General features: G+C 41.7%; 5 protein-coding genes across 5 annotated transcripts; 3 read left to right on the forward strand and 2 right to left on the reverse strand.

Annotated features, from left to right (window-relative positions):
- Positions 1 to 8393: 8393 nt before the first annotated feature.
- On the forward strand, positions 8394 to 21764 carry LOC141011525 (soluble guanylate cyclase 88E-like). The gene is made up of 17 exons (XM_073484689.1): positions 8394 to 8491; positions 9061 to 9237; positions 9708 to 9840; positions 10363 to 10537; positions 10850 to 10941; positions 12302 to 12559; positions 12662 to 12776; positions 13459 to 13584; positions 13702 to 13822; positions 14598 to 14727; positions 15116 to 15262; positions 16069 to 16215; positions 16613 to 16769; positions 18356 to 18429; positions 18954 to 19043; positions 19411 to 19529; positions 21395 to 21764. The coding sequence occupies exons 1-17, from the start codon at positions 8394 to 8396 to the stop codon at positions 21762 to 21764; spliced, it is 2529 nt and encodes an 842-aa protein (XP_073340790.1).
- A 4715-nt stretch (positions 21765 to 26479) lies between these two features.
- On the forward strand, positions 26480 to 35325 carry tnfaip8l2b (tumor necrosis factor, alpha-induced protein 8-like 2b). Its single transcript, XM_073484933.1, has 3 exons — positions 26480 to 26940; positions 33138 to 33461; positions 34346 to 35325. The coding sequence occupies exons 2-3, from the start codon at positions 33144 to 33146 to the stop codon at positions 34586 to 34588; spliced, it is 561 nt and encodes a 186-aa protein (XP_073341034.1). The 5' UTR covers positions 26480 to 26940; positions 33138 to 33143; the 3' UTR covers positions 34589 to 35325.
- A 277-nt stretch (positions 35326 to 35602) lies between these two features.
- lysmd1 (LysM, putative peptidoglycan-binding, domain containing 1) lies at positions 35603 to 38955 on the reverse strand. The gene is made up of 3 exons (XM_073484932.1): positions 38380 to 38955; positions 37538 to 37857; positions 35603 to 36491 (listed from the first exon to the last, which is right to left on the reverse strand). The coding sequence occupies exons 1-3, from the start codon at positions 38557 to 38559 to the stop codon at positions 36308 to 36310; spliced, it is 684 nt and encodes a 227-aa protein (XP_073341033.1). The 5' UTR covers positions 38560 to 38955; the 3' UTR covers positions 35603 to 36307.
- Positions 38956 to 39241: 286 nt separating this feature from the next.
- scnm1 (sodium channel modifier 1) lies at positions 39242 to 42116 on the forward strand. Its single transcript, XM_073484931.1, has 8 exons — positions 39242 to 39385; positions 39600 to 39670; positions 39767 to 39855; positions 40430 to 40524; positions 40957 to 41057; positions 41162 to 41301; positions 41388 to 41508; positions 41638 to 42116. The coding sequence occupies exons 1-8, from the start codon at positions 39335 to 39337 to the stop codon at positions 41747 to 41749; spliced, it is 780 nt and encodes a 259-aa protein (XP_073341032.1). The 5' UTR covers positions 39242 to 39334; the 3' UTR covers positions 41750 to 42116.
- A 1178-nt stretch (positions 42117 to 43294) lies between these two features.
- Positions 43295 to 59195, reverse strand: tmod4 (tropomodulin 4 (muscle)). The gene is made up of 10 exons (XM_073484935.1): positions 58981 to 59195; positions 52184 to 52360; positions 51580 to 51736; positions 50090 to 50209; positions 46287 to 46379; positions 45666 to 45796; positions 45446 to 45553; positions 45098 to 45241; positions 44850 to 44994; positions 43295 to 44756 (listed from the first exon to the last, which is right to left on the reverse strand). The coding sequence occupies exons 2-10, from the start codon at positions 52283 to 52285 to the stop codon at positions 44734 to 44736; spliced, it is 1023 nt and encodes a 340-aa protein (XP_073341036.1). The 5' UTR covers positions 52286 to 52360; positions 58981 to 59195; the 3' UTR covers positions 43295 to 44733.
- Between the last annotated feature and the right edge of the window lie 49779 nt (positions 59196 to 108974).

The following is a 108974-nucleotide window of genomic DNA, read 5'->3' on the forward strand; positions in this document are numbered from 1 at the left end:
TGATGTTACATCCTGATTTCAGCATGAAATCAAAACAGGATCGTTGCCAGCGTTACTAACAATGGGCACAATTATCTGCTGTTTGGTTTCATTCAGTCCAGCGTGGGCTGTTTGGCCCATAAAAAAATCAGTGTGGGCAGATGGCAGATCAGTAAATGACATATAAAAAGCCGGTTAATGCCGAAACCCACAGACAGAAAACACATAAAAGGAGCAAATGAATAAAGTACCGAGCGCCATTATTACAATTCATTTATCACTTATGCGACTGCCCCTCAGTGTCCTTGCTTCACCCGCCGCAGCGATGCGATCGCTCCCGCCTGCTAATAACACGATCAAGGTGTGAAATCAACACAGAGCTGTAGCATCTGTTAGCAGCCTCCAGTTATCCCGCATTAAACACATTAAACTAATGCACTAGTTAGAAAGAAAATGCTTTTCTTTGCAGTTTTAATGCTGTTGGTAGAGTGCCTGGAAACATCGCACGCAGCTGTAAATGCATTGTTTCAAAAAAAGTAAACTTAAAGTGACTCTGAGGAACTTTTAAGCGTTTATGAAACAGTCTCTTGATTCTTCTGATGATTATAAATCACATGTAACAGCAAACAAGACCATCAGCGAAAAGACTGCTGTTTTCATAGTTACAAGGTCACTACTTCACTTGAGTATTTCCATTTTCTGCTACTTTATACTTCAACTCTACTACATTTATGTGATAACTGTGGTTGGTAGTGACTTTGCAGATTACACACTGCATCAGAGCCAAAGCAGCACACTTAAATGAATTCATTTAATTGTCAATCCTATGAAAAAAAAACAGATTTGGCAAATCAGTATCAGATCCGATAATTGGTCGACCCATAGTTCACAGTATGTATATGTGTATATTATATATAATTTACGTTTATGTGTACTTTTGATACTTAAGTACATTTAATATCAGATACTGTAAGACATTATCTTCACTTTTACTCAAGTATGACTTTTGGCTACACTGTACTAGGTATTTCATGTATGTAATGGAGTATTTTCACCATTTTGTATTGCAATTCCTACTTCAGTAAAAGGATCTGAATAGTTCCTTCACCACTGGTGGGGATTAAAATAAAACTTGGTAGGAAAGAGGAAATGAAAAGCAGTCTCTCGTAACCAAGTCACACATTCTGTTGACTAATTCAGCCGTTCTGACTTCCCAACAAGCCTCACAGCTCTGTAACGACATCACGCCACAGACACCTCTGTCACTGACACGTGTCAAACCTCACAGGGTCACTACAGTTCTTCGTCATGCAAATTTGAACACAAGTGTAGGTGTTGAACATGTCAGGGTTTCAGGCGTCAGATGCTGTCAGGTTTCATGTGACGATGGTCACAAAAATATGCATTTCTTTGTTTTTCAACATATCATTTGAAAAAAGCAACATTAAAAGTGTCTGTGTTACAAAAGCAATGAATTTGGGAGTTATTGAGGCTAAGTTCATATTAGTATTATACCTCAAAAGATGTATTTTTGGTTCTACCTTCCTTTTGTGGCCTGTGTTGTTGTCTGGTGGCGTGTTTTTTCTCATTTCCAGCCGCCACAATAGAACGTCTAAAAACATCGATGGCAAAACGTCAGGTTTTCGCTGTGAGTCACTCAGATATCAAAAGAGCCAAGGGTTTATTTCTAATCTCACATTTCTGCACCGACGTTCAGTAATCAAAACAGGGAGAAATCCATCACAGAAGGCAAACGGAGACTCTTTTCCTCCACCAACAGCTGCCCCAAGAGACTGAATGCAATACAGCCACGTGTTACGTAGGAAGTTAAAGGACGGACTCGTTTGTCCAGAAGTCTCGTCATCTTCATCTGTAAATATCTTAACTTTTCACTTGATATATTGTTGGTTATAAGACAGACTGTCACTGAAGGTACACAAATGCATCCATGCCTATCATATCACTTCATACATAACACAGTACTGCAATAAAATGAGCACTGAGGTAAGATGTTTCCAAAGCTGTAAGTGAACCTTGAGTTGAATGATTACAGTACAATAACAGGTTTAAAAGAATGTATGTTCCCATTTAAGGCTCATTTATGCCCACTATACGTACAAAAATAGATGCATCCATCTCAAACGATGTAACCGTAACTCCCCATTTAATTCATGTTAGCAGGGATGCTAATAACATACATCCACTAGAGGGAAACTTGGAGTCAAGAGTTTCTGACAACAAACATGTTCTTTCAGATGTCCGCCATTCTTAAAACTGCCAACCCTCTCGATTTTCCCAGGAGGCTCCTGTTTTTCATTGCCCTCCCTCAGGTTTTATCCTGTATTTTTTCCAGATTTATGACAATTTTTCACACATTTTCCCCTTTTTAAGTTATCACAACCTGTTTGTGACTCTGCTGTACTGTTGTGCCTCGTCGTCCTCCTCAGTGAGTCAGAGACGAACATTTAAACAAATTTCAGACGCCCTGGAGAGAAGAATTTCCGCTTCCTACGTAAAATTTAAAAACTAAAAGGGGCTGCATAATCTGCCAAAAGTGTTATATTACTTTATGGCATAGATTAATGTGTGTTATGCTAGAGAGCGAATGCTTCTGCAGTGTTTTCTGAGAAGGTTCTCATACACAGAAAATACAGAGGGCTCTGTATCTGTATATAATGGAACATAAATGAGCATTTACCTGCAGCAGTATAAAGACACTCAGGTGGTTTCAGTTTTATTTACGGAGGCTATGAGAGTGAACGTTTCAGGAGTCAAATGGCATGATGTCTGTGGATTACAGTGACACTGGTTTTGAAAAGATACCTTCCCTGCAGTTATTTTTTTTTTTTTAAATCTCTTGTATTGTGTTGGCGGCTCAAGTCTGGGAGCAGATTTTTGAAACAGGAGTAAAGAAAGGCCAGTGTATTCGCTCGGCTGGATGCAGTTAGGAGTAATTTGGCTGAATCGACCTTGTAGGTTGTGGATGAACCTACATGCCGAGCAGATCTATAGATGTTGTTGATCATAGGACCGGTGTATTATTTGTCAGCTGGTGTTGGGAAAAGACAGGAAGCCTGTTTGTGTTACCAGCCTGTACATTGTGCGCAGTCACAGATGGATTTGTTAGGTGTACTGTGTACGTTCGGACAAATGCATGGACATCTAGACGTGTCTGGATACTGTATGTGACCTTTTGGAGTGTGTGTGCATCGCTTTGTGCATCTGTGTGTGTGTGAGCGAGCACGGGGGGTGGAATCAGTACACAAAACCACGTTAGAGCTGTCACAAGCAGAGCTGAAATTGGATTAGTGTCACCCGTGATAAGACGAAGGGGCGAAAGAGGGAAGAGGAGAAAATTGGAAGAAAGGAAACGGCTATTTCACCACCACCACCTCCTCCCTCTCCACCTCCACCATAATTTCATTTCAAATTCCAGGCACTGAATGCATAAGCGCACTGCCATGCCGTTATGGAGCCGGCTGAAGTTAATGGAATATTTATATGCAGACTGTGGAAACCCTGAATTTCCTTTCTTTTCCAACCAGCGTGCAACCACCCCCCTCTATACATCCGCCTATCTCCCCGCTCTAGAATTGCCTTTGTTAGGATTTGACACTATTTTTACACCTCCGAGAGCACTGTATTTCCACCGGCTGCAGCTGAGAGGGGCCTGCAGAGAGACAGAGTGAATGTGAGAAGCTTCTGGTCAGGTGCTATTAGCTTCACTACACTGAGCAACAATGAAGTTAATGCAAAAGGAGTAACAATGAACGACCCCACATCACAGAGACTTTTTTAAAACGGCAGTGGAAGATTCAATTAAAGGAATAGTTCCCCCCAAAATAAAAATTCATCTACTACTATCTCATTATCTACACGCTCCCATGGGAAACAATTCTGGAGCTTCTCAGCAAAATAACGTTGCAGCCTTCTCCTGAACAACTGAAGTAGCTGGGGTTTTAAAACGTAAAAATGACCACAAGAAGAACCCAAAATGTTGCTCCGTATGGCCGGCATAAAACAGCGTGATCTAAGTCTGCTGGAGTCGAGAGATCCCAGATTAATTTGAAAAAAGTTCAATCTTAATTGTAGCTAAAATTGCTAAACTAAAACTTCCGCGCACGCCCAGTCTGAAGTGGGGCCTCCCTAAAATCTTTGCATTTGGCCTCGTCCTGAGAGTTGTCACTTGTAACGTCACATTTCAGAGATGATTTTTTTTGTGATCATCACTGTTCTTGTCCCTTGTGAATTCAAAAGTAAACGTAGACTTATTTTAATCCAAACCATGATCTTTTCCTGAACCTAACCAGGTAGTTTTGCGGCGGTATTGGCATGAAAAAAGCCTGAGAACCTCAAACCACATAAAAATATAAACAACATATATATTTATGGGGAAGCCGACAGTTCACAAGTACTTTGATTATTATAAAATGCCTCAATGAAGCGACACTGAAAATATGCCTCTTTAGGGAATAATAAAACTAAAATATATTTCTTGTTTAACCACCTCTTCAGTCCCCAATGAACTGAAATGGAAAAAAAAACTGAAGGTGTATAGAGGGGCTTTGTCAGTTAAGACAGACTGAAAGAACCTGCAGGTGCCGGGCAATTGAAAGGCGAGCACACGAAGCTCACAATTTCCCTCCACAAGAAAGAACAAGGGCAGCCAAGACATTTCAACAGGGCCTAAACAGAGCAGAGCTTCTGGCTGACTATCTCTTTGGACGAGGTTTTGCAGTGAGTCAAGGACAGAATCAGAATGACCCAGGTGTGCCGTTCCCCACCTCTCTTAAGCCTTCACAAAAGGACGTTGTCACACCCTGATTGGTTATGAGGGTGATGCCCCAAGTTGCTCTCAATCATTAACCAGGAGCCAGGAGTCTCCACACCTCCACACCCTGCAACAGGTGACCTGAATCTACTCCAGTCAATCCAGAGGGGTTCTGATATTCAGCTAAAAAGATGATATTCAGACTACTACAGTTGTGTTGCCTAAACCCTAACTAATCTGTGACTGAAAATACTGAAAATATTATTTTAAATACTTGAAAACAAGAAATTCGCTTGTCTAAAAGTAAAAATCTAAAACCCCATCCACACACGAGACACAGACTCCCATCGCCCACATGGAAGATCGTTTCAACAAACGCGACTTGCTATGACAATAGTCTTTGTCCATCTTTCTACCAAATCACCTGACTTTCCTAAAGGTTTTCTGGCAGAAAACTTCTCATAAAAACCACCAAATGGGTCTTACAAGGCAGACTATCGCTTCTGATGCACATATAATGTGAGGTCAAATACACAAATGATTGGAAAACATGATACATCCTGAAAAAACAGGCCCATTCAGGTGAAATACCAAGTTTTTAGCGAGATCCGAAGTGGTTGCAAGAGTCTAAATAACGAATCAAATTGGGATCTTGGGGCCTCTGGAGATCTGGATTGTGCTGGGTGAGCTGTACAGAGCCATTTTGCTTTTTAATGTTTTCTGTTTAAAAATAAGTCCCCAGCTACTTTAGTTATTTAGGAGACTGCTGCAACGCTTTTTTACTGTAAAGCTCCAGAAATGTTTTATTGGCTACAAAACTTCCCTGGACTTTCCATCAGCATGTGCCTGAGAAGATAACAACTGAAGCATCATTTTTTGGGCGAACTGTTCCTTTAATACTAACACAGAGACAGACCGGGCCATGTGACGAACAATAACAATAATCTGGACTATTATCGCCAAAATGGGGCATTAAATAACGATGGAGATCTGGAGATTGAGAGCAGAGAGTGAAAGGAGAAAAGTAGCAGGTGCAGTAAAGGATAGCGGGGGGAAGATATGGATGCTGACAGGTGAAACTGAAAAGAAACAGAGAGGGAGAAGCAGGGAGGAAGAGGAGAGGAGGGGAGTCACAGAGGAGCTATAAATACAGGGAGAGAGAGAGAGAGAGAGAGAGAGGCCCTCGGATGCTGCATAAATCCACAATAAGATCCCCCGACATTGTTAGCATTCAGCTAGCGTAGCATTATAGCCCGACTCCTGCTGTGTCTATCGTAAAACCAATAAGAGGAAGGTATCATGGGATTGTGCTGGAGAAATATGGCACTTTCTTTTGCAGTATGAAGGGGGGGTGGAGGGGAGGCGGCTGAGCGGCTGAGAGAGGGGGATTGAGAGATAGGACGGCTGGGATACAGATACACTCCCATTAAGTATTCAACCACAGGGTCACAACAGTTACAGCTCCTCCACAGGAGGCAGAGATTTCCATTTTGCCACATCCTACGACTCATCCCTGTAGCTTTTGTGCAGTCACAGTCACCGCTGCGCCGAAGGGATTTACAATTTTATCTGGAGGGGCTGCTGGTTGTAAACAATAAGAAGCGGTTTACGGTGTGAGTTTGTCACCCAATAACTTTGCAGCCCGACTCAGGCGAAATGCTCCAATAACCTGTTTGTACTTCGTGCTGATGCTTTAATCATCGCCCCTGCGTCTGAACGGCGGGCTGTTCTCCTCCTGCGTCGGCGATATAAAAATGATATCAACATGTCACTTCTTTGCTGGAGCTGACTATGCATGGTTTCCTCCGGTGACCCCGATACTCCCCAGAGATTGGATCATCCTTTCCGTTAGGCTGCCTGAGCCTGATAACTCCTTTAGCAGATAACAAGTGGCGACAGAAGAGGAAACATATAGTGAAAGCGACACCACCTGTATGTGTGGCAGAAATAGGAAAAACAGGGCTGTGTGTGTCCATTTGTGTGAGTGTGTATCTGTGTTGTTCACATCAAACAACGGGAGGGGAGGTGTTCCTTGGCTCCCTGTTAGCGTTTGAAAAATGACATGAATGGACACCCTTTGAAAACAGCAGCACCTCTCTCTTTGTGCGAAGGGAAGGGGAAAGCAGGGTGTAATATTGGCGGAGCGAAAGAAGATGAGTCATGTCGACTTTAATGAAAGCACCCGCGGCATCTGTGTGTGGAGTTGCAGGTTGGCACCATCAGCACATTGTTATCTCCCTCTGTTCCCTTGGCTAAGAGGCAGCGGCGGACCTCCCAGGCCGACGTGTGGCACCGTCACACTAGAGGCCATTAAAGACAGACAGCGGCACCTGGCAAATAGGGGGACTGCCGGGGTGAGGCAGGGGGAGGAAATGGAAAGGGAAAAAAGAAGCCAAAAGCCACACAAGAAATGGAGGAGAGAGCGGCTCATTATCGCTCAGAGCGGAGTATTACAGGCTAGCTGTCAGCACACCTTTGGTTTCCCCCAGCGGAGAGTAGGTGTGAGGAGCAAAGTGGCGGCTGGGAAAATTTCATTCCGGCTGAGAGTGTTTTCTTAATTAGACCTCGACATGATAGGTGTGAGCCTCCTAACCTTCCGGGGTTAGGATTTGAATATGAGAAACAGTCAAAGTTCAGCCATTTTTTCATTGTTCATGACCATTTTTATTATGGAGGAGAATGATGCGTCGAGTCAGGTGTGTATATTTTGCAACAGGGCGGATTTAAAAAGGCCACGAGTGTCATGAGAAAACAGAATGCCTGATATTCTTTGTCTGGACTTATCAAAAAAGGCCAGAGTCACACACACATTTTTTCTAATTTTCAAGCTCATTTCCTCCAGCAGGAGCCGTGGATACACCAGTAATAAATCAAGGGTGTTGTAACAGTGCCCCCTAGTGGACATGGTGAGAAAAAGGGGGTGAGTATTTGTATCTGTGTCAGCTCACCTTGAAGCAGCCACACTGGGTGACAGTTATTTAATAAAGCTTCAGCTCTGTCTGTGTCATATATGCCTCATTTTAAGATGAAAAAAATCTTTTTAAAATATAAATGTGGCTTCTGCAAGTCACAACAGACATCTTGGTTTGAGTCAAAACACCAAATGTTTGTCACATCTCAACCGTCACTTGGATAATGGCAGCCTTTACAGGAGGCCTCAATGTTTTGAAAAGGATTATTCAGCTTCGCGTCACACAGCAACACAACAATACAAAATGCCAATCTCAACACAGTGCCCGTCAGTTTATTGTGCACCTGACCGTAATTATGCAAATTTGAAAGTAATTAGCCAAGAAACCTGGAAGGCCTAATGAGTTGTTGCGGAAAGAGTACAGGCTAATTTTGGATAATGAGCCTCACATTGAGCGCTCGGGTTTACACAACACAGAAAGAAAATGTCTTTTCTTTTTTTTTTTTTCAAAAGATTGCCATGTACAGTAACAGCCACCCACAGACTTCATCTCCATACAAATACCTTACAAATTAGACGCAGTATGTTTGCCGGTAAGTGCAGCTGGGAGTCTGAAAAACACCAAATTTATAGGCTTTTCTTTGCTACCTGCCACAAACATGCCTCGCCGCTGCTATTTTGGCCCCGGGTCACCTGTTGACCTGACAGGCAAGTGTCAGGGGGGAGAGCCACATGTCAGCTGCAGGTGGAAACTCTCCGCAGGCAGCAGTGCTGTGGCGTCTGTCGGCACAGTTGGAGCCCAGGATAACACAGCATCTGAGGGACTGCAGGTAAGGGGGCTTCACTTTTCACCTTCTTATCCTTTTTTGTTTTAAAAAACAATATTTTTGGGGGTGTTTTACTTCAGTTAACAGGCAGGATGGAATATCTCGCAGTGCTTGATTTCCCTGTGACGTTTTTGTCTGTAGCTCATATTTGAGAAACTTTACAGCAAGTGTAGAATAAAGCAGCAGACATCCACACACATGCAGCTGTAATTGCTGGATTTACGGGAAAATAATTCCTTTGAGAATATTTTCTCTTTTCTTAGATGTAGCTGGTGTCTGAAGAGGGTTACCTGAGGTTTCATGAGGTTGTGAAACAGGTAAAAGCATATTTTTGCCCATTTCCTGCCACGTGGATAGAATAGTATGCATTTAAAGTATGCCTTTTAGCACTGCGATAAATCTCAACACACAGGCAAAATATCTTATTTTAATCCCATAAGAAGACAGCCCTGTCCCCTCAAGGAAGAACAGATTTTGAGAGATTTTCTTGTCAGAGATATTTTAAACTGCTGACCCAACAAAGAAGATTCGAATATGTAATTTGTCCCCCCCGTCTCTCCGTCTCTCCTCAGCTCAGCAGTTAAGTTCGGCTTCAGTCTGGAGGTGTCCAACCCTCTGAAGATGTACGGCCTGTATCTAGAAGCAGTGAACGATTACATCAACGAATCCTACGGAGAGGATGTGTGGCGGCTGATCGAGAACCGAGCGGAGATACCCCACCTCAAGTTTGTCAGACATCAGATGTACAAGTAGGTTGATGTTGTTTTGTTGACTGCACAATTTTGGGGACAAACTCTTGGTCTTGGTTTTGAGTGTTTGAACAGCAACCAAAGACTCAACAGACTCATATTGAGAAATGTCAAACTTCTAATGCTTCAACCAGTGATTGCTCAGTTCCAGTGCAGCACTAAAACCTAAAAAAAATGCAAAAATAGTTCCTGCCAGTCGCAGTGAGGAAATATTTATATTTATTTAGCTAAATTTAGCTTATTTAGATGGACACAGTGTCACAAACAGCTGTAGGACAATTTAACAAAGTGGTGCAGTAATTACACGTGTGAAGCTCGCATTGTTCGATTACTGTTTTGACCATTTAGAGATTCTGTGATGTTGTTGATGTTTGATAAATTGAAATTACACATTTTTACATGGTGGGTGTTTTTTGGTCACTGGAACAAAACAAACACAAACTGCTCGCTTTCCTCTTTTCTCTCTACAGTGACAACCTGATCTTGAGGTTGGCGAAGGCAGCAGGCGAGGTTCTGGGAAAGACCCACGATGAGCTGATGTACGCCTTCGGGGTCTATATGGTGAAGAGGATTGGAAACTATGGATACGAGAGGATCCTTAAGGTGACATCATCTTTAGCTAACAGCAGCAATATATACAAGTCTTTATGGCTGTTTATTTTTTGTTTATGGCGACTAAATGCACATCCTGCTCACCTGCTCTGTTTTTTTCCAAGAAAGAATTTCCCATTTCAGAATAAAAGGATTAAGAGCTGGGTGGTTAGCATTAGTGGGTAAAGCTAACAAGGTTTACCCCTGCCATCATATGCTTGAGAGCAGCACCCAAGTCGGATTAATGTACAATCAATGTGGAGAGCATCCACCATAACTAAATGATAGATCTGATGGTTGCAGTTAGTCCCCAGTGGACCCAGTTTTATCATCAAGCTTTATGGGTGTTGATTATTTATTACCTGTTTGTACAGATGCAGGAAAGGTCCCATTTAGTCATTTATAATAAAAACAACAATACAAAATTCAAATTGAAACACAACACTGTATATACAGGTTCAGTATCTGTATTCATAGTGAAGATGAAAGTGACATTAAAACAGTTTAAATGTCGTCATTGTCCGTTTCTTGCAGGTGTTGGGGCGAAATGTGCGCGACTTCATCAACGAGCTGGACAACCTGCACGAGTACTTCCGCTTCTCCTTCCCCAAGGTGCAGCCGCCGAGCTTCTGCGTGGAGGAGGAGTGCGAGACGAGCCTCACGCTGCACTACCGCTCCACCCGCAAGGGCTTCACTCAGTTCGTCAAAGGTAACCGTGTGATCCCACCAACCCAAGACCTGAAAGATTCATCACAAGTTTGGCTAGTTCAAGTTGTTTTTGTTTTACTTCTCAACACTGGACACGGACACGGACGCTGTGTTGAGAAGTAAAATGAACGACCTGGTTCACAGGAACAAGGCCGTCAGATAAAGTCATTGATTCAATATTAAACGGTGCCTCTTGGTTGACACTTCAGTCTGTTCTTATACGTTTACATAAACCCATTCTGACTGAACTCCTTCTAAGCAAAAAGTTGACCTCTACACATCCATGACTGCTGTGTGTAATTGACTCCTGCAGGGCAGCTCTCTCAAGTGGGACGGCAATTCTACAACACAGATATTGAAGTGGAAATCCTGTCTAAAGAGGAAACTGAAAAAATGACATATGTGGTAGGTGCTCCGGCGAAGGTCAAGTATCAATGCAGCTGTCGAGTGTGTGACCTTGACCCCCCGAGTCACTTCTATCAGCATGGAAATGATTCCATCACCTTCAACGAGACGCCAGGCGGACTCCGTGTTTATACTCAGACAGCAAGTGTTTATTGGATGGAGATAAGTGTTTATTGGGACGGGACTCTGGGTCAACTCATAATTTACAGCAGAGGATATCTGCAATGTGGAACCTCTAATATCTGATGTCATGCCGTCTAATACCAAGTAACACCGATGTCACCTAGCAAGCAGAGAGTCACTGCAGACATATTTTGGCATCACTTTTTAATGAGGCGTAGTTTAAAGAGTTCATAAGATGTAACTTATAACTTTACTGATGTTAATAATGCTTTATAGATCAGATATAAGGTATCTGCAGCAACATTTAGGGTGAGGGACCAGGTTCCACACATCGTGGTTTGCATAACACAGGTGCTCTTCTCCAAAGAAACCTAACAGCCCCAAAAGTTGTCCTAACATTAGTTTTAAAACATTAGTAAATTAAGTATTGACCGTTAAAAAGCTATTCTTGCAACTGTATAAAATATGTAGGTATTCTTCAAATGCATGTTGAAATGTTACATTTCTTTACGTTTTTTATTAAATATAAATTTAATTAATTCTATGTTGCTGTGCTAAAGGTCGAGTTAGGTTTAGGCACAAACATACCTTGTCAGGGTTAGGAAAATATCATGTTTTGGCATAAAATACCCAGTGTTGTCACCAAAAAAGTCCACTTCTGGATAATGTCTTAAAGACTCATTATAAATACAGTTTGTCAGTTGAAACAGGAAGTCAAATGCTGCATCCAAAATGGTCTCAAATAATAGTTAATCACTTGGCAGCCATCTTCTGTGACATCACAGTCGTCCCCTCCCCTTCCTGATAAAAGAGTCAGCTCATACTTATGAAATCTGTATGCATCTCTACGCATAGTAGATGTGTTGAAATGATACCAATTTTAAGGTATCAGTGCCAACATTTTATTCTTGTAACTGGGCCGTAATGTCACAAGAGCACGGAGGATAAATCAGACTAACCTTCAAAGTCAGAAACTAAAAGAACAGAAAATATTCTTTGATGTTATTTTCTCACAGATTGCTTTTGAAAATTATCACATCGGCTTTCACCGATTTCAAAACCTCATAGTTACAAAAATTCGACATTACATCAGTGATTTTGGTTAAAAGCTGCAGATAGAAAAAGTATGTGATGCTGCATTTTGGTTGTTCAAACCACCACGAAAATATCTGCATCAAATTGCACACTAACTGACTCATGTTTCAATGTCTTAATAAACTTCTCTCTGCTCGTCCAGGTTTACAAGATGAACTTCGACAACGCCGCCTTCAAACACCGCATGCCCCAGCAGAAGACGGCGCCGAGCTACGAGAAGCTGCCGATGAAGCGCGGCATCTTTTTCGACATGTTCCCCTTCAGCGTCATCTTCCGCCGGGACATGACCATGTACCGCATCGGCGACGGCCTCAAGGAGGTCTTCTCCGACCTCCAGGGCAAGAAGGTCAACGAGGAGTTCACCCTGGTCCGACCCATGCTGGAGTTCAGCTGGGATAATGTGAGTTTGGAAGGAGTAGAAGTATTAGCCTGCTCCAGAGACTTAAATCACTGCCTTGCTGACATACTAATCCACAGAAATCTTTGTGCTGACTCTCATCAGATCTACACCCATTTGAACAATGTGTTTGAGCTGTTGTCTAAAGCGGTGGTGGAGAGCAAGCAGAAGGTCAACATCCCCAAACTGAGCAAAGAGGAGCCGGAGGAGAAGGAAGAGAGCGAGAAAGCAAAGAGGGAAGAAGAAAGAGGTGCCAGTCTTTCCATATGAATCATTTATTTCACTTTCAATGCATAATATATAAAAAGGGTTCATTTCAAATGGATGGGATGACAAAACGTCCATCCACACATTTCACTCCCTCATTTTCTCCCCAAGGTTACTGTATCCACCCAGAGCAAAGTCAAATATTTATAATATATCCAGGTGATGGTTTGAAGAGCCAAAGACTATTGTTAGTTTAACAGCAAAGTTAAACACGCTTCCTCAAAGCACACAGGACTTTATTTCAATACATGCTGTAAAGAGAATGAAACAAGGATCCTGATGAGAAACCATCAAGCAGCTGGCAGCCATGTGGATACATCTCAGAGATGTGTCGTCAGAATAAAAAGAGATGAAAAGAAATGAAAGATGAAATTATTTCAAGGGGAAATAACTATTTTGTTACGTGTAAGAATGAAACATAATGGATATAATCCAGAACATAACCACCAACAACGTACCGGAGCAGAACTTATAACGAGGTGATGAATTTGTAATATATTCACTCGTGGAAAATGATCTGCCATCGCCTGATTAGAATTCACCGCACCGTCCTCACTGCTCCTCGTTAACTCACCGACTTAACTCAAACACTGGTTCGTTCTGTCATCCGTCCTCTCACTGTTTCTGCTGCTCAGAGCAAAAGGCTGTGGAGGAGATGAAGGGCACGGACCAGGAGTACAGCAGCGCTCTCACCCAATACAACAGCTCTGCCAACTCCGGAGGGGAAGATATCGAACTGCTGGCGTTCCAGACCGTCACCGGTTAGAACCAGTTACACTTCAACGTTTCCAACCAGTGACCTACAGCATTTCATATCCCAACTCTAAAAATCATTTCTTTTATTGCCACAATCCTGTCGACCTTGTGGTTCTTTGCAGGAAAGTGCAGTGAGACCATCTTCGAGGACATGCGCGAGCCTCCGAAGAAGCCTCTCCACCTGAAGGGCCAGATGAAGTATGTCCCCCAGTGGGACTCGCTCATCTTCCTGGGGACACCCATGTAAGACCTACAGCCTACAGACTGGCATTTGATGGTGTCAGAGGTCTTGACAGGTCTACTTGGTTCCCTAGAAACTGGGACCCGACTCCAGGCCAGGTCCAAATTATAATATATTCAGGCTTATAGGGGGGTCAGTACGGTCCTGTTCTGTTGCTGCAAGTATCAGGTATGTTTGTCAATGTGTCGAATACCTGAGTGAGTCCAAGCTCATCGTGTGATTTCCACTTTTATATTTGAGTTTTAGTAAGAAGTCCTCCTGTTTCCTGATCTTGTCCTCTTTGAGGTCTTAATTTTTTCCTGTCGTTCCTTTTTTCACACTTCATCCATCTGTTTCACACCCAAACAATTTTTAGCGAATCACAAGGACATATTCCTTTTTCCTTTCCTTCAGGCTTCTGTTGTGAATTGTGTTTGGTTTCATTAACATCAGCTTCACTGAGAAAACAAATCAGTATGACTGATGTCTGATGTTTAGTCGAGACAGCAACCAACAACTGTGGGGGATTTTTTTTAATATCGGCTTTTATTTGAGAAGTTAAGTTAAATTAAATTGCATCAGAGTGCTCAGAGTGTATTAACCTGCCTGAATGTAGTACTGTGATCTCCCAAGAATGTGTCGACGCATTAATTCGATACTAAGTAATTTCACTGAAAATAAGGTTTCCTTTCCCCATAATCATATCTGATGTTACAGATTGGATTATGTTTGCTAATCAAGTGGATTAATTCACACTCTCTCCTAATGCATTTTCATTTTGTCTCCTGTTTCCTGCAGTATAGAGACAGTGGAGGACATGATAAAGATGGGTGTGTACGTGAACGACCTGAACCTGCACGACTCCAGCAGAGAGCTGATTCTGGCCGGGACACAACAATCGGCTGAGCTGCAGCTGGCCCTGGACCAGGTGAAGTCTCCAGATAAAGAGCGTCCTGCTAACAAAGCAGACTCGTGTTTAACCGGGGAGCTCAATTTGTACAAAATCACTGACGAGTGCGCAGTTTGAGGTGGTTCGTGTAGCCTTATAAAATATACTGTCAGAGTAGAAGTCATATTATGTGATATGCTGAGCACAAAATGTAAGAAGTGCCAGCTCTCTCCATAAAACAGCCTCACCAGGTGAACCCAGGTGAAAGCTCCGCTCCCCTATTGATTTCACCCATTAAATCCACTTCAGTCATGCAGGACAGATGTGGATTAAGAGGATTAGAGAAGGCAAAGAGGGATTTTTTGAGCTTTTAAGAGAGGTGCGACTGTAACCGTAGACTCTTGTGTCCCTTTTTCTGATCCTCTAGGAGCAACAAAAATATGCTCAGCTGCAGGAAATCATCAAGAAGCTGGACGAAGAGAAGAAGAGAGGAGATTCTTTGTTGTACGCCATGATCCCTAAAGCTGTGGCCGACCGCCTCAGGAAGGGGATCACTGCACTGGAGACGTGCCAGGTACAAAGACAGCTGTTAGCGAAGGATAGCGGTGCTCGAAAAAAAACACAAAATATCAGAGCATCGGGCTCTGAAACATGCAAAAAACTGAGGCTTTAGATTGTTTTTGTTCTGCTATCCTTGGTAATATGCGTCTGTGATCGTAGCAGCAAATGTACTCAAAGGAAGTACAGCTTGTATTTCAAGTACATTTTGTTCCATCGACTCACTCCACATGGAGGTCAGGAGTCAGTCATGCAACGGTGCTCTTACCTTGGCAGTGAACTTCACGTGAAATGGAAGTGCCATTTTCTCAAAGCAGAAAGGACAAGTGTGTGACCAACAGAAGAATTAGATTTATCTTCTGTTGCGGCAGTCGTGCAAGTGAGGACAAGAAGAGTGAGAATATTATCGAGCAACTGGGTGACAATGTTCTGAGATTTTATTTATTTATGAGAAAGATTTCTTTAAAGACAAACATGAAGGTAAAGATGAAGATTAAAGTAAAGTATTGCTGTTGTTGTCTTTGCTTTTACTCCCAGCTGAAAGTGCACAAAGATAATGCAGTGATAAAAAAACATTCAAAACATCTCCCAAGAAAGGAAACTACATACCGTATGTCAATAGTTGGAGGATAAAAACAGCAGATTGATTATTGTGCAAATGCACAGCCGAACCAATGGAAGCAGTTGTAGTGCAAGTTTTTCTTTTTAAATCAAGCATATAAAAATACAACTTTTTGCTCATCACCTGCGGCTAGAAGCTCAAACTCAGGTGTTTGATCACAGTGCAAAGTTATCTCAACTTTATGTTTCTTTGCTTCCCAGGTCTTCCCAGATGTGACCATCCTGTTCAGCGACGTGGTCAAGTTCAACGAGATCTGCATCCACATCACCCCCATGCAAGTGGTGGACATGCTCAACGAGATCTACATCGTGTTCGACACGCTCAGCGAGAAGCACAACGTCTACAAGGTCAGTCAGTCGAAGAAAAGCAGCGCAGCCTGACGTTACTCTCAACTGTCTTCAGTCGTTTTTAAGTGTTTAAGGTCGGTTTTTGCTACCTATGAATGTTATTTTTCTTTATTTTTTTTACATTTGACCTTTTTCCTGCTAAAGTCCTGCAGAATTTTACTTAACAAGCTGGAAAAACTTCTGTAGTAGCCTTTTGAAAACAACGGGACATGCAAACTTTAGCTAAACCTACATTTACTGAAGCCTTGTATCAGTCTAACTTTAAAGTATAAATGTGTGTGTAGCTCTGAGGAAGACAATCACACATGTGCAACAGACACCTGGAAAAAAACATACACAGAGATAAAGTTGAATTTATGTCTGGCATTTTATCTGTCTCTGTCTCCTTTCTGTCCAGGTGGAGACGATTCGTGACGCCTACATGGTGGTGGCGGGGGTTCCCAACAAGACCACCTTTCATGCGCACCACATCTGCGACATGGCCCTGGACATGCTGAGCTCCATCGACCACCTCAAAGACCCCTCCACTGGAGATAACATCCAGATCAGAGTCGGTGAGCAGGACGACTGTCAGCCGTGATCAGGCACACAGATTATTTTGCCTGTTGCTGGCCGTCGGGAGGCCTCAAGCTCAGGGTCAGCCACCCACCACTGCCTCTGAACTGGCAGGGATTCAGTGTCTTGATCCTCGTTCCTCAGACATCTGCAGGCTGGGCTTTTTATCCACTCAACCACCGCCTCTACCCCAAAATATAATCTTGGGATTTGGTGGCACAACAGAAAGATTTTTCTTCAACCACAGGACCCCCTGAAAAGGACACAGATCAAGGCACTGATTCCTTATTGTCACAAGGGGTCACTGTTTTAACTTCAACATGCACCTTCACAAGCTTTCCCCAAAAACAGTTTATATTCCCAACTGTGTTTCAGATTTAGTGAATTATTTGAGCTGAGGACCTGAGACAGGCAGCAGAAACTGAGAGGCACAGGCTCGTGACTTAATATTTTGAATTTAAGGTGCATTAAATAATCTGAATTGTCATCCATGTCATGTAACTGCTAAAAAGATAAGTCACAGCGCTGCATTAGAGCCGATGTAAGCCACTTAACACGTGTACTTAACTTCCACTTTCTTTTAAACCTTTATTTATCGAGGGAGTTTCACTGAAAGCAGTTCTCTCATTTTCAACGAAACGTCTGAATTCACAGGCCGTTACATTCTCAACTTATTAAACACTTATATACTGTAATGTTTACACATAAAAAAGTGATATTATACACTAAACTTTTTTACTATTTAGCACCTTTAAAACAGAGTTTACACAGTGCTTTGACAAACAAGCAAAAGCAGGAAACTCAGAAAGATAATATTACAGAATAAACAGTCAAGACAAACACAAGTAAGCCGAGTCTAAGGAGAAGTTGCAACAAGAAGACGAAACACAAAAAAGTCAATATGAGTAATTACAAGTAAAATGAATAAAAAAGCAATACACAGGCAAAAGCATAAAAAAGTCATGCAAATAAAGATAAAATGAAAATAAAATCACTAGAGGACGATAAGAAGACGACATCACATGAGAGGAATAAAGAACAGATGAATAGATCAAGAACAGTAAAAGAAATAAAAACGTCAGATAAAAGCACGTCTATAATCTCTACACCTGAGACATACTGCAGGTAACCGTCTTAAACGGTCTTCAGGTTCTTTTTGGCTGCCTGGAGAACAGATGTTGACTCGTACAAAAGTTTTCAACATCTTCAAAAGACGACATCTCTTGTCACAGAGAGTTGGATTCTCCCGTCTCCTCTTATCTTTGCAGAACTTCGTAATCCCAAATCCATCTGGTTTTCTTTTTTGTTTCTCTTTTCTGCATCAACAGCTGTAACATGTCATCAATATCCATTATCTGAAAACAGCTGGAGTTCAAAGCACGTGCTCAGGGCTACAGAATGTTATCGTTCATCAGCGGGGTTATCGTCCTCGGTGTGGACGATCCTTAAAATGTTGCATACTGGACGTGCCAGTTTTTGTCTGGGAGCAAAAATGTGAAAAACAGCTGCTATAAAACACACATTCAGGCAGTTTATGAATAAATGAGCTCGTGTTTGCTTCTCTGAACTGTGTTTCCTCTCTCAGGTATTCACTCAGGTATGGTGGTGGCCGGCGTCGTGGGTCTGAAGATGCCTCGCTACTGTCTTTTCGGCGACACTGTGAACACCGCCTCGAGGATGGAGAGCAACGGAGTGGTGACTACACTAACATATTTAACAACCGCCCGGCAAAAAATGTGCTAAATAACCCATGGCGACGGCATAAATAACTGCAGCGACGTTCGTGATTTCCCCCTCAGTCAACCCTCATATAGATTAGTATAGAAAACCATTTGCTGTGTAATGGCAGCATTGTGCCTGCTGCTTTTTAGTTAATGACACAGGCTAATCACTTCATTTCCTTTCCATTACGTACGGTAATACAAGTTAATTTGTTTTGTGGGAAATGTGTTCTGATGACAAGAAAATTAAAAAGGAGGGAGTTGGCAGGCTTATTTTCCTCCCTAAGCGCTCCCATAAAGGAAGAAAACCTTGAATGAACTCTCATTTTTAAGAGTCCAGCGAGCTAAATGTTTTCACATCCCGTTTGATGATTTAAAGAGGCAGCAGCAGCAGAGACGGAGCTCCTGTTTTAAATATTTGGCTTTAGCAACAGTTTTCTGTATGCGGTTCTGTCTGAGCAGGGCATGCAGATACACATCAGTCAGACCACCAAAGACCACCTGGAACACGAGCCCTACATCATCGAGGAGAGGGGAAAAATCTTTGTAAAGGTGAGTAGTTTCATATCAGCCTTAATTGCTCGTCTTTTTTTCCACAGCCAATTACGCCGTTCTTATCAACCATCCACTGATTGAGATGGACATGATGATTAATACTTTGCATGTCAGGTCTTGCCAGTCTTGTCACTGTAATATTGAATCATTTTTTTAACAAGATGAGGTTTTTAATTGGAAAAATGAGACGCCTGCCTCTTGCTGTCGAGTATTACTGAAAATATTCACAATTTTGATTCAATTCGACGATAGTTTCGACCTGAACTGATTTAATAAAGATACATTTTGGATGAAATGTACTTTTCCAAAATATAAAAGGAAGCATTTGCGATGACAACACTGTATTTTTCCAAACCTCTTTCAGGGTAAAGGCTACATGAAGACCTACTGGCTGAAAGGAAAGAAAGATCTATCGTTCAAGACCCCGGCAGAGCTGCGCTACAGCAGCGAACAGAAAGACTCCGAGGACAAGAGCTCTAATGGGTGAGTATACAAAAGAAGAGCAGTCGGTACCCAAAGAATCACTTTTCTTCGGTACAGACTGGACTCGGGATGCCCCCCGTTGATTCAGGCAGAGCTGTGCTCATTGCCCCCTGCAGCACCAGACAGCAGGCGAACCGAGAGGCTGTTTTTCGCTGCTTTTGTTTGTTTGGAGGCGTCGTGCTGACCACAGAAACAAGGTCTTCACTTTGATGGGGCAGTGCGGGTCTCGGGTTACTGAAGCACAGCGAAAAACACAACAGGGTGAGACAAACCAGGAAACACTGCAGTTCCACCGGTCCAATATGAAGCTTTGAGACTTATTTTTCATAAAATCAGACACATTGAGTTGTGTGTATTCTCTTGATGTCTGTGACCATACTCTGCAGATACAGACATTAAAATGTAGTGAAACACCGGTATGATGTCATTTTCAGGTCTATTTTTGCCGACAGCTGTGTGCATGTAGTGGTAAAAATGGGCGAGACTATGAATCTCTAGACGACGCACCGCTGCAGCCTCACGCTGTTTACGTTGTTGCAGAAAGTGAAAAGCAAGACGTTCTGCCGTGCACACGCGCTGCTCATGCAGGCGATGTGTTTGGCCTGCGATGTTGTCACGCTCTTGATGCCAATCTATAAACCATGCCGTTGCCAATGTTCGGAGAAAAGTCTACAAATTTTAACACAACAAATCTTATTAGAGCTCTGGAAGACCATCCATCTTTCTCTCACTACATCTTAGCCTTTCTGACCCGAAGGTGTGAAGAAACTACAGGTTAGGAACTTGATTTTAAAATACAAAAATGTTAAATTATCAGTTATCTTATCGTCGAGGTAAAGATCTGTCTTTGGTTTTGGCTGAGAAAGAAATCCCTATCGTGCAGCCCTTATCATGAAGTAAATGTTGATTTAACTTTGTGATGGTTTTAGAATTATGACACCTTCGGAGTTCACCTTAGTTCCCAAAAACCTCATTTTCACGATGATATTCTGTCAGCCAACAGGCACGAAATCTCCCAGGACTGGCATTTTAGTCAGGTGTTCCTGCTTTTACGTCTCCATTATAGACTGAACGAATAAATCAACTCGTGTTTTGTCCTGTGTTGTTGGTAGCTGTTGCTCTGAGGAAAAAACAGAAAGCGATCTGCTTGTCTTTGCCACAGTTGTGCCAACAGTAATACCACAGAGAAATGCTGGCAGGGGGAAGTTGTCTGTTTCCACTATAAATAAGAAATGATTCTGCTGCAACATAATTCCACTTGTTCTCAGTGAAGGTTCCTGTTTCAATGATTTTTTGACTTTTTGATTTTTTTTGGACGACACGTGTCAGTATCTTGAAACAAAACAGAAAAGGGCCGCAGATAATCTGCACTAGTAACATGAAAGTGTGCTCTTCTGGAAAATGATTATTAAATGTATCGATTTCATTCATGATTTATAAAGGGTATTTTTGCTGTGTGAGAGAAGCTTCTGATCTTAAAACTATTTCAGGTTGGAGAGACGAGTGTTTTTTACATCCCCGGAGCTAAATGTAGAAATGTTGGATTTCAGACAGCGTGATTATCCTTTAGACCAGTGGATGTCCAACTTTTTCACATCAAGGACCCCGAAACTGACACAAATAAGGCCACAGACCTTATTTGCATCTAATCTTGCTTTTAGATGTTTTATTACAGAAAGTGTATGAAACACATGACCAAAATAGTTTGGATTGGATTATAGTGAAAACAAATTATTCCCCTTTTTTCCGGGGACCACCTGCAACCCTCCTCAGGGACCCAACTTTGAGAACCGCTGCTTAAGACACTGCTTTTGTTAATCACTGAGAAACTTCATTGTGAAACTAACCATGTGTAACTACACTAGTTCTACAAGCACCAACGGCAAGCACATGGCCTCCACCCTCCACATCACCGGCGGTGAGGAGCAGGCAGAAGGGAAGCCGAGCCCCAACGATCTCCCCCTGGACGCCCTGCCCCCACCAGAGGCCGCTAACGAGCCCCCCGCCATTTCAATCGAGCCACCGGAGAAGGAGAAAGCTAAAAAGACTAAAAACAACAAGGGGGCCAAGTTGGAGGTGCCCCAGCTGAACGCAAGGCCGGAGTCTTCGCAACCCGCTGACGGGCTGGAGAACCCGGGTCCTTTTCTCCACAGCAAGAGGAACAGCTTCAGGGAGCAGTACGTCAAGCTGCCCACCAACCTGCCCATGCGCAGCGCCTCCTGCTCCATTCTGTGAGCAGATGGTCGAAAGTGTTAGATATACGAGACGACATGTGACGACGGTGTGATGCTCAAAATATTATTGAAGTTTAATCAAAAGGCAAAACAAAGCAGGGATTTTTCAACATTCATGGTTACTGATGATCTGCATTTTTAACACACTGTGAATGTCATATTATCCTGAGAGGTTGTCAGAGACGTAGGTTTTTGTGACATTTTGAGTAAAATAAGAGTTATATGGCAACTTAAACAGGACAGCAAGACTTTAAAAGGGACAGTTCACCCCAAAATGAGAAATTCATATTCCAAGTAAGAAAATATTGTTTTTGTAATCTGAGGATGTACTGTCCCTTTTTTATGTTTTTTTAAAGCTCAGTTATATTTATTCCCCGAATACTAAGACTTGAAAGATTTCACAACATGCCTTCCTTATGTCAACTATTTCAAAATAAAAAAAGGAAGTGCAATGTCCTCCACATACGAGCAGCACACGCACAGAGGAACAGAAACATGACTTCCAACTTGTACTACAAGTAACGACAGCCACGGCGATGTGTGTTTTCTGATTTCTTTACGCTATTTGCTGCATTATATTACATCTTACTGTTCAAATGTACAATAACAACAGATTAAAGGATGTTTTGGAAAATTTAAGTATGCTATTTTATGACAGGACTACAGGTTGGAAACTAATTCAATGGATGCTTCATTTAATGTACTGAGAGCACACATCAGAGGTTGGATACGATTTTGTTTAAACTAGGGGTATGGTACTTATAGGCATTTGGCTAGACGTTCACAACATTGTCTTAAAGAGTTCTGGTTCTACTCTCTGTATATGTAACTGCATTTATTTCAATGTATGATAGTGTTTATTTATATAAAACTGTATGTACAGCCACTAAAACTTGGTGTTTGCATTTTTTTTGTAATTAGGTCATGACACACATACTCGGCTGCTGGTTAAAGTGGTTCGTGGTTTAAAAAAAAAAAAAAAAAACGAGCTACCGGTTGCAGGTGTAACCCAAAATTCCCCCAGTTTTGGCTTGAGGCTTGTGTGGACCTCAACCTACAGTATGTACGTGAACTGTATGCTCGTCTATGGGAAATGTTTGCATCTCTGTGGACTGCATTTACTAAAAAGGTTATCTGGGTTGCAGTAGTAATTCACTGAAGTGCATACATTGCAAATCTGTTTGTTAACAGTTAACAAATTTCCACAAATGTTCTGAGGGAAATTATTCTGTAATTACAACCCAATCGCCAAAATAAATGTTGGCAAGGAGCGAGGGAATGTCTGGCACAACTTCACCTCCAAGGTCAGGGAAAAAGTCTGAAAAGGGTCAAAGCTCCAGCAAACACTTGGAGTAGGACAACTTCCATGAAACACATTATGAACATTTAAATATGTTAGGTATGAAGATGAAAAGGTACAGAGGTGGATTGGCCATGTGGCTAAAGGCCAATAGTTGTCCAAGAACGACAGAGAGATGAGGGGAGTGTCCAATAAAGGACACGGGTAACACCATATTTGGTCCATAAACCGGCGAAAGGGTACAAAACAGAAGTCTTTAGAGAGATGTGTTGAAACTTGTTATGTTGCATCTTTGAAAATCTTTACGTTAAAATGTCAGTGTTATGTTTTGACACTACTGTACGGTTTGGTTAGGTTTAGGCACAAAAACCACTTGGTTAAGGTTAATAAAAGATCGCGTTTTGTCTACAATACCGGATTTTGTTGCCACAAACACGTCTGGAGTACGGCTGTCTGATACGTCTCCACAAAAGTATCGAAGGGTTCCACGCTTACATGCGTTAAAACCCCGTTTTCTTACAGTGGTTCCTACCACTAACCCTAACCCTGTTACGTCACCACCATCCCCAGCACCTCCAGACATGAAAGTCAGCTCATACACAAGTACTTTGAACGTGATATGACATGTGTAAAAATTTGAGCGTATCTGTGGTTTGCAGAAACATAAAATCTCGACATTTTACTCAACAAACTGACAGAAATAGTGAAAGAAATGTCCATCAAAAGCAAATATTTTGCATTTTGCTTGATCGATGGATTCAACAAATCAATCAGAACTGATTTTCTGTCGCTGGACTAATTAACTGAGAAACACTCGAATACAAAAATGAGAAGAAAAGCACCACGCTGTCACACACAGCAGCCCACACAGTTCCACAGAACTGCAGAGAGGATGTGACTAATATACTATTATCAGCCTTTCTCAGGGTCATCTATAGACAATGCCATGCGTTTCATTAGCCACTAGGAGGAGTTATGGTAACCACGCGTTAATGAGTAAATGAAAGAGTTAATAAATCGTGGACTGGGAGCAATGGATTAGTTATTTTCTGGTTCCCTGAGGTGAGATGGAAGTTGTATATCTGCTCATCCTGCTGGGGGGAGGGGGGAAGTGAATACATGTTAGCTGCAGCCTGATCAAATTAAATCTCTGGCCTCTCCTGAACAGCATCTGCTCATCTTGATCTGTGTTCACCATCTATTCTATAACTCCGAGTGGAAAAGCAGCGCGAGCGCAGGACGCACCTAAGCTCACCAAATCCCTCCATCCAATTCAGACTCCAAATCTTCAGGCGCAATTCCCTGACCTCCGTGGTTATGAGGTCAGTTATTCCTGTCTTAGTCATCTGGTGATAACACACTGCCATTATGCGAGTGACTGTACGTGGGTGTGTGTGTGTGTGTAAGGTTGGAGGCTGTGATCTCTTAATGAAACATAAGTGACATAATTGAAGTCGCTCTTTATTATCTCATAACCAAAAGAGGCGAGCAGTGTAAGCTGTGTACAGTACGAAGGTGAGACGGGTGAGAGCTCGTTTCAGGGCGAGTGTGATGTACACACAACCACAAACACAAGCGAGCGTGCACACGCGCACATATACAGAGAGATATTCAACTCCCCGCTGATGTTTCCTTGTGAGATGTCATTACACGATAAAGAGGAAGCCATCAGGAAACCGCTTAAGCACTACTTCCTGTCTGTTGCCACGGTGACAGACCTCATTTCTGCAGTTGCAAACTTTTACCATGACTCTGCGCGAGGTAATTTCTTGCAGAAGTGGCCGAGTGGGAGGCAAAACAAAGAGGCAGGTGTGTTTCGGGCCCACGCCGCACACCGGTGGGCCTGGTATCCTGTCCGGGGTTCTTCTCCTCGCAGTCCAGCTGGGGCTCAGCGTCACCTTTAACCCCCGACATCTGACAACAATTAACATTTGCGAGAGTTCATTGGACGATTCGTTTTGAATGGCCTGGGCTCCAGCCAACAGCACTTCAGCACAGCTGGTTGCCATTCAGATCAACCCAAAGATAAACAAACAGGGGACACTTCCTGATTCTAAATGAATCGTTGAACTCATGTCGGACGTGTTTGCTGTAGCTGCCAACACTGATTGAACAATGCCAAGCTCAATACTGGTGTCTCTGGGTTATATCCTGTATTACCATCATCTGTATTTGCATTTCACTCCCTTAAATAAGACTTCAATAGGTCGACAAGTTTTTATGGCCACCGGCTCAAACAAAGCTTCATTCATAAGAGTGATATCAGCCTTTCAGATTTTATTAGCGTGTGCTGTGACTACAATTAAACTCACCACTCTGCGGGGAATTACCTTATGAAGTGTGTTTTTCACCAGGATTAATTATCAGGGACAAAGTGCGCTCATTAACATCGTGATGATGTCAGTGTGCCAGATTCAGCCAAGTGGGTCGTTTTATCTGCAGTTAGTTCAAGTTCAGCCGGAGTTCATTTGTTATTTCAACTTCAAAAGACACATTTAAATAAAATATAATCACTCCAGGAGTTAAACTTAACAGCAGCAATATATTAATCTGAAGTGTCAAAGAAACAAAAAGCTGGTAACATTTAATCACTCGTAAAAAAGAGAAATGAAAATCAGTCAGAGACAAAAATGTGACAAAGTGCATGTACATGTTATTGCGTTATATTTTCAAAAATAGCTTTGTTATTTGTTCCTGATTTAACCTTATTAAAAGGTGCACTATGTAGTTTGGGAGAAAGATCTTTTTTTTTTATAAATAAACAAACTGTGTACGTTTTCATGACTGACAACACAATTTCACACCGTTTCACTTTGTTTATATGTGGCGGACCCTGCCACCTTTCTAGCTTCAAACAGTGTTCTGGGGACCTTATTTTCCTCTGAGAACAGCTTGTTTATTCAGCTATGTATTATTTTGTATTATTACCTCGTTATTATTGCAAATATTAAAATACTCAGATTGAATTTCCTCTCCATAACGACACAGTGCCCCTTTAAACCAACAGAAGGACAATAAAATATTGTGCTTCAAGCTAATATAAGAGGCGGGTGACACACAAACTGTATAAGTTTTTATAATGTTGTGACGGCGTCTTGTCCATAAGCTTTGTATCAGAAGTACCACAAGTTGTGTTTAGTTGCTGTGGCTATGTGCACGTGTGTGTGTGTGTGTCAGACTGCGACACACTCATGGCTACTCATTGTTTTGATTCTACCTTGAACAAGAGACACACACACACACACACACACAGGGAGTGGACATGGTGCTCAGCGACACTGACAGGAGCCACATTCCAGCGAAGGTGAACACAGAAAAAAAAAGGGGTTAAGCCACTCCCTTTTCAACTGGCTGCATCACTGGGGCTTATTGCTAAATTCTTTCTGGGGTTTTCACTTGTCAGAACAAGCAGAGGCACAACGTCAGCAGTACAGAGACGAGCAGAGGGGTGGTGGGGGGGGTGAGACGGACAGATTCAGAGAGAGCGCCAAGGTGTGATGAGCCGGGGCAGGAGGGAGAAAACACAGCAGTTTTTCAAAGAGTTTGAATTTCAGAGGGAAACGGCTTGAGAGCGAGAGAGAGAGAGTGAAAGAGAGAGAGACACACACACTCGCACGCTGAGGGGTGTGTCTAGCAATTTAGTTCCTCAAGGAAGTACAACTCAACACTATCTTAAGATAGGGTGGCAGCAGTGACAGAAGCGCTGCAGGAGGGCTGTTTTTTGTGGTTTTTTTGGCTCTGCTCTGGTGAAGATGAAGGGATCTCATTAAATCAACCAGCCTGTGCTGTCAACCTGAGGCACAGAGCGGAGGGACAGAGAGAGAGAGATATCTGACACAGACCAGGAGGGAGGGGGACTCACAACACACACACTCAGGTAAGACACTTCTGCCGTGTTCATGTATCAGTTAGATAAAAAATCTATCTCTAGGCCCAGATTATTAGAGTTTTTTGTTCTTGGGTAAAATTAAGCATATTCAATCGTTGACAGCCAGAAGAAGTAGAGGGAAGATTGGAACAGAAAATTATGTGGCTTCTCTCACTTCCCCATCTTAAGCGCGAGGCTGGGAGACATGCATGTACACTCACAGTCATGCTGGAACAAGTACAGTGTGACACGAACAGATGTGGAGCTCACACTTTATGTTTGCGCACTCTGGGAGTTGCTCAACTCAAATCTCAAGGCAGTGGACTTTTCCCTCCTTCACTGGCCTACTTTGATTTGAAGCACGTTGGGTCAGAGACAGTAAAAAAGATGTCACCAACGTTGCGGTGCAGATACGAGGGACAAGCGCAACCTGTGGGCCCTCTGCCGATGGCAGCCGGTTGTTTCGCCAACTGTCGCCTGTTTCGCTTCCCTTTTGAGGCACTGTAGACGGACGGGGAGGGTTGAGCAACGACAATTCAGGAGAGTTGTGCAATGTTGAAAAAGAAAATGCAATATGTGCTTTTTGAGGATTTCAAAATGCTTCCTTGTCTGTTACTAAAACATGTTCATAGAAGGAATTTATGTTTAAGCAAAAGATTTGTCAAATAAAGAAGGAAATTAGCGAAGTAAAATATGAAACCAAATGAATCATGACAAACTTTAATATGCTACTACTACACAAGAAGTTAACCACGAGATACACATCTGAGCCTTTAGCCCTGGTGCCCCTGGTTCAAAACACACAGCGGAAGTGACACTTCATCCTGGTACTCAATCGGCACAGAAAGCTGCTGTCGAAGTACACAGGCACACTGTTATTGCTAAATCGTCTCTGGTTCATCGCCAGGAGAAAATACATTTTTCTAGCACCATGTAGCTCAGTGATGACCTTTCAACAATAGCCTCCTTGTTTCCATCTGATTGAGTGATATAGCTCTTCTATGTTTTTCTTTTTCTTTTCTGGAACGTTCTCATTGTTCGACCTGATCAAAGGCTGGCGGGCGGCTAAAAAAGAGACCTGACCCCCCCCCTCCTCTTAGTCTCATCAGCTACAACTCGGTGTACCCGGCCCCCGAGCCCGGTGCTGAAAGTCAGCGAGGACGTCCATCTGTCGAGCTCGTCGTAACGAGGCCCTGCTGCACTCTAGTAACAGAACAAGGCGCATTTTGATCAGCTGAGTCAAAAAGGGGGCTTCCTGAATCCCCCTCTAAGCCCTCAGAGAGGATTTATTACATATGCTGGAAAGGGCGAGGACCCAAGAAAACAAATACACATAAAAAATAATCCCACACACACTCAAAAAGTACCAAAAACAACCGGAAACCACTTTTACTCAAAAATGCACATCCACATGCACACATGTTCATGCATGTACACAAACACTGAGGCTGCAGTCATCTGAGGAATGCTAAATATTTACCTCTCCGGCCTGCCTGGATGGCTCCACCAATCAGCACTCTCCCTTCGACCGTCCATTAACCGAGCGTTTAAAGATTCCTGCTGCCTGGCTGTTACAGTAACTCTGAAACCAAATATGACCATCTGCTCTGCTGGTTTTTTTTCTTTTTTCATTTTGCTCTTCCGACAGTATTAGGCCTCACAGCGCACACAGGTGCTTGGTTATTCAGTCAGGCATTTGGGAGGGAAACAAACACTTGAACATGTAATGCAGTCACTCCCTGGTGGATGTCAACCACGAGCCGATGCTTAAAAGCCCTCTTCAATCCATCTGCACCAGCAAATTGATGCTCAACATTCAAAGCGTCCTCGATGTGACCGAGCGAACGACGTCCATTAAAGGAAAGTGGTTTCATGGCAATGTGCTGCTTTAACACAGAAATGTTTCAACACTCTCCAAATGGCCTCAAACCCCCCCCCCCCCCCCCATAGATCTGCATAAGATAAACAATGTAGAAGCAACAGAAAAGCCAAGCAGCGAGCCGTCTCCAGCTGCGGTGTTACATTTCACTATGTGGAATACTGGCTGATGACTACGCACAGTGCATGTCCCTCAAATCCCTGTAGTCTTTTTAGCAAATAAATGAGATTGGAGCATGAATCTGAAATAGCTATCACGCTGCTCCACTTCCATTATCACCGTTCAGGGAAATTAATCTAATGAATGTTCTTTAATTCCCCACAGGGAACCCAAAGCTTTTGTAACAAAGCGAGCTATTAGAAATGTGACACTTGTTCAGAACGAATGGCTGTGCATGTAAAACAGAACCACGTTAGGAATCCTATAAAAGAGTCTGTGTGCTTATTATGGATGTCGCAGCTGGGATTGCGGTGTGGGGAGAATCGGAGTGAGCGCTGCCTATTTGCATGATATGATCGTTAATGCGACTGGATCACTTTCTGCGTTTGTTAGCGGGTTGTGGAGTCGTTTGCCGACAGTGCTGACTGTGCATCGCCGGAGTTAGGCGAGAATGTCATCATTTGAATAATGCCGTCTACCATGCACAAACATTAAAGCAGCCATCAGGCAGTCATTCAACTGACAGCTTCCAGACAATACGCTGTACTTTAAGAAGTATTTCACCACTGGAGAGATGGCCTGTGAATAAAAATGGGCTGGTTAAGCAGTCGAAATACACAGAGGAAGCAGAGATAAAAGGGTTGTGGTGTTCCCATTTGCTCAAAAACCTACAACAACCACAGTGTACTGTGCCACACCGGGCCAGTCAACAGTCCCGCTGATAGGTGAGTTACACGGTGCGTGGTTTACGCTCATCATCCGTTTTGAAACAGGAAACAGCAAAAGGCGGCCAGCTGGCAGAGGTGCTAAAAGTACACACCTTCTCTGTTCAAGTAGAAGTACAGATACTTGTGTAAAAAAAGACTCGAGGTACTGATTCAACTTTGTTACTCGCGTAAAAGTAAGAAAGCAGAGGCTCTGAAATGCACTCAAAGTATCAAAGTAAAAGGTATCCATCTGAAGGAGATTTCTATCAGCCATTTCTGTGCAAAGCTAACTGAACCTAACGTCATGTTAATATAATGCAAGGACTATTAAACTTAAAAGGTAGAATCAGTAGGATTTGTCCCAGCTGTTCCTAAAGGCACCACAGAGATGGTTGATTGTTGAGTCTCATTCACAGAACATCAAATAGCCACATTTTGGATTGGTAAAGCGTCCCGAGCACAGCAAAGAAATTCTGATTCCATCTTTAACATCCTCTCATCTTGCTCTCTGCCAAGCCTGATGTGCACTGATAGGTTGAAATCAGTCTTGTGATGTTGGGAAGCCGCCGTGCAATGATGCAAAATAAAGATAATGAGATAATACCCCCTCAAATGCATTCAAACTAAAGTCAAAAGCTTGTTTTGAAAATGTAAGGAGTTGAAAATATAGATATTTGTGTTCAAATGTAGGGAGGAAAAGTAAAAAGTAAACACTCAAGTAAAGGTACCCGAATAATCTACTTAAGTACAGTGATGAAGTATTTGTACTCTGTTACTACACACTTCTACCACCTGATGACAAACAATATCACATTACAGCTAAAGAGTACACTAAAATACGTCAGAGACACTGAACAGGATTAATAATTGTGGTTCATCTTTAAGCAGCACTGAAGGATATCAGTGTGTGATCTGTGATCTTTTTCTGTCTGTTTTCACAATACAGGATCAACATGGTGCAACTTCCTGTTCACAGACATTTGCCACTGCCGCTGAACAGTATGCAAAAATAACATTTTAGATGAGAAACGGGCAGCGTAGTCACAGAATCATGGTCTGTAGTATATCAGCACTGCCTAGTTCAGACAGTTTTATAGAGTTTAGTGAGACACGATCTAACTATACTCCTTGCGTCCATGGATACAAAAATGCAGAAGTGTGTAGTCTGTAGTTGATAAAACAGACAACATGACAGATTTTTTCTGGCAGAGGAGTGAGTGACTGGCTGCAGGCAAAAGGGAGAGATGTTTACCATTGTTCAGTTGGACACTGTAGTGATACAAAGCTGATTGACAATTGGCAAAAAATCCTGTTTAATGCATGTTTCAGTGACAGATCAGCTGTCGTTCTAGACCCAAGGCCAGTAATTAAGGTAGCCACTGAGGTTCAGGATGGTGACTTACTGCTCTTTCCCCATCACTGATGTAATCTGGGAACAGCAGGCATGGACCTGCCTCAGCTATGCAGCCTACCTGCTCCTCTCAGATACTTGTTCACACAGGCCACAAGTAAGGTTCAGGGTGGAAAATTACACACAAAGATATTTAGTATCTTTCTGCTGGCCTGCTCGCACACTACGGGTCTATAAATGTGTGAATATAAATGGATCACAGGAAGTAGGAGAGGATACGCAGAAGTCTCAGAGGCACTGGTGCATGCAAGAGAACTGAATGCCTTTTGTTGATCCTGTCTTACTCACAGCAAATACTTTGGATTAAGGTGAAGTGGGTTTTAAGAATTAAACTTAAGTCTTTCTTTATGTGTGTGTTTGTGGTATTGGAAGATAAAACTAGGATTTATCTATCAGGCATAAGTATTCTACGAGGACACATATTTGCTTCATCTTCTCTGAGAGTCATGTTACTCTGATCCTTTCAATCTGTGTTTTGTTGATGTGGGAATATAACCTTATTTTGCTTGCCCAGCCTTTGTTTGCTTCTTTAATCAGAACGTCAGCTCAATAAAATCTAGTTTTCCTCTGTGAATGATTCACCTCAAATCTGCCTGTTTTTCATGTTAGAGATTAGGGGGGAAATTAAGTGCAATTAAAAAGGAATTAATCCAAACTGTGTTGACAATCAAAGATAAACAGGGGATTTTGCAGTTGTGTCATTGCCTGCTGTAGGCGAGCGGATGATGACCACCCTGGGGGGTTGTCTGTGATGGATGCTAGGAGTGGTTAAAATCTCAGTGGAGAAATTAAAAGCCTCTGCGGAGTCTCTTCCATGGTTCCTTTTCCCTTTTGGCTTTTATATGTGCATGTCAGACACAAAAACAAACACTGGAACGAACAACATAAAAGCTGAGTTACAAATGTGACACTGAATTTTAAGTGTCTATAAATGGATAATTATTTGAGCTTGAATGTTTTAAAAGTGTTGTCACTGATATTACATGTGCATGTAAGCGTGAGAATAGGAGGCAATCTGAAGGTTAGAGAGTCAGTTCATATCCCCTGATGATCTGTGAAATCTGGATAAGAGAGGCGAACATGTGTTGCTCTCCCCAGCCGCAATCACAACAAACAGTTGGCCCTTGAACATGGCACTTAACCTCCAACTACTCCACTGAAGCTGCTCGCTGTCTGGCAGTAAAACACTGAGGCAGTATTGAGCGGCAACCAGGTGTGAAAATGTTGGTCTTCCTCTTTATTTAAGGCTGTTTCTATGAATATCTTCAGTATTTTTGGTAGAGTGGGCCCTCTTACATTTTGTATTTTTACACATGCGATGGAGAAAAGGGAACACAGTGAAACTACTCCTGTTCTGTACTGAGTATAATCTAGTATCAGGTATAGTGTGGAGAAAGCTGTGCTTGCAAATGTTTAATATTTTTGCCTCTCTGACTGGGAGTACTACGAGCAGTTTAACGATGTTGTTTTGAATGAAGTCCTAATGTGTTAACCTGCCACACCAGATGTTTTTTTTTACACAGAACCATCCGGTAGGTCGCCTTTCCAAACTGTTTGGACAAGGGCAGACACTCTCAAAAAACACTCGGCAGGTGATAGGATGAGCCCAGGGTCCATCACATAACTTCTACCATGCAGATAAATTAACCATGTGACGTAGAAGGAAAGAGCCACTAGCGTAAATAAATGGTAAGGTAAATAAAACTCTTTCCGAAGCCAGTTAGGAGAAGAGCAAAAGCATCTTTTCCATCGTGGAAAGCCTTCAGAGCTATCATTTTGCTCTTCTTTCAATGAAATATACTCTCCAGTTCTGACATAACTGATTCTATCGCAGCCACGCTAATCGTCCCAATCGTTGCTTTCGAACGAACGGTCGCTCCTCTCGCTGGTCGTAACATCAAAACCACACCCATAGCTGTCAGTGGCAGGTTTAAGCACTAAACGGTCCATCTCTGGGCACAAATTGAAAATTGTGCGAGCAGTGAAATGTTTTTTATTCGTCAAAATCATTAAAATCAAAAATACTTTTTCCTTCTCCCCGACAATTCAGGCAACCATGGAATCCTTCAGCTCAAAGGACTTGGCCTTGAGGGCGCAGAAGAAGATCCTCAGCAAGATGGCCACCAAGGCTTCCGTCCAAATGTTCATTGACGACACCACCAGCGAGATCCTGGATGAACTGTACCACGTCTCCAAAGGCTTCTCGGGTAACAAAGCAGAGGCCCAGAAGGTGATCAAAGACCTGGTCAAGATCGCCGTGAAGATTGGCGTGCTGTTCAGGAACAACCGTTTCAGCACAGAAGAGCTGGGAGTGGCCACAGATTTCAAGAAGAAGCTGCACATGGGGGCTATGACGGCTATCAGCTTCTACGAGGTACGTAACGACATATCAACCGTTTACTGTTTCTCTTTCAAGAGTATTTCCATTTTAACAGAGATAAAATCAAGACACCAGCAAAATAACTGTTGAGGAACAAAATGTTCGATTAAGTTCATTAAAACGTGGTTGACATAAAAAAACACCACAACTATATTGTTATTCTACGCTGTATTCGAGTCATAAGCAGTGTTTTAAAAAGTACCCACAAGTCATACGAATAGTACTTGAGGAAAAGTATCTGAATTTAAATGTACTTAAGTATCAAAGTAGTATCAGAGTCTTTTTTTTCTTTTAATCCAATTGCCCACGAATTAATTTAAAAATGCACTACTGGCTCTGGTGCAACATGTAATCAGCACAGTAAGTAAGAGCATAAGTTTTTAAATAAATGTCGAGGAGTAAAAAGTACAATGTTTTCTGTAGCAGAGAACAGAAATACTTAGTAAAGTACCTCAAAATTGTACTTAATTACAGCACTTTGGTAAATGTACGTACCATCACTGGTCATTAGTCAATACAGGTGGCTCAAAATAACTATGAAGCATTTCTAGGCTCCATTCTAGTTCAACTACACACTCAGTGACCTTAAATCAACTTGTTTCCATCTGTCTGAAAAATTAAAACCTCTAGGAACTGTATAGCATCATTTAAAGGACAAGTTCACCCAAAAATGAATATTCATTCATTGTATATTCACCACGTCAATGGAAGCATTCTCCCAAACTGAAATAGATGGGAACTTATTTTATAACATAAAAAAAACAGTCCCCAACTACTTGAGTTGTTTAGGAAAATGCCGTAACGCTGTTTTGCTGTTAAGTTCCTGAAGCGTCCTGTGGACTAGTAATAACATTCTTTATTTCTCCTACCTGCTGCAGGTGGACTTCACCTTTGACAAGGAAGTAATGGAGGAGCTCCTGACTAGCAGCAGGGATCTGCTGCTGAAGCTGGTCAACACCCACCTCACCCCTAAATCCCACGGTCGCATCAACCACGTCTTCAACCATTACTCCAACCCGGACCTCCTTGCCAAACTGTACGACCCCAGTGGCCCCTTCAGACCCAACCTCACCAAGATCTGCAAAGGACTCAACAAACTGGTCGAGGACGGGACAATATGACATAAAAACAATGAAACGCGAGTCAGACACTGGGAGAGCTACAGCCAGACTCACTTGAGACTCATAACTGGTGGACAAAATTGGTCTTACTGCTACCGAGGACTGGCAACGTAAGACAAGTGATTTGAGAACAAAACTGCCGCCCCGTCGTTCTCAAAGAATATGTGGGATAAAAATAAGTTGGTTGAGTCATTTGCTCGAGTTTTTAATGTTTAGAGGTGATATATATATATGATGTTAAATTGTGATATATACTTGTCTATTCAGACAAAGTTCACAGCACCCAAACTTGAATATAAACTGGTTTATACTATCAGCTGTTTTATTAGATGATTAAATTTCAATTGTTTAATATTTGAGACCTTGAAATGTTTAATCCAGAGCTACTGATGTTATGTATTGTGAAGAGGAGGAGTTGAAACAGGTGGACAGATTGCATCATGAGAACAGACGGGGAACAATACCACTGTAATAAAGCACTGCCATCTGGTGGTCAAGATGACGCCTCAGCAACTCAACGTGCTGTATTTACTGAGGCGTCTGGAAGACAATGCAGCCAATAATAAAGCAAATGACCCCACAGTGGACAATTACTCACACAACACTTTGTAGTCTCAGCTTCAAAACATGTTTAGGAGCATGAACAAAAAGACTGACGCTTAAATGGTGTTGACTGCTCGAGCTTCAATGCTAATCCTGTAATTCATGTTTTTCTAAAGATTGGATCACTGGTGTTATTCTTTGGTTTTACATGACAAAAGACACGGGACATCAACAGACAAAGGAAAAATCAAGCCCTGGCTGGACACTCATCTTATATAGGAGTCAAACATTGTAATTTAGCTAATAATTTGCTAATATTTTCTTGGAGAAAAGTCAATTGATCTATAAAATTACAGAAAGATGTTTAAAGATTAAGTGCTAATGAGAGTCAAGAGTTTCTGGAGGAGCTGTTATGAGGACCAAGACAGCTCAACCTTCAAGACAAATACATATATACAGACCTGAACTGGATGACTGAACAGACTTTTTTTTTATTATTATCATTATTCTAAAATGAGCTACACAAAACTTCTGAAATAAAAAAAATATGCCCATTACAAACAATAAAAGAGTGCTGTCAATATATATCTTAAAAGGCTCTTTCTTAAACTTTGGCTACATTAAAGATTAAATTCTTCAGCAGTATCAGATCAATTTCAGGGTGATTTCATACTGAACATACCGCAGCTAAAAGGGTTTAGTGAGAAAGCTTGTCTAACTTTGCATTAGCAGGCTGTGAGGTAGCATTACACACAAACCACATGTTGAACCACCATATGAAGAGTCACATGACTGAACCAACATGTGACCGCAAATTCTCATTTATAACAGTTCACGCTCTTATTTCCTGCTTGTGAGAACAAGCTAAACACAGCTGTGTGAGAATATGGAGCTTTTCAAAATCTACAGTTTGTTTCGACAAATAAATAAAAAGGCTACACAAGTGCAATATTTCTTTTTAAAAACCTGACACATGGCAGTGTAACTTCCCATCTATATTAAATGGCAATTTAAAAAAAAGTAATAACTTTCAAGCTCCAAGTCCATACAGCAGCAGGAGTATCACTGGAGATCTATTCCTTTATCTGTAATGCTCTTTTATCCTGAAGGCCAAACCCTGCAGCTCTCTGCCAAGAGTTTCTTCAATGATCACAGTGAGACAGCAGAAACGATAGGTCACAGCTGGAAGATCTCATCTTCCCTGTCTCTCAGTTTCTTAGTGAGTTTGGTGATAGTTAGGGGTACTGCTCCATGTGGTGCCTGCTGCTGCATTGTGGAAGATGAAGTGGCACTCTGTGACCTTGTGAGTGGCCGCCACTCTGATGTCCTGCCGAGGCAAGCTGCTTCTAGGGCGGCAACCCTGTGAGAAATAAACAGATGAAAAGATACAGTAAGTCTGATACAGCCGCAGAGTCCCACAATCAGCCTGCATTCATCTCTGGCAGCTTTCAGTGATTTCTGATAGACCACCTCTCGCTATGAGAGTATGAGTCCTGATAGAATATCAAACAGGTCGCCTATGAATTACATTTATTTTAAACTAACACATTTTGATTATCTTATTCTTAATTTCAACATTTGGTGTTAAAGCAGGAAGTGGTTCACATGAATGATGACACCAGGGAGATGGTTGGACCTATCGAGTGAAGGGGTGTAATTAACAATTACTTTCACCTTGACTGTTTTCTTTATTAATCATCTGGTTGCTTGGTATATAAAATCTAAGAAAATGTTGAAAAATGTCGATCAGTGTTTCCCAAAGTCCAAGATGATGTCCTTAAAGTACCACACTACCCACAATCCAGTTCAACAACGACGTTCCTAATTGGTTGAGCTTGCTGTTACCACAGAAATGTTTACCACATTCATGAAAGTCAGTTATGTTTACCACTGACCACCCATGATTTCAGACATGCTTCATTTTTTTAGAGATAAAAAAAGAGTGAAAATTACCTCAAATACTGGTACTGTGCTGGTACTTTAACTTTAATTGTGTTGGTGAGGGGGAAGTTGTTGCTCAAGGGTCAAATTGCACAAATTGTTGAATTGCACCTTGGCCTTTTTTTCCCATGTTCCCCTTTTTTTTTGTTGCTCCGAATCAAATGTTTTAAGGTAACATTCATCTCATAGTTGTTTAGCTTAGGATTAAGTATGGAGCGAATGAATGGGAAAACTTAACTTCCGAAACCGGAGTCATTAAAAAAGTGGTCACTGTTGAGCTCTAGAGTAACACCAACGGTTTGGTCTTTGGGGTCGTCAACAAAATAAACAACTTCTGTTGGACTGCCAACCTTCAGCACAGACGCAACTAAGATGGCAGGACTTGAGGCCTCTGTCACACCACAAACACGGAGCATGACTGTCTGAACAAACACGAGCAAGCAGTGACAAGCCACACAGACATACCTTCTCTCCGCGTCCTGGCATCCTTTGACGGCAGCCTGCTTGGACTGACTTATCAAGCCATCCAACCTTTTCAGAAAATCCAACGGAGTGAGGTCCGACACACTTTCACTGCCATCGTCCTGCTTCTCCTCAGAGGAGCTCCCTGTGTGCCCGTTCTGAGCCGAACCACGGCCAGCATTGTCTTTTTCACTGTCCTCTAAATTCAAATCCAACCCATTTACACTCTGGTCCAAGTCTGACAGCACCGGGATGGACAAGGACTTCTTGAGGAATATGGAGTCGTTGGTGTACATCCTGTTTGCTCTTTTGATTTGCTCCATCTGTGAGAGAAGATCGTCTTGTCAGCCTTTTGCAAAACTCATTTTTAACTTGATATAGCTCGTCTGGCTGTATTATACAAAGTTGGTTGATACTTTTTGCTTTATTCTACTATGGATATTTAAGGCGGATGCTCTTCCTCAGCACACAAACTGGTAACAGCCGAATAAGTAATCTAATCGAAGTGTTGTCCTGCTTTTAATTTAAGATTTTTCCTTTTAAAGAATTAGCACCATTTTACACATGCCAGGGTTCATTATCAGCTTTATTTCACTTGACCATTAAGTTACTAAAAGTCTGTTATTACAGTTCAAAATAGTGAAGGAATGTAATAGCCAAGATAAAAATAAAACACTAAAAAACATACTGTTTAAAGCAAATAACATTACATAAGTTTATACTGTATATTACATGGGGAGACATGCTATCACAGTATGAACTATTTCCAATAAATGCTTACAATGAATTGCTAAAGGAACAAACAGGACAGAAACAGGATAGTTTCAGTAGTCAGTAATACTTACAGACACTCCATATTTCAGGGCCAGGCCTTGTAGTGTTTCTCCTGGCTGAATTTTGTGTTCAATGCGTCTCTGGCGAACCGGAGAGAGCGGAGACCGAACCAGGCTCCCGTAAGACCTCGTCCGGCTTCCCCGGAGTAGGCCGTTACTCCCGGCTGGCAAAGGCGCTCGCTCCCCGGACATGTTCGTGAACCCACTTTAGCTTCGTTAAAGTTGGCAACTGAGCAAATTACGTTTACCAGCACACGTTCACGTTGTTCACATCACGAGAATACAGGTTATTTTACCTGCATATGCGTCAGAGTAACGTGAACCAAACTAGCAGCTTAGTTAGCCTGCTAGCTTAGCTAATTAACGTTGACGCTCATCCCTTTTAACGAGTTGTGACTGTATTTCGCTTCAGTCACCTGTTGAACTGCTACCACAGCTTATTACAGTAACTTAACATACTTAACTATAAGTTTAACCTACCTTAGTTTTCAAACAAACACCTGAAAAGTTGCCGAGAAAGTTGTTAAAGTTAATGTTTTCATGCTTCCTGCAGTCAGCTGTCTGCTGCCATATGTTGCCATGACTGCCGCGTTGCATGACTGGTCCCATGATCCGTCACCGATGCTGCATTCATCGCGATTGGAAAATACTAGACGTGTTTAGTTATAGTACAGTCTTTGTATGGAAACAGAAGAAATCTTTTGTGGATGCCTTGTGATGACGTTATAATGGCTGTATGGTCACTATAACAGAAACGGGGCCATTGATAAACTCTCTGTTGAAAACAACGTACCGCCTAAAAAGAAGCAGACCGGTATTTTCAAATAGGAAACTTGTTATTCCCATTCCCCCCCGTTGAATTCGAACGCAGCATTGCTATCACGCTTGTCGCTGTCGTGAGGTGGCTAACGCTAGTTAGCTAACCTGTCACTTTACATCTGCTTTCTGGGTACCAACCGTAATAATTATGTCTTTTAAAAGGGAAGGCGATGACAAGAGTCAACTGAACATCCTGAAGGTAACAGTAACAGTATTTTTTTGGCTTTGCTTGAGAGACTTAAGCTGAGATGTTATGTTGTTATGGTTAGCATCCTGCTAACTAACGTTGCTAGCTAACTGTATTAGCTGTAGCGTTCAGAGATGCATCTTCAAAACTCTAGCAAAATAAGAAACTGGTTAATTAACCACTCTTTTTTTAATTTTATTTTTCTTATTGCTGTCTTGTGTTTCAGAAACGTCGCGTGGCGGATCTCCTGTCTAACTTTATTCCGGAGGATGAAGCAGCTCTGATGAAAAATGGAAGGTGAAATGAACTTCAAAACAATGTTAAGTTAGGGAAAGAAAAGCTGGTAATGGATGACATGAAGCTGAAATTCAACCTGTTCAATCTGTTTTCCAGATACACTTGCCTTGTGTGCTCCTACCGCCCTGTGTTTGATACCGTTGACATGCTGACAGTCCACAGAAAAGGGAAAAGGCATCTAGAAGGTGATTCATGTCTGTGTTCGGGCAGTGATGTCCTCTCTTTCCTAAGATTATCTAACACTTTTACTTTATGAAATATCTGGACTTTAATATCCTCATATGATTTTTGAGAAGTAAGAGGACCATAGTGACAAACATCTGTGAATTAATGTGATAGCTGATTTCAAAAATGTTATTACTTGGCAATACATTTCTAAACCTAGGAGTAGGTGATACGGCTGAAAGTCTGGTATAAATTAATACTAGAGTCTGTTTTTGTCAAATGTAGAAGCTAAATTAAATTCCTGACAAGTCAAGTCACTCATCTCACTTAGCCAAAATCATATAAAAATATAATAGTGCCATAAAGCTGCCAAGTTTTTGTATTTGCACCATTGCCTCATGGTGGCATAATATAACCACAGATATTGAAGGGGTACTGTGGTATAAATGACATATCCCTTTTCTTATGGTTGACATTTATATTGTCTCATGTTATATATTGTTGTATCGTCCAACCCCAGATAGTAACATCTTAAAGTAATTATTAATTGCTAAGAAAATAACCTTTATTCTGTTTTATGTTGCATTTCTCCAGGATTAAAAGGATTCTATGGGAAGAAAGCACGACTGAAGAATGAAATAACGAAAAGACGACATGAAAACTACGTCCAGACTGAAGACAAAAGACAGGTTGGTAACTGTGTGAACTCTGTTCAGTCGACTCTGAAGCAAACTCTCCAGAATCTCCTGATAGTTGTACAGAAAAGTTGTTTCTGGAGTTCAGATCAGCAGACAGGAGTCAGCTGGATCTTTCAACAGGCAGAAGGTCAATGAATCATCATCACTTGAGAATAACAACATGAGCTGAACAGTCTTTCTCTTGACTGGCTGAGACTGCTGGTCCATGTTGTTGTCTTCTGTCAAGTGCATTGTGTGGCCTTGTGACTTCCAGCTGACCCTGACAAATGACATCCTGCCAAATCAATTTCAAGTTGTTGTCTGTTGTGGAAAAGATAAACAACACTTGACAGAGCATTTAGAAGGGTCAACTTCTGAGTGAGCTCTCAGTTTCTTGTGAGAGACACTTCTGCAATTCATGCAGTGTTTCGTTGTGTTTTTAAGGAACCCTCCTGCTCAGCCCCTTTACTGGAACAGACGAGGAAGCTTACACATCATGCTTTATTGAAGACTGTACCATACAACAGCCGCCATAGAATAACCAGGTGAGTGAGATGGATATTTAAATATAACAATTCCAACATGTATTTAAAATCTCTTAAAATGATGAAAAACATCATTTCAAATATAAATTTGTAATTATTTTTAGTACAAAAGGACAACAGAGCATCGGCTCAGATCCCATCGACAACACTTCAAGCAAAGCGGCATCTGAACAAGAAAAAGCCTGTCAGAAAACTGAAGTTTCAAACAATATGTCACAAAGCTGTTCTAGTGGCTGCACAGCAGGTAAAGTCTGTCATAGGAAAGATTTGTGTTGAAGATAACCCAGGCCTGATCGTGCTTTAAGTGTGGACATGTTTTGTCTTCTGTAGCCAATAAAGGTTCAGATTCATCTGAGGATATAACAGGATCCCAGGCTGCAGTGAAACAGGAAGCAGAGCCTCTAACAGCCCAGAGGAGGAGCGAGCTGGAGCACTACCTCAAACTGAAAAGGTACAGAACGTTTTTATTTTCGCCGGAACTGGCTGAAGTTTCGCTTTCTCCGACCAGAAGTCAGTTCTGTATATTCGACTGTGCCGCCCTCGTGCTTTACACTGCGCTTAATCTTTTTCTGTTTCTTAGCCAGGGGTGGTTGCAAGACCGGAGCGGCCAGTGGGTTAAAGACGAGAATGTGGAGTTTGATTCCGATGAGGAGGAGCCTCCTTCACCTGCCCCCCAACCTGCAAGTCACTGAGAAAACTAAGAACTGTGGGAAAACACGGATTAACTTGTACCACAGTGGTACATTCAGAAGTCACGTTGCTGTTTGAAACAGACGGAGCTCCACGTGCAGAGACTTTTCTTAAACAGATGCATCAACCTTTCACCGAGTTACATGGTTTTCCTGTGCTGATTCTACAGCGCTCATGTAACTGTCGGACTCTTCAGTTGTTAAAGATGATTGTTAGTTACCAGGTCATCAGCTGCAACTGTCAGTGCTTTTATTGTGCTTTAATTTAATGAAAAATGTGACTTTATGTCATGTGTTTTGTATTTTTTCACTTTAACTTCCTGAAAATGTTGGAACTACATCAGCCAGACTTTAAAACATAAAGATTCCAAGAGAGTACCATTTTGGATCAAGAGTTTTCTTTCTCTTCTTTCTTTCCTTGGTTTTCTCCTCATGTCTGGAGGACATTAAAGGATAATTCTAGTTTATAATTACTTTTGATATCATTGAACCAGCTCTGATGACTCTGAGCATTTCAGGACGGATAAGACTGGATCTCACATTCCCAGATAGTCTGTGCCTAACAGCATGTTTTGAACGGGCACTGCACCGGTGTCAGTTATAATCACAAACTGTACTGAAGTTCACCTTCAGGGATTTCTGGCAGAAAACTCTTCTTGGCAGAACAGCTTTAGGATCAAGTGGCATCAAATACATACCGACAAAGTACACACAAGACTTGACTTGGTTAAATTTAGGGACCAGAACTTCTTGGCTAGGTTTAGGAAAAAAATCTTAGTTTGGGTTGAAATAGACTCTCACAATGTAAAGTGTTCGAACGGCTTTCTGGCAGAAAAATCTGAACGCCACCTTCTCCCTTGTCATCATTGTGCAGGAAAGATGTGTGTGCACGACTACGGCAAGCACAGCAGATTAAAATGACATCTGAAATCCATTTGCAGCCTGAAATCTAGTCTTCAAACTGTGATTACTTCTTATAGAGATATTTCCATGTTACCAGATCTCATCGGTTAATTGTGGTGAGTTTTAAACAGCATCACAAACAGTTATCCTCACTGACATCAGCCTCATGTCTGGTCCATGGCTCCCTTCAGTATCAGAAGAGCAGCACTGAAAGCTGAACAAACACTTGTAACCTACAGAATGACTGAGACTATTTCCATCAGCCTTTGTTGTCTATTTTACTCCTTTCAATTGAGTTCCATCTCCTCGCCGGTCGGACTAATCCTCAGTCAGCTTTGCTATAAATCAGCAGCAGATAAGGCTGTACTGGTGCTAATCTGGGTAGTGAAGCCACCGGTTAGCGTTCTCCACAGTGTGTTCGTTCAGCACAGTTGGTATAAATTGGATAACACTGTCGGGGTCAGTGGGAGGGGGCACAGGGACTTAACATGAGCTAGTTTATGATGACACCGCTAATATGTGGCACGCTCACTTCATTATTTTGGAGCTCGGAGCATCACAAACACACGGGGAGGCACTCGATATGTTGAAGATAGTTGGGAGACTTGGCAGCGCGACATGTAAAATGCTTTTTGGACACAAGTCTTTGTTTTCTGAATTCTGGTGACCTTTAATATCATGTCTGCAATTTCACAACTTGACAACTTGCACAATCCTCTGATGCAAAAAATAACAAACAATTGAAACACAATATGGTAAATACGTCTGTCACAGCATTCATGGCACCGAGCAGTACAATCCAAAAATACACCTGTGTTTTACTGTGAATCGCCGATCAAAGGGAAGAGAAACACTCTGAATAGATCGTGTCAAGGCAACTTTAAATCATTTTCAAGATGCCAAATGTCAGCGAAGCCTGTACGCCTTTAAAATGTGACATTTGAGAAATCTAAAGAATCAGGTTTTTTTCGCGTAATACTTTATGCTCTTGTCAGACTTGACATTAAGTCAGAGTCCTTTAAAAGAAAAAAGAAAGCAGGTTGAAGAATCGAGGAGGAGGCAGAGCAGGAACCCCGGCAATGCTGTCAAAATCCTCAGAGGTTAGCAGCTGTTTCTGTTCATAAATCTCTGCGGGTGCACACGGGTGCAACCCTCTTAAAGTTGCTTCTTATATTTGGAACAAGGTAACTCAAGCCCAGCGGACCAGGTTATGTTTCCCAGCAGGGTTTGGGGAGGGGTAAAAATAGCTCAGGTGCTTGAGGGAAGTCAGAGGATCAGGAGAGAGTTTGAGGGATTAAAGCGCTGTGATTCTTTACATGAAGGATTCATCCCTAAAAGCTGCAGCAGAAGTCAGTCTTGGGGGATATTATGACTTAATGTTAACCACAGATTATGTCAATTAATAATGTTATGCTTTTGAAATCTTGAGTCTTGTAAAGTCATCTCATTTTGGGTTCGAAATCCTGTATATCCATTGTCCCTGAATCTCATACAGATGAATACGACATGTTTAAAAGTTAACTGTCTTCTACACAAACATTTCTGTCCAGTTTCAGCTGCAGATTCTTATCGAAACCATAAATTTGTCGAGGAATATATCGATATATCCAATACGAAATAGTCGTGTCCAGATAAGGTGTAGAAAAAATAAAATTAAACTTGCCAAACATTTACAAAAAATACTTGAATATATATTTTTTATTTAAAGTATTTACAGTTTCTTTAGCACCACATTGTAAATGTTTTCATGAATGACAAGAGTTAACCTTTTGTTTGGGATGATGTCGGCGATGCACAAACTAAAAAAAGCACAAAAAAAAAAGACACTTCACATTTGGCTTGTGACCTATACATGTCTTTATGATGAAATCAGCAGTCTACAAAAATAAAAAGCTGGCTGCGGGAAATGAAATGAAATGTTTTGGACATGGATGTTGAGGTGGGTTGCACCATGCACGACGACCCAGCTTCGTTTTGGGAGGGTTCGGCTCTGAAGCGTCACATCGAAGAAAGCTGGCACGAGCCTGTTGGTGGCTGGTGGCAGGGCTGAAGTGGTTCATCTTCTGTTTTGCTCAGTCTTGTTTTCATCTTAATCTCTGCTGGCGAACTGCAGAGAGAAGAAAGATGAGATCAGAAAACAAAATAACAGACATCAGTCAGATAACTACGTGGGTATAAAGATTTTCTGAGCGTCTCTCACTCATGTCGTTGTTTCGCGTGATGGCCATGGCGGCTCTGGCACGGGGACCCTGCTGGGTGAAGTGGTAGCCGAATTTGAGGATGCTGGAGTTGTTCTCCAACATGGAGGCGATCTCCATCTCAACCGAGTCTCCCAACTTCTGCCTCTGTACAGGAGAGAAGAAGAAGGAGAAGCGGCTCGTTCAAAAAGAGATCTGAACCATTGCCTGACAGGACAAGTACCAGAAAATTAAATCCTCACTAACTAACCTGGTTGTCGATCTTAAGCTCCACCAGTGTGGCATTTTTGGCCACAGCTTTGATGACCGCCATCATGCCGTCCGAAGTGATGAAGTTTGACTCGATATTAAGACTCTGCAAGCCGGTGTTCTCCTGCAGCATCTCGGCACACGCCTGGTGCACACACGTAAACACATTGTGGGATTGTTTAGTGCAACTCTACAACATCACAGGTACAGATATAGAGTATCACGGTTTTATTATCTATGGATGACATAACTAGCTCTCAGAATATGGGTTATGTTTCCATACAGAAGAAAATAAAAACAGAACAAATGCAAACATTTATTCAGCTCGTCCTGTTCATACTGTACTCACGTAGGCCACAGGGTCGTTGCTACGGGTCGCAGCGATGCTCAGAAACTCCACGTGAGAGTTTCCCTTCATCGCCTCAAAGATCTCTTTCAGTGTTGGGATGGGAATGTCCTGCAGCACAGACAAACGGACATCACCTTTACTTTTCTCAAACAAGTACCGTTCTGGTAAATCTGTAAAATATTTGTATTTCTGGTGCTGCTTCATCACTGTTTCATCTGACCTTGATGTTGTTGAGGTTGACTTCAGTCAGGCTGCTGTCGTTGTTGTGGATCCGCTCCAGGGTTTCCTCCACGTTGGTGGGGTTGGGCGGCTCATCGGGGAAGATCTTGAACGGATCTGGTTTCACTACACCTGCAGGAGGCACGACATCACTTAGCTTAGGCTACAGAGTGGTGCAGCAACATACAGTCTATATTATTTAAAAGAAATATCTGAAGACCCGTCTGTCCAGTTTATAATGATGTTATGAAACAAAGAAGAGGAAACGTTCATAAAATATCCTCTTTCAAACTTTTTTCATTTATATGACATTCACATAAGGAATAAAAAATGTTTCCTCAGGCTGCAGAAAGACTCTCTAGAGTGGTTTTCTATTTTTTCTTCATCTAGTTTATATACAGAAACTTCCCCTTAGTTCCTGTATAGCACATTTGATACCAGTTCCCAAATGAAACCTGTACAAATACTGGAACAATGCTTTTAATGATACCTTACCTGGAGAATATTAAGATTATTTCATTTGGTTTGTGCAATTTCTATTCTTAAGACTTTCTATGTTAGTTTCTAAAACATCTTTACCAATAAAAAGATACAGCTGTTCATGATATGATGTCATACGTACTGTTGATGCCCTCGGTGTTGGCGATGGTGCCTGTAGTGCCCAGAGCATCATAATACTGCTTGTTGCTCATCAGCGTGTACATACCAAGGATAGCTGCAACGACAGGAAAAACAAATCACTGTGAATACAAGATAAATGTATCTGTGATCGTATTATACGTCCTGGATTATGCTTTCGTCACGGTGTTGGTGTCACAGCCTGTACTGTGAGCACCACACTGAGATCCCCCAAGACGAATTAACGCGCTTTGCTGAATTTGCAAATAAATTGTTTCTGATTTTTGTTTGGTCCCAGTTATGTGTCCCCCTCGTCTCACGCGTGGCTCGACTCTGTGTGTCTGTTTGACGAGATAAAGATACTGTTGTCTGAGCTCAGCAGGAAACTCGGTGTCACTGTGTTGTCAGCTCACAGTTTCCAGGCGGCCCAGAGGAAGTCGTGCCGCCGTGTTTATTCACAAGTTTCAAGGTGAGGGGGTGGACCTCCGACTGTCACTGCTGAGTCAGCGTTAAAAGACCACCGCCTTAGACGTTCAAAATATGTTTATGAGCGTGAACAACTTCACTCTAAAGAGCAGAATTTAGACAATTAAGTGTGAGTTTTGGGATGTAATCAACGTGACACCTGAACTAAGAGCAACCCCGCTCAGATTATACGTAGTCATTTTGTATATTGTTGATATTTTTATACTTATTAGAGCAGCTTCTAGTATCAAAATAAAACTGATTATTATGCAGAATGCTCCTTTTTCAGAGGGCCAAGTTATTTGCTCTAACTGATGACGCATATTAATAAGAACATTATCAAAGAGCTCATTTTATCACTTCATTTAACGCTCGAACGTTTAATCTCTAGCATCGCACCATATTTTATATGCAGATCATATATTTTGTGTGTAAAATCTGTGCAATGTTAGAGGTAACTGTAGCTGACAGATAAATATAATAGCAATGGTTCCTTCTGAAATGTGGTTAAATAGAAGTAGAAGCACCTCAAAACTGTACAAAAACTACAGTACTTGGTAAATATATTTAGCTATTTTCCAACCAAACTGTCTGACAATTGCTGATATATTTTAACTTTTATCTACTGTATTGTCACTGGTTTGGAGATTAAGTTACAATGTACTAAATATCTTCCACAACACCTTCACCGAACAGCTGATGGTGACACTTTTCATTCCTTCTCCTCCTGTAGTGACTCTTCATGACCAGCAGGGGGCAGACGACCTGCTGGTGCTTCTCCTGCTGTAGTTGTAACCTGCTAAACTGTGTCACATGCCAACTGCTGTGACAGCACCACCCCCACCTCCCCTTCTCCTCTCCCCTCCACCGTCACTTCACCTTCCCGCCCACCAGCCTCCTGACCCGGTGTGGGCGACCATGGGAAGGGCCTTGTGAGGAGAGGGAGGCCGGGGGGAGACAGCTGCCTGCTCGAGGGGGGGCGTTACCGACCATAAACAACCCCTCATCATCCGGTTTGGCCCTGAGAATAACCCACAGTAGCTTTGCAGCACAAACTAGACTGCAGATAACTAAAAAGGCTCAATATAGCAACGTGCTAATATGAATGAAACGTGAAAATTGAGTCACCAGGGTGACTTGTTGGACCGCTCTCCCTCTGAGCTCGTGTAGCGGGTCGGCCAAGCTATTCATCCCCTTTTAGCGTGTTTGCCAAAAAGCCCACACAAAAGAGTGACAGAGGCTAACTGAGGTTTAATCCCTCTCTGGACTCCATCCAGGGTTAGAGCGGTGGTCTCTCTGACGGGCCGACAGAGCCGGACAAACAGGCTCCCCTGCTCTGTCTTTCCGGATGCCTGCCTGCCGGTTTGTGTGGCTGAGATTTCAGGGTGTTTAAAGGATCACACTCAATCAAGAAAACATATGTTATGAATTAATTTAACGTGATTTCTGAAGTCATCCGAGCATGCATACTTGGAGACTTTTCCAGACATCTTGTCCTACTTCTATATTAAATTATTTATCAGGGACAGCGGACCAGGCGAGGCAGCCTGTCAAACCAAGCCAAACTGCATTTATCTGCAGTAACAGCAGTACTCTCGAGGGTGGTGGCTCCTATTTACCTGTCCAGCACCAGAAACACAAAGTGCTAGCTCTTTGCTCAGATGTCAGGATCATCTCATTAAAAGGTGCATTATGTAAGATTTATAGTTGAAAAACATTCAGGAATTACCTTAAAATGATCAGCAGGTTGTGAGGAAATAATATTGGTATATTGTGCTGCAGAGATATCTACTGAAGTTAGCATGTTAGCAAGTTAGCAACAACCCATCCCAGTCCAAAGCTCGGGCACTAGCGGCATAAACACCAGCACTCCTCTGGTGCTCCGAGCTCCCAGTCCGGACCACGAGATGCACGGCTAACAAGCTAATGGCAGCAGCAGTTCAGCCGAGCCGTTTCTCTGGTGATATGCTAACTTACAATATCTTACATATTACACCTTTAACTAACAAGGTAACTTTAGTTTGTGGGGTTACGTTGCTGTTAAGGTATATAAAACAAGGCTCAGTTCATGATTAACGCTGTGTAAACCTAATTTTATATGTATATAATACTATTATGTACTATATAATATAATCCTGCTCTTTATTGGGAGTTTGCTAAAAAGCTTTTTCTTTTTCAAAGTGAAAACATATAAATTTGCATTGTTTGTTCTGCATAGCGACAGCAACTAATAGGGACAGCACTTCGTGTAGCCCGTACTCATTGATTATGAAATTTGTCTCACATTTAGCTCTTTAGCTAATGTTGTTGATCGAGGAGTAATCCCACTTTACTTTGAGACGAACACCTACAGAAATGTCAAATATCCAAATCTTAAATGAGGTCGTATTTGAATAATAAACACATTCAGAAAGACTCCCACAGCACTGTTGATTCTAACTTTCATTAAAATGATTTTGAGCTGCAGGAAACATGAACAACTGTTGTCTTTTTGTATCTGTGAACACAGTAGCTTCCCACTGGTCTGTTTGAAACAGATACAGTATCTCTGCCCCCACCATCCCAATGTCTAACCCCACCCTTCCTCCGGTGGCCTGGGGCCAGGCTTATTTATTTCTGTGTTGCTGAGCATGGGGAATTGGACCCCATCGCATGTCTGGCCATGTCTGTTAGCCTGCGACTACCGAGCGGTCTCAGTGTTTGTGGGGGGAAACAATATGAAGCTGACAGAAGAGAGATAACTGGGTCTGTATAATGGAAGTATGTGGGTCAGAGACGCTGTGATGAAACACTGAGGTCACACTGGGCTGTGTACTGTATGTGTTAATGTGAAGCTGCTGCTGGGAAACGGCATGAGCACAAACAGATGACATCATCGGAAGAAAAGACATTTCTCACAGCAGACGTTTTTTGCATGTAATAGCAGGGAACACACAGGTGTAATTAATCATTAAGAGTGACGACATTGCACTTAGAGGAGCTGCAGTTTCATGAACCGGCTGTTGTGTATACTGGCTGACTGGCACGGGCCGGACTGGGACTCGAGATGGAACCGGGCCATCTTTGGCTAAAGTTCTTCCTGCATTGACAACTCAAAATGTCTGCCATGAAAAAAGCTTGATAGCATTCTTTGATATCAAACATCTCAAAGGGTCACAATGAAGCTGGAGATACTTTTCCATCATTAATGTTTTAATTGAGATGGGAAGCTGGTTTGTTGCTAGGGGCAACAGTCTGAGACAACCCACCATTTTTTTGTTTTTCCCCTGACTCTCAGATAATCTAGATCAGTGATTCACAAACTTGACACTACTACTACTACTACTGTAGTGTTTGTCTAACCTGCAATATCACACATCTCTGCGTCCGTGGCGTTTTTCAGAGCCTCCTCCAGCTCCGGCTCCAGGACCACCTGCTCGCTCTCAGGAATCCCCGGCTTCGTCTTGGAAACGTAGGCCTTTCCTGGAGATGGAAAAGGAATAGTGGACGAGTTAAGGTGTGGACGAAAGGTGCAATATGTAAGATTGTATGATTGGATTAATACTCCCAACTAACGGGGGCAGCATGTCACCAGAATAACTGCTATCTGCTGCAAACTGTATTCTGTTCACGTCCACAACTGCAGCTACTGTTAGCTTGTTAGCTCAGTTAGCTGTGCAGCTAACCAGACTACTAGGAGAGTGTTGGTGTTGGTTAGCATGCTAACTTCAGTAAATATCTCTTCAACACAATACATAGATGTCTTTGGCATAACGTCAGAATGGATATTTCTTCACATTCTGTTGAGAACGTTTGTTTAACTTTTGAATCTTTCAAACTCAAATTCTTACATATTGGACCTTTAACTAAACTGTTCAGACTCAAAAACAGTTGAGTAAGAAGTTAAATATTATTTAAGTATAAGTACCTCAAAATCGTATTTAAGTACAGTACTTGAGTGAATGTAATCTGTTACATTTCACCCCTGGATCCACAGAGAAGGAGAGAAGTGACCATGAGAAAGAGTCAGACAGTGTCAGAGGTCCTCTCTGATGTCTGTGTGTTTGTGTCTGCAAACCAATTTCACAATGCTTTTTTTATCTTAATGTGGTTTCTTCAGTCTGAATACTTAAAACCATAAATTTGTCTCTGTTTTTGTAAAAGCTCTGTTTGGATTGTGTTTCCCAAAACATGAGTGAGCCGCGGCTTATCACGGCTTTGTGGCGCAGCGCTAATAAACTCAATTTTCCACTGGAGCCTAGATTTTCTTATCATTTTCCTTGTGCTTCTCTAATTCATCTTCACAATTTCAGCTGCGATTCAATCACAAAAACTAATTCTGGATAGGACATCGATACGCCTGTCGCATTATTAGTTTTATTAGACGAGTTGCAGAGGAACAGTTCACATATTCTCATCCAGATCCTCGCCTGGTGTGGGTCTGGATGTGTCATGCCTGTGGGACTATGATGGAAATGGCCCCAAAACTCAGTGAGCTGCAAAAAACCCCACACAGAACCTGAAACTAAGAGCCTGAGCGGCTGTGCAGTGGAGCGTCACAGAGTACAGAAGCTGTCTGAGGGAACGGGGAACAAGTCTATCAAGATTTAAGTCTTTGCAGGAGCGGTGTGTAAAGATGTTAAGAGCTGTTGTAACCGTGCTTTATATCCTGTATTATGGTAATGTTATGGAAGCTCTGCTGATGTTTTACAAGGCAAAGTGTGGTCTGTGCAAAAAGACTGTGGGGATTATCTCCTCTTTCCAGGATAAGATCATGTGATGTAGACACACATGTCCTCACGTCTTACAAAATAAAACAACTAAATGGCTTAAATTCATTATTTTGTAGGCACCTTTCTTCTCCCCGGTGAAGGGCACCAGGTCCTCCCTGTCCTCGTGCTCCAGGGCCTGCTTCTCCAAGTGCTGCTGCAGGGCGTCACGGTCGAATGGACCCGTCGGGGTCTTCTTCGTCTGGTCGCGCTGCCGGAAGCCAGCGGGCAGCATGGCATTCTGGGAGAACAAGAGGTCAAATGTCATGTTGATGTGACATTAAGACCAGAGAACACGAGTGAGAAACGATTCACAGTTATTTCAGTGCATGGATGGACTGAGTGAGTCGATGCTTTGTGAACGTTTATGAAGTTTCAGACTTTGATTAGTGACTGTAACTTTAATTTGCTTTATGCACCACAAGGTTCGACTAAAAGTGAAATTCTTCCCTGATTTTTCTTCCTTCCAGCATTGAATCTGCCTCATAAATGTAGCGTAGTGTGAGGTGCACTGTGCATGAACTGAGCAACTAAGACTTGATGTGTGCACTTCAGAGGATATAAAGGCCTGAAGCCTTTTTCTGTTTGATAAGTTTGATCACCAGACCTGACCGCCAAGGTCTCTGAGAAAGTGGTCAGAAGCCGACCACCCGGCAGGCTAAGACGAATCGAGCACCCCCCCTCGTACCTCTGGGTCCATCTCCTGCAGCTCATACTCCAGCTGATCCAGCTCCTCGGCACTGAGGCCCTTGAGGATGGCATCCTCGTCGATGTCCCTGGGGTCCGACATGGCTCCTGAGGTTCTGGCTCACATACACACACACTCACTCATACACACCGCTGCACACCCCTGGGCGAGAGGGCACTGTGAGAGAAGGGACGAGAGAAGAGAGAGAGATGAGGGGAAGCTTTGGTGTGATTTGTACTTAAAGCAAACATGTAACATGTGACCCAGGAGCTTCTGGACCATACAAAGAGTTATACATAAATCCTTTGGGTTGAGTGAGAAGCTTGTACAGATAGTAAACTTTTTCCGAGTACGAAAGCCTTATGTTGACACCGTCCTTAACCCTTATCGGACACCAGTGCAGCCCAAAACGTTCCAACTATTTGACAAAATGATAAATCACTCTGTCCTGACTTCACCCGGGGACCCCCCAGAGGCCTGTAAAGGACTGCAGGGGGTCCCCTGCTCTGCACTTTGGGAACCACTGTCCTTGCCAAACGGATTCATGATCTCCATTGAGCTTATCGGCTGCCCTATCCAGAGTGCTTCAGTAATATGCCGATGATAATAATAGATGCATTTCCAATAATAAATCTCCAATACTCAGGAAGGCAGAGTCTGTGTAAATATTGCAGCAGCGGCCTTCAGGTCACACGCTTGCGTCAGCCTCATTCTCACCTAAAAGCACACGAGAGGTGAAGAACCGGCCCACTGACGGCCCGCGGTTTGAAAAGGCAAAGCGGTCGAGCGAGGTAGAGAAGTGAAGGAGGAGAAAGAGAGAGAGAGCAAAGTCTTTGTAACTCTAAACCCTTAGCTCACCACACAGCGACTAAGAATAGCAGAATGCAGAGAGGAGAGGGTGGAGAGCGTAATCCCTTATTTATCACTGACGTTCATACAGTAGTGGACACGCCCGAAAAACACATATCTGCACCCAGAAGATGAGGAGACACAGAGGGGACGGACACATGAGGACAAACTGCGTCCGACACAGTAAAGTAAAGCTCAAACTAGACATCACAACACTCGAACTGGGAAAATACCACAACGATAACTCTGGGTCAAAGTATGAGTCATGCAGCTATCAGGTTTGTGAGCTCTGATGTTTTTAATTTTCAGTCCAACTTTCATCCAAACTTGGCCCGGAGAAGAAAAAGCTCATCGTGGGTCAGGTCACAGAATGTGGTTTGATTCAGTGCGCTTGTATAATGACAGCAACGATCCACATATGTGATCTGTGATGGCAACAAGAGTCTCATACAGCAGGTATATGATGTCAGGGATTCATTAAAGGGATATTTAGTAACATTATTACATCGACTTCTCTAACTCTGTCCAGTCTGTTACCTGCACCACCACACAAACACTCCCCCACATTGTCCAACATGATCCACTGACGCTGAATTGCGTCGGTACTGTCCACTCAAATTAAATTAATCTGAATGTAAGTGACTTTCCAGATGTTAATCTGGGCTATAATCTGTCTCTGCTGTAGAATATAATATTGACAATTTACCTAAATGAAATTTTAGGCTGGATATCTACTAACGCTGGATAACCAAACAGTTATTCAGTCGAGCGTAAAGTCCTGACAAAACCACAGTCAAATGATCCTTGACAACAGTACAGAACTGGAACCATGGAAATGAAACTATAGACCCGATCACGATGGTCATTTACAATCACTTCCAGATAAAGAAACCCTGCAGCACACATTAGCTCAATTGTCTCTTTAAATGATGCTCTTTTAAAGTATGTACGTCTAATTCATCTAAGATGCATGTTCGATGCTGTCACAGCTCATTAATAACTAAACTTTCACCAATGTTACGTTGAAGAACTTATTTACCTGTTGGGCCACAGACTGCAGGAAATACAGCTTGAGTTTACCCCAAACCAGCAGTTAGACCGCGACGCGCTGTCGTGTTCACTGTGATCACTGCTGTGTACCTGCTGCATTGCTTCGCTCCAGTGACCCACAAACTATGTGACCATATGACCTCGTTCTTCTCAAGGTAACGCCTGGAGTCGCTGATCAGATTACACTTTATTAGAAAGGACACACACACAGTGATACACACCACAGCACTGATTGTCATCAGTGCTGTGAATCAAAGAGCGACAACTCGGTGTGTGCATGTGTGTTTGTAGCTTTATTGTGAATTTAAATCTGAGAACACCTTCGGTTTTCTCCTTGGACAACACCTTCTCACAGACTTCTCTTCACTTTGTAGACACATCTAAAGCCCGTTATCAGTATTTCAACCAATCCAATCCAGCATAAACGTAGACACAGCAGCAATGTATATTCGAATATGGACAGAAAATACCAAGAAAATCTTTCAGGTTCCAGCAAAAAAACTGAATTACAGTGACACGTCTCCTCTACGCTGTCTTCGCTCCACTGCAGCACAAACAGCAGACCAACTTCCAACAGATAAACCATAAAAAATGTAAAGCTTGGCGCAGATATGACACAACAGCATGCCGTCTTTCTTTTGATAACCGAAAGAAGCACCTGTGGAAAAGATGCTCCTGGCAGCTCCTCGCTGACGCCGTGCGGCTCTAACGCGTAAAGCCGGCGACACAAACAGCGGATCACACGGCTGATGGTGGAGGAAGATGGAGGAGATTTGAAAGGATGACGGGAAGGGAGGTTACGGCTCAAAGGACCAGCTGGAGGATAAATCTACCTAGACTCGCTTTTTATGTGGAATAAAGTGTTTATCACAGTCGCCTTCGCCACCTTCAAGCTAAAAGAGCAGCTAAGTCTCACCGGTCTGAACTCTCGACTCTTCATCAATATAAAATAGTGACATAGGTTTCAGTTTTAAAACTTCAGGTATCCTGAGTGCTGAAGTGTCCTGAGAAAAAGTGAATTCTGCCAGTTCACTGTCCGATGTTTGACCTTTGACCCTCCTGTGATGGGCGGTTGGAGAGAAGATATTTACTCTTAATTTGATTTATTAATCATTAAATCACATCAGTCATCAAATGATGTGATTTATATGAAAACACTGTATTTTTCTCATACTGTCGACTGCTGCAGCTTCTCTATTCTTCTCTTCTCCCGTCTCTTTAAGGCCCCTAAGCCCAGTGTGCTCTGATTGGTCAGCTCTGACAGGCCTGAGCAAGGCAACACCCACCATGTTCCCGCATCAGCTCTGCTAGTATTTGGACACCGACTCACAGAAGTCCTGGTGGCTTGTTGACACCACAGGTTCTGATCCAGGCTGTGATTATTTTCTCTCTGGCTTGACTATTTTGATACTTTCTGAGATTTCCATCCCTTTTTTTTTAATATAACGCAGCATTTAAATACTGTCAGTCTACAATATGAGACCTTTAGAAATGAGTTTCCCAACAGTTGCTCTGTGTTTTTTTCTTTTCCGTATTTAATGCAGAAAGCAGTCTGCAACTTAAGGAGTGTATGCAGCCCAGGGCTCAGTCCCAACGAGGCTCATGTGATTTGCCTGCTGTCAAGCCTTTGAGCCTCGCTTATTGTTGAGCTAAATACATGGCTGTTTTCTGACATTTGAGCTAAGAGGGAGGGCTCAACCGCGTACCAGCAGCCCGCCGGTCAGAACGTCTCACTTTTATATATCTACACAGTTTGAGAAAGACAGACTGACTTTGGTTGCAACACTACATCTCCTCTCCTCTTAAAATATAAATTAGATAAAATATGTTAAAAGGTGAAAGGACTTTGGCGGAAAGCACTGTGTGAAGTGGACAAACAGTCCGGCCCCACATTGTGTTTTCATTTGTTTTGACATTTAATTTGGCACGTTCCACATGCCTCCGACCGCACTGGAAACAGGCCGGACGTTTGTGAATGTGCATCTGTCCCCAGCAGTCCCAGCAGGATTTTCTATACAGACCAAAACAAATTGGGAGCGGTGGCCGTCACCTGCTGCCGCTGCCAGCTGGCTCCGCTCGTTTCTTTTTCCAGTTGAAAATCTCAACCGTCCTCTCTCTCCTGCACCTGCAGCGTCTGTCTTCATGCTTTATGAGCGTCGTGACACTGAGCTGAGCCTGGTTAGAAATGCAGGTCTTCATTTTTAATTGGTGTTTTATTAATGACAGCTTTTATCTTTAAATATTCAAAACCCCCATCTGGAAGCGTGCCGGGTCTCAATTATCCGTCATATGCAACTCAGGCCTGATGGTGTCAGGACCAGAAAAAGCTCACGGAGTCACATTTCTTCGGCTTCTGAACTGGAACAAGTTGTTCGCATTCTGACGGGGAAACATGTTACCTACGTGTGACTCTTCTTAACGAGTCAGAGCAGAATTCATCATCGTTATCACAGCAGAGTGGAGTTTGTTAGCACGCCGACAAATCACAAAATTACATCACTGCTCATCAAAGAGTAAACCACTGATATAAAGGCCTAAAAAGCCGTGAATGAGTAAACGAGAGAGTGGATCAGAACACAGCCATGACCGGAGCAGGTTTAATTAAGCAGAAAACACCTGTGCAGGTTCGGTCTGCAGGGCCTTTAAAGGAGTCCTGATGTGACAGAGCGCTGCTGCATACAGGCTGATCGATTAAAGGTGTAGTTCATATTGATCGGATCAATTCCAGTGCAGAAATGTTGATGTTTATGAGATTTTACGTTTCTGCAAACCACGAGACACTGAAATTTGAGGGCGTCATACGCACCATCAATAAGATTGTGCGTATTTACATGTGCAAGCTGCCCTTAATGTCAGAGGTGGACAGGATGGTGGTGGTGTTACAGCTAGGCGAGACCCCTGCCAAGCCAGAGACCACTGTGCAGGATGTGGTTTCAACATTTGTACAGGTGAAACCACTGGATATTTTTTGAGAAGATGTCAGGACACTTTGCAGCCGTGTTTGTGGCGACTGAACCAGATATTTTAAGCCAAAAACATGATCATTTCCTAACTGTACACAAGTGTTTTTTGTGCGTTCTTACAACATAGGATTGAGACTAAAGAAACAGAAAGTTGCAGCATAAAGAAATGGAAAGGTTCAACGTATCTGTGGTTCCCAGAAACTGTACTTCTACTGTTTCTACACGTGGTGCATGACTGAACACATCCATTAGGTCTCAGTTAAACTCAAAGATGAACTCTGACCTGCCGATCCACCGGAGCTAACTGGAGATCAAACCAAAACAGGAGAGTCATGCTTCAAATTGTCTGTCGTGCAGGTTTCTGTAGAACTGAGCTGGAGCTGCAGAATATATTCGAAAATTACAGCTAAAGTGTCATTGAATCTTTTCTACAACAGGATCCAGAGCAGCTGATTATTGCGACCAATTATGTCCGTCCATCTCCAACCATCTGTATAGTAAAACTTGCCCAAGAGCACTTTGGTCACAGCAGTTAAACTAGTCAGAGATTTAATGGCTTCAGTGAAATGTTTGTCGAAGGACACACCGACTGTAGCTCCTTGATTTCTGAGCCGAGATGGGTGGAGGCACTTATTTTAATGATTCTCTGCATGTCGTCCAATTTTTAATCGCCCTCGTCAATTAAGGAGCTCCAGTATCTCCACGTCCAAAGTGCTGCATCGATACAAGCAGCAGAGAGGAGTAACTGTGTGTTTTTACAAGTCAAAGACCATTACAAGAGGTTTAGATTACACAGTGACAAAGGTTATACACTCATAAATGCTCCAAAATGATTTACACTCCACTCCTGTGCCAGGGAGTTTATTTCTCCAGAGCAGAAAATAAACTTTGAAGTCACTGCTCTCAGTTTCATTGCTATTTTCTGTGCGCCGGTAGCAGAAGTGGACTGGAGGGTTTTTTTCTTTCTCAAATGATCCGGCTTGCGAGTTGCCGTTGTGCCACCGACAGTTCAGAAGATTTGTCACCATCCACAGGTCGCCTCCGCCACGTCTTACCGCCCAAGTGTAACATTCCAAATCTGCCCCTCAGATTAATTTTAGCTTCACAAGTCAGCTACTTCCAGCCGTGTGAATCCTCCCCGGCTTGGGTTGCTCCTTGTATCTGTATCGGAGGCCCAGAGAACAAGTTGGCTGCGTAGATGTATCTCCGAAGGGGACATTAAAACTTTTTATTTTGTATTTTTTGCAACAAAAAAAAGCCAGTGAATTTGGGAGCTCTGGTGCAGATTCAAGTAAAGAAGCAACAAGTGGGACTGAGGACAACCTTTTTCCACACAGTAACTGAGCTGAATCTGCAATGAGGTTAAAGAGCACGGCCTCCACTTCCCCTTTAATTTACTATTAAAGGCATCTGTCCCCAAAAAGACATTTAATCCAGTGACAGATAAAAATCAGACATCGTGCAGATGGAGGGCAAACTTAACCCTCCTTTCCTGGTTTCCAAACTCGACAGCCTCCCCTGAGACAACATCTCCAAATCCCCCTGTGACGAATTAACTACACAGCGATGGGACAGCTATTGGACAGGCTTAACCCCTCCACATACCACGCTGATAGCTTCATTTTGACAGACAGTTATTTCAGTTTTTTGGGGGCTGACCCTCTGCAGAAGCCTCCGACAAAGTGACACGAGTCGAGAGGTTTAGCCCTGAATACTGAAAAATCCAGAAACATTCACTCGCGTCCCCTCACTCATTCATCCTGCAGCTTTTCCCCCACCATCCCAAACATAAATCCATGAGGCTGAAGTACAGCCACCTCAAACAGGCAACCCAGAGAGAATGATTACAGTGTGGATCACCCCGACATGCCAGCAGGATCCCCCAAAAACAACCCACACGGCGACAGAGACGGGAGGAAGCAGCCTCACACCTACCTTCACAGAAGCACAGTGCTGAAGCCCCTCGGCTACAGAGCCTGCAGTTAGAAACCAGAGAAAGTTGTTTCTCTTTTTTCTTTGCCCCCCTCCTCTCTCTCTCTCTCTCTCTCTCTCTCTCTCTCTCTCTCCCTCTCTATGTCACTCTACCTCCCCCCTCTCTCTCTCTCTCCCGTCAGGCCTCAGGGCTGCTGTGCTGAGACAGACATACTGACGGGTGGCACTTTGAGAAGTCAGCATTTTATTATTTTGGCTGTTGGGGGGGCAGAGAGTCATATAGAGAGAGAGGGAGAGAGAGACAGAAGTGGGGCATGAACTCAAATGCTCATTAGTCATTCAATTAAAAGTGAGAGCAGCAGGACAGAAAGAGGAGGGCTGACATCTAGTGGACTGAGTGGAGCTGTATACCTCGCACCCTATAATGTAATAATAGCCTGAAAAAAAGGAGTAAAACTTGAACTTAACCTGATCAAATATGAAATAAAACCCAATAATTTCCTTAAAGAAGAATAAAACTTGAACTTAACCTGTTAAAATGTTAAATAAAACCTAATAATGTGATAATTTCCTGAAAGAAAGGAATAAAACTTGTACTTAACCTGTTCAAATATGAAATAAACCCAATAATGTAATCATTTGTAATAAAATATCCTGCCTGATATTGTTATAATGTTTTTTACCAATAATGTAATAATGTTGAAGGATAATGTTAAGATAAAAAAAGCTTTATTCTCAGAGATGTAAAATGTAAAAGTGTCTAACACTATTTGACACTGATGTTTGGGGATGTAAACTCTAAGATTTATTCAGACTTGGAAATTCACAACAAATGGCAAGTGGGAGGTTAAATATATATAAATATATTAAACTAAACTAGCTATGAGACATGAACCCACTGATACCCATTATTGGTTGTTGCGCCATGATTGCTCCTCAAACCAGAGTTTTTCCGACCCTTTGTGTCTTGAAATCATCTGCACTGGTTCTGTTTCTCTGCTCAGGTTCTTCACGCTTCTCCTCAGCTGTAATTTGAAACCCCACCTCTCGTCATGTTTTGGGTGAACTAGCCCTTTAAGCAAGTACCTGTCCACTCACATGCAAAGCAGTGGATCCTTTGAGACAACATCAGCAGATGACAGAAGCTGCAGAGGATGGCTAACGTTGCACGAGCAAACAACGCTGCAAACGCTCCAATTTGAAATTTATATAGAAAGTTGACCTCGATACTTAAACATTTAAACCTAGACAGAGTTGACTTTTTAATGTACTCACATTTAAAACGTTTAACACAGTAAATGTAGTGAGCTCTAAGCACAGACTTGGTTAAGGATTAAAAACAGCCGGTGCAGGTCGTTCCTCCTCTTCTTTGTTTATTTAAAAGCCCATTCTCCTCTCACACCTGCTTCACCTCCTCCTCCTCTCGTAAAGGTTTCATCTCTCTTTGACTTTCTCTTTCACCTTTTCTTTCACAACTTGACAACTCCCTTCTCCTTTAACGTCGTGTTGAAATATTAAATGCAGCAACCTTTGCTTTTAGAAACATCTCTTCTTTCTTCTCCTGTCTTCTCATTTAAAGTTTTGAGTTCAATCCTTTGGTTCAGTTATGGCTGATGCACACACACGTCCACTTTCATCTCATAACATCCTCAGGTACCGAAGTCTTGCAGAGTCATTCCTCACTGAACGATTTTATTTTGTTTGGCAAAAAAATCACCTGGTTACTGTAACACCACTACTTACAGTAATCCCTGGGCTTTGTCATGAAATCCCCACTGGCAGGAAAATAATTGATTTCTTGATTTTACGTCACCTCCGTTGTAATTCCCCTGAACTCCCTGAACAACCCTGTGGTAAGTCCATAAAAAGTGAAACTTTGGTCATTGATTTTTTGCGGCTTTGTTCGGACACAAACTTCCACTTTTCAGGAAACACCATCTCACACATCAACACCACACACGGTTCAATCATTTTCTACACTTTCTAAAAAATGTTTTTGCAGCAGTCCGTGTACATGCACGCTCCTCTACGTCCACTAGGTGGCAGCAGATTGACACTAACAATGCAAAACAGCAGCTTTGGAGTTCTTATGAAATCATTGCCTTGAAACAGGCAACCCTGTGTTTTTGACTGTACAATGCCCTGCAGTGTTTGGCACTCGGGCTGTAAATGAGCCAAAGGGCTTGCATGAGAAAAACAAGACGTGCAATGAGCAACAGTGAGCTCATTATTGGGAGGAATAAATATCATTTTTGTGCAAAACGTTATTGTACCGATGATTTCCAAAGTGGTGCTGTGCAGCTTGTTGTGAGTACAATAATGACAGATGTCTATTAATAATAGAAGATATTTGTGCTGAAGGCCTGCATGGTGACAGACTGGTTAGTTTCCACCCATCCAAACCCTGAAATTACAAAACAAGAAAAATGCCATTCATCTCTTTGGCTTCCCTGTCAGACGCTTCGCATCCGCCTCAGTTGGACTTCAGCATTTCATGAATGTTACCTGACTGCATTCTGTCCCCTGTATGTACTGTACAGCACCATAGATACCACTCCTAACAACAAACAAAGGTGTGTGCAGCATTCATTCATTTTCATGTTCAGACGCTTTAATCCGCAGAATTCGATACAGGTGTGAATAGAAATCTACCCCAGTTCTCACACTTCGTTTTGTCTTATAAGCACTAACTTTATGTGTTCAGGTTCTCTGGGGTTTTTTTTGCAAGTCTGCACATTTTTTTTTCCCAACGCCTTGATGCAATCTGTCGCACCTGCAGCCCTTTTTGCATGTGAGTGACAGGTGCTTGCTTAAAGGGCTTGTTCACCCAAAACAATGACAAGAGGTGGGGTTTCAAATTACAGCTGAGGAGAAGAAAGAGAAACATAACCAGCGCAGATGATTTCAAGACACAAACGGTCGGAAAATGATGTGAATGAATATTCTCACTTATCTTCTGCAGATTGCTTCAGTCGTATCCACTGAGGTTTTGATTGATCCATCTGTGACACCAATGCAATCCTGGTTTGTGCTGCTTATTATACTGCAAAATTGATTTTTTTGTTGTTGATTGTGGCGACCACTTCAGAGAAAAGATGACGGCAGTGAAACAAAGTAAACTTTGCGTCAGTGCCGTACCTCCAGACTACAGAGCAGCTTCTTTATCTCGGGCTTCAAGACTCCTCAATTCAGACTATATCGTTTAATAATCTTAAATTTCAGGAATGCTCCAACGTGTTGACAGGCATAAGAATAACAGAAATAGCCAATCCTCTCAGAGATGGTCTTGTTTGTTTATTGAGGTCATACAGAGGCATCAGTATCAGATTGAGACTGAGTCAGAACCAGTTAAAAGTTCCCTGTAATACGTTTAAAACAAAAAGTCAAAAGTAATATGTCCAAAAAAGTCCCGCTTACTCTGGATAATCCCAAACCTCACTGCGGGCATTTTTTGTTGTTGTTGGCACTACTTTTTATGAAGGAAATAGTCCCCATGAAGGGAATATCCAGTAAACAATAAATTTCCCTTTGAAGAAACACACATTCACCTCCGTTCACCTCAGCCGTGTCGGTCAGGAGGCTGAATCTTCAGAGGAAAACATCCCCGAACAAAAACATGACGTAAAACCAAAACTTGACATTTTCTTGACACTTGTCCGTGGGTGGAAACAAAATGTTTTTGTATCTGTTTGTTTTTTTTGTTTTTTTTGCTATTTGTACGAGCTGACCTTTAAACTCTTCATTTCCTCTGAAATTTTTCCTCCTACATTATTTCTGTATCGGCTTTGATGCAACGCTTCACTGGAGTAAATGCTACATTTGCATGGCTGCACCGTCAAATCAAATGACATCACATGCACCGTTTTATATTAACTCACCTGTAATCCAACTTTACAAAACAAACTTTGGCAGCTCGACTACCGTTTAAAACAAAGTTGTGCAGGTTTTAACAATGTTTGGTATAAAAAGATGCCCAGTGAAATGCCCAGTCAAAACATGAAATACTTTGAACTTTATTGCCTATAAACTACATTGTTTTATAGCAGTGATATTGTAATAAAATACGTTGTTCCCCCTCATGGTCAGCTTCCTGTTTAAGCCTCCAAGTAAAAAGAAAAAAATCCTGAATTGAAAAAGTGTTTTTACGAAATGTGATCAGGACTCAACATTTCCAGAAATCACACAGAATAGGATTCTTTTGAACCTGCTGATATACATCTGTGTGTGTGTGTGTTACATGTGTTGGACGTGTTGTGCGTGTGTGTTGTGCGCGTGTGTTGTGCGTGGGTGTTGTGCGTGTGTGTTTCCATTTAATGACTCACCATTAAAGGGAAGTGCGACCAGAGTCACGGATGTAAAACAGAAAAGAGTGAGACCCGAGAGAGAGCGACTCAGAACAGACATGTGGACAGATGTGCAGGTGTGAGGGTCAGTACGGTTCTGACACAGTCTGGACAAACCGAACTGCAGAAAACAAAAAAGAAAAAATTGGGCATCAATGACTAAAACTGAAAGTAAGCTTCAATGCTGTTTAACACTGTAGAAACAAGATTTGGTCTCAGATTACGTGAGCAACCAAAACACTGATGAACACACGAGTTAGAAACAGTCTGACTGACTTTATGACAGATGTGGAAACCCGGAAAAACCCAGCCCGTGCCAGTTCTGCTGATGCAGAGACACTTCCTGCTACACTGCAGCCTGTCGAAACACACATAAACCAAGATTTCTATCGAAATGAAACTCACATGCCGAGAGCCTGGCACCCTCCGACCAAAACCTAATTCAATATTTGTGAATACTTGAGAAGGAAACATGTCAGAGCCTGAGGCTGAAACAACACCGCAGTCATCTGTTCCTCTTTAATTGTCAAAGAAGTCTTTCAACATTTTTAGGAAACATTACTTATTTGTTCTCTTGCCAAGAGTTAGATGGGAAGATAGATAAATATGAAGTTAGCAGTAGCAGCCAGTTAGCTTAGCTTAGCATAGCACAAAGACTTGAAGCAGGAGGAAATGGTAACAAAGTCCATCTACCATCATCATTATTATCATTATTATTATTATTATTATTATTAATAAATATTATTATTATGACAGTGTAAGTATAACTGTTTCTCTCTCTTTCTAGTCTTTATGCTAAGCTATGCTAACCTGCTGCTAGCTGTTTGCCTGACATTTAAAGATATAATACATCATATCTCAACGCTAAGATGTATACAAATGTGTAGCTCTGTGTTTTACATTTTGTTAAGTGGTGTATCTATATTCTCAACATTTCCAACAATGTTCAAACCAAGAGGAACCATAACGTCATTTGGTCACGTGTCGCTATGACTTCCAGGAGAAAGTGGGAGAAAGAGGGAGAAAGTTTGTGACGAAACAACACGTGAATGAAACTTTTCTAAGTGAGTCAGAGATAGATTTTTATCACCGATAAAGACAACAACTCCCATGATCCCACGCTGCTTTACGTCTTGTCTCGTTGTGGTTGAGTGCATTAAACGAGCAGAAAGTGATATTATGGACGTGTTAGAAGTGAATAAAAGTGTTCCAGAGACAGCTGTATCATGATATCTATTCTTTTATCTACTTTGTCAGGCAACTTTCTATAGCAGACGTCATGAAGCGCTTCAAGATTCAAGATGTCTTTATTGTCTTTGTGCCTACGTTCAACAACATTTCGTCTGGCATTCTCCCTGCGGTGAAAATAAAATAAATAAGCGGTGAACAGAATGTAGAATGAAGACACAATCTAATAAAGAGAACAGGAAAACAACAGATGAGTAAAAACAGCATCAATAACAGTAAAACACTCAAAAACAAGACATTTTCCTTCATTCTCAGTTATTATGTTTGTATGTGATTTATCTCATAACCTGCTCCAGGAAGTACTGTACTTGTGTTTTATGGTCATAACAATGAGGCACATTTGAATGTGAGAGAGAGGGGGGGAGGCAAGGCGGGGTTCTCCCACTTCAACAGGAAGTGTGCGGGGCTCTCCCCTCATATTCAAAAAACTCATGAGTCTCCGGGGAACGAGAGCGAAAATCAACAACAAGGACTTTTCTCATCTCTCCTCCGCTCTGTGATAATCGATCACCGATCCCTTCGGCTCTGATCTCTCCTCGTTCCTCTAACAGGAAGCCGGATGTTAAACTGAGAGTAGCTGCTTCCTCATTCCCTGAAAGTTGGGGGGGAAATACACAAGTGGAATTCTTTGCTACGTAGGTTGATCATGAAATTTTCCACCACTAGAGGGAGCACATGAGGTTTTTTTTTTTGTGTGTGACATTTCCCAACTGCCAGACAAAAGGTCTTTGTCTAATGAAGAATGCAGCCCGTTCTCCTGCTTCTCCTTTGTGTGTGTGTTTTCTGTGTGTGTGTGTGTGTGCAGCGTGATCACAGCAGGAGTACATTTGTTCCTGTGTTGACAGCAAACACAGGCCCTGTCCTCCGCTGACTTCACTTTGTGTTTATGACGGGAGAAGTTTTTGATGGCGCTTGGCACCAAACGCACCGAGTGAATATCAAACAAAAACCACATGAGAAACATTCCACTGTGTCAGAGCGTACCGAGACTAAACCGACCTCAAAGCCGGCCCGAACCTGTCCGTCGGAGCTGTTTTGTTTCCTTGTGGTGAAGACTCTCAAGGTGCTGGCCCCTCATTGTGTCTGAGAAGGGCATAATGTACAATCAGGCTGCATTGTTGCACAGTCATCCGTGTTAAGGAAGGGCTCTGCTCACTCACCCACAATTCAATTCCATAAAAATGGATTTAAACGTAAGAAGTTTTGTTCAGAGGAAGAGGGAGTGAAGCTGGCGTGTCATTTTACTTCATGATAACTGGTTGCAAAAGAGTGAGACTCACCTTAAATGTGGCAAAGGTTAAAGTGGTTGTAGGATTGGTTAAGTGATGATAAGACTGGGTGAGGCAGAGCAGCAGCACTGCAGCACATGTCAGAGAGGTCAGAGGTCTCTCTGAGACAGCATTAGTGGCACTTGTGCTTGCTTGTATGGACATCACGGTGCAAGATCAGACACAAGAGAGACACATTAGTTGCAGCAGTAGAGGAGAGTCTTCATTAAAGCAGCTAAGATAAATATTTTTATATTAAAAGTGTGCAATGTGTACGATGTGGCCAGAATTTTAGTTTAAAACATTCAAAAATGAACTAAAATTATCAACAGAATGTGAAGAAACATGAAATATGACCTGTCAGAGACGTTTACTGTGTTGCAGTTTACTGTTTTTGCTCCTTTTTACTGAAGTAAAACATTATAACACGTCTCCCAGCACTGTCCAAATGAACGCTAATGTCTGCATCTGGCTGTTTGCTAACACATTCACCACATCAACTCAGTGTTTGCAGCGTGTTGCACTGCCCTGCACCGGCTAAAACAAATCTATCAATGCAGGTTTGAGTGAAAGCTGCAAGACGTGAACGTACGTGTACATAAAAATTAACACTGAAACAAAGTGCACGTCTTATCAGCCAAATGTCAATGACAAATCCAAAGTGAAAGCACCCACTACGCAGAACGACCTCTGTTACAGCATCGCATCATTCGATTTTTGATACAGACGGATGATGACGTATGCGGACACGTAAGCATCATTTTAATATGGCTGTTCATCAAGGTGCGCTGAGGTTTATTGCAGGCCTGTTACCTGCTCGTATCACTGTGTTCTGTGTGATAAGGGTGGCACAAACTTCTATATACAACTGAACCGTAAAACTGAATCATATAGAAAAAGAGCCGACTCACTCTGACAGGAACATGATTACATAAAGCATAAAATATCAAAGAATCTCCCAGTTATCGCAAACCTTCCTCCTTCCTCTTTCTTTATGATTTGGAGGTGATGTCAGTTTATGAGTCAGAATTTAATGAACATTTTGTTCAACTTCTTAATGATTTTATACATACATTTCCTGTAAGTTTGCATCAGTTCAATAAACTTAATGCTATACCTGTTTTTAATTTTTTTTGTGTATCGGCTGCTGTTATTTTTCTCAGTTTCACATGATCCCTCTGCTCACGTCTGTTTTAGATTCTTCAGTTTTCTTTTTCTTTAAGTTTCCCCGTGACACTGATAAAAATAACACTGTCTTTGTATAAGCCCAAAGAGGATGTACTCTATCAAAGAAAAATATTAAGAATAACTATATTTAATGTGATTTAATGTACTATATCTGAGGGTAAATGTTTTGCAGTAAAAAGTACAGTACAGCCATGAGACCACAGAATAGAAATACTCGAGTAAAGTCACAGCAGGGTGTCTCAAAACCGTACTGACGAACAATACTCGACTAATACAATAGTTGTTAGAAACACTAATCCGAGCCTTAAATAGAGCAGCATTGTTGCGGTAACCTGGTTTAAAGGTTACAGACTGATTCTGATCACATCCAGCGTCACTGTGAGGCGTGGTCACACATGTCCACACATGCTGTGTCACTTTGAGGTGTGGCAGTCTTGACCACTACGTTACGGTAATATGACTCAAACAGGAAGTTCCACATTACAAATTAAATTAGAAAGGTTGCAGAAAGGTGTTTGTTCACTACGAAAGTCCAGCTTTAGCAGTCCTTGGTGTTTTGATGGTGGTGGCGTTGAGCGATGTGACACATCACCTCAAAAAATCCTCCTTTTGGGTTTAAACCTGAAGATTGTGGAGGACTGTAGGATGTGATTCACAACACGTGGTAACTCAAGAGTTTCAATGCGCAAACAACTTTGGTTAGTCATCTTCTTCAGTGAAAGGCTCAGATATGACAAAGCATTATCACCTGAGAGAAAAACACAGTCAGAGTGAGACATATTTGATCGTATAGATGGACAGCAGAGAGGTAAATTATGCTGCCGGGCTGGTTTGAAGTTGAAGTTTCGTTCCGCGTACCAACTTTCTCGCTGTGGTATGATTGGAATGACATGATGAGGACAGACGCTATTTGCGTTTCACGGCCACCTTTGATAGATTTTTTTGGCAGAGTATCACTTATAAATTTCACAGAGTGAAGCAGTGAAAAGGCCGTTAAAAATAAGAGGGGAAAACAAGTTAAAGCCAATACAGGGAAATTCAATTTGAATTGATTCTGGCGCCCCCTGTGGACGAAAGATGACAAATGCTGAAATAAGTCAGGCTGTGAGACTCCTCCATTCATTCTCAACACTCCGCCATAAAAAGTAGTTTTATTTTTAGGACTTATAAAACCCATACAAGTCTGAATCCAACCCCGGGCACAGACAGACATCCCTGTAGTATGTTTAAACAAAAAATAAAACCATGCATCATCATCACCAGGATTGCTAAGCAACCACGTATGAGTTGTTTTGGCTCTCCAGTTAAAAACAATGATGTGTTAACCCACAAACCCCAAACGCCCCAGACATTTGGTGATGGGGAAAAAATGTTCACATTACTCAAGCGCCTGAAACCAGGAGTCCCTCTGGTGAGGGTGTGAACGTGATATAAGATCAGCTGGATGAGAAGAACATCTCAGACATGTTGAGGCAAATGTTGATTCGCTTCGTCATCCCGTCCTTTACCTGTGATTTACTGCATTACAGAGCAGCCTGAGTGACGTGAGGCTCGCTGCGGTGCATGATGTCACCGCGGTGAAACAATATGTTAGAAAGTTTGTTTAGTGGCAGAGTTGTATAACAGTGACACAAAGCTCAACTCAGTCATATTTAGTATGACATGTTTACTGTATCATAGCAGCAATAACAGCAATAAACAAAGGGCTGCGTAGTTTTCTCCCACGTTTAGTAAAAACACCCATCAAATGGTTCATTCTGTTGGTATAAATATAAACACTTTGGATAAAGTCGGTAATTAAGGACACGAAATTTAGCAAATGTTGGTGAATGATTGTAGCTGGCAAGCTAATGGCTAACACGCTAGCTATCTAGCTGGGATATTCTAGTGCTACTCATAATAGCTGATAGAGATTGAGATGTTTTTTTCTGTACTTGCATAATTTTTATTTAAAGCAACACTAGGTAGTTTGGACTCATTACTACCCCCAGCTGGTTGAGAAGCGCAATTATCTGTTACCAGTATATACTGTCGCTGTATGAGCATCCCTGGGGAAAATGATACCGAGTTGGTTATAGTGATTGCACCGACTAAGTTACTTCCAAAACACGACGCTTGGGCGTGAATGTGTTTAGTAACGTCTGAAAATATAACCATGTTTTCAGGAGTTACTAAATACAATCGCAAGTTGGCGTTGTGTTTGGTGTAATAACTACAACCAACTCGGTACAACAACAGTAAGTAGCATGTTAACGTTACCGATAACAACAATAGCCTAACGTTACCTCCCGACCACACCGTTCAACAATTACGTTGATTATCTGCATGAACAAAGGAATCTGCAACTTTTCGATACAAGACGTTCATAGTGTTAAGTTAGTCATCGTTTACAGTCACTACATGAAAACGTGCAAGCTATCGAAACGGACAGCATTAGATTATCTCCCGGCTTTATTATGGTCACAAACTGTGGACAAATAGTGCCCCAATGAACACCACATAACAACAAATCAACTCAAAGTAAAAGTTGGTAAGATAATAAATATGTATATGTAATATATGACTTACAAATCCAGTAGCATCAAGGCTAGGTCGCTTTGATAGCTTTCATCACTCTGGATTCTCTGGCTCTCCATTCCCTCGAAGGTTTCCACTGTTGAGACTGTTTGTTGTTGGTCAGCAGCTCAAATTTGTGTCAAAGTTCACCAGAGTTGAACACTCAGTCCACTGAGCTTAAACTATTCACGTGACTTCACCCCACGCCCATGAACAAATCCACTGATCGCGGCGATTCCATTGAAATGAATTGATTTCGCCGTGAAATTTCACCTTTTTAGATGCTGCTGTGACCGAGGCCTCGCAGCTGTCGTGTCAATTTCGCAGATTGTTGGAACCAGCTGGACACAAGTGGGAAGTGTTTCAAATACAAGTACTCCAATCGTGACATCGCTTTAATGGATGACCAGCATAACAGGACAAACATGTTTACCGACCCAGATGTTTTTATGCAAAACAAAGGTGTAATAGTCATTTGGGTTCGAGTGTAAATATTACATGAAACTTTTAGGGCTGACGACATCCATTAAGGAACAGACATGTTAGCTGTGGTTAACAGTAGGAGTAGTAGATTTCTTCCACTGCTGCCGTGTTGGACTCTATGATGCAGAATTATGTTTCTTGTAAAAGAGAAAATGTTCAACCCTGGGATAAACCCCTTGGGATGTACCATCTTGTTTTTAAGGGGGTCTCAAACAAGCACTCACAAAACAGCCTGAGGCACGATAACATGTAAAACAACAGTTATAATTCAAAGAACATACGACAAAGTAAATAACAAGAGCAAAAGCAGAGTTACAACCTTAGACTAGACAAAGATAAATAAATAAATAAATAAATAAATAAATAAATAAATAATTAAATAAAGGAATAATAAGAGAACATTTATTGTGTAACTGAAAACTTTGGCGTAGAAAATAAAACGTTTTCAAATAAACTAAATGATGACAGGGAGCTGTTGAGGCGGGTTATTCCAGTCCAGAAGGAGCTCGAAAACATATTTTTGCCAACTTTCTTAGATTCACAGGGGACCATACACCGATGATAACCTAAGATCGCTAAAGGCAGAATTAAAACATTGTTTTGAGTCCTTGGGAGGAAGAAATCACTATCTTTGTGAAAGAGACTAATTATTATCTTACAATGTCTCTTTCTTAATGACAGCATTTGAATCCCCAAACTGCATGTCATCAGCTGAGCTGTGAGGGCTTTCTGAGCTGCATCAGCTCTCACACAGAAGATAATTACACACTGTTCTGATGAGGAACATCGGCAGGATCACAATGTTTATCACAATTATAAGAATCATCATGAAGTCTGACTCTGCATTATAATTTAAGTGCACATGCAGCCATTTTTTTTATTGTAGTCCTTTTAACAATGCAAACACAGACACGACTCTAAACTCAAGGAAGATGTCTACATTACATTCAGCAGTTTCCAGACAGGACTTGCAGCAGTTCTGTTCGGTGATTTTTCCATGGTGTGATCTTTCGCTCTCTGGTTGATTGTGATTATACTATAAAACAGTTTTTTCTTTTTTTAAAAACCACGACCAACTCCAACACAGTAGGAAACATGACTAAAAAGAAAACAAAACCTCCCACAACAGACCTCCAGAAGTAACTCGACCGCACAAAAGAAGCTAGAATAGAAAAAAAGTCATACAAAACACAAACACTCAAACCGCAACATACTCGTTCAATTAAAGAGAAGAATTTCAGTTTGGGTCCGAGTGCTTGTCGTGGCACCGGGGTCTGATAAAGTTGAATGAGTGAAAAGCTGAATGGAGCCAGACAGGGGAGGCATGCGTGGCGTTCACGGTCACGTGGTGGATCGCGTTTCCTTTGTCTCTGAACCCCACGGCCTGCTTTGTCTGAACGAGGGGATCCGATTTCCCTTCGTCTTTGATGTCTCCTCCTCCCACGCTTCCACGCCTCCCCTCTTCAACGCTCATCCCCCCCTCATACTAACCCACTCGGCCTCCCACAGTCTCACACACACACACACACACACTTAGTCTTGCCGTCTGCTTACGGGAAACCCGACACAATGCTGCATCTGGAGGTGAATTCATGGCCATGAGCGGGAATACCTCATTGATGACTGCATGTGGAAAAAATTCATGATTAAACGTGTGAGAAACCAAAACTGAACACGGCATTAGCTGTATGTCGGAACAGAATATATATTTTCAAGAAGAAGAAAAGGAACTGAAACATTCAAATACTGTGAAATGACTCAAACTGAAGCAGAAGTGACAGACAGAGCCCATATAACCATGACAGTTGGACGCTGGAGTTAATAATATTTTGTTCTCAGCTGAAGAATGAAAACAAACATTCTTGAATTGCAGACCAAGTCCTTCTCCAAGTTTGGGCAATGCTGAACTGAAGGTCGTTCTCTCTGTGTCCAAAAACTTCCACACAGATCGCCTTATAAGGGAAAAGATGTTCGGAGTAAAAGTTGTATATTGTCAACTTTTAATCAGTTGCTGGTTCGTTGTACACACTCAGCATCAGTAAAACATCAGGGCCATTGTGCGGGTTCATGGAAAGTATCTTGAGTAAATAACAAAGGCATCGGTCCCCCCCATTATGTATACATATTTTTTTCTTTTTACTTTTTACCACCCACTGTGTTTCTAGCACTAGTGCGAGAAACAGGTTTCCTGAATACGAACATGTAATATATGTATTAATAGATTTAACTATTGTCTTTTCAACCATTGTTTTCTAAAAAATAATATAGACACAATGCATGATAGGAAACAAGAACTGAAATCTTGAAAATATGGCGTCTAAGGGTCTAATGATCGGGTGCGTCCGACTTTCTGAGTCGGAAAATCTGACTTTAGTGCAACGTACCAGTTGCAACTGTCAACTTCCCAGTTCAAATGGGACGCAACACTTCTTTTCTCATGTCTGTCTTGATGTTTAGCCAAGCTAGAGGCATTGATCTATGGTCCAGAGTGAAATATCTCAACAATTCATGGACAGATTTCCATGGTTCTATTCATGGTTCCCAGAGGATGAATCCTGGGGACTTTTGTGATCCTGTGACCTTTCTCTGAGCACCACCATGTGGCCGACATTTCTGATTTGGAGTGAAATGTCTCAACAACTACCAGATGAACTCCTCTGACATTTTGTACAAACATTCATGTTCCCCTCAGGGTGAATTTTAGTATCTTGGGCAATCCCTTAACTTGTTGTCTTCCTTTAAGCGACACCATCAGGTCAAAATTTTTGTGGTTTATGACCAAGTTACCACTAATGACATCCCCAGCATAGCATTCAGTTCCAAGCGTAGCTGTAGTACAGCATCACAAAGCCACAAACATGGCTGTGGACATAAATGTCATCAAAACAATCGATGAGTCCATTCCAGACATTCATTCGTTGAGAAAGGTAAACATTACACTCAGTCAAGAGTTTTTGTAACAGACTGAATCCTGTGTATTATTGAAAGAACTATTAATAGACATTACAGACCAGTCAATCAAGGTAGAAAACAGTGAAAACTTGATATAAAGTTCAATATGTAGAGAACAGCACTAATACAAATATTCTGCTAAGCCTTCACCATGTATCAATATGGTTGAATACGACTAAAAAGTCTATCGAGGATAAAAAATACAACAGGCTTGAAACCAAAACTAAAAGAGCCGTCAGCCTTCAGTCGCCTTCCTGCTGCAATTTTGCAAAGCAAAATATTTACATTCAGCATGTGACCTAAATTTCCATATGGCCCGTCTATGGGAGGGATAATCCATCTTAACCATCGCCGGGCATCTCCATCTAATTTATGCCGCAAAACAACATGTGGTATGTAAAGCATCCCTTTGATTGCATTGTTGTGGGGGCTTGTGCTGTCAGAGATGGCGGGGGCCCCCACCCCGCCCGGGGTCCGCCAGCCAGACTGCCAGGTCAGGGGGGCCTCTTACCGCACACAGCCGTTTGGCTATTGAGGCAGCGTCCTTCCTGCAGCCGGGCTGATGTCAGGGCTGAGGAATGTGGAAAACAGAGCACACTGGGGGGCCTTGTTCTCCCACACTGAATAGTCCTTGGGCAGGAATCCAAACCACATGCCACACACACAGCCTGGGACGGAGCGAGGGGGCAGGGAGGCAGGACAGACTGAGAAAACGGACTCTTTAGCAACTCTGAAGTAATAGAGACGTGGTTTAACGGTTGGTTTGAGGTGATAAGGGTCCTGAAAATATGCAAGAGATGAAAACAGGAAGCTTTGACATACAGAAAGTAGCATTTATTAACTGAATGTTAGTCTGAACTGCACATGTAAAATCTTTCTGAGAGAAAGGAATATAAGAATATCTAGTTAAACCTCAGCAGGCAAACTTTGATGTAATGTTTTGTGATACAGTCATGTTGATGGAAGTTGCTAAGGACAGTGTAAAGGCTCAACGATTGAGAACAACTTTCAAACACTTGTTGGTGATGGTAGGATCAGGTGCAAATGATCAAACAAATCAAGTACTGTTATAGAAATGGGGCAAATAGAGAAGGCTTTAAAAGAACAGGTGTGAAAATGAACAGACATAGATATTATATTAATTTATCTATGTTAATTTTATTGTCCCTGATTATTGGTGTCTCTCACTTTTTGCAGGTGATGCTGATCATAAGTCCAACCCAACCTCATCACCAGAATAAAAGTTATCTGAATATGTTTCTGCAAAACCACAGAAAACTACGGTTTACGAAGAAAAAAAAAATACTTGGTTAGGGTTAGGGAAATCATGGTTTGGCTTAAAATGCCTGTTTTGGTTCCAATGATCATGGATGGAGATGGTCTGACCTCCTGTGAAAAATAGTTTTGGTCACCACAAAATCATCTGGAAATGTCCCCAGGTTGCCTTCAAGATATCCAGTGGTGTGACTCAAATTGTGAATGGCCATTTGGCAGCCTTGTTGAATTGTAATAATAAGAAATAAAAAAAAACCAATAGACTGTCATTTCAAGCCTGTAGCCAGTAATCCAAATATTTTACAGATCAGCTAAAATAAATAAAACCTGTGACTAAACCTGATGTAACCAAACTACAACCTCAAAAATAATTGGAAAACCGTCATGCTGATACGCCTTAAACAGATTTTCCTAATATTTATCCAAAGACCCCCCTCTGTCTTGCTTGGCAGCTCCTCCAAGTTCACACGTCCCATTTCATACAGATTTCACACTTGGTCCAATTCCCAGAAGACCACATTATCCAATAATACAATATCTGTCTTTGCCTGTATGACGACGACACCAAGATTTACCTGCAAGTTTGAAGCAAAATAAAACCGACTTCAATAATTGTTTTCCTGAACATCAAATCTTGGATTGTAAAGGACTTTATCCTCAGACAGAGAGCAACTTAACACCAGTTGAAAGGTGAAACTTTCAAGCAGAGAGTTCACTGAAACTCTGCTTTTCACCCCTCACCCCTTGAAAAATCTGTATTTGGTCACTTCCAGTAGTGGTTAAAGATGCAATAAAACATAACACCTATCAGTGATGCTGGGTGTGATTAGAGGGTGAAATAGACTTTAAACTTTTTACCCGAGAGGGCAGCAGTGTTATGTTAAGTCATGTTTTGTCTCTGACAAAGTATTTAGCTGTCTTGTTACTCTGAATGTTGCATCTTGTCAAGCTATTAGAAATAGATTTATTGATGGATGGATGGAAGACAACTTTTGCTTTAAGGTGCTCTTTTGTTTGACATTAATTTATTGGCATACAGTAGCATATATTTTGTATATTACATGCTTGTATGGCATGAAAAGAATGCAGCATTCACATCATGGTTGCTAGCGGTATTTTGAAAATATCAGCTTTGTCTGATGTGATTTCTACATTATCTATCAAAACAGAATTACATGCAAACAGAAACTGAAATGCCACCAACCAAAGAGACCATCTGATTGGTACAAAATCCCTGGAGTAATGATCACATCATCGGTCTGCAGAATAAATGATAGGGAAACCGTTAATGAAGGAAAGGGGACTTTTCCCAGTGGACAAATCATGGTGCAGTACATGCCAGCCTGAATAAAGCAGGCCAATTCAAAACGAGAAGCAAAAGGGAGGATGAAAGTGAAAGGAGGGCACTGTTCAAAGAACAACAAAACGCAGCCTCCGGCAAAACCCAGTGGTAACAGGCTCGACGGGAAAATAGTCTTGATCCGAATTCAAATTATGCAAATACAAGAAAATGCTGAGGAAAGCCCCGTGAGGTGAACCAGAGCAAAAGTCAAATATGTCTTGTTATGATTCATGCAAACCAATAAGACAGTTTTCTAAAGAAATAAAGAAAGGACAAAGAAAATATGTCGATAAGGTATTGAGATACACTGAGGTCATCAAAACAGACATTATACAGATTGTTTGGCCTACATCAGAGAGCCTGCGAGGTGGAAACTTGATGATATCACGTCCAAGATGTCATCCAGATGTAAAACAATCATAAAACAAAAGCCCAGGGAGAGTCTGTGTGAGTGACACCTAACAACCAGAGGAATCAAAATAAAAAGTGTGATGTCCGCATCCTCAAATAGAACCTTTAAATGTCCTCAGGGGTGTTGTCTCTCTCATCATGTAATCACTCCGGCCCAGATACACATCATCCTGTCTGGGACACAATGTTCTCATGAATTACACACTGATGAGACACAATGTCCCGGCCCAGTCCTGACGTGTCCCGTGAATGACCGCTGCATTCCTGCAAAAAGAATGTGTTACCAAAACGTCAGTGTCTCAACCTCTGGACTGACACCAACAGGGATAGCAGGGGTTTTTCGAAAAGTCTGTAATACTAATATTTTAAGCAGGAAAATGACTTCAACTGAAAGAAAAGTTGAGTTCATATTGTTTGAGCCATATTTTCTGTAAAAAAACACCAAACTTTTACTTCTTTCTAGCTTTTCTGTGTGAAAATAAGCTGCTTTGTCATTTGTCAAAATTTCTCAGATGTTCCCCGTCATTAAATTAAAAGTTGGCACACAGCTGTCCCTTACATAAGCCGTGAATGTTTTATATCGTGTCATGCTTTTGCAACGGTCCATTTCACACACCATTAAATGACATAGCACAAACCACATCAGAGAGGACTTCTGGCAGCTGACATTTCAAAAGAGCACGAATTATTCATCAACTTTTGAACTGTACACTGTTCGTCATAAAGAAGAAAGCAAAACATGTTTAACACAGAAACAGAAATGAGGCCAAATATAAAAAGACGCTTTAAAACACATTTCTTCTTGATGACGATATATTGACCCTGTACTCTGACAATGAATAACGTTGTTTATGGCTGCAGCAGGCAGCTGTTTTCTGTCAACTGTGACTCCAATCGAACTATTTTGTCATTGACTTCATTACGGCTTGGTTGGCCCCTCATACACAGCGTAGCGTAAGTCTAAAATAAGAGCTAGTATCAAAATAATGGCTGCAACGGGAACAATAAAAAAGCAAAAATATGTATCATTACAACAACGTAGTCATGTGTTTTATTCAGTGTTAATCCAGCAATGAAACTCAACACTTCCTGTAGATATTTCACATTAAAAGACCACCAGGAATAGTGAGGAATTACACCCTCTGAGCTGCCGGAAGGCTTTTAATTTGAAAAAATCTGTAGAGGAAATGATGAAAGAGCTGAACGTCGTCTGACAGAATGTCAAAGCAGAACTAATTAATTAGTGAGACAGCAGACAGTGGTGGCAGAGTTACTCAATTATCTTATTTAAGTAAAAGGAGAAATACCAGAATGTAGAATTAACTCGATTAGAAATGGAAGTGGAATTTTTTAATTTTCAGATACATTATTAATGTGGTGCATAATGGCCCCCTAGTTATGTCCTCATGAGTATAACATTGCTTTATTTTAAGTGGTGCTTTATCTTATCTTTTGTCTTTTTTTTAAAGATGATTATATAGTTGGTGTTTAAAATTTGAGTTTGCTCAGTTACTTGTAACTACAGTTGACAAATAGATGTAAAAGATTTCTCTCGCTATATAGTGAAGAAGAAGTATAAAGTAGTATAAAATATAAACACAGGGGTAAAGTACCAGTACTTCAAAACTGTACTAAATAACTGTACTCATCGGAAAAGTATTTAGTTAATTTCCACCACTGGTGAGAAAGAGAAAGTCTGGTCAGCAGGGGGGTGAGTGTGACGTGGGTTTGTTGATGTACAGATAGAAATAATACTGCAGAAATGTAAATTATACTGAATTTATGAAGCCAACAAACTGTTAAATATGGAGGAAATGTTGAGTTTGCATTAGACGCTAATTCAAACAGGAGCAGATCAGAAAATAGGGCGACATAAAGTCTTAAATCTAATAAAAAAGAAAAAATGTACAGTAGATAAAATACAAAATGAGGTCATCTCAAACAAACATCCTGTTTCTTTGTGTTTGAGATTATGTATGATCTTACACACAGTCTGACAACTTGTGTTAAATAAATAGGGACCCATGAACTTGGGTCAGAGTTATGTACAACACAGCGTGACTGAATGTGACTTCACTGAGATGTTTTGTAACCTATACAGTAGGCTCATGTGTGTGTGTGTGTGTGTGTGTGTGTGAGGGATGTGAAAATGCCCAGCAGCACGTCTTCAGATCTTCATGCTGTGTTCTTGCTGCAGTGTGTCATCAGGAACAGCTTGGAGTCGGTCCAGCCTCTGACCTCCTTCCATCTCATGTTATTGTAGGAGCCCGTCTCGTCTGATGAGGTTACATCCAGCTCTTATGTAACGCTCGGCAAGTCCAGACATGCACTTTTTTTTCGCCAGTTATTTCAGCCCAGCGCAGGAATCTGCCTTGCTACTGCAGCTCAGAACAAGATGTTCCCGACTACTGATGCAGCATTAATGTGGAATGTCAGGCAGCAGCAAAACAACCTGCGGTTCTGAACGGATCGTCCCGTAATGTATCTACAGAATCTGGCAGTGTACAGATAACACTTGATAAAATAATGCAAGGACATTATTATTATTACCCCAATGTACACTGGTCAAGAAATCCACTAACACACACTTACATCTAGCTGTTTTCTTTCATGTGAATCAGTAGTGTTTTCTCTTCCCTAGACTCATAGCCCTTGAGCCCGGTTGAGCTGTGCCCTGTTGCCCGTGATGACTTCCCTTACAGGCAGCTAACTAGCTTAGCGACTTGCTACAGCCAAAGGTAGCTCAGCCCAGTTGCCAGAATAAATGTTAGCTAGTTTCTGCAAAACCACAGATAAGTTAAAACTGAAAGATTCTTTATGTTGCAACTTTACATTTGTTCACGTTGAATTTATTATTTCTCTCCTGTCACAACGCTGTGTTATTTCTACGCGCAAAAAACTACTTGGTTAGGGTCAGGAAAACATCACGGTTTGGCTTAAAATACCCGTTTTGATCGCCACAAAAACGGATGGAAATGTCCGCAGGTATCCTTAAAAATATCTAGTGGTGTGACTCAAACTGCGGTCAGCCGTTTGGCAACCTTGTTGGGTTGTAATAAAAACCACGCCACCACCATCCACTCCACCTGATGATAAAGGTGGCTAACAAGCATACAGCGTGAACATTTTGTACAAATGTCAACTTTGAACGTATCTGTGGTTTGCAGAAACGTTAACTGCCAACATTATATCCTGGCGACTGGGCTGGATAGCTACAGCGAGTATAGTGAGCATCAGTAAACGTTATGCTGCCCCCTATAGTTTTGGAGCTATCTTCAAATTCTGGCCGTTTCTTGCAAATTATGACTTTTAAAGTTATGTTATGTCAAAGTTGTGCCTATGTTCAGCCTCAGATCCATCGTAAGTGTTGTTGCTTTTATTAAAAAAAAAAACAAGCTGAGTTCTGAGTTCAATCTCTCTGTAAAGTTGTTTTATAACCTCCTCTGCTGCCATTTTACAGATGTCACTGTATGACTGTGGCAGTGAGTATCATAAAGTTCATCTTGTCACGTCTTCATCATCTGCCTCCAATAAGAGACCTCAGCACACACAATAGAGCACCATAGGTTGTGCAACACTGTTCATTTAGATAATAAAAGTAGGCCAGTGCTGTTATAAAAGGCTTAAACCCTCACAGACACTCTCTTTCCACTTAAATGATGCAACACTCCATTATATACAGCTCACAGTCTGAGATGTCTACTGTTAAAAATGCATATAAACACCACTTAAGGCTACGTCAGGTCTGCGGGCTTTGTGATTGGTTGATGCAACAGGAGAGCTCTTCAGTGGTTTAAAAAAAAAAAAAACAGTCTTTATTTCACTGAAATCCAACAGAAATCCCCTCCATAATCCAGCAGACTCCCTAGAGACATCCAACAACTGTAGAGAGGGGAGAAAAACATGCCCGCCCACAGGCTTTCAGCTCTATTGAAAGCATTCGAGGCGATAGAAAAAAGCTTTTTTTGGGCAACGTGTCTGATTCCAAAATCATAGCTTGAGGATGTAGCGAGGGGATTTAGACGAGGTGAACGTATGTAAGAAGTGAACGACACGGTGGATGGTGGTAAAGTCGGGCTTAAAACCTGATTTGCATTTGTATCGATACATCCCAGAGAACAAAAGAGCTCAAGACGTCCACCTACGCAGGCGGGAAATTAAAAAGGCCGTGAATCAAATTTTAAGATTGATGATAACTTTATTTTTCGTCACAAAAGTTACAGAATTTCTTCGAGCCAAATGTTGGAAGCTGTTCCCCAAAAATGTAGAAAAACAAAAGTGCATTTTCATGTAAAAGCTTATTTTTTCTCTTTTTCTGAGCAGAAAAAAAACACAAGGAAGATGAGATTATGATTTATAATAAAATTCTATAACACAAAAGGAACAAAATAAGGAGGATGATTCGGACCAAAAGAAAAAAATAAAATTGAATAAACATTTTATTGTCATTGTATAAAAAGACACAACGAAACTGTGTTTGTAGCAATCCTGTTCAGCAGCATTATAAAATCTATACAAGTAAAAATATATCCATAGAGAGGTGACTTCTAGCCAGTACACAGATCTAAAGAAACAGTCGTTGTCCAATGAATGTATAAATAAGTAAATGGTTAAAGTGCTGTGACTGAATAAAAGGGTATTAAACATTTAGCAGCAGTCGGTCCATATTGCACATATACTCTCGTCTGTTTGGGAGAGGAAGTGATGGTTATAAAAGTTTGTCGACAGCTTCGGGGAAGAAGCCGTTTCCGAGCCTGTTAGTCCGCGTGCAACTCGTTCTGAGTCTGCCTGAGGGTGAAGGGTGGTGAACAGGGAAAAGTCCCGGAAATAAATGAATGAGTTCATCAGATTACTTTCAATATCTGAATCTCAGAAGGAAATTAAGAAGTAATTAAAAAAGTTAATGTAGGATGAATGCAATCCAAGGCACCCTCTTTTAAATGTTATGCCTTTATTTTCATGGCATGGTCGTGGTAACATTATATATTTTTATAATGTTTAATAACAGAGTTTTCTTGTGATTTTTATGTCTAGATGTATCCTGATCCAAAGAGCTTCCTTACCCTTATCTCTTCGATTGTTCTTTGAATAATAGCATTCAGACCTTTTGAGATTATTAAGACTAAACTGATTTAACATCGACAATCATCATCTGTACACAGCACACCAACAGATATAAGAAAACAATCATTAACGGATTAGTTATTCAGTTCTGTGATAAGTGATGAATAAATTGTTGTTTATACCGTTTTGTTTTTTGTGAGGAAAAAAAGCTCTTTGAATATGTGTCAGATCCTTAATTATCAATAAGAGTTATTTCGCATGTTGACAATACAATGCAACAGATACTTTCGGCCCCTGGCTCAGCATTCAGTTTCAGTTTTGACCCTCACAGGAAAAAATGTTTGGGCCTCCGTGCTAAAGTCCAAGCTGATAAAACCCAGAAGACAATCATGTGTGCAGTGTTGCAGGAAAGAAGGATAATGCACAGAGTCACAGTGTTCACTCAGACTGATGGAAGATGTTATAGATGACGGTGCTGTAGATATTTTGAAGAATGTTTTTTTTAAGGCTGATGAGCTTCACTCTAGTTGAATGTTTCACTCCAGTGGAGAGTGTCGAAGATCGGTTGTTTTCACATATCGCACCTGCAAAAGTCAGAAAAATAGAAGTTATTACATCATTCCTCAGAAAATACTGTAAACCAGACACTCATCATGCACCAACCAGAACACCTGCAGAACTCACTGCTTGATTTAAAATTAGATTTAAAAAATGAATTAATAAATAAAAAAGTCAAATAATGGCCAACAAAAGTTTCCAGCTGACTGGTGGGTAAATTCTGTGAAACTTTGGCTTTTCATTTAATCGCTCTTTGGTAAGAAACTAATCATGCACTTGCAAACTCATTCGATCATTATTTTGTTTTTAAAACTGTAAAAAAAATAAATGATTCACCGACGGCTGTAACCACAGTGATAAGATATTAGCCTTGTTTTCATTTGAAATACTGGCACCTATTTGGTGAAACCATGCTTATCAAAAACTCCCACAGCACCGCTGCCAATCAGATATCAGGCCCATCAGGCCTGTAAACATCCGGGTTTGAAAGCACCAGCCCTGACTGATGGCACTGCATGCAGAATGTGACATACACTTTTGTTTTTGTCAGCTGTAACACGTTGTGGGTGTGCTGCACACATGACTGTAAATCAACACAGCCATCGCTGCTTCACTGTTTAATCTGTTCTTGTCTTTACAGCTTTGCGGATAAGTTGCACCGCAGCCAGATTGCTCTTGGCGTGGTCGTGTTTGAGATGTCCTCCCAATGATTGCGCTGAGGGTGTGTGTGCAGGAAGGTGCGAGCGCAGAAATCTGGTTGGTTGGTATGAAGAAATGATCCGAGTGGAAAAGAACGATCAGAATCGATCAGATACGAACGATCAGAACAAACATAGACAAACATCGCACGTTGCAACGTTACAAAAATGAAGTTTGCATTTGTAAGCGTCGATGCAGCACGTACAAGTCCACATGCAGTTTGTACACACTGACTTCAATCAATGCAGCTGACACACCTACACTAATCTCTATAAACAGACATCTGCATATGAAAAAATGAATCTGTCAGTTGGTTTTGGTATCAGAAGTGTTTCTGTTTTCTGCTTGTAGGACGAGTATTGACCAATCACATTTGAGCAAGCTTTGGTTGCATGCAGGTAAACGGTCCGTGTGAGGAGCAAAAGAAGCGGAGCGCATTGGTCGCAATGCACCATCGCCTATTATCTGATGACAATTTAGCTTTAGCTAGAGATTAGCTATATTGTCGAGCAGAGATTGAGTTTTCACTATACATATATTGGGTATGTGATGATAAACTTAGATGCTAACAAATGGGGTCTGAGATTGCTAACCGGACATTAAATTATAACTGGTGCAAAGAGGAGGAAGTCTTGGTGTGGATATCTGTTCTCCAAATATCTACTGGCTCCTCTGGAAGCCCCCGAAACATCGTCTGTCAGCCCTGTTGCCAAAATAAAACGTTTGTTTCTGCAAACTACTCATCCATCCAAAATTGTACGTGACATACGTATTGATCAACATTTCTAGAATACATGCCAGATCGCATTCAAGCTACGTATGTATGAGCTTTCCGGTTGCGATGAAGTGGGGACAGTGACGGGCTGGCAGTTGGGCGACGCGGCTGCAAAGCTAGAAACCACTGCCAAGGTTTATTCTGGTGCTAACAATGGATTCTGAGACTGCACCTCTCTGTCTTGTCTCTCAGTTGGTGGCACAAAATGCAAAAAATGAAAAACAGTGACACTATGAATTAACCTGCATCCACTTCAATGACCTTTGTGCTCGGTATGGAGCCTATACCTGAGGACACCATGTTCAAATAACATGGGGTTAATCCTGAAGACGAATAAAGGTCTCATCATGCCCCTCCACCCAAACCCCAACTGTAAACATGACAAAGTGAAAGAGGAATTGATGTTGCTGGTGCTGTCAGCCGGAACAATCACCGAGATGCCGTGCAAGTCATGAAACATGGCAAGCTGTCCAACATATAGCCTGCCATGTCTCTCCGCCACAGTTGCAAGAATTTATGACTTTGTGATCATCTTCTCTGATAAAATCACCAAATACACAACGTATTGTGATCCAGGCATTAGACCCTTGAACAAACAATCAATGTCATTAGGTTTCAGCTATGCTAGTGACATGGCAATGGCAGTATCAGTCTTTCCATCACTTTCTAGACTTAAATGTCTCAACAAATATTTGATTTATTGCCATGACATTTGGTGAGGATGTCCATTGTACTCAGAGGAGGAGTCAAAACCATAAATGCCAACTTCATGGTGGTGTTAAAGGAAGAGTCAGGGTATCACCAGGGTCATCTTGAGTGAAATTTGGTCGATATCGAGCTATCCGACTGATTCTTCTTCCTGAGGATTCCCACCTGTCTCCAATGTGCAACAGCCTCTGACCAGGTGCCCTTTGAGCAAGACACTCAATGCCTGACTTCCTCAGTCACGGTCTCTGCTGCGTGACCAACAGCATTATTTTTGAATCCACATTTAGCCCAGACAGCAAAGATAGTTTACTAAGAAGCAGAAGTGCTCAGCAAAAAGCCTTCCCTGACTAAATATAGGTTAAAGGGATATCACAAGACAAGCCAATAATTCACACAAGTGGTCTTTAAGTTGTTGTGCAATCCCAATTACTCACGATGGGAGCCTTTTATTTAGAGTGCATGTTGTCATCCAGCTCCTCGGAGCCTTGATCCTCTCTCAGCTGTTGGGCTGCACAGACAGCTGCAGTGACACAACAGGGGGAGTCAAAAAATACAGTGCCTCTTACAAACCTTCATATTAATCAGAGTGAGTAAGAGCTGCTGTGGTCAGGATTATGTTCTTTGGAGAGACTCGTGTCTGTGGGTCCATATAAGGACTTAAAATCATTACACACACTAATTAGATGCTTCAGGAGGAGAATTTTAAATGATTATTTACTTAAAGTGGTTAGTTTAAATATCTATACATGTTATTGTGTTATAGTTGCAAAAATAGGTTTGTTATTTTTACTGATTTTAGCTTATTAAAAAGGTGCACTATGTAGTTTTGGGGAAGAAAATGTTCTTTGTTTAAACAAACGAAGCAAACAAACTGACAACACAGTTTCATACTGTTTTACTTTGTTTATATGTGGCGGACCCTGCCACCTTTCTAGCTTCAAATATAGTTCTTGGGACCTTATTTTCCTCTGAGAACAGCTTGTTTATTCACACAAAGTTTGTATTATTACCTCATTAATATTGTCAATATTACAATCCCTTCCAATTTCTTACATATTGCACCTTTAAATCAAACTACACTGATATGAAAACAGACTCATGAAGGCCGACATCTCCAAACTGCATCATCTCATTTGAAGCTTTTAGATGAAGCTGAATGTTTTTGCATATATGAGCCTTGAATACTCACCATGCTACAAAGTCTTTCCCAGTGCACAGATGAAAGTTTTGCAGATGCATACTTGGTATCTTTGTATCTTCGGGCACATTTTTGGTTAAAATCAACATTTAAAATTTCTCGAGAATCCTTAAATTGAACTTATTTCGGTGTTAACGCTGACTGGGGACTTTGCGGGGGATTTATGACCGTGGGTGACAGTGATGGGAAATGATGATGGTGGCTCTACCTTGGGGAAATCTTGTGATACACAGGAAGTAATGAGTTGTGGTAATTTTAAATATTTTTCTCCAGCTGCAAGACTGAACACTAAAGGAAGTGGACGTCACACACTGTGTGTATATTCTGCTGTGGAGACACCACGGCGATGGAGATGGAGACACGATCAAAACAAAGCTCAATACAAAGATTCTTTCCATAGCTGCTCATTATATAAACTCCTTCATCCCTTCCTTTCTTTCTCTGTCTTCTATTGAATTTATTTGACTTACAGGAAGAGACACACCTCAGATAATAATAAGCCCTGACACAGCCATATCTGTCAGGTCACAGCTGCAGCGTTCTCAGTTGCACTCAGTCAAATTTATCATTAAAAACCGAGGTGGGACTGGGTCACCAATTTCGTTTTTGGTGGTAGTTTTTTTGTGCACAGGTTATTTTGACTGCGGCAGCTTCTAGGTACTTTCCGACAAACACCAGCTGATATGGGCCACTAACCAGCCAGGCGCTCCGCCCTGACACTTTCTGTGGTGCTTATATGGAAACATTGACAGTCTGATAGACTCAGATACAGCACAGTGCTGACCTACTTTAACATCTGGACTGGCATTTTCTCTTATTTAAAAAATTCTCTATAATTTATTACTGATATTATTAAACCGGGCTGCTTGGCCTCCCCAGGACCAGTTATTAGCTCTTGCAAGGATACTGGAGAGGCCACACACACACACACACACACACACACACACACATGGTTTTTGGACAGCTGAGGTAGCTCATGACCACTGGGTGAAATCCATGGCATTTTTGGCCAGGCTGAGTTAAACCATGTTGTGCTAAGCTGCGTTACCAGTTCCGAGTAGCACCTGATTTTCAGGCATGAGTTGGGCCGAAGTGCGGCCGTCCGCCTCCAAGCTGATTGTGGTGATGTCTCATGACCGCAGCCAACCTGTGGCCACCTTTTCTCTCCTCTTCAAAAACAAACGTAGCATTACTGAACTCATGTCTGTGCAGGACAGCAGAGAAAGAGGTTTTTTTAAAGTCTGTGTTCAGCTATCAGTACTTTTGTAGCTTCTCTCCCGAGTCCCTGTTTGTTTCTTTCACACATCTGCTTTGTTTTACTGTTTCATCATGTTCATTGGCAGCTGGAGTTGTGTTGAGTTACAAAGCTAAAGGGGGACTTTTTATTATGAAGAAATGAGATGTGTTATCACCAAATTAGTGGAGCTTTATTAGCGGCTGTTCTTTGATAATACTGCAGGAAAGAAGAGCATTTTCACACTTGACCACCAGTTAAAGTCCACTGCTTTTTAAACATAACAGGTAGACCTCTTGAACTGGAGATGCAAGTCTTGGACGCGTTGGGCTGATGTGCTGAGTCAAACCAAGCTAGCACGTGCTACGGAGAAGCCTCACATGTCCTTTGATGTGTTGTTAGAGAGTTAATGTGGGAACATTGGATGGATCGAGGATGTTCATACGAGACCTAACTGGAGTGGAAGCCGTGTCCAAATTCACTGCAGGAAATGAGGGAAGTTTTGGCTCAAACTGAGGCGTCTCTTTTTGTTTTCTGTGTCACAAATCTCCCGATGGAGCCAAGAAATGAAGCGTAGATGGGTACGGTAACCTAAATCTGCATCTCTACTTTTTTGCTGATGACATAGCTCTGTAATCTCCAATGAACCGTGACCTCCAACATGCATTGGGGTGGTCTGCAGCCAAGTGTGAAGTGGTGAGGAGTCAGAACCTCCAAATTTGGGGCCATGGTGGAAACTTTGAATAATTTTACATATCTGTGTCAGCGACACTCTCCCTGTATCAAGTCTTTCACCTGCACAAACAAACTGGTAAAAAGCCAACACCTGTCCTGATTGCTTCCTAAATATTAATTATTCCGTTAACAGAGGATGTTGATGTTCGGAAATGAGGCAGTCAGGGATCAACATCACTCGAACACCAATGGGCTATTTGTTATGGAGACTGAGGCAGTTGGCAGGACAGAGTTGTTGAAACATTTATGATGCCTTTACTGGTTAGACTGTTAAAAGTTGCACCCACAAGGGCCGCCCGAAGCCACCACTGAAGAAGTTTCCCACGAAGTGGCAGACAGTAGCGTGAAGTTACGTCTGCAGTTATGCAACTGTTCGAAAATATTGTGGTTACGAGGGAGGAAAACCTAAAGGCCAACTCGCTTTACTGGGTCTACACTGTAACCCTCAATAGAATGGATTAATGTGAAAAACACAGAGCGCTTAAAGGCCACAAAGCGCTTATTACTTCGAACAACAACATCCTACACGAACACACAATTTTCTACCAAAGCTCGAGCACTTTTAGTTATTTCACGACAGATCTCTTTATGTGTGCGTCTGTCCCTGCTTTTTACTCTTGTTTGACATTGGCGTGCACCAATCAGAGTCCAGCAACATTTCAACCGATCAGTCCAATTAAAATGTAATGACAGTTGTTTACTATTGTTGCCAGGCTTCTGTCAGTCAAAGCTGATCAAACCACATCCACACAGTCCTGAGGGTTTGAGTGCTATATTCAATAAAAGAAAACTGATTGATTTGAAGCCAAGTTTTAAACTTGTTTTAAACTTCTAACTGGTTATGAAACGGTTTCAGTTTAACACTGATGCCTTTATAAAACCTACGGAAAGAAACTGGCAGAGCCGAAAAAACAATGATGAAAGATAAACTTCCTTAAATTTACCAGAATGGATTACAGACTGTGGGAAACATGTGGTTTCTACTATGTGAACATTTTTCTTGGCTTATTTCCCATCACTGTTGTAATCAATCACCCCCCCCCCCCCCCCTCACACACACACACACACACACACCAATATAAGATAACAGAATCAAAAGTAAAAACACTTTTCATGCTGCTGTAGAGTTACCTCTGCGACTGATATATTAGTATATGACGTTATGAGAGTGTTGATGCATCTGTGTTAGAGCAGCATTTTACTGGTGTAGCTGCTCGAGGTGGAGCTAGTTTGAACTTCTTTATTTACAGTTGGCTATATTAATGGTTCCCATGCCTAGCGGTCTGTCCCCTCCACCCCCCAAAGGGTCACCAGAGAAATGCCAAGGGTCACAAACACTACGATAATGGAAAAATGGCTCTTTACGGGATAATGAAACGATGGTCACTCATCTAGGTCGAAGAAAGCTCACAATTTCCCTCAACTACAAAGAACAAGGACAGTGAAAAGACCTCAACAGGGCCAAACTTGCATTTGTTCAAGTGCTCTGGTTGGAGACAGAGCACTTGAGTGACATCACTCTGTATTGAACCGTAAATGTGTAGTAGTGGTATAACCTGCAAAAAATATATATATATATATATTATTTTGGGGCAAAGTCACCCAACTTTTTAAGCTGTTTTGATAGCTTAAGATTTGACTGGTGATTCTATACTTGCAGTTTTTTATGACCACTGAACATGAGGTAATGTTCGGGGCCTGGTCTTGAGCCTGAACCAACCATTACGTCACTGAATCTTGCTGACTGTGTCGCTGGTTGTATTAAACTGTATTTTATAAGCTCATAATAAGTGTTTTTGTGTAAATTCTAAGTCTAAAGAGTAACTAGTGATTAAAGTTTTCCAATGAATGTGGTGGAATAAAAAGTTCAAAATCTCCCTCTGCAGTTTCGGGGAGTGAAAGTTTAAAGAAACATGAAACTAAAACACTCAATTATCTCAAGCACAGTACTTGAGTAAAAATACATTCCACCTCTGCATATTTGCATCGATGCAATCAACAACCCTGACCTCTATATTATGCAGAGAAGGTGAAGTTAATCCTGGAAGTAAACACTGCCTGAACGCTGCCTGTGAGCTACGTGCACTCGGGTGTTCCCTCTCTGAGCTGCACTTGGATCAGCTGACTTTGTTTACTTCGATGGTGCTGACTTGCTTGGGAGGCTCGTTTTCAAGGGAAATGCGTGGGAATATTATTGACTAAGGCTCTGCAGTAAACCGGCTGTTGCCTCACGTTGCACACACACACACACACACACACACGCACACATACACACACACACACACACACAAACCTTCCTGTGTACCCAAAACAAAAGGAAAACTGGAAAAACCAAACTGTGGGTGACTCTAATGAGGAGAGCAAGTTGGATCTTGACTTGAGAGACGCTAACGGCAATTGCATTGCCAGCTGTCGGTTCGTTGGCTTTTCAATTGTCTTTGTTTTCAGGGCAGCGCTTTAAAGTCCACCTTGCTATTCAAAGCAGGGACAAAGGCCAAGGCTGAAAAGCTTTAATGAATCGCAGCTGAAGTCAAAGCTCTCGCTATTCCTGTTTAACCATGCCGGCTGCAAATAGCCTGCAAACAAACACGCAATCCCCCTTTACATTAAAACACAGAAATCCAGTCGCAGTCATACACACCCTTATTCTTATATTAGTACTGAATGTTCCCAGGACTTCTTTTTTTATTCTTTCCCTGGCACTCTGCACTGACGCCTGCCTGTATGCTGGTCCTCATTCCTCCCATTCCTCCCAAACACAGCCACAAACTGCTCCAGTCTCTGTGCTTTATGTCAGACTTTTGCAGCTCGCTCAGAGAAACGCTGCACAAAAATTCAAAGAGAAAAGTGCAAATAAAAAAGTGCTGTTTTGAGAGTGCCGAGATGAAACGGGGAGCTGCGGGCCGACGTGCATTAACAGGTATATGACTTTGCCAAAGACAAGCCTGCTCTTGTGAGTCGGCTTTGACAGAGTAAATTTGCTTTAGGAGGAAGCAAACACAGTCAGCTGATAGAGGGAGAGCAAACAGCCAAGTTAAGGACGCAGTAAATGACATCAGCAGTTTGTAGGTGAGGAGAGTGATACACCGGCTGTGAGCATGACTGCGGTCCGAAGTTTGTGCTTGTTACAGGCTTTGAAAAGCAGATGATCATGACAATGGGGAGGAAAGGTCAGAAAACAGGAAGCAGACCTCAGCTGTGAGACAATAATGGGAAGTTAAATTCATTCATTTTTTGTACTCAGCAACTGCAAATGCAGGACAAATGAAACTCAGCCAGATGAGTCATTAAATCAGGTTTTTCTTTTTGCCGAGAAATGGAACATAAAGAGCTAAAACAGCAGAAAAGTCATGACTGAGAATGTGTCAGGTCATCCATTTACTGTGTGACTCTCCATAGCTGGCAAGTCTGATAGAGCGAGGAGGGGGACAAAGTTCAATGACACCGGAAACAGACCAAACCACTGGATGACTTTACCACAGCATGAGATTGAGGAATTTTAATGAGTGTAAAAGGGTTTAATCTCACATGGACATCACCTGACTCACCCTAAACCAAAGATGAATCACAAACAAAAGCACCATTCAGTCCTAGTGAGTGTAAATGATGGCTGTTTGGCAGGGGAGCACGAGGACTGTTAAAATGCATAGCAATGACAATAAAAACAATTTCCAGGTGGAAAAAAGTGAAAGAGTGTTAAAGGACGTTTGTTATTGCCAACTTTAACATTGATTTGGTATGGCAAGGGCAACTGGCAATTCAGATGCAGCTACCGGTATCGTGAAGCCAGATCACATGAATATTTGATGGAGCGAAGTCTAAAAAAAAAACTAAAAAAAAGTACGAGTTTGGACCTCAGCCACATCAGCTACAAATTTAAAATGTCACATCGAGTTGAACCATCGGTCAGTCTTGGGGAAATATCTACGTTAATGATTTCTTGTGATCATCATTCATATGATATTTAAACCAATCGATGAGCCACAGGTGGCCTGCAGGTGATGCACATGGTTGCTATTGAGACAATATTTTATTTGTGCCCATCATTTTCTTTTCTTATCATTTACTGTGACCGTGTGAGTATTAAGTACAAATCAGGAGGATTATTAATATTTGATTCGTGCAGTCTTCAACAGAAAAGCTGGTTTGTTTCTTGTTTGGTGGCAACCTCTAGCGGCCGCTATAGCTGCAAAGGAGGAAGTCATGAGAAGTAGTATAAAGAACGACAAAGACTAAGGGAGGAGGTCGGGGTGGACGGTTGGGTTAAATGAGCACAGGAGACTGCTGTTCGTGTCTTGTGTTTAACCCAAACCAAGATATTTTCCAAAACGTAACCAAGTCATTGTCATATAAAGATAAACAACCTGCATATGACAAAGGTCCGGTACGCCTGTCGCTGGCACGCTGCAACGGTCATGTTGTTTTGACAACGGTGATATACAGTATGTTGTTTGGGAGTCACTGGCAATCAACCTATTGAGTCATTTAGGTTTGTGCATATTCAACAAAAGCAGAATTGATGGAAACACAACATGATTTGGTCTTCACACGTTCAAAAATGTAGATCCAGTCTGAAACAGACTCCCTACACAAACCCAAACCCGGTGTGCATGAATTCATTTCCAAACACAGTTACAAACCAACAGAAACACAGTAAAATCAACATTCCCAGAAATTAATTGTGTTTGAAAAAAATAGCACTATAACACTGTCCAACAGCTGAATAGCTAGTCTGAGACCGAGTGTGCTTCAGATGTAGCTCGACTCGAGTTTTCCGGTCACAGGTCACCTTACTGAACTCTTGTTGCTGCTGCAGGAACACAAGCAAAATATTTTTGATCACACCTTCTGTTCTACGTGAAGAAACTGGTTTTTGCTTAGTGTGTCATAATAAAAAGATTCATATTGGTTGGAATATAACTTTAACACATGATCTTATCTGATCTCATCAAAGGCAAAGACTGAAACTTGCGTAGGAGTGTCGCTGCATAAGGCATCAATATGAAACTCGGCACTGTTTCTTTAAGCGTGGGCGAGTGCAAGAATGTGGGGAGAGAGAGAGAGAGAGAGAGACAGCCAGCACTGCCTCACATTTTCTAAACACAGACGTGTATTTCCCCGTCGACAGACTCCACCAGCCTTTAATTAAGTGAGATATGTGTGTGGGAGGCAAAAGTTGGCCAGTGCTTCAGTCAAAACACGGAAGGTGTGAGATTTCTTGCAGGTAAAAAGCAGGGAAATTTTGTGTGGGGGCTGAAAAAAGCACAGAGTACAGGAAAGTTGTCAGAAAAACATGCTTTTCTGGATATGACTTGAGGGCCATGATGAGGAAATGACTGAAACTTGACAGACGGAACTACATTCAGTAAACAAATCGTCTTATATGGGTTGAATTTACATGTTAGAAGCCCGAGGCGCATGCCGTATTCTTGAGACGTGGTTTGGATGCAGCCTCAGACATTTGACGGGTGTTATCCACCCTGCCACAAAAATGATCTTTTAAAAAACCCAGCAGATACCAGAGGGAGAAAATGTTCTTTCTCTTTCAGAGATAGAGGACACATTTGTATTCCTACCTTAGGTCATGTGCAAGAAAATGAATGCTTTTCCATAATTTTGGCATCACATGCCCTGGTATCTGAACAAATTCAGGGTTCTTTAGGTTTAGATCTCTTTCATGCACTGTGTTCAAAGCTAGTCTACCTTCCTGTTCCCCTCTCTCTTTAAAAGACTCTCAGGTAACTTCTATCATTCTTGTGCAAAGATGCAGTTAAAAACAAGAGAGCAAGATCAAGAGAAAACACTTAAAAGACTGGGGTGGAGTGCATACTGAAACTCATCCAGGGAAACAGCACTGTTCCTGCTCTCTTTATGTAAGCTTCACCCCTTCAGGGTCCAGTGAAGGGCTCTCTTGCATTCCTTCTCGCTAAGCTCTTGTTTTTCTGGACACACAGAGGCATGGCTGGACGTCAGCGGAGCCTGAAAACTCCTCGGATCACTGAACTAATGCACCACGGTCACATGCGGACTTCAGGCCCCACACGCATGTGACCACCTGAGCCTGCCGGGTGAAGTCCAGGACACGGACACCTGAGTTCTGTCATCACACCTGCAGGGCCAGCAGGCTACTCAGTTGTCCCTTCTCTGGTTGGATTTCAGGTTTTCCAACAGAGGAAGAAAATAAACACAGAGACTTATAATCACTGGAACAAACTTGAATTCTCAGAGTCTACAGCCATGATAGCAGCCTTGTGAGGCTGTACTTAAAGCTAAACTCTCAAAATCAACATGCTAACATGCTCACAGTGACAATGCTAACCAACACATCCTCATAGCTAAGTGAACAGGACGATTGGCATGACTCCCAAAATGACATATCACCATTTCCAAAACGACATGTCCTTTGCTAGCGACCGGACCTTCGTCATATGCTCGCAGTTTGGTTTCAGTTCAAGAAAACATCGCAGTTTGGGTTTCAGTACCTACATTTTTGTACGTGACTTCATTTGCGTTATGAACGAGACACAACGTCAAAATAACGTACCATTGATTTTTGGTTTCACACTGGACACAAATTGCATATTTAACCCTGTGCATGTTTAACCCAACGGTCCACCCCTACCTGATTTTCTCGCTCTTTATACCACATCAACTGACTTCCTCCTTTGCTACCGTAAGAATTACTACAGCAACACATGTTCAAAGACAGTTAAAGTGCTTTTCTACAATGCAAAGTAAGGATCCTGAGGTCTAAAATATTAGCATTGAGCAGTTCAACAAGAACAGTATCTGAAAGAGAAGTTTGTGGACATGAAGCTATCAGCTCTGCTCCTCCTTGACCTTCAGTGGGTGTCTTTGATCACGTGCTCTCGCTGAGAACTGACACTTATCTCTATTATTAATCAGTGCACGTTACACCACATCATCACGTTGGCCTGTTCCCTCAGGAACGCTTCTTCCCGTCTGTCTCACGCCTCTCAAATTTCTTCACCAGAACCTGATACAGTTTCAGTTGACACCCATTTCCTCAAGACATACTGTCCGAACTGGATGTTTTGGTTGGAGGCTCAGGGGGTTTGTTAACTTGGTGGATTCTGACCTCATATACACAAGACGATCGCACAGATGATAACTTAAAAGATTAGAAAATATGTTAGAGAACAAGTGGATGAAGGGGATAGTTACAGCTCATTTCTATTTAAAAATGAGTCCATTTAGAACTGATCACAGAATACCATGCAAATCAACCAATCTCTTTGATAAGCTGTTGAACTCTGGACATTTGATTGGTCAAAGTATATCTTTGGTTCATGGTTCAAGTGATACAAGATACGAGCTCTTGTTGTTAACATTTGCACAGTTTAATGAAGTGTTTCTAACAAGACTGTGCAGATCTTTGCGTCAAAAAGTGCCTGAGACCAGAAAAAAACATCACGTGCCTGAAGATATTCCTCAGAAGAAAAAAAACACTGACTATGAGTCAATATTTGCTTTTAAAAGAGGTCATATAATGCTCTTGGGGTTTTTGCCTTTCCTTTATTGTGTTATGTCGCATTCTTGTGCATGTAAAAGGTTTGCAAAGTGAAAAAGTCCACGCCAAAGGGAGTTACTCTCTCCCACAGAAAACACTTTCCCTGAACTGCCTGGTTTGTCGAGCCTTTACTTCTGTAACTTATGTGCGTCACTAAGTAACTGGCGTTATATCTATATATTTATACATGTATTATAAAATATATACACTCCAATCAGTCAGCAGACATACAGTGAATGAATGAATGCAATTTTTTTTTTTTAAAGTGGATGAAAACCCTCATTGCAATAAGATGATAGATGTCAAAAAGCTCCAGCAACACGTGTAAATTATATAGAACAACTTTACTTTAAGACTGACGCGTTTCTGCTTTCAGCCTTCATCAGGAAGCCGATGGGTTCAAAGATTGTATTTCAGACAATGCCTCTTTTGCTCTCCACACAGACTGTGTACCTGCATGCAACCAAAGCCCGCTCAGACTTGGTTGGTCAATGCTACTCATGCTACAAATGGAAACTGGAACGCTTCCAATACTTAAGTCTTGGAGGTATGAGGAGAGATAATGATGGAGCCCCAAGAGAGTTTCTCATTGGGCACCATGCCTTGCTGTAGTTTGCACACAGACTACAGAGAGGGATTATTGCCTCAATTGCAAGTGCACAATTTTTCAGTTTTGAATTGATTGGTTTATATAATCTTGACAAACTTTTTCAAAACCTCTGTGATCGATTCATATCTTGTCAGACTTGTTTTTTAAGTCATAACGCAGATTTCCCAGATAACAGCGATCGCTTTGGTGAGTTCATACTCGTCACAACCAATTGGGATAATGTCCAAAATCAAAACCCAACATATTGCTAACAGGAATTCTTACTGGACAGTTTCATTAGCTCAGGAAGATGTGTTTCCGCTCTGATCGGCTCTAATTGTGAGCAGGAAGATGAGCGGTGATGGATATCAACAATCCTTTCGAAGGGGGGGGGATTCAGGCTGGCTCACAGGAAGTGTGGGGTTAACTCAGCATGCAGCACATTCAAGATCAAACACACTCAGAGGTCAGATAACTTATCACAGACTTATCAGAGGAATGTTGCCGTCAGTCAGCAGCGACTGAGGTCACAGGACAAACTGAAGTAGACATGTTAGATTAGAACTACTGTAGCAGCAGAAGGTTTGTAGCTCCAGTTAAACTAAATACAGCTTAGTAACGTAACATACAATTATTGTGAAATGTTAAAACAAAAAGTTTGTGTGTGCTGAAATTACGTACCATTTCCTACAATCCCACAGTGGGGTATCAAGTTTCTAAATACTTCCGGCAGGAAGGTTTGAACACTTGTTCCTGCTCATAAAATATTAAAATAGCTGAGCTGAATGGAGGAATGACATCACACCCACGTGACGGGTCGTATTTTCTTCCGGTGTCCTTGAACATTAGTGTATATTACTGTTTCTGTGTGTGTGTGTGTGTGTGTATGTGTGTGTGTGTATGTTTGGGGGGAGAGGAATAAGATGAGGTAAACAGGACTGTTTACTCACGTGCAACCACGTGTAGGTGGTTGTTGTTTATAGCTCATTTCCGACGTGCGCTTCAACCAGTAAATACTCTCAATATTTCCTGTGTCGGTGCCATGTAGGAGTCTATTTTCTATGTGAGACACTAGAGCCATTCATCAGACTTAGTGAGATGTTCAAAAGGCAACAACACTCCCATATAAAAGATGAAAAAAATGGTATTAGTTTGCAGCCCTTGGCGTTCGTTTCATTGCTCTTTTGTGCCATCGAATATGAAAAGGTGGCATCTGTGCTGCATATTAAGGTGGTTTGTGATGGTTATATGTTGGCAGTGACACTATAGCTCCAACTTGTGCCTCACATGTAGTCACTGTCGCAAATTTGAAGTTTGCCAGCAGATAGAAGCTTGACACCAGCCTCATGTGAACGGTAAATGTGAAACGGGAGCCAACAGCTGGTTAGCTTAGCTAAATATAAAGACCTGAAACAGGGTGAAACAGAAACAAAATCCCCCTGGCAGCACTTCTTAAGCTCACAAACACATTATATCTCTGAAGTGACAGTCTCTACTCGCTGCCTGTCAACAACATGGTTGCGAGAAGACTCAAGGAAGTCACCAGTCAATAAGTACTTAGACATATTACCCCTCATAAAACACGTTTTATTGTTTGTTTATTGTTTCCTGCAAAGATTAAACAAACAAAATAAAGCGTGTTAATTAATAAACTTCACAGGTGCTTGTAGGTGTGTTTTCAACGTGGGGAAACAGCTAGATGGCTCTGTCCACTTTCCGGTCTTTATGCTAAACCAAGCTAACCGTGCTCTGGCTCCAGCTTCACATTTAGCTCACGGACATGAGAGTGGTATCGATTTTCTTATCTAATTGTCTACAAGGAAGTAAATAAGTATATTACCCGATATGTATAACTATCCTTAAAAATGTGACGGATCATGTGACATTATTTACCGGAGTTTCAACACATCCTCAACCTACAGTAAATGACAGATATGTTGTTTGCCAGTGAGTCTCAAAAGGAGACGTGTCCATTGGAGCGTACCAGCAAAAGAAATGTGGTAACGTTGTGAAACAGTCGCAGTTCGGCTGGATTTACCCTTTGATTCCACCGGGCACGTCTTTGTTACCTGCTGTGTGCCGCTGTTTTGTTTCATCGTCCACGTGACTTAATATCCCACTTAGATTTCTCCTTGATTTTTGTGCTCCTTTTCCGTAATAGCGCCACCATTTCTCCAAACAAGAGGGTCACAGAAGAAGATGAAACTTGTGAAACCAGCTCATCCTCGTACCTGCAGTGTACCGTGTACCAGCGACAAGCGTACTGGACCTTCATTGCACGGTCGCAGTTTGGTTACGTTTACGCAACAAATCTTCTTCAGAATCAGAATCAGAATCAGTTAGGTTTAGGAAAAATTGTGGCTTGGATTTGAATAAGAATGTTACTTACATAACATATGTGACATGATGTGCATGACTTACTTATTACAATAATACTACTTCACCTGACTTCCTCCTTTCTTGCTATAATAACTACTACAGCCACTAGAGGTCGCTGCCATGGTTGTAATCAGCTGCTTGAACAGTCGACCTATATAGTTGTCTATCTAATGAGCACAACCTGTGTGAAACGACTTTAAATTATACTACACTGCACACTAGATAGAATATTAGTTTCCTAAAAAATGTTGTATTTTTCTTCACATTCTTTACTAGAGCCACAGCCCAAGAAGAGGGGAAAAAATATAAACTTCAACTGTTGTAGTCCCTGATGTAGTCTGAGGCTGGATTTAGAACGATTTTCTTCTGTGTTTTCCGTTGCACTGCTGCAACTCGTGATGTATGGTATAAGAAAAACTGGTCATCTGTTTGTCATGTGGAAAGTCATCCCTCTCATTCTATTTTTATGTGCAAGAGCACAGAAAATGTGTGAGTGCCAAATACCTGCTGTCTGCTATCTCATTTGACTAAACGGGTTTTATTTTATTTCCTTCCTAGTTCCTCATGAGATCTGGGAACATTAAGTAAGTGCATTAGCAATGATGCTAAATCAACCCATAAGTTCAGAACAGAGCATCCTCAGAATTTAATCGGTGAACAACAAACCTCTGGTCAGCAGATGAAGAAACACGTGTGATGCGTCTCTAAACACATGAAGAGCTTTCGTTCATACAGACTCAATTAGCGTAAATGCACTGAAGCTCACTGGTGAAGTAAGCAAACACGGAAATGCAAACAACAGCTCCTGCACAAACAGACTCAGATCAGATGACGCGCTGTAGGGCCTATTGCAAACATGTATATATGCACATTTCATGCTGATGCACACCGGATAGCACCTGGCAGCTGGCAGGGACTTTCATTATTGTTCATTAAACACGCAAGTGAAATAAAGTGGTCAGGTGCATGTGGTGAGCTCGAAAACATGGAAAGCAAAACACCAGACACACACAGGTGCTAGTGTGTTTCGTGTGACATTTAAGTCTGTGAAACCTGCATGAAGGTTTTCTCTTGCCTAACAAAGAATATACACAACAGTGCAACAAGACTCGAGGCCTCGTGTTCTGCAGACAGGAGACACATTAAGCAGCACCATTTTTCAATTAGAAAGTATTAATGCTAATTTCTAAGATTGGTTTTCCCATCAGCAGAGGGATTCATTTGAGATATTTTTGGACAGCTAAGAATACCAGAACCAAGACAGAACACTAATCTAAGAAGCATGTCAGTGATCTGATTAGTTAACTGTTACTGATCCATCATAATTGCTCTAACCTCCACATCATAATCCCACCGCCCACGCAGTCATTTCTCAGGGAGTTTGATCCCACCCTCGCCCTATTGATCTGATTTACAGCGCCGATAAGCCTCCGCTTCATTTAGAAGAACAATATTCCCATATCAGATTTAAGGCCAACAGTTTCCTGTTCATACCGCATGTTTGGCCCCAGGGCAGGGCGCAACAGTCATATCACACCTAATGTGTCATAATGCAAATGTAATGCAAATATAAAAGGCACCTGAGGCCAGTTAGTATGTTTCCACAGTGAATTCAGTTCACGGCAAAAATTATTAAATATGAGGACGTTAACAGCACAATGAATCATTAACTCGCTTTTGATTCAGTTAAAATGTCCCACAATAAACCAATAAAAACATTAAACTGTTAATGATGTTGTTTTTATTGTAAAGCAGTTAACAGGTTAGAGTCCTTTGTTGTTTAGTGATCAGTTGAAATGGTAAAATATCAGTAACCCTTCAGTAACTCACACCACACTGGTAATCATTTGAATTCATTATATTTACATTTAGCTGATGTGACGTAAAAGAATATGTAGCGGTTTAAAGAATAATACTCGCAGTTTTAGTTTGTTTTTGGTTTATACTGAAGTCATAAATGAGACCTAGTTAATTTTTTTCAAAAGCCTCAATAGTTCCTTAAGGCTCATTTATGCTCCCTTCATGTACGAACATACGTAGGTACATTGGCATATGGCATGGATGTCAAGTAACCACCACTAGAGGACGCCACACAGAGTCAAATCGGTCTTGTAAGGTCTCTGTGCCCCGGCGAAGTAACATCATACAGATGTTTTAAATGTTTCACCAACTCACATAAAGTTCTGCCTTTATTAAAAATTCCTTCTCTTGTTCTGGGGTCGTATCTCGCTTGAACTATTGGCTACGCTGCTACACTGCCCCCCACGACTGCTGGAGGTACTGCTCTGTTGGTAAGATTTCAGAAAACGTGCAGAAACACAAACGAAATGGACAAAAGGCTCTGTCTGTATCTGAATCTAACGATAAATGAGCCTTAAAACAGCTGGATGCTTGTCAGGCCAGATGGTTTGTTACATAGAACCATCTCAGATGGCACCGATAGAGACTCTTCAACCAATCAGATGAGTGGGAGAGAGCTACCACCATCGGAGCTAGTTGGTAATTTAAACTCTAGAGACTCTAAGACCACAGAAAAGCAAAAACATCTATTCCAATGAGAAAAGCCTTCAGTGCCGCTCTTTGTTCTTCTTTCAATGAATGATACTCTCCAGTTCTGATGTAACTGATGCTAGAGCAGCTTCACTAACCGCTCGAGAAGCTGCCACGGTTGTTTTCAAAGGACACTGATTGGTTCAACCACTGTGCTCAGCCACAAGAGTATAACATGAAGCCTCGCAATGTAGCCGGGCACTGTGATTTTTAGCAGATGTTACTCAAACATGAGCATATAGTGCGTTTGTTGGCCACTATTTTCAGTGGTGGATTAATACACATTTGGTGCTCTAGTGAGTAATTCCAGCGACAGGACAGAGTACCTGGGATTTGGTCAAAAGAAACAACACGTGTGTGGTTCACTGATGTGTTTTTAATCGTTTTTGGACAACAATGAAGCTCTTTGATACAGAGGAGGAAAGTACACTGTACCAGGTACAGCTGATCGTAGGATTAATTCACTGTTGGTTTCGTTCTTTCCATGAGATTTGTTGGCAATCAGAAAAATAAAGATTATCCTCAGCTTTATCCTTTAAGATGTTGATCAAAGGAACTTCTAACGGGACGCTGGCTGTTCACGGACACACGTGACCTTTTTGCTGAACTGCTAAACCTCTTTGCTGATTTAAAGAACTTTGATTGAATTCTAGTACCAGTGGATTTAGATACTAAAAACACTGGATTAAACCGTCGGTCAACGGTACAAAATATCACAAATATTTATGATAATTCTAAAAAAAAATCCATCTGATGAGCATTCATGGCAGAATTTGAGGGGATTATCTTTTTAAATAGTGTTTTTTTGGTAATACATTGAGCAACCTTTTCTTTGCCTCTGTGAAATGACAGACTAACAAAACAGGGATCAACACTTTACCCAACAGCTTTCTTTCTGGTAATGTGAAGGCGACAGGCTGGAGCTGGCAGGCCCTCTTTGTTTCTTTGGTTATCAACTGAGCGCTTATTTTGTCTGTGCTGTAATCCCCCCCCCAATCGTCATCTATGGGGGAGGATGAAAGACTACAGCCCTGACCCAAATTCACAGAAAAGCATGGAGAGACAAAACAATAGCAAAGCTTATAGAAAAGCCCCTAATTAACGTTTTTTATAGGTGTGTAGGTGCTCTCTGCGGTTTGCAACAGGGGAACCACGCACTGAAAACAGTAATTTCACCTGCTTAGTAAAACATTTATCAGAGCCAGGACAACACCTAACGCTCTGACAACAGGTCATTTTCATGGTGCAGATTACACCCACTCAGTGTGAGCAGTGTGAGCTGAGCTAGTATCAGTTTGGTGCTCTGTCTGGATCTGGAGCTGCAGGATAAAATCTGAGCAGGGACGTGAACAGAAAGTGCTTTCCCCTGCTCACAACGTGCTCCTGAGCAACCCCATCAGATCCTCCAACAGACTTGGTATCATTGGGGAGCTCCCAAATGTGACTGAGCTTAACTGTATGAGTGTCAGGCAGAAGGTGAACGGATCCTAAACGGTTTGAAGAAAGTACCTAAAATCTGTTTAATGAAAACAGCGGCCATAAAATGTCTCATCTGTCCAAAGGATTTGACTGGTAGCTTGTGAATGGGATTCCCACCAATGATAAGAAACTACAGTTATCTTGAGAAGGGTGCAGGTAAGATACCAGTTAAAAAAAAAGTACCACTAGGAACTGGAGAATCTAAGTGCTGTACTGTAGGCAACTGGACTTGTTTCAGTTTCTTGAAGACGTTTCACCTCTCATCCAAGAGGCTTCGCCAGGAAGGAACTGGAGGAAAACAACAATCTCAACTGATTCTCTGAAATTATTTGGCTCTACTTTTGCCACCAAAACAAGCAATCGTGTCTTTAGACACCTTTTATATTGATACCTGGTCTGGTTCTTGAAGTGTGTTGCCAACCAGTGTCTTGATCTGTTTTATTTACGCTCATAAACTTGATGTCCATAGTTGTTTTGTATGTCGTATGTATATTTGTTAATTTTTTCGAAATGTCTAACTGAGTGTTTGGCCTCGTCCACACTAATACCAATATTTTTCTAAGCGGATATTTTTCCACTAATAAAAAATCACAGCCTTCGTTTTACAAAATATATCCATACATGCGAGAACGCAAAAAACGATTACAAAGGCTGAAATAGGCACGTCGGACCAGTAGGTGGCGATAAAGTCAACATCATCACTGAAACGTCAAATACCAGAGAAGAACATTCTGAGCGCGCACAGTGAACATTTTCTCCTTAAAAACAAACAGTAGCAGTTATTTGACGGATATTTTCTTGCCTTTGATTTAACACCTCTCTGGCACACCGCCCAAGGTTTATGAAGAAACGGGAAGCTAAAGATTAATTTTTGTTTTTGTCACATCTAAAAACAATAGAAAAACCTTTCTAGAACCGCATGTTTACATGTATTTATCTCTATGTGGTTTGTAAGTGTGAACTTAAAAAACTCAAATGGAAAAAAGGAAGTGGTCAACATTTCAACTCTTTCAACTTTGGATCAGAGAAAAACAAACTGTAGGTGTGATCTCGCCCATGTAATTTTCCACATCGACTCTCTAATGCTCATCTAATGGAAATATAAACATGTTCACTCTGTGTCGAACAGAGGTCAAACAGTATGTGCTCAAAACAAGCGATGGCTTACATGACAACCCCTCCTACATCTACAAGTGACTGATTGGGTCAGGTTAACGAGATCAAGTCAATCCTTTAACACAGTTTGTCCCACTTAGAGGCGATGAATGAAGCAGACGAGCAAACATTTTAATGACATCAGGAAGGACGGAGAAAATGGGTTAAATGAAAAACAAATTGTGGTTTGAGACTTGACTTCAACGTTCGTGGAGTCTTGAACATTCCTGCTGTGCAGTACTTTTGAGACTTTCTGTTTGTATTTAAATCCATCCTGACAGCTCCTGTTAGCCTACATTTGCTAAATCAGCCTTACAGCAAACTTTTCATGTGCAACAAGTTAGTCAAACATGTTGACATTTATGTTGCCCTGTAGTTGATGAATTCCATATAATTGCTCTCTACTATTTGCTTTCAATCTTCTTTCGGTTTAGTTTTGGTTTCACTATGATTGGTACCAGAAAACGCCCCCTAAATTCCACAGGTGGTAAACAGTCATCTTTCTTCATTTGTGCTGTAATCTGTGCAAACATTCGTTAGAAATGGGGAAAACACTGTTTGTCAAATCAGGGATGGCGAAACAGGCTGTTGCCTCAGACTGAATGAAAAGGGAGAGTCATAAAGGCAAAGTCGCTTGCCGTCTTTCAACGAACTTTCCATCATCACGGTCACATTAATTCCAATCACATCAACTGGCAATGCCTAGATGATTGGGAGAGAGATAAGAATCCTTAAACCCTTTCAAACCCTTTTCAAACAAATAGTACCAGGAACTAAAGGGGCCCAGATCTCTGAGGGAATAAAGACACATTCCTGCTTGTGTTTCCACCTCATTTGAAGAGCCGTGAATGTATCAGCCTTGCTCCAGACTTCTGAATTGCCTTTCACGCCTTTCAGTGATGGCTGTTTCCCCTAGTTTGACAACCTGTGCCAATCAGAGCTTTGTGGGTGGGATGGATAATGTGTAAATCATCTTCTTGGGCCAGAATCGGAATCTACCCACAAAAAAAAGGTAACAAGAAAGTTTCCTGCAGTGGAAAGGGGCTAAATGAACCCACTGGGACGTCACCCATTGGCTTCCGGACTGCTGTTTTGGGTCTGGCATCACAGCTGTCCCCAACTTGGTATTTTGGAGCCAGAAGTGACCATATTTGGATGAAAGGGTTGAGCTGGGGAGGATATCCTGATTATATGACTTAGATCCTGAGGACATGCCCTGGTACTGACTTGTTATTCACAAGGTAGCCACGCCCTGAATTGGACCATTTATAAACCCCCACCATTCATAAAATGATCATCATGCTGTATTGAAGAAGATTTAAAAGTAGCGAGTAAGATCATAAACCTTTTAGGAAACCGCTTACTGAGGTAATAAATCAAGTCAGAAGTAGGGTCATTTTCTCATAAGCTCTTACACAATTGGACTTCATTTGCAACCGGTACAGTCAACAGCAGGCTGTTCCGTGGTCAAGTTAGCAATTATACGTGATCTGCATCATCTGGTAAGACTTTCAAAATAAAGCTTGCTGACAAACCATTCATATGTCATATGACTTTGACTGTTATTAACATTGTCAACGTTGTGCTTTGTGTTTTGAGTAAATATAACTACGTTCTGTCTCATAACTTACGCAATTGGTATAACTCATGTCATGTGACATAAGTACGTCATTTATGTAATGTAGGTTACGTCATAACGTCACATTTCCATAACAAAACTTAAAAACAAATCACTCTTGACTCTCGGTCATAAACAGGTGGCAACCCCCGCTGATGTGTCACACAGTCCATTGTATTACACATCCCACCACCCCGACCACCCCCTGACTCGGACTTTAAGAGGGGCGCTTCAAGAAATGATGCTCAAAGAGGTACAGCATCAAACTTAGAAGAGTAGAGCCACTGACCAGGCTGCTGAAAAACTTCACAGCATTTTATAACATTCAGAGACCGGATTTTAAAACTCTGAACAGTCATTTACAAGTAGTGAAACAAGAAACTGTGTCCAAGCACGTGATTGCCTACCGCAACGCATGAACACAGTCAGTCTGATTGTGGCCGTCATCTCCAATCTCTTACCAGAAACTACCCAGACTTAAACAGCGTGGTCTGGTTAGTCATGTTGGCCGAATCATAGACATTATCGGGCGAAGACTCATCAGGTTTGCCCCCTTCTGCAGCACTTTTGCCTGACCACCAAAAATTTTGCGGTTTTGCTTGAATTGTAACTTTTGATCCGAAGTGCTGCGAGATGCACCGCCATGAATCATTTCCTCACGGGTCTGTGTTCATTTTCTGCTGACCAAGTGCTGATCCCAGCTTCAGATGAGGGAAGAAGAGGGGGTAATTATTCTGCCGGCGATGAGGTCATCTCATGAACTTCTCCTCGACTTACCCTCCGGCTAAAACAAGGATTTCAACACACTCATCCATTCAGCGAGCACCACGGCAAAAAACATGTGATCCAAAGATGCATGACTCCAGGCTGGCAATAGCAAAATGATCGGTCATATGCTGAGCTTCTCCAAATGACCACATGAATGGATGACTGTCAGCAGCACTGTTGTTTTTTCTAAACACAATGCCCCCCATTCAGATGGGATCAATGGCTTTTGACCCCTGAGCTCCACAGATTGTTGTGTGAAATGTTGGAGACTGTAGACGCCAACAAACCAGCATCAATGCTCAGCAAACATGTGGTTTCCTAACAAAAGCTGGAGGCGGGTGGGGTGGGGGGGGGGTCTAACAAGCTGTAACTGACACTGACCATTTGACCCTCCACCCACCTGACGGCTTATCCAGACAAAACAACATCACACCTTGGAGCACTGGGGTCAAACAAGCCCAGGCCTGTCACAGTTTGACCCTGAAACACCTCAAGTCAATAGAAAGAGACGCTGCTAAGTCACGGAGCTTTTGCAAACACGACGCACAGGATCACCGGCGAGTGCGTCTCCTGTCACAGTTCATGTGGGTGCAAGTCACTGAAAGGAAATGGGTGACCTACTTCTCACATGTTTGTCACCCAGTTTCATGCGTTCACACTTCCCTAACAACCGTGTCGTCAACAAAAGAGCAGTCTGTAGAAAAGGTTGATATTAGCATCCTCACCTCGGTTGACTGCTACATCTCTGATCAACTTCAGATTGATAAATGTTATTATTTCCTGTTTTCTCTGTTTGGTCTGTAATGCCCTGATATGCCTGCATGATATAGTTTAGTATAGCAAATGATGTAGAAAATAGATTTTGACACACAAAAATATGAAGATAGTTACTTGGTACACGTGCAGACCAAACCTGGTTACTGATTAAGGCAGGAAGTCAGAACCTGTTTACTGCACTGTCATAACCTGGTTACTCTAAAACATGTGATTATACACTGCTGGTCAGGAGTCAGAACTGACCTACACCTCATTTTCAAACCAAAGCTGGCTTAGGAAGTATGACCATTTATGTCAAGTTGCATTGTTGTACTGGTCTAGCATTGCACACATATAAAACTTTGACATATAATGAACAGTTTAAAAAGAAAATGCTCAACATCGGTACAGCAGAACCAGAGCTATCGCTGTTTTTTTATTCCACGCGTTCTTCTTCCTTACAATGCAACTTAACCACTGAGTAATGTCAATGTAGGCAGTTTACAGCCAATAAGGCTGCCAAATGGCCGACCGCAGTTCGAGTCACAACAGTGGATATTTTTAAAGACACCTGGGGATATTTCCAGCTGTTTTTGTGGCAAGAGAAGCGGCTGTTTATTTAAGGAGACCTGCAGACATTTTTGTGGCTACCAAAACTGGCTTTTTTTCATTGAAAGTCAAACCGTCCCTGATCATGGTAAACAAAACAGGTGTTTCAAGCCAAACCATGATACTTTCCTAACCCTAACCAAGTGATTATTGTGCCTAAACCCAACCAGAGCAAAAGCACAGCCATGGACAAAACAGAAATAGACAATTGAACTTGTAAAGTTGCAACATAAAGAAAGTTCAGTTTGAATTTATCTGTGGTGTGGTTGCAGAAACCTATTTAACTGACATTTATTCTGGCGATTGGGTTGTTAAAAATGAAAAAACTAGTAGAGGTTATTTTATCCCCTTGCTGAGGCTGACTTGCCAAACCTGGAAGGAGGGGCAGCTGCCCTACATCAGTCCCCAAAAGCCCCAGTTCAATGCATGTCAGCTGGATTTGTTCATTTGATTATTTGCATTAATGTTAGGGAATGTCAGGTCCTGCATTGTTCACTCATTTTGTGTCCTACATAGTTTAAACACCCTTATTTCATTATGAATGGCCCAGGAGACAGAAATTTGTGCAAAGAAATCACAAGGAAACAGATTGAAAACAAAAAGGTCCAGGGAAAATTGAGAGCAAAGTGCAAATAAGCAAAAAGAAAGAGAGAAATGCCAGAGCCTCACATTAAGCTGCTACTGACAGCAACTCTCCTCCAGTCTGTGTCTGAGTGGCTTTATACGAGTCTACCCCCACCTGGCCCCACCCTAATTGGACTGAACCACTACAGGGGGGGTTGGGAAAACCAGAGATTCACAGTAAACTCTAATCCTGACAGGAAAATAACAAACAGTTGAAATACACAAAATGTTTCAAGGTGAGTAAGATGAACACTTTAATAAACTCTTTAAGTTTAAGTAGTTAATAAACTCCTTAACTACACCACAGTGTCTGGTCACACAAAAGAGGGCAAGACTACCTCAGCCCCTTTTCAGTTCAGCCCCGACTGCCAATGACTCGTAAAAAGGGGAAAATAACTGGTAGCAACATCACAGAGTATAAAAAATGCACAGAACAAGCACATGAACCTGGTGAACGAATCCTGTGTCATTGGTTGAATGATGGATGGCTGCACTCTTTGCCTAACTGTCTAACAAGGCACAGGTGGCCTGACTTAGCCTCACGTGTCAGTGATTGCTGCAGGACATGTAGAGAAGGGTTTAGAAGACTGAACCCTGTCACAGCTCAAATGTTACATTTAAAAATGGTCCATGAAATCACCTCAGACTAACACAATTTGGGAAACACTTTAAGTACTGGTTGCACTTGAATATATGGGGACAAGGAGACAACAGGACATAAACACATTACGCTGAGGGCAGTGTGAGGTCAGCAGGGACCCAACACAAACACCAAATAAGCTCCTTTTTTGTCTCTTTTGAAATCTTCAATTACAGAAAATTTACAGTAAGGTGGTTACTTAAGTGTATTTTAACACACCGTGCTGCAAAAACAAAAAAAACTGACTGAAAACAAAATAAATCTTCCACACAAGATCCACTTTTTCTCATGAGCGTTTGATCTCGGTTGGTTATCTGCTGACGATCCTGAAGCTTTTTCCAGACAAAACTACACTCAACTTCTATCTGATGTGAAGGAGATTAAAGCCTGAGACCTTCACTCCTGCTCCAGAGCCTAGATCAAAAATGCAGATGTATTAAATGTCTATCTGCCACATTTACAGTTCACAATCTGAGGCTTTTATTTCTCTTTTTGTCTGTAAATGAGCAGATGGATCTTTTGCATCAATTGTTTTTCCTTGTGCACTTCTGAGTCTCTGTAAAGAGTCTTAATGGCTTGTATTTCTTTTATTCTTGCTCTTTCACTTTCATTCTTACCAGCAAACTGGAATAAGGATGAGTACACACATTAACATGTTCGGTCTTGATCGAGCAGAAAAATAACTGAACGTGTGCCAGTAGGAGTGCTGTGTGTACACTGCTGGGACACAACATTTATTCTTAGACCAAATGTCCTGCTTTACTTCCTTTCCGACGATCACAATCTGGGAATGTTGCTGGGAACGTCACTCCCCTTTAGACAGAATGCTGGCTTTGTTACTAAAATGTTCTTTTCCCCTCGAAACAAAAACATGGCAAGTCTCCAATGACCTAATGCGAGGTCAACGACCGACTTCAGAGTACACTGTGTGCTGAGAGAGAGCAGACGGTTACGACAGCTTCTGCTTGAGCAAAAGGAGCGTCAAGTAGCTGCCGTCTCACAGCAGCCACAGTGGTCCGACAGGGGGGAACTGTAACAAATTCATACATATTAATGAAAACTCAAGCACATAAATGAACCCGTCTGAATCATGATGTGGGTCATTTTTAAAATAAAGTGTCAGATTGTTGTAATTAAAGTAAAATATCATGTAGTTTTGTGTTAAAGCGCTCAGTGAACTACATCGGCTCACTCAACACACGTCGGCAACACCAACTGGGCTCAGAAAAGATATACATATAATATATAACAATAAATCTGCT

The sequence above is a fragment of the Pagrus major genome, chromosome 17 (genome assembly GCF_040436345.1).
Source record: "Pagrus major chromosome 17, Pma_NU_1.0".
In the NCBI taxonomy this organism is placed as follows: Eukaryota; Metazoa; Chordata; class Actinopteri; order Spariformes; family Sparidae; genus Pagrus; species Pagrus major.

Bases quoted from the DNA above. Each gene is read 5' to 3' on its own strand.
- scnm1 (XM_073484931.1), top strand. From the start codon at position 39,335: ATGTCTTTTAAAAGGGAAGGCGATGACAAGAGTCAACTGAACATCCTG. The intron at 39,856-40,429 runs GTGATTCATGTC...GCATTTCTCCAG, and splicing joins AGGGAAAAGGCATCTAGAAG to GATTAAAAGGATTCTATGGG. The intron at 41,058-41,161 runs GTGAGTGAGATG...AATTATTTTTAG, and splicing joins AGCCGCCATAGAATAACCAG to TACAAAAGGACAACAGAGCA.
- tmod4 (XM_073484935.1), bottom strand. From the start codon at position 52,285: ATGTCGGACCCCAGGGACATCGACGAGGATGCCATCCTCAAGGGCCTC. The intron at 45,242-45,445 runs GTGAGTACAGTA...TGTGTGCACCAG, and splicing joins GCAACGACCCTGTGGCCTAC to GCGTGTGCCGAGATGCTGCA. The intron at 44,995-45,097 runs GTTAGTTAGTGA...TCTCCTGTACAG, and splicing joins AGCTTAAGATCGACAACCAG to AGGCAGAAGTTGGGAGACTC.
- LOC141011525 (XM_073484689.1), top strand. From the start codon at position 8,394: ATGTCAGCTGCAGGTGGAAACTCTCCGCAGGCAGCAGTGCTGTGGCGT. The intron at 13,585-13,701 runs GTTAGAACCAGT...GGTTCTTTGCAG, and splicing joins GGCGTTCCAGACCGTCACCG to GAAAGTGCAGTGAGACCATC. The intron at 18,430-18,953 runs GTGAACACCGCC...CTGTCTGAGCAG, and splicing joins ACTGTCTTTTCGGCGACACT to GGCATGCAGATACACATCAG.
- lysmd1 (XM_073484932.1), bottom strand. From the start codon at position 38,559: ATGTCCGGGGAGCGAGCGCCTTTGCCAGCCGGGAGTAACGGCCTACTC. The intron at 37,858-38,379 runs GTAAGTATTACT...CTTCTCTCACAG, and splicing joins CCCTGAAATATGGAGTGTCT to ATGGAGCAAATCAAAAGAGC. The intron at 36,492-37,537 runs GTATGTCTGTGT...TATTTCTCACAG, and splicing joins TGCCAGGACGCGGAGAGAAG to GGTTGCCGCCCTAGAAGCAG.
- tnfaip8l2b (XM_073484933.1), top strand. From the start codon at position 33,144: ATGGAATCCTTCAGCTCAAAGGACTTGGCCTTGAGGGCGCAGAAGAAG. The intron at 33,462-34,345 runs GTACGTAACGAC...TACCTGCTGCAG, and splicing joins CGGCTATCAGCTTCTACGAG to GTGGACTTCACCTTTGACAA.